This window comes from Protopterus annectens, chromosome 14.part0 (assembly GCF_019279795.1).
Source record: "Protopterus annectens isolate FY-2018-M chromosome 14.part0, PAN1.0, whole genome shotgun sequence".
Classification (NCBI taxonomy): Eukaryota; Metazoa; Chordata; order Ceratodontiformes; family Protopteridae; genus Protopterus; species Protopterus annectens.
The window spans coordinates 496,429,898-496,574,076 of NC_056748.1; positions in this window are offsets into that span (position 1 = coordinate 496,429,898).

A 144,179-nucleotide genomic window follows, 5' to 3' on the forward strand; every position below is an offset into this window, starting at 1 on the left:
GGGGTTACAATGCAATAATTACATTTGTGAAATGCGACAGAACAAGAAAATCTGGAAATATTGGACTTTTTCAAAAAAAAGTATATGGTCTAATTTATGTCATTAATGATTGGAAAATGCTTTGGGGATGGGAAGAGAGGGGAAAAGTTAACTGTAAATAAAAAATTTTTCTTTTCTTAATAGTAATGTATTTGTGGTGTATGGTTTCATTTGCACACTATTTGTAAGTGTAACATGGATTGTAAACAGGTGGTATTGTTTTTCTTTTTTTCCTCATTTTCTCTCTTTCTTTTTGTACAGTTTTGAGAAATATAGGCAATGCAATGTAAAAAAAAGCCTTGTTAAAAAGGCATGACAAAGTTAAACATTAATGTGCTTTTTTTCATTCTTGAACATGGAAATGAATTTATTAAGGACCTTAGGTTGATTAGTTTTAAGAGAGAGCAAGTACATGAAAAAGAATATTGAATATTATGAGGCTTTTTTCTAGCAAATGCATTTATACTTACTATCAATTCTGCAGCTGGTCTTCATGTTTCCATGGAAACAAACTGATAAAGAGAAACCATCTGTCTGGATTTCATGTTTCCATAGAGACAATCTGATAAAGAGAAACTGGAGACAGTCTAGCTGGGGGGGGGGGGATTGGCTAGGACATAATATTCTCTGAAAGCAATCAGGGGTTTCCCCAGCTGGGAGGGCTTTAAAGATAAAATAAAACCAATTAGACTTGAAGTGAAATTTTCTCCATTTTTTTAAAATGCAATGGGGATAGTAATATAAACAGGTGCTTTTGTCTGTTTGTTTTTTTTTTCTTTTTCTCCTTTCTTCTTTCTTTTCTTTTTTTTTTTTTTGTTCATTTTTAAGAACTGTAGGCACTGCAATGTAAAAAAAGGGGGAGAGGGAAAAGGTCTAGTTAAGTAAGTATGACAAAATAAAAATTAGTGTGCTTTTTCCCATGCTTGCATAGGGAAATGATGACTTAAAACCCTAGGCATTATCCAGTAACAAGTTTATTACAAAACATGTAAATGAAAAAGAATATTGAATATTATAAGTTTTTTTTCTGGTAAACAATGTACCCTTAACATGTTTGTGTCTGGTTTGCAAGTCACTAGAAGACAATTTAATAAAGAGAAATTGCTTGGAGAAAGTGTTTACTGAAAATAGCTTCCTCAGCTGGGAGAGCTATAAAGACAGACATAGCACTTAATAGCACATGCTGTGCCATGCAGCTTAAGATGACTAACCTTCCTTTTTGGTTAACTCTAGTCTGTTTGTGTGGCTATCAACTTAGAGCTTTTGTTCTTATTAGGAAGCAAAAACTTCAATATTTGAAGGTGTACATAGTTTTGTGTGTTATTATTAAGTTAATAAGTTTTAGGGGGTTGGGGATTTGTTTGTTCTGTTTGAGGGCTTTCAAAAAAAAAACTAAAAGTTTTGTAAGATGTGGCATAGACCCAAAAGGCTATGACAAGAAACAAATGTATAAAAGAACGACCTGTTGAACAGTATATGCATGTAATATAAAAGTTGGAACTAGACATTTAACAAAAAAAAACAACTATGCATAAAAGGTGGCAATAATAATTATATAAGAAAATGATGCCTTCTGTAATGTCTTTCAGTCTGAATAGTCTTAGAGATAAATATAAAAAAGAAAAAGTAGTGAACAATATTAAAATATAGATTACAAATGGCTATGCTACAGATGACACATATGGAAAGAACTGAACATATGAATTTGATAAAGAAAGCTTTTCAGAATAATTATTCAGCAGAATATCTGGAGCAGAGGAAAAGAGGAGTACTTATATTTGCAAGAGGAGCTCCAATAATGATAGAACATGGAAAAAAAGAGAATGGAAGATATCTAATACTAAGGGGCTACTGGCAAGGGAGGAGGATTACACTGGCATGCATTTATATTCCACCTGAAACTGCTATAATGGAGCTTAAGAAAATTCTGGGAGAAATAATCAGCTTTCAGCAAGGAATATTACTTATAGGTGGAGACTGAAATTTGGTTTGCAACAATGAAGATGTGCCTGGGGGGCCTAGAAGGGAAAATATAACAAAGGAGGGTAGATTTTTGAAGAATGTTATGAAAATGTTTGGCATGCAAGATGTGAATTCAGTAAGGAGTTTGGAGTAAATTTACATATTATTCTCCAAGACACAAAAACTGGGATAGGCTTGACAGAATTTATATGTAACTGGAACATGTGCATTTAATTAAAGGTATTGATATGCACCCAATATCTATTTCATATCATGTGCCAATAATAACTTAAATAAAAATGCAAGGTAATGAAATAAAAATGAAACACTGGCACTTCCTCACCTATTGGCTGAAAAGAGAGGAATTAAGAAATAGGTCTTGGAATTAATTTAGGAGCTATTAGAGAAGATAGAAATTTCTTCTGAAAATATAGCTAGGGAGTGGGATACAGTTTAAATGGAGTTTAAAACTAGGGTGGAAATAAAGGAAAGGGAGATATGGCTAAGAAGTAACAAGAATTATTTAGAGGGACTGACAAATGTTAAAGTATTGCAAAATAGGGGGGAATCTCTCAGAACAAGAAAAGGAGTAACTGCAGAATGCTAAACAGAAAATAAGGGATTACCTTGATGATATGCACAAGTTTAGAAAGATTGCTGTTAAGCAATTGTTTTTTGATAATAATTTTAGATGACAAAAATGCTTAGCACAACTCAGGCAACAGAAAGTGGAAGGGGCTGTCACCAAGCTTAGGGAGCCTATAACAAGAAAGATAACAAGAGATCCTGTGGCTGTATTAGAAATATTTCAAAAATTTTATGAAAGCTTGTATAAAGCAGATAAGTATGGAAATCAAGAAAAGGTACAAATGGAAATTTTTATGGAAGAATTGAATATGCCAAGGTTTGAGGTAGATGAGGCTCAATTACTAACAGGATAGGAAGAGATAAAAATGGCTATGTATAACCAATCTACAGGAAAGTCCCCAGGAGTAGATGGTATTCCTTTGGAAGTTTTGAAGCTAGGAGGGAAAAAACTGACATAGTTCTGGAAGATTTTGTTTAACAGTATTTTAAGAGGAGGAGAAGTTCCAGCATCCTGGAAGAAGGTGGTGGTAACAGTAATACCTAAAGAGGGTAAAGATCCATCAGATCAAGCTTCATACAGGCCCATTTCAATACTAAACCATGTCTATAATGGCTAAAAGAAAGGCAAAAGTGACCAAAATTGATAGATATGGATCAATGTGGTTTTGTGGAGGGGAGGCAAACATTTGATAATATTAACAGAACAATGATGATCCAGAGGGAAGCAGAATGTAAGAAAATACTACTGTTATTGGTGGGTCTTGATGCAGAGAAAGCATTTGATAGAGTAGACTGGGACTTTATGAGGAGGGGCAGTGGAAGCACTTGCTTTCCCTGATACAATTATAAGGTTGATTAGGAGTACATATGAGGGATCACAGGTGAAAGTTAAAGTGGTTGGGGTCCTCTCTGATAACTTCTGCTTGAGTAGAGGAATCACAGATGGTTGTCTACTTTCCCATTTGTAGTTTACATTAAATTTAGAACCATTAGCGAAGAAAATAAGGGACTCAGAAATTCAAGGATATAATTGGTATGGTAATCAGGAAAAGCTGGCGCTATTTGCAGATATTATTTTATACATGACAAAACCAGAAAGGGTCATTACAGTATTGTGGAACATTTTAGGACAGTTGGAAATCTTTTCAGATTACACCATTAATGAAGCTAAAACAAAGACAATAGCAGTAAAGTATGTACCCACACACAAATTGGTACAACAGTATACATATTTATGGGACATGATAAAATGAAGTATTTAGGAGTATGGATTAAAATTATTCTATTGTGGCAGCTAACAATATGTGGGAAGAGACTGAACAGAAGATAATACAAAAATTGAGAAATTGGAAGCTTTGCTATATGGATACTAAGATACAAGCAATTAAAATGTTTTTAGTCCTTTTAGTCTTATACACAGGACAGGCATAGTTTATCAACCAGACAAGAAAAAAAGTTGAAGCATTTTATCTGGGAAGGGAAGACAACAAGGATCAAGTGGGAAAAGATGATTCTTCCAATAGAACAAGGTGGACTAAGATTACCCAATCTGAGGGGGGTATTTTAGAGCAACACAGTTAATGCTCTTATACATAGCACAAACAGAAAAGTATAATTCAAAGTGGAAAAGAATGATGATGATACAGGGGGGGTCAAGAAATAAGGTGATATTGGGATTTTGGGTGCAGACTCTTAAGGAGAACAACAAAAATCATACAGATTGTTATATTCATAAAATAGCAGGGTGTATTCTAAGAACTAAACCAGCACAAGAATAGAGAAAAGAGATTCTGCTGAGAGAGATGACTGTGGTTAGGGATACAGATAATAGGCAAGAGGGGGTTGGAATGTCTTGGAGAAAACTGGCAAAGGAACAAAGGTACTGGGAGCAAATAACTAGAAAGGGAAAGGTAATAGAATGGGAAGAGGCCATGAATTTATTTGGACTGCAGGTTAGAGATTGCCTTCCTTACCAAGGATTGATATCAGAGTATAGGCAAAGAGAAAAAAATAAGGGGGGTCCTAAATGAAAGACCATCACTGGTAGAGTTTTAATAGAATCTAGAACTGAAGCTGCCATTAAAAAAGGAATAACTAGTACAGCATATAAATATTACATGATAATTATAAGAATCAATCAGAGGAGCTTAGAAAGGATTGGGAAGCGAGATTGAATAAGCAATTCACAAAGAGACAATGGGGCTATATGTATATCTCCCAGATATGCAACAAAGTCCAGGAGATTTAGGATCTTTGCCTGGAAGTGTTTAGATAGGTATTTTTATACCCCAAGTATACTCCAAAAAAATTTTCTTCAGGTGGATAGCAAATGTTGGAAATGTGACAGGCAAGAAAGAGGTGGCTGGGAACATATTTTTTTGGGAATGTGGTGAGCTGGCAGACTTTAGAGATTGCCTGCGAACTACTCTGTCAAAGATGTTGGGTGAGAAGATTGGATTGACTGTGGAGATGATTTTTTTGAGCTTTGATACAGAATTGTAATTGCCTAGACATAGTAAAACCTTGCTGAGTCTAATTATGGCGGCTGCCAAAAAAGCAATTACTAGGAAATGGAAATCAAAGTCTAGACCAACTTTACTAGAAGTAGTGAATATAGTAACAGAGATAAAACAACTGGACTTGGGATGGAGCAAACTACATAGACAAAAATGAGAATTGTGGGAACAATATATACAGAGAAGGAGCAAGGTTTAAGAGGCAGGATTTGAATGAGCCATATAATGCTTAACTGACAATGACTGGATAGATTATAAGTGATGCATAATGTTTGCAACTACAGTTGTTTCAATGGTGTCTGTGATGTATAATGTTTGCAACTAAAGTGGTGTCAGTGGTGTTTGTTTTTCATTTATATAACAGTAAGATTGCCTATGTCATACATGATTTAATAAAGATGTTTATTGACAAAACAAACGAAAGCTACAGTGACTTACAAATAATTAATATAGTATTATATAGGTTAAAAATAAGAGACTATTAATTTAGTTATGCATTTTGCCATTAAAAACTATCCCCATTAGTACTTAAAAATGTAATAATCCTCTTCTATTAATCACAAATATTAAATAATCCAACAAATAGTATACTATATACATATTTATGAAATAGTAAATTATGTATTAAATATTCCTAATTTATTCCTGCATTCAACATAATTATAACTAAATCTCTAAATAAATAAGTATAACAAAGTGGGACCTGAAAAGATAAAGATATCTGTAAACTTTACAGGTGATAGGTAATCTTATCATTCTAAACTGTTATACAAAAGGACATATATATTCATCATACTAAAAGATATACACATATTTATAGATCTAGCAAAAGCTCTGAATTAATTTTAAAAGTACAAGTGTCTGTATCGCAAAATTGTGTAACACTCTTTGTTTGTTTGTTTGTTTGTGTCTTTTCGGCTTTTCCCGGTTAGGGGTTGCCACAGCAGAACTCCGATCCGCTAATGATTGGCAGTAGAGTTTTACATGCTGGCTTGCCAGGCCTAACGCACAACCTTCAATGAAGGAACGCCCGTTCACACATGTCGCCACACAGAAGACGCTCTGAGAATCGAACAGCAAACGTCTAACTGTGAGGCGACAAACATTCTTAATATGATAAATATCAAAATATTTAAAAATTATTTTGCTTATTAAACAAATTCATAAAAATATCTACAAAGAGAATGTCTTGATATTTCTATGCAGTCAAAAAAATTGCAGTCTGTATTGTATTCAAAAGTTACAATGTGTTTAATTTAAATCCTATTCTCTCTTCCCAAGTTCCAATATATTGAAAAATCTACTTTGCTTTTCATCAAAATGGATGTACCGATTCATGAATATAACAATCAATTTTCAGCTCTGACTTATGAAATGGGTTATATAACATGCAAAAAGATTCACAGTTCACGTGACCAAGCTTCAAATCTCAGCTTTCAGGATACTTTCAAATATTTTATATGATTTTCCATGTAAATTATATGAAATCTTGTACATTCACATTTCTGTCACGTGCAGGTATATATAATACATATCTTTCTTATAAGCAGTTTGTTATTTAAATGTATTTTCTCTTATTTGCCCACTAATATTTGACATTTTTTAAATATCTTGTATTTCTAAAATCTCCCATCAAAGAACTATTTAATCATCAGCTCTCTGCTACTAGAGATTACACTATGTGTGTATATTTCTTAGCTTACTAATATTGCTCCTTTATTAATCTTGCATAGTTTATATTTCAATCTTTGTGCATATGCATGTTATTCATAAGATGTTTACTCTTCTTATTAGCTCTAGTATTACAAGCAGTCTCTGTTATATATATAAAATAATTCCTGCTTATTTAATATGAAAGTTTGTTTTAGCCTTTGTGAACTACAGTTCTGATCTAAGCTTCACAACTTGACATTAGAATTTGATTACTGCATTTGAAAATGACAACTCACAGCACACAGCAGCTAATTTCCTATGTAAGTTTCTCATTCTTCTTAATTCATTTAAACTGTTCTAATCATTAACACACATCTAACTTTACTTCTTTCTATTGATATTAATTTATTTATATTTATTTGTCTTTGTTTACTGGGAAAGTCCAACTGTTTAATATCCATTTTCAGTGGAGGCCTGGGAAGGAGATTTGCTTACAGTGCATTATACTAAGTTCCACTACAGTATAAGCTTTTAACATTCAACAAAATATAAGCAAATTATATGTCAGCAACAGTTCAATATAAAACATTACTGTAGCCTCTGTTTTACCATTTCTTCACTTCTAAGAAAAAATAAAAAAATGTTATTTTGAGCTGATTTCTCACATATATATTTGGAAAAAAGAAAGAAAAAGAAAGATCATTTCTGTTTTCACAGACATCAGTCATTAACTTTTACCTAGAATTTCTTCCAAACAGCGGAAGGCGAGAAGCAAGAATCCAGTATTCTCACACAACTGGAACATTCTATTGTTCTCAAGCTTTTTTAAGTATTACTTGCTTCATAAATGACATGTGAAAGGAATGTATTACACAAGAACAAACAAAAGAAAATTACCAGCACTTTAACATGTCTAATTAGCATATTACTTAAATATGACATTCATTAGCCCAACAATGCACATACTAAGCAAAGTTAAACAAATAAAATACATTTCTTAACTTATATAGTCTTAAATTTGCCCATTCTATTGCTTATAATTTAATGACAGTTTCTTACAGGAAGTATTTAACATTTTTAAATACATTTATAACTTTAATTAAGTGAAATATATTAAATCTTTCACTGTAAATATAGTAAATCAGTAAAACTAACCATTTATATTCCTTATCATGAAAAATGTTTAGCTTAAAATATAAATACATTACATATCTTTTGAAGTTTAATGTCCAATATAAACCTTTCCTTAAAGGGTAAAACTATTGTTTCAGAAAATAAAACCCCTGCAATCAGAGAATAAAAGTTGCTTGTTTTTAAGCTTTTTAATTTTAGAAGCAACTTTCCAGGATTTCTGTCTTTAGACGGCTATGCTGTTACAATCCATTTCTTTAGTATTATTAAGGATTTTACTTTTGTTGACAAAACTGGGTGCCTCCATCAGTGTGTCAAATATTTTAGTTCCTTAAGAAAGAAATAATTTCATCTTTGCAGGAAACACCAAAGTGGCTTGAATATTTTTCTCCCTTCTTCTCTCTTTCTCCTTGTTCAGTTTTAAGAAATGTAGGCATTGTAATGTAAAAATGAAAAACAGTGTGGTCAAAAGAGCATGACAAAATAAAATTGATGTACTTTTTCTCATTCTTGCATAGGGGAATGACAGGATTAAGGCCCTTAAGCTTGATCTAGTAACAAGTTTTAAGAGAAAGCAAGCAAATGAAAAAGAACATTGAATATTATAAAGTTTTTTTTCTAGAAAATAGATGTATGCTTTTGGTAGCAACTTTGTATCTTGTCCTCGTGTCTCCATTGAGATAATCTGATAAAGAGAAATGGCTAGGAGATAATGTTTTCTGAAAGCATTCAAGTGTTTTTCCAGCTGTGAGAGCTAAAAAGATAAGACAAAAACTGACAGCAATTAGTAGAAGCACAGCCTGTATCATATGTCTTAGAATGGATAACCTTTATTTCAGGTTAACTCAAGTGTGTAACTGTGGCTGTCAGTTTGGGACATTTGTTCATATCAGGAGGGTAAAACTTCAGTATTTGAAGATGTACATAGTCTTGAGTTTTAGTATTAATATATTTTAGGGGTATAGGGGTGTGCTTTTTGTTTGTTTCTTTGAGGGCTTTCACTAAAACAAAATGTTTTGTATGGTGTGACATAGGTTCAAATGGATATGACAAGAAACAAATATGCAAAACATCAACCTGCCAAACAATGTATGCATGTAACACAAATGCCAGACTTAGATACTTAACAAAAAAGCTGTTACACATAAAAGGTGGGAATATTAACTTTTTAGCACAATTATTCTGTAATGTCTTTAAATGCCAATGGTCTCACAGATAAACACAAAAAATGACTGAGTGGTGAACTATATTAAAAATGTAGAATGCAAATAACTGTGCTACAGGAGACATACTTGGAAAGAATTGAACATGTGAATTTGATAAAGAAGGGTTTTCAGGATGGTTATTCAGTGGAATACCTGGGACAAAGGAAAATAAGAGTGCTTATATTAATCACAAGAGGAGCTCCAACAGTGATAGAAGAGAATAAAAAAGATAATGGTAGATTTGTAGTACTAAGGGGCTATGGCAAGGGAGTGGATTACACTGGCATGTATTTATATTCAACTTAAAATGGTTATAATGGAGCTGAAGAAAAGGGAAAATATAACACAGGAAGATAGATTCTTTGAAGAAATTTATGAAAATATTTGACAAGGAAGATGTGAATTCAGTACTAGGAGTTCAGAGTGAATTCATATATTATTCCCCAAGACACAAAAACTGGGCTAGGTAGACAGAATTTGCATTTCACAGGAACATGTGCATTTAATTGAAAGTCTTGATACACACTCAATAATCATTTCAGATAATGTGTCAATAATAACTAAAATAAAAAACACAGGGTAATGAAATAAAAATGAGACATTGGCACTTTCCAACCTCTCTGTTAAAAAGAGATTAATTTAATGAATGGGTAGTGGAAATTAGAGAAGACAGAAATTTCTTCTGAAAATATAGCTAGGGAGTGAAATAAAATTAAAATGGAGTTTAAAAATAGGGTGGAAATAAAAGAGAGATATGGTTAAGAAGTAACAAGAATTATTTAGAGAGACTGACACATGCTAAAGTATTGCAGAATAGGGGAAATCTCACAGAACAAGAAGTGGAGCAACTATAGAATGCTAAACAGAAAATAAAGGATTACCTCAATAATATGCATGAGTTTAGAAAGACTACTGTTAAGCAACTGTTTGATAATAACTCTACAGCACAAAAACTTTTAGCACAATGTCTCAGACAACAGAAAGTAGAAAGGATATGTTGGATGAAGTGATGAAAGGTTGTGTCACATGTTGGATGAAGTGGAAAAAATTAATACATTGATAGCAAATGATTTACTGTTTCCACAGTGGGAAAAGTTATATACTAAACAGATTGATATTGCTGAAGGGAAATGTGAGAAGATATACAAAAAGAAATGTAAAAAGCTTGAGAGAGACTTGGAACAGTATAGCAAATGTGAAATATACCCTTAGAAGAAAAAGGAAGGCGTGAGGTCAGTTAATTATGACAGACCCATTGAAGTAAATTTTAATAGTACCCCCACCAGATACCAACAAGTTAATATGTCATCACAGGAAAAGCAGAATTTTCAGTGGGAAGGGAAACAAAAACAGTACAGGATGTGGAGAGATGGTTGGGATGGCAAACAAATGAATTGGAACAGGGTGAACCGAAACAGGAAAAAATAAAAAGGGACAATGGAAACAATACAGGTAGAAGTGGATGATTCATCCATCATTAAAATAATGAATTATGTAATATACAGTTTGGGTAATTTTAATATACATAACTATAAAAAATTGATTTAGGGGAAGAACATTTCAGTGTGTTATCTAAAGGAATGAAGTTCGTACCTAAAAGGAACTTCGATGTTGTGGACAACTTGATAGAATTCAAATTATATTTAAGAAAGCTAAATCTAGCAATACATTTTTATGATAACCTATCTGATGGCCAGTCAGGTGCCCTTAAAAAGAAAAGTGCATTCATTCCATCCACGCACCCCACTATAGCTTCATATGAAAAAGTGGTAACCAGAGAATTGTACAAGTTACAACAAATTACAAAATATACTAAGGTTAGAAATAATTTGTCATTTAAGGAGAATGAAATATTGAGGAAACTTAGGTTTTATCATAACATCCATGTCATGAAACCTGACAAAGGCGGAGGGGTTGTATTGTATTACACATTAGAATATATTAACAAAATGTATAACATATTACAAGAGACTGGGAGTTATGAGACAGTTTCCTTAAAAGAAATTCGCATTGCGTGTAGACATATTAATTTATATTTGGAAGAATTTCATTTTGATAACAGAATTACAATAGACACATAAATTTTCTAAAGGTAGAGTTCCCTTGACTAGCTAATATAGTGGGCATTCCTAAAGTGCACAAGAATTTGACTGATCCCCCGTTTCAACCAATTGTATCAGGTAGTACATCTAAAACCTTCCCTATAGAAGTGGTCATAGATAGATGGCTTAAACATGTATATGAAAAAGTACCACATATTATTAAGGATTCCTGGGATTTCCTTAGCAGGTTAAAACCTGATATTTGGAAAGAAGGACTAGTATTCCTTACTATTGGTGTAGTGGATCTTTTTTCATGGATTCCCAAAGAGGAAAGGCTTGATAGTTTTTGTATTAGCATAAGAAAATATGCAGGGTATGATTGGGATAGAGTCAGCCTTATAGAGGAAGGCATGTCATTAGTCCTGGAACATAATTATATTTATTTTGAGGGCGAACAGTACAGGCAGACTAGAGGAGTGGCGAGGAGTGGTGATGGGCGCTGCATCTCACAGAACTAGAAGTGGAGCAACTACAGAATGCTGAACAGAAAATAAAGGATTACCTCAATAATATGCATGAGTTTAGAAAGACTACTGTTAAGCAACTGTTTGATAATAACTCTACAGCACAAAAATCTTTAGCACAATGACTCAGACAAAAGAAAGTAGAAAGGACTGCTACTAAATTTAGGAAGCCTATAACAAGAGATCTTGTAGAAGTACTAGAAATATTTCTGAAATTCTATGAAAGTCTGTATAAAGCAGCAAAATATGAAAATCATGAAAAGGTAAAAATGGAAATGTTTATGGAAAAATTAAATGTGCCAAGATTAGAGGTACATGAGGCTCATTTACTAATAGGATAGGAGGAGATGAAATAAAATGGTGACATATAACCAATCCACTGGAAAGTCTCTAAGAATAGATGGTATTCCTGGGGAAGTTTGGAAGTTAGAAGGGAAAAAACTGATAAAGATCTGTAAGGTTTTGTTAAACAGTATTTTAAAAGAAGTACCACCAATAGCCTGGAAGAAAGTGATGGTGGCTGTAATACCTAAAGAGGGTAAAGACCCATCAGATCCAGCTTCATACAGGCTCATTTCAGTACTAAACCATGATTATAAAGTGTTTATGTCTATAATGGCTAGAAGAATGGCAAAAGTGATGCCAAAATTGATATGGATCAATGTGGCTTTGTGGCAGGGAGGTAAACATTTGACAATATTAACAGAATGTTGATGATCCAGAAAGAAGCAGAATTTAAGAGAATACCACTGTTGTTGGTGGGTCTTGATGTAGCAAAAGCATTTGACAGAGTAATCTGGGATTTTATGAGCAGGGCAATGGAAGAGTTTGTATTCCCTGATACATTTATAAGGTTGATTAGGAGGCTATATGAGGGACCGGAGTTGAAAATTAAAGTGGGTGTGTTCCTATCTAATAATTTCTGCTTGAGCAGTGGAACCAGGCAGTGGTGTCTTCTTTCCCTTGTGTTCTTTGCACTATACTTAGAACCACTGGCAAAGAAAATAAAGGACTCAGAAATTCAAGGATATAATTGGTATGGTAGTCAAGAAATGCTGGCTGTATATGCAGATGATATTATTTTATACCTGACAAAACCAGAAAAGGTCTTTTTATTGTTGTGGAACATTTGGAGACAGTTTCAAATCTTTTCAAGATACAAAATTAATAAAGCTAAACAAAGGCAGTAGCTGTAAATTATGTACCCACCCACAAAATTGGTTCAGCAATATCCATATTTATGGGAACATGATAAAATGAAGTACTTAGGAGTATGGATTAAAAATCATTCTTATGTGGCAGATAAGGATATGTGAGTGTATTTACCAGTCTGTGGAATGGTGATTCATCACTGGAACAAAGCAGAAATTCCTTAAGATTCCAAGAGCAGAATAAGTTATTTCTTACATTTATTTAATTGCATTACACTTCCTTAACACTTATAATGGTACTGTACAGCTAATCTACTACATGTTGCACTGTTATAAAGCTTTTGTTACTGTTTTACTGCATTTCTGTACTGTTTTATACTGTTTAAATGCCACACCCCCCATTAAATATATATATTCCAACTCCAAGATCGCACTAAAGTGAGGAAAGGGCAAATATTCTTCACTGTACCACAATCTCAGAAAAAGCACTTCAAGGTCCGGTACGTTCAATATTATGAGTGTTCGCAATTTGTGCATTTCGCTCATATGATATAGACCCATTTTATACTGTTATAACTGTATTTTTCATTGCTCTAATTGCATTTTTACTGAATTGCTTAACTGTAAACTGCTTTTTCATACTGAGAGTTGTATTTTTGTTTGTAAATGCTCTATCTGTGCTTTTCTCTAAGGTTTCTGAGTTCTAGTCAGATATCATATAACTGATTTATTTGCAGTTAAAAGCATTCTCTAGAGTCTCCTTGCTCCTTTATCTGTTTAAAACTTTCATTTGGTGGCTAGAGCTAGTAGCTGTAATAGTTTCTCACCCACCCTCCCTATTAGTGTCTTGTTCTTATACTTGGTGGCTTTGCAGTTGCCCACCCATATTGTAAATTTGATCTAGGGCACTCCTCTCAGTCTAGTGTCATTAGCTCATTCTACTTAATACAGATAGAATATTTGAGAAGGCCAACCCACTTAGGTTCTTAACCTTGAATTATCTTCTGTTCCTGCTTTCTCTCTTTCCACTTTACTAACAAACAAAAATTTTCTAGAATCTCCTTGTGTTAAGAGTGTGCTTCTCAGCTGATAAATATATTTTTGGCACTTTTTAACTGTTCAGAGTTGAATAAAGCAATAATTGAATTCAGTTCAGAATGCAGTTTGAATAAACTGCATTTATTTAAACTGTATTTGCTCTAATATTGCTACACACTCAAGTGTGCTAGCTTGCACTGCACTTGAATTTTTTTAGTGCTGTTTTAGCTGCTTTTCTATAAAAAAAAAGTTAAGCTTGTTTCCTACCTTTCCTGTAACTAGTCTAGTCCAGATACAGATTTGCTGTATCCAAGACTGTATGTAAGCTTCTGAGTCCCCCAAGCTTTTCTGTGTTGGAGGGAAGCCTTCTAGCTTGTCAATGGAAGTGGTAAGCACTAGGAAGCCTATCTACCACAAGAGGAGTGGTTTCTGGCCCAGAATTTGTAGATTATTGGTCATCTGGGCCATTTTTCCATCTCTTTTAACTTTCTGGTTTAAAAGCCTGCATATGCGCTTGTTTCCTGCCTTTCCTGTAACTAGTCTAGTCCAGATACAGACTTGCTGTATACAAGACTATTTGTAAGCTTCTGAGCGATGCTCTTCAATTTTTCCCTTAGATCTTCTAGTTCTCTCCTCTCCTGCACTTTTACTAGCGTATTATTCTAGCACTTTACCAGAATTTTTGTAGCAATTATTGTAGCATACAAAAGTGCTACCAGCACTAAGTGTTCTACAAGGAAACAGCTCCAGTACTTATTTTTAATGCCCACCCCTCCAGGCATGTCTAAAGTTCAGTTCCCTGTGCTTTCTCCTATTAACCCAGTGAACTTGGGAATCCTGAGGCAATGTAGCCACTGCATCATGTACACTGACAACCCCCTCCTCTTACCTCCCAACACTCAGACTTGTGAGAGATGCACTTATATATACAAATTGGAAGCCACACACTCTCCAGCCAAGACCAGACTAGCTGATCAAGATGAGAAGGTCAACACTTGCACCACACCACATGGAACACATAACCCTCCAGAACAATCACCAGCACTGCCTTCACATAAAAACTCAAACCACACACCCACCTTAGCAGAGGCTCTCAATGAAAATCTACACAAATGAGGCCTCCAAGGCAGAAACGCACTCAACCAACACAACACAACACTAATCATTAGACATAAAAACTCTCCTAAACAGTGTGCCACTCAACCAAAGCCCCTAAGGCAAAACAGCATGTCCAACACACTAGTCATAGGTGACTCAATAGTGAGGCACACTGATGTCCCACTCACTAGGTTGAATAAGGAGAAAGTAAGAGTCAGCTGCCTGTCAGGTACCAGGATCCACCACAAAATGCACGCACTCAGGTCCCTCAACAACAGGTACAAATATGAATCTGTCATTGTACATGTGGGTGTGAATAACCTGAGATGTACCTCCCTGGACTACATGAAAAGAAACATGGAGGAACTCTCAGATTATGTAGCCCAGGCAGGTATGATCTTAGCCCTGAGCAGCATCCTACCATCACCCAGAATGATACCACAGTACAAGCAGAAAATGATTGATTTCAACAATTGGCTATGTTTCTGGTGTCATTCTAAGGGGATCCAGTATCTGTCTGCCTGGGATGACATGATTGACAGACCTTGATGCTTTGCCAGAGATGGCCTGCATCTGTCACCCCAGGGCTTCTGGATACTGGCCAAGGCTCTTTCCACCCCTATAGTGCCTTTTTAGGCAGTGTTCCAAAGACCAAATTGCTACAGTAACAGCTACAAACAAATGCATTCTGAGGGTCATGCTACTCAATGCTAGAAGTCTAATCTCAAAATGCACTCACTTGAAGCACTCCTTAAAATGGAGAACATCGACATTTGTGCTGTAACAGAGACCTGGTCCAAGGCAGCAGAAAGCACCCCTGCACTACCAGACTATAACTCATTCCACACCTTTCAGCCCCAGAACTTGGACTGAAGTTCCAAAGGCGGTGATGTTTCCATATTCATAAAGGATGCACACACCTCCAGACTGGTAGCCCAACATATTGCATCAGAGATACTTCAGGTGCAGCAAACATTGGGTAAGACAGTGATTCAGGTCATAGTCTGCTATAGGTTCCCAACCATGTCCCAAGGCTCACACTTCATGTTCCTAAGCACCCTGGAGAATATTAGGGTCCAATCTAACACTCTCATACTGGGCGATTTCAACTACCCCTCCATTAACTGGGAAAACTACTCATGTACCAATACACTTGCTCAATGTTTCCTGGAATTCATTAATTCCAATACCATGGACCAGCTTGTTCTTACCCCCACTAGAGGTAGCAACATCCTTGACCTGGTCATTACTAACATGGGCGACTGTTGCTCTACACCAATAGTCAACTCCTCCCTGGTTAGATCCAACCAGAAACTAACCACCTTGAAAATCCACATCCCTCCCACCCCCCGCAAAGGTAACCACCATGAAAAACTTCTTCAAAGCTAACTTTGGGCTCCTAAAAACAGAGGTGGCTAACTTCATGGCACCCATGTAAATGGAGAATAGTTGGATGACTGCCGAATCATACACCAATGCATTGTACAAATACATACATAAATGCATGGATCTTGCCATACCCAATAGAACCAAGACACTCTCCTCCAAAAAAAGGAAGCCAATCTGGTGGTCCCCTGCTATAAACAAACTCTACAACAGAAGGAGGAAACTGATGCACAATAAGGTGAAGTCCCAAGACTGGAAAATCTCCCTTATCAGCCTCAACAAAAAGATGTGATCCTGCATCAAATCCTCTAAAGCTAGCTATGAAAATGGAATTGCAGCAGATAGTAAAGACAACCACAAGGCCTTCTATAGTTATGTAAAGAATCTCCACGGCAATACCCAGATTTGCTCTGAGCTACTGCACAATTGTATCTCCTATACCGAGCCAACAGATATTGCCAATATACTGGCAGACAGATTCAGTGCCAACTTCAACCCGATCTGCCCTTAAAGGACCAATCACAATACCAGTAGATTGCCAGGCACGCAGTATTACTGCTGCACAGGTTAAAACAACACTGTCCAAGGCCAAGAATATAGCTTCTATGGGACCTAACAATATCACTGGCTGAGTTCTACATGAACTACAGAATGAACTGGCATCTTACTTGTGTTCCCTGTTCAATCACAGCCTCACCTCAGGCTTTGTCCCTACCAAAGGCGCACTGTTACAGGCATCCCTCTCCACAAAGGAGGAGTGACTACAGACCCTGGTTGCTATCACCCCATTAGCCTGATGAGAATCTCAAGACTCTGGATCCCACACAGTTTGATTTTGTGAAGGGTAGATCATGCCTGCTCAACTTGGTTGACTTCTTTGAGTCAGTCACCAGAGCTGTGGATGAAGGCAGGGTGGTTCATACAGCCTACCTTGATTTGGCCAAGGCTTTTGATACCATTCCCCAGTCAGGAATCATAGAAAACTCACTAAGCTAGGCAACAACCCCTATATCACTAGGTGGGTTACAAACTGTCTCACAGATAGAACCCACAGTGTAAAAGTAGCTGACTCCAAGTCAGACTGCCAACCAGTCATGAGTGGAGTTCCACAGGGTTTGGTCATGGGTCCTCTCCTGTTTGGTATCTACTTCTCTGAAGTCCAGGCCAACACGAAGGGAGTTTGGCTGACAAAGTATGCAGACGATTGCAAGCTGGGAGCCATTATTAACTCCCCAAGTGATGTTGACATCTTACAGAATGGCATCACTGAGACCAATGACTGGTGTCAGAACCATGACCTTAAGCTCAATGCCAAAAATTGTGTAGTCATCCCCTTTGGAAAAACCCCAGTTCCCATGAATTACCACATTGATGGTAGTCCACTGAACACAGAAGGTGTTATAAGAGATCTGGGAAAACAGGTTGACAGCAACCTCTCTTTTGATCACCACATTGCCACTGTGGTCAGAAAGTTCTTCTATGTGGCACATCTCATTACTAAGGGTCTTGCATCCAGGAAGAAAGAGGTCATTGTCTCCCTCTACTCTTCTCTCATTAGGCCAATCACTGAGTATAATACCCCATTTGGCATGTACCTCACTAGACACCTGCAACAACCGGAGATGCCACAAAAGCACCTCACAAAGAGGATCCTCAGCCTTAAACACGTGTCCTCTATGGACAGACTCAAAAAACTACAACTATTCTCTGTCTTTTATCTCCTACTTAGAGGCAATCTCTGCTTGACTTACAAAGCCATGTCTGACCCAGCTCTGTTAGAAATGTACATCTAAAAAAATCCCAATCCCTCTGCACCAAATGCACCAGAGACCTCAACCTGATTACCACAATCAACAGAACGTACTGGAGGGACAGGTTCATAACCCATTAACTTCCCATGCTATGGAATAGACTTCCCAAACATGTCAAGCAGAGCACCTTGCTGACCCTCTTCAAGAGAAATCTCGATGAGTGGATGGGAAATAGAAAATTCATCCCAGGAATAAGTCCAGTGGCTCTACTCAACACAGGCACTGGGAACTAAGGTCGGGTAGCACAATGTCAGAGTTATCCTATGGCTAGGCTTGTAAGGGCCTCAAGGCCATTAGCCTAGTACACACCTATGAACCTATAAGAGACTAAACAAAAGATAATACATACACTGAGAAATTGGAAGCTTTTATATGGATATGGATAGTAAGATACAAGCAGTTAAAATGTTTTTAGTCCTTTTAGTCTTACACACTGGTCAGGCATATTTTTTATCAACCAGAGGAGAAGTTGTGGGTAGCAATTAATAAAGAGCTGAAGGATTTCATCTGGGAGGAGAAGAAGGCAAGAGTCAAGTGGGATATACCAATTCTTCCAATACAACAGGATGGATTGGGATTATCTGATTTGAAGGGGTATTTTAGAGCTAGTCAGTTAAGGCTCCTATGCATAGCACAAGCAGAAACCTATAATTCAAAGTGGAAAGGAATAATGAAATGGTGGATGCTGAAGAAACAAGGAGAAACTGGGATTTTGGATTCAGATCTTTAAGGAGGATAACAATAATCATATACTGAAAAGCATAATGTGGCAAGACTGTTACACTGGGGATTGCACAAATATTATAATGTTGAAGTAGCTGAAAAACAATGCAAACATGAGCCACAAAGCATCACAGAAAATTATGAAGTTTATATCACATTGGATCACCCACTACCAACAGTTTGAAAAATAGATGCAAAAAAACTCCAGATATAGTAGTCCATGAAAAGAAGACAAAAATGGCATTAATCATTGAAATTGCTACACCCTGTGACTACAGTGTATTATGTACAGAGAGACAAAGTCATAAAATACCAGGATTTGCAAGCAGAAAAAAATGGAAATGTGGTAGAAAGATACCCAGACAGTTCCAGTGGTAGTACGAGTGATGGATCTTATAAAAAAGAATTTGCACTCATACTTAGATATGTTACTAATACATGTATCTCAGTACAAATTGCAGAAGGAATCATTACTGGGTACATTGCAGGTGCTTCGAAGAGCACTTCTGGCTAACATAAAAGATTGAAACAATACTAATTTCATGCACTTTAATCAACTGTGAAACCATACTATCACACTGTTGTGAGAATTTGAACTTTAATCAACTGTGAAACCATACTGTCACACTGCTATGAAAAGTTAGAGTTCTTGTCCATTAAATGTAGACCGTTTTACTTGCCCAGGGAGCTGAATGGGATCAGTGTAACAGTGGTGTATATCCCACTTAGTGCTAAGACCACTGAGGCTCTAAATAAACTATGTAATCACATGGGTGAGCTGCAGAGCAAATATCCTGACTTTGTAAATGTGGTAGCAGGTGACTTTAATAAAGCAGATCTAAAAGAAGTACTCTCACACTACCATCAGTAAGTGGACATTCCTACAAGGGGTGATAATATCTTGTACAAGGTGAACATAAACTTAAAGAAAGCTTACAAGGCAGTGCAACTTCCACAAATGGGAAACTCTAACTACTATACCATCTCAATGTTACCAGCCTACAAATCTACACTGGTTAGAGAGAAACCCATGAAGAAACAAATCAGGGTATGGCCTGAGGGAGCTATGGAGGCCCTCCAAGACTGCTTTGAAAGAACCAACTGGGATATGTTCAATGAGGCAGCTACACTGAATCAGAATCTGAGCACAGATAAATACACTGAGGTAGTGATGGCATACTTTTCAAACTGTGTGGATGGTATAACAAATACCAATAATATCACTATCAGAGCTAACCAGAAGCCACAGCTCACCCCTAAGGTATATGAGCTTCTGAAGGAGAGAAATTTAGATTATAGGGCTAAGGACAAAGCAGCCTTAAGTGTAGCAAGAGGTAATCTGAGGAGGGGGATAAGGGAGACAAAGAAGGAGTATGGCAGAAAGGTGCTGAGCCAATTTGATGACATGAAGGATGCAAGAAGATTATGGCAAGGCATACAGGAGAGCACTGACTACAAAATCAGGTCAGCACAGTGTGAGGACAGCACTGAATTCCTGGACAGTTTGAACATCTTCTTTGGTAGATTTGAGGAAAGAAACAACAGGTTGGCACTAAAGCTACCCACTGATAAGGATGTTGTACTCTACCTCAGCACAAAGGATGTAAGAAGAGAGCTAAGGAAGGTGAATCCCAGGAAGGCTGCTGGCCCAGACAACATAATGGGCAAGGTATTAAAAGGCTGTGCTGATCAACTGTGCATAGTGCTCATGGAAATATTTAACATCTCTCTTGCCATGGCAAACATAGCCTCATGCTACAGGGAAACTAACATCATCCCACAACCTAAGAAAACCACTCCCTCCAGCCCTAATGACTACAAACCAGTCACTCTGACATCCACTGTTATGAAATGTTTTGAATGGCTGATCAAAAAGCATCTATCACCATGCCTACCTCCTGACTTTGACCCTCTGCAGTTTGCTTACAGAGCCAACCAATCCACGGCTGATGCCATATCAGTAGCACTACACATCTCTCTTTTGCATTTAGAAGGTAAAGACAACTACATGATGATACTGTTCATAGACTTCAGCTCTGCATTTAATATGGTGTACCAATGCAGATGATATAAAAACTGGAATATTTAGGAATCAGTAAACATCTCTGTAACTGGATCATGGACTTCCTGACTGAGAGACCACAAAAGGTATGTTCGAGTAAGAACATGTCAAAGTGCACCACGATTTATACCGGGGTTCCGCATGGATGTGTTCTCAGCCCACTTTTATTCACCATCCTGACCCATGACTGCTATGCTAAGCACAAGTCCAACCATATCATCAAGTTTGCTGATGACACCACAGTCATGGGGCTCATTACAAAGGAGGATGAAAGGGAGTACAGACAGGAGGTGGCATCTCAAATTAGTTGGTGCAAGGGGAACAACCTTGACCTGAACGTAAGAAAGACCAAAGACATTATCATTGACTTCAGGAAAAGGAGAACAAACCATCCAGCACTCATGATCAATGGTGAGAGTGTGGACAGGGTTAAGAGTATGAAATTCCTGGGTGTACACATATCAGAGGATCTCTTGTGGTTGGGAAACACCAGCCAGTTAGTCAAGAAAGTGCACCGTCTTCACTTTTTAGAAGGCTGAAGAAAGCTAAGCTTCCTCCTCATATCCTCTCCACCTTCTGTAGAGGTACAATAGAGAGTATCCTTACCTCCAACTTTACAGTGTGGTTTGGAAGCTGCACAGTTACAGAAAGGAAGGTGCTACAGAGAGTGGTGAGGGTTGCAGAGAAGGTAAGTTCCAATCTTCCATCAATATAACAACTCTATTCTGCAAAAAGCATCTGAAAATCCACCAAAATGATACAGTACACCACGCCTCCTGCGCATGGTCAGTTTAAGCATCTGGCATCAGGCAGAAGATATCCCAGCATCCACTGCAGGTCTACAAGACTCAATAACAGTTTCTACCCCATATTTATTAGACTTCAAAATTCAGGAACTAGTCCCAGGGGTCTGGACACAAAATAAGTCATTTTTTATTTGTATAGTATATGTTTATATATATTCCAAGTAAGTGCAATATTTATTTATTATATCCATAGTCAGTATTACTTAACCCACTCAAGTGCAATATAGGACAGATAACATAGGCATTGTTCAGGCTGTAGTGTGTTTTGTATTACTTTAAATGGGATACTTTATTTAACTTAGGGGAGGGTACTCTTTTCGTATTTGAGTGTTTGGTAAATGTCTCTTCTCTTTCTTACATGTATTGGGAGTAGTATTGTATTTGTTAGTTATGTTTATTCCTCTACTTTTATGTGCTGTTTTACTTTCCTTTGTAATCTCAAGAATTGAGCTGATACACAAAATTTTGTTTGGGCTACATGTGTGTAGTTTTATATGACAATAAAGTTTACTTTGACTTTGACTTAGGAATGGGGTCCATTCCCTGTCATGGTATTAGAAACCCAAAAGACTTGGAGAAATTAAAAAGGAATATTATAGTCATAATGTAGCAGAAACTATTCTAAGAAGTAAGCCAATATGGGAATGCAAAAAGGAGATTCTGCTGATAGGGATGATTCCAATTACGGATACAGACAATAGGCAAGAGGGAACTAGAATTTATTGGAGAAAACTGACAAAGGAACTAAGGTATTGGGAGCAAATAGCTAGAGAAGGAAAGGTAATAGAATGGGAAGACACCAAAAATTTATTTGGACTACAGGTTAGCGATTGCCTTCCCTATCAAAGATCGATATCAGAATATAGGAAAAAGGAAAGAAATAGGGGGTCCTAAATGAAAGACCAGCACTGGTAGTTTTTAGGAGAATCTGGAACAGAAACTGCTGTTAAAAAAGGAATAACTAGTAGAGCGTATAAAATATTGCATGACAATTATAAGAATCAAAAATGAAACACTGACAACTGGTTCAGGCAAATAAAATAGTAGAAAAAAATAGAAATATGAACTGCACATAGACTTACAAAGCAGAAACTTTAATAAAACAGCAAAAAAACAGAGGTAAGCGCTTTCACGACTCACAGGTCGCTTCTTCAGACAATCGTACTTACTAAAAACATTCATTTAAATAGTAGCTTACCATCACAGCTTAGTATAATTAACAAATCAACTGAGCTAATAAGTTAATAGAATAATAAAAAAGGGGGGGGAAATTTCAGAAACACGTATTAACTTTATAAAAAAAAATCTTAAAAACATATGTTATGTTTAAAATAAAAGTAAAAACTAATTATAAGGTAGTATGTAACTACTTATGTTTAAGAGGGCGTGCTTTCAAAAAGGGTTTTAAAGAAAACATATTATTCAACCCAGGATATTTGTCTGCATTTAATAGAAGGATCCACTTTGGCTCAGCAGCCTCTGTTTGGTTCTCTATATCACCCCCTCTATTGGAACAAATAAGAACTTGTAGAATTAAAAACTTAAAACTTTGTGTCGAATCTGTATTCATAACATGTACTGCCAATGCATTTGTTTCCTTTTTGTTTCTAATGTCTCTGTTATGTTCTAAAACTCTGTCTTTGAAGGTTCTATTTGTTTTTCCCACATAATAAGCATGACATTTTTGGCAGAAGGCAAAATAAACATTCTCAGTTCTGCAATCTGCATAGTGATGTAAAGATATTCTAAAATGACATGAAGGATGTATATACAGTGATTGACTATAAATGAACTTACAAGCAGAACAATTTCTACATGGAAAAGTACCTATCATCGTGGACTTAGGTGCATGTGAATGCGCTGATTTGTAGCACAGATTTTGTTTTAATTATTTGTTGTTTTTAAAAGAGAATAAAGGTGTCTCACCAAGCTTTTCCATAAAACCTGGGATGTCACGTAAAATATTCCAATTTTTCTTGACAATATTGCAATAATTATCAATGTCATTAGAATATTGCAATACAACTCTAAAATTTTTTTAATTGTTATCAGATGATGTAAATGGAAGCAGTTCATCACTAGAAAAATTACAAAATGGTTTGAACCTAGTGGATCTATGTGTCCATGCTTCCTTGATAAACAGGTCCACTTCTGATTCAGAATAGCCTCTTTCTAAGAATTCTGATTTAAATTCTGTAACAGCATTACTAGCATCCATATCATTATTATGCAACCTTAAAGTTCTATAAATTTGACCTTTGACCAATAGCTACTCCAATCTTGTTTTAGCACATTGGGAGCATACAGCCATTCTCAAACCTGCTAATGAGTGTTTTGACAACATCCTCTGGTACGTACCCTTTGTTGATGATGTTTTTATGTTGTGGAAAGGTAGCACTATTGAATTAAATTGTTTTGTTGCTTTTTTACATGATACTACCAGTTTCCTTAAGTTTACTTTTCAACATTCATATAATCATATAGAATTTTTAGATGTCTCTCTTGATAAATCTGACTTAAAGAAAGTTAATAGTAGTATTTATAAGAAGCCAACTAGAAAAAATACTTTTCTACACAAAAGGAACATGCATCCCAAACATGTTACTAAAAATTTGGTCAAAGGTCAAATTTATAGAACTTTAAGGTCAAGAATCTCTTTACATCACTATGCAGATTGCAGAACTGAGAATGTTGTTTATTTTGCCTTCTGCCAAAAATATCATGCTTATTATGTGGGAAAAACAAATAGAACCTTCAAAGACAGAGTTTTAGAACATAACAGAGACGTTAGAAACAAAAAGGAAACAAATGCATTGGCAGTACATGTTATGAATACAGATTCGACACATAGTTTTAAGTTTTTAATTCTACAAGTTCTTATTTGTTCCAATAGAGGGGGTGATATAGAGAACCAAACAGAGGCTGCTGAGCAAAAGTGGATCCTTTTATTAAATGCAAACAAATATCCTGGGTTGAATAATATGTTTTCTTTAAAACCCTTTTTGAAAGCACTCCCTCTTAAACATAAGTAGTTGGAAGAAAGGGAGACCCATTGGCAGATCTTACTGGAATCAAATAAAAAACCAGGATTAAATGACTACATTTCTATTAAACCTATATTAAAACTTAAGGCCAGTAGAATGTAGTCATTTTCAATATTACATTATATTAAGTTTTTTAATTTCAATTTCAGTCTTATGGGTCACCTAAAAATACTATGTCCTAATTAATATCAATATTTTTAATATGTACATATTTTAAAGTGTCATGTTTTTATTATAATAACTTGTTCAGTAACATTTTGATAGTTTATTAACACTGTTTTATATAAAAAAAGTACACCTACAAATGAGTGGGGTAATAAAAGATGTGTACCTTTAAAATGTTAATTGACATCACATGTTACTTTAAATTTGTGTATTTAAATGAAGTTTTTAAAAGAGTTCATGGTCTGAGGAAGTTGCATTACAGCGACGAAAACGTGTTTTTGGAGACGTTTACCTTGGTTTTTGTGAACAATAAAAGAAGCTTTTTTACTGAGTATTTTTCCAGTTTTGGAACTTGGATATTTATTGGCGTTATCCCTGGAGCTGCTATCTCTTTTTGGTTTGTTTTATACAGCTTCCCTCAGTGTTTGGTAGTTACATACTACCTTACAATTAGTTTTTCTTTTATTTTTAACATAGCATATGTTTTTAAGATTTTTTTTTATAAAGTTAATACGTGTTTCTGAAATTTTCCCCCTCTTTTTTATTATTCTATTAAATTATTAGCTCAGTTGATTGGTTAATTATACTAAGCTGTGATGGTAAGCTACTATTTAAATGAATGTTTTTAGTAAGTACAATTGTCTGAAGAAGCGACCTGTGAGTCATGAAAGCACTTACATCTGTTTTTTTGTTGTTTTATTAATGTTTCTGCTTTGTAAGTCTATGTGCAGTTCATATTTCTATTTTTTTGCACGTTCTTACTGCACTTGACTGTACTCTGGACTCGTTTTTTGATTCTTGTTCTCTTTAAATAAAATAGTAGACTCCAGATGAAATAAGTGTATTTAATGGATAAAATAAAGTGCTTTTCGTCCAGTATATTAACTTGAACTTCTTCAGATAAAAAACAAGTACAAATTAGAGTTTTAAATAACCCTCCCAGTTCTCCCATGTGATTGTTTAGTAACAAGCTCTTAAAGGAACATTACTACAATACCATCCAAGGTCATTCTTCACTGTTACATAGGTATAAAAAATTTGTAAAAAGTCTCAGTTATTTAACCAATGTAAAATATTATTTAGAAAAATATTTTATAAAACACATATATTAAAACATATTTTAGTGCATATTTTAGAACATTTATATTCTCAAGTTTTTCAGTTTTAGCATGCAGTGAATTGAGCACATGTCATTCAATTCTGGGGTAATATATGCATTCAAACGGATTTGTCACAGTAATTCTAACTGTTAGGGGTCCACCCCTTGGATCAGTATAAACTTGTTCTATTACCCGGAATTTGAAAGTGCGGTTAGGATTTGCGCTTACATGTCTAGCTAGTGCAGTCTCTGTTTTGTTTTTTGAAATGTACGTATGTTCATAAATCTTATCTTTTAGTTTACTTTCTGGCTGTCCTACATAGAAGGCAGGACAGAGTTGGCATGTAGCTAGATAAACTACCATTTTGGATTGGCAATTATATCTATTACTGCTTTTCAAAACTTTGCCATTAATTTCTACACTTCGTTCTTCCTGTATGTATTTGCAGTATGGGCAGCTAAGACATTTAAACATTCCAGGATTTTTAATTATGGTGGATCTCCTAACCTCCAATAAGTTTTTCAAGTTCTTCCCTTTCCTGAATATAATTTTGGGACTTGTTCTTAGTTTGCCCGTTATTTCCCTGTTGTCCAATAATAAATTCCAGCTTTTATTTAGCATGTTTCTGACACTGTTGGCTTCAGGGCTAAACGTTATGACAAGTCTAGTTTTGAAATTAATGCTAGCCGTGTTTTCTGCATCAATATTTTGGGTTGCTTCTCTGGTTTCTAGATTATCTTGTGTTTGTTCGCCTCCAAGTCTAGGTTTATAAACCTGGCTCCTTTGACACCAGTCATCTTCGGAGTACCGAAGGTCCATAAAGATTTACAAAATCCCTAAAGTAACCCAAAATATTGATGCAGAAAACACGGCTAGCATTAATTTCAAAACTGGACTTGTCATAATGTTTAGCCCTGAAGCCAATAGTGTCAGAAACATGCTAAATAAAAATTGAAATTTATTATTGGACAACAGGGAAATAATGGGAAAACTAAGCACAAGCCCCAAAATTATATTCAGGAAAGGGAGGAACTTGAAAAACTTATTGGAGGTTAGGAGATCCACCATAGTTAAAAATCCCGGAATTTTTAAATGTCTTAGCTGCCCATACTACAAATACATACAGGAAGGGCGAAGTGTAGAAATTAATGGCAAAGTTTTGAAAAGCAGTAATATATATAATTGCCAATCCAAAATGGTAGTTTATCTAGCTATATGCCAACTGTGTCCTTCCTTCTATGTAGGAAAGACAGAACATAAACTAAAAGATAGGAATTACAAACATACGTACAACATTCCAAAAGCCAAAACAGAGAATGCACTAGCTAGACATGTAAGTGCAAACCCTAACCACACTTTCAAATTCCGGGTAATAGGATAAGTTTACACTGACCCAAGGGGTGGACCCATAACAGTAATTCTTGAACAGTTAGAATTACTGTGGCAAATCCGCTTGAACGCATATATTATCCTGGGATTGAATAATGTGCTCAATTCATTGCATGCTAAAATTGAAAAACTTGAGATAAACATTCTAAAATATGCTCTAAAACATAAAAATAGAAAAAATCTTAAGAGGTTATTATGTTATAAACAATTTAATAGCACATCACTTGATCTGGTAGGCCAAATGCGATCGTGTGCCAAATGTAATTTTTGTTCTTATATTGATACTTCGCACACTTTCTATCATCCTGATTTAGGGAGGAATTTTGTTTTTAATATTGAAGCAACATGTAAAAGTTCTAATCTTGTATATTTGGCAGTGTGTCAAACATGCCAATCCTTTTATGTTGGAAAAACGAATAGGGTCTTTAGAGACAGAATTCGTGAGCGTATTTATCACATCAGAAAAAAGTCCCTTCATAATGCCCTAGCCAAACATGTTTCTAGTTTTGGCCTAGAACATTGTTTTTTGTTCAGGGTCATAGAATTAATTCATCCTAATATAAGAGAAGGGGACATTTGGAATGAGACAGAATACAAAGAGAATAATTGGATTATCATACTTAGGGCAGACAGGGGACATGGATTGAATGAAAGGGCTAGTATTAAGCCCTCACTTAAGAAAAGGAGAATAATGAAATAACTATTGTTGTAAAAATGTATTATTACTTTGCATATATTATTATTACATTCTATGCATTACACTGGTTGCATAAAGTTCTAAATAGTTTTTACTTATGTTTTACTGCTTCATATACTGAAATTTTGAGCTGTACCTTTAAGTAATGTTTTTTATATATATTGCATTGTCATTGGCTCTGAAGTTTTTGAATTTATGTATAAGACGTTTCTGAATATTTTATTTTAACAGTCTGATGAAGCTTTTAAGCGAAAGCGCTTACTGGATATATCAATAAATTATTTGGTGTTTTTAAGAACCTTGGACTGGCTTGTTTGCTCCGTTACCTTTATTAGAACTCTGGATGCTCTAAAATATGTTTTAATATATGTGTTTTATAAAATGTTTTTCTAAATAATATTTTACATAGATTAAATAATTGAGACTTTTTACAATGTTTTTATACCTATGTAACAGTGAAGAATGACCTTGGATGGTATTGTAGTAATGTTCCTTTAAGAGCTAGTTACTGAACAATCACATGGGAGAACTGGGAAGGTTATTTAAAACGCTAATTTGTACTTGTTTTTTATCTGAAGAAGTTCAAGTTAATATACTGGACAAAAAGTGCTTTATTTTATCCATTAAATATACTTATTTAATCTGGAGTCTACCGTTTTATTTGCCTGAACTAATTGACAGTGTTTCATTTTTGTTTTTTTTTTTTGTTTTTGAGTTTTATTAGTTTGTTTGAACAAGTTCTTGGCATTTGACGGTTTAGACAGCACTCCATCCCTCTTTACTGAACCTGGAAGTAAGAGAGAAAAGCTAAACAACTTGAGTGTCGTTGTGGCTACTTTGAGCCAACAATTGGAAGCCTTACAAATAAGACTGGATAACGCTACCATGAGAGAGTTGAATCTCACTAAAGGGCACTTCATCAGCTATGAATATTCCACTCCAGTACTTCCTGATATAGCCACAGCATCTGGTTAGCAGCTGCATTTAGCAGCAGGGGCTTCCAGTACAGAAGTGAGCATAGACCCTCCTCAACTGTATTCCACTAGATGGGAATTAAGTTACACCAACAAGAACTGAATCATGATTTGCATGCAGTGAGAAACACTCCTCTGAAGTTTATTGGGGATCCCATGTTGAAAGAATGGCTTGCAGAACCTATCAACTTTAAGCAACCTATTACTTGCTCAACATCAGATCATCCTGTTGGAGGTAACACTGTCCCTATTTCTACTAACTTGGCACTATTTGACAATAAACTACTCAAATACAAAAAATTATCCTTGGAGATAGAATACTTTGAAGAATGTATTCAGTTAAAAATAGTACCAAAAGGACTACAAATGTTGCAGTACCCAACAGGGTTAGTGACAGACTCTAACTTTCACAAGGACTTGATTCAATTATTTAATCAACAGGGTTTGTATCACCTAACCCTCATAATAAAGCAATACCAAATAATGGCCAAGGAAATAGTAGAGGATGTCCAGAGGCTTGATGAAGAGATTTGTGGACATACCGGCATTCCAAGATATAAATATGATTACAACAGAATATTTCATAGTATTGACCAGCACATTGGCAAACTAAAAACAACAAAAATTAAAAAACTTAATCGCAATCTCTTACAATATGAAAAAGGCAATGTTTTTCCACACCCACCTCCTTCACAAATATGGAATCCAGAATTCAACTCCCACCCCATGCATATGCATGAATTGGAGGCAGGAAATTATGTAAATGACCTTCCTACAACTACTGAATGTAATGTAATGGAAGACATAGGTGACGAAACATCAAAAGAAGCATGGGAAAATGGAACCATACGTCGAAGTGAACATATTCGCAACCAAAACCAAGGATATACAATGAATAACAACTATGTACGCCTAAATATGAACTTCCAGCAACAAAACCAACAAATCATTCATCAAGGCAACAATAATCGAGCCTCCAACAACCAGGGTTTTACCACTGCCAAACACCAGACCAAAAACAAGAGAAAAGCACACAACAAGAAGTGGAGGTAACTAAAACACAGGACTGTGATATAGTACAGAACTGTGCATTTGTAAAAAAACAAGGAAGGTGATTTTCTTATTTACAACTATTCACCCTTTGTGATACCTCAAGAATTGGTAGAACTTTTAGCAAAAGGTTTAACATTTATTCTTGCACACAGAATGGACTTAGTTAAAACTATTGTGGACTTGAAAATGTTTGTAAGAAAACTGAATTTAAATGTAATTTTAGGCAATAATAATGCTGAACCTAACCCCTTCTTTGTACACAGTATGTTTAACCCTCCTCTACATGCAGCATTACATACATTTGAAAATGTGTGCGAGATTGACATTCGTTATATATACAATAGGAAAACAGGACATAAGGGAAACATGAGTAAAAATGAATGGGAGATTATAAACTTATTAAAAACAACTCAGGTAAGGGTAATGAAACCCAATAAAGGTGGGGGGGGTAGTATTTATGGACCTGGATGACTTTGAGAACATAATAGAAAATTTATTAGACACTGAAGCTTATGAGAAAGTGTCTTTGAACCAGTTCAATATTGCTAACCAGCACATGAAAATGTACATTAATGACTTGTTGATAGAAGGGAAAATAGATCTAGAAATGTACAATTATATGAACATCCTGGCTCCTTTGACACCAGTCATCTTCAGAGTACTGAAAGTCCATAAAGATTTACAGAATCACCACTGAGACCAATCATTGATGGAAGAAATTCCATCACGTATGCCAGTGCTAAAGTTATTGACAGCATACTGAAGAAAAATGCAGCAACTGAATATCAAATATGCAGGGACTCATGGTCATTCCTAGAGAAAATCAACTTACTTGAATACAATAACGATTACAACTTTCTAATAGTAGATGTGAAAGACCTCTATACCTCTATCCCCCACACATTGGGTACTGAATGGGTATCTACCATGATGAAAAGGAAAGGGGCCCCCAATAAAGAAATGCATCTAGTGAAGGAATTAATAGACATTATCTCGTGGTAGTGGTGCTGCTGTAGCGTTGTTGCCTCACAGTTAGACGTTGCCCGTTCGATTCTCAGTTAGAGTGTTTTCTGTGTGGCGACATGCGTGAATGGGCGTTCCTTCATTGAAGATTGTGCATTAGGCCCGACAAGCCAGCACGTAAAAATCTACTGCCAATCATTAGCAGACCGGAGTTCCGCTGTGGCGACCCCTAACCGGGAAAAGCCGAAAGACACAACAACATCTTGACCAACAATTTCATTTATTTCAAAAATAAGTATTACTTACAGAAAATTGGAGTGGCCATGGGTTCCCCATGTGGAGCCAGTTTCACTAATTTAGTCATGGCCTACTGGGAGCATGAATATATTTTTGGTAACGTTGAAATGGCTAACCATATCTTTTCTTTACCCGTTACCTGGATGATATATTCATGATAATCAAAGGAGATGTAATGGTAGCTAGTGAATTGGTGAATTACTTTAATACCACTACTAACATTTTACAATTTACATTTACTTATAATAACCAAGAAATCCCTTATTTGGATATACTTCTCAGGAAAGCCAACAAGACAGAATATAGTGCAAAAATATACACAAAAAGCACACATTCAAACACCTTTTTACATTATTCAAGTGCTCACCTCTTTCACCAAAAAAATATCAGTGGTGAAAGGACAACTGGTACGAGCAGCGAGAATGGTAACCACCGATTTAGAATTTGAACATGAGTGTATTAATTTAGAGCACATGTTTCAAAAGAGAGCATATCCTACAACTTTATTGAATACGTTAATAGAGGAAGTTACAAACAAAAGATCCACTTTTTTTATAAACCTATACTGGGAGGCGAGCAAACACTAAATAATCTAGAAACCAGAGAAGCAACCCAAAATATTGATGCAAAAAACATGGCTAGCATTAATTTCAAAACTGGACTTGTCATAACGTTTAGCCCTGCAGCCATAGTGTCAGAAACATGCTAAACAAAAATTGGAATTTATTATTGGACAACATGGAAATAATAGGCAAACTAAGCACAAGCCCCAAAATTATATTCAGGAAAGGGAAGAACTTGAAAAACATATTTGGAGGTTAGGAGATTCACCATAATTAAAAATCCCAGAATGTTTAAATGTCTTAGCTGCCCATACTGCAAATACATATAGGAAGGGAGAAGTGTAGAAATTAATGGCAAAGTTTTAAAAAGCAGTAATAGATATAATTGCCAATCCAAAGTGGTAGTTTATCTAGCTATATCCCAACAGTGTCCTTCCTTCTATGTAGGAAAGAATGAACATAAACTAAAAGATAGGATTTACAAACATACGTACAACATTTCAAAAACATAACAGAGAATGCACTAGCTAGACATGTAAGCGCAAACCCTAACCACACTTTCAAGTTCCGGGTAATAGAGTAAGTTTACAGTGACGCAAGGGGTGGACCCCAACAGTAATTCTTGAACTGTTAGAATTACTGTGGCAAATCCGCTTGAATGCATATATTACCCTGGGATTGAATGACATGTGCTTAATTCATTGCATGATAAAATTGAAAAACTTGAGTAGATAAACGTACTAAAATATGCTGTAAAATATGTTTTAATATATGTTTTATAAAATGTTTTTCTAAATAATATTTTACATAGGTTAAATAATTGAGACTTTTTACAATGTTTTTTTTTTTAGGAGTGAAGAATGACATTGGATGGTATTGTAGTGATGTTCCTTTAAGAGCTTATTACTGAACAATCACATGGGAGAACTGGGAAGGTTATTTAAAACTCTAATTTGTATTTGTTTTTTATCTGAAGAAGTTCAAGTTAATATACTGGACGAAAAGTGCTTTATTTTATCCATTAAATACACATTTCATCTGGAGTCTACCGTTTTATTTGCCTGAACCAGTTGCCAGTATTTCATTTTTGGTTTGTTTTTCATTTTTGAGTTTTATTAATTATAAGAATCGATCAGAGGAGGTTAGAAAGGATTGGGAAGAGAGATTAGATAAGCAATTCACAAAGAAACAATTGTGGGATATATGTATGTCTCCCAAATATGCAACAAATCTAGCAGATTTAGGAGTTTTGCTTGGAAATGTTTACATTGGTATTTGTATACCCTAAGTAGACTCCAGAGAACTTTTCCTCAGGTAGACAGAAAATATTGGAGGTGTGATAGGGAAGAAGGGGTAATTGGGAACATATTTTCTGGGAGTGTATTGAAATGGCAGACTTTCGAGATTATCTGCAGACTACTCTATCAGAGATATTGGCAGTGGCGGCTGGTGACTTCAAATCAAAGGGGGGCTGCAGGAGACAGATGAATGGGTGGGGTCAATGGGAATGGGTGTGACCAACTAGAAAGGGGAGGAGCTATGCTCAAAACCACAAAAACTTTAATTAAATACGCTGCCCTGGGTGCCAAACCATCATTATGGGAGTCCAATCAAGACAAAATGAAGTGTAGAAGAAAAAAATATATTTCAATCCATTGGCTGCATGACAGCTTACTTAATATCTAGATGGAAACAAAAAGGATGTGAGGCATGAAAAAATAAATTACTTTTTAAATACATTACTGGAATGCCATTCAAAATCAAGTATAAGAAAAACAAGCAGCACTTAACTCAAATAATTTCTCCTTGCACTCCAGTTCTAATTATAATTTATATTCAGCTTTATTAAAGTACCAAGTAACATGCTGAAAGTAGCAATCTCTGTGATACCCCCACTTGTAAAAATGTTTCTTATCCAAAAAAGACCTGCTGCCTGACAACTATCTACTTGTTTCATGGGGTAAACATGATCAAAGTAAAAAATGAAAAGCAAACAAGAAACAAGCTCAACATATATTCCTTAAAGGATTACTGCACAGGATATGGACCACACATGATAGATTGGCATTCTGTTTAGTTTGCAGGTAAAGCCTGTAATGAGCTTAACATAATCTAATCCTGGCCTTTATTACAAATACTGTCATATGCATTTCAATACCCAAGGCTTATACATTATCTAGTTATGTAAGTATTCTCTGCATGGCAGCAACAGAAAGGCTTTCAGTGTTGGCAATACTGCTTATTAAAACTTACTTGCATCTTACAATATCAGACAAGCTTACCTGATGGTCATTAAAGCACTGCTACTTAAACACAGAGCAAAAGGCACTTTCTGAATAATAATAAGCATATATCAACAGTATAAAAATATGACAGAAACCAGAACATTCTGCAAAATCAATGACAGATGAAAAGCCACTGTAGTACTTGTGTTTACCTTGGATGGGAAGGGAATAGTCTGCACATTTACACTGCATAACTGCTCCTTGCCTTGCTTGGACACATCCAGAGTCACTACATGGGGGAGTGGGGTGCAACAAGTTTGTCACAATTTGAAATGTCTCTGGCTGACTGTGATGGCCCTGACACATTTGTCATACCTCTCAACCTCAGAGCAAGAAATCTGGACAAAGCCATACATACAAGTGGGACAAAGGCCCAAAAATAAGGACAATTTTTAAATATTGTTCTTATAAACTTAGAAAGATAATAGAGTAGTAGGTCTTGCATTAGTATGAATTTTCTGAAAAGTACGAAATCTGAAACTCAAATGTCTTTCATTATTTTCTAACTTCAGTCTTTACTGATTTGCCACTAATTTGGCAAAAAAACACAATTTTATGAAAAATGGACCAAAAATGTGATGCAAAAATATAAAATAGCCACACAATACAGTTGGGAACCTGTCAATGAAGGGATACTTTTAATATTAGTACTGCTAACCTGAGCAGCTGACAAAATAAAATAATCTACATGCATTTCTGAAATAAAAGTAATCTATAACTGATTATTACAGTTATTTATTAATTGTAAACCCTCCATGTTTTCTTCCAAAATTGCCATTTTGCAGAGAGATTATTAGGGGAAGAGCAACATTTTGAGCCAAAATCGGGGACAGCTGAAAGGTTTGGATATGCCTAATTCTATAAAGCAATTTTATTTGCACGTACCTCTCAACCTGTTAATACAGGAAATCTGGACAAGGCCAAATATATTGGGGGAACATACAAACACTACTAAAATTGCTCTTGTATAAACTTAAGACAGTTGTTAGAATAACAGGCCTTGCTTTAGCAGGCATTTTTCTGAAGGTTATGACGTAAAACTCAATGTCTGTCATTTAGTGACTTCATTCCTAAATGATTTGCCAGAAAACCACACATTTTATGAGGTCCAAACCAAAAATAAGAAGCAAATATCTATTCATTCTGCAAAAATATGGACAGCTGAGAGGCATAGTTCAACAAGGGCTGTCTGAGTTTGCTTCCCTTCCCCTCTCAAAATCTTGGTCGATTGGAGCCTCCCCCTGCAACCATTCCAGTGTCCCATTTCTTGGTTATTTTGCCCCATTTACCATAAACACTGTAATGTGCATACTGCTTTACTTCTGTGATGATTTGGATTTAATTTGAAAGTTTTATTTTGCATTTTTACAGCACAAACCCCAATAGATATATGCTAAACAAAGCAATGCAGTCTCACAATGAAAACAGACTTAGCATTAAAATGTCTCTGCCCTTGAAACTCACATGCATTGAAACCCACATTCAAAGAAAATACATTTTGCCAGTGGCAGATAAAGATTAACTTTCGGCTATTTTCAAATCATAGGCCCCTTTTGGGCTGTTTTCAAATCATAGGCCCCTTGAACATGAAACATACACATGCTCTTTGATACACCTTCCCAATTGTATTAAATTGTATTCCTTGTACAATACATTACAGTTGTTAGAGGGCATTTTAAATTTATTGTTTTGAACATTAGTAAACAATGAAACAAAATGCATGCACCAATGACAAAACTACCCAATTCAGAACATTTCCATCATAAAGGTCTACTCAACCTTCTACAGTCCACCAGTATCAATAAATATGCACAATCTCTGAAATATAAAAGTCATCTAAATAATTCCACATTAAAGAAATCTGTAACAATGAAGAGGTTGCTGCTAGCAAACAACTTTATATGTCATTGTTTATTCATCTACAAATAAAGTGCCTGTTGCCCTTGAGGAATAAATTGCCTATGTTGCATGCATTAAAAAAAATGATAAGCTAGTAATATCGCAATAGGGACTGTATGGCAAACTGATAATAGGTTCATAGTTACTACTCTAAGTATCTTTGCCAAAAAAGACTGCAGCATCCACCCACTTTACAACACAGTACAGTATCAGCAATGCATCTATCTACTGTGGGAGTAGAACCCACAACCTTCTGCATCAAAAGCAAGTACACTACTTGTTGTGCTATTAACAATGCAAGCAGACTCAGAATAAGCAGTACTAAAGTTTTGTTCCCCTGCAGCTCTCAGCTCCTTGTAAAATTTACTCAACACACAGTTGTATATCTGAACTTTGCAGCACAAGAAATCTGGAAAAAGCCGAAATTTATTGTGGGGGGGGGGGCAAAAGCCCAAAAAACAGGGACACATTTTAAACATTGCTTGTACAATCTTGGAAAGTTGCTAGAATAAAATGCTGCGTTACCACCATATATTTCACTGCCACGTCTTTAACCCAGGGGACCCTGTGCAATACAGTCAGAGAAACATACCACTATGCCAAATCAGCTGTTTTGTGAAAGAGAGGAAGACAAAGTTAAATGGCTACCATTTAGTGAATTCAGTTCTCACCATAGCTGTCAACCTCTTGGCACAAAACACCCGAACAAAGCCAATAATGGGGGAATACAGCCCCCAAACATATTCAATGAATTCAGTTCTCACCATAGCTCTCAACCTCTTAGCAAAAAACATGTGGACAAAGCCAGTAGTGGGGGGGGGATACAGCCCCCAGACATTCAATGAATTCAGTTCTCACCATAGATAGCTCTCAACCTTAGCACAAAATACCTGGACAAAGCCAATAATGGGGGAATACAGTCCCAAAAATAGGGACAAATTTCAAATATCCATGTTATAAACTTAGACATCTGCTAGAACAAACAGTTTTGTGTTACCATGTACTTTCTGAAGAATATAAAGTCTGAAATTCAAATGCCTGCTATTTTTAAACATTTAACCAGGAAACTAGTCTGACTTGGAACAAAAGACAATTTTCAGCAGAGCAGGGAGAAACTCCAGACACATCTTTGTAAGATGGGAGGACATGCAGACTCCACACAGAAGGCACCCCAGCCAAGAATCAAACCAGAGAACCTGTAGCTGTCAGGCAGCAACGCTACCAGTGCACCACTGTACTACAGACTTTACAAGGAAAAATGTAGATACAGAAACCACAGATTTTATGAGGAACAGAACAAATATGAGGCAAAAATCTGCAATTTTTTTTTTTTAGAAATGGTGGTGGATACAGAATTCAGGTCCTTGCCACCTGCATCCAAGGTACAGGGTTCAAGCCTGAGTATCTCTACCCACCACCATTTGTTCTCTCTAGCCACCAGTATATAGCAACTGGGGCATTACACACACACCCTTCGCATACTCGTTTCACGAACATACTCCATGTGTACGACCAGTGACCATTTGTTCGGCAGTATAATCCACTCACGAAGCCCGCACAGCAAAATCCCCGCGATGGCCCTGCCTGCAGGGGAAGCAGTCTGGAGCTCCTCTGTTCTGTGCGGTTGTCACCGCACAGATTCCTGGGTTTCTCACAGCACAGATTGCTGGGTACCTCTTCCTCTGCATTTGACTGCTGATAAAGGCAGTCTGAGTTCCCCAATGTGTCTGCGCAGAGGAGTCGGGACTCGATTTTTTGTTTCACAGATTTTTTTTTTTCTTTTGTTTTTTCTAGGTGGAAGGGCTGCAGTCCAATAGCAAGAGCCGCCCCTGGATATTGGGTGAGCAAATTGGAGTATCTAGGGAAATTATTTTTTTGAGCTATGATAAAAAAATGGAACTGCCTAGACATAGTAAGGCTTTGCTGAGTTTAATTATGGTGGCTGCCAAAAAAGCAATTACTAGAAAATGAAAATCAAAGTCTAAACTTACTGTACTTGAAGTAGTGAATATAGTCATAGTGATAAAACAACTGGAATTGGGATTTTTAGAAAAGGGTAGGAGCAAATTACATAGAAAAATGTGAATTGTGGAAACAATACATAGAGAGGAGGAACGAGATTTAAAAGAAGGCAGGATTTGAAAGAGCTATGTAATGTTTGACTGACAATGATTGGATGGATGGATAAGTAATGTTTGCAACTAAAATTATGTCAATGTAGTTCATAATGTATATAATGCTTGCAACTAAGATTATGGCATTATGGTTTCTTTTCATTTGTATAAATGTATGATTGCCTATGTCATTAGTGATAATTTAATAAATATGTTTCTTATTTAAAAAAAGTGGCTTGAATATTGTTCAAGTTCCTTGATCAGTGGTAAGCAGGATTTTCTTTTACTCATTACTTTACTGGAATAATCATTGCCAAGTCTGACTACATGTTCAGCAATTTTAATAGGTGGACTGGACCATGCTGCTTTTAATATGTAATATTTTTCTAAGCTAGACATTAACTTAACAGTAATTGAACATGGTGATGAGTTTTCCTTCTTCTAGTGTGCTCTCATGGATCTATGTGCCCTTTCAGTTCCAGAAGATAAAGTTTCTAGTACATTTAATGTTTTAAGTAGCCAGGTTGTTAAGAAGTTTATTATATTGTCTCCCTCATACTTTTCAGGTATACCATAAATTCTATTGTTATTTCATATCAGTCTATTTTCTAAATTATCAACTTTATCTGTGAGCTAGTTATTTTGATTTTTAAGAAATTCAGTCTGAGTCCCACCTTCAGTTATTCTCCCTTCGTGATTATTTAAAACGTCTTCCATACTGCTGATTTGTGCACTTTGTTGTTTCATAAAAATTTCTAAATGTTCCATCATTTTCTAGTCTCTTCTTTGAAACCTTCTTTTTTGGTATCCAGTTTGTCCACTTTAAATAATGCATCCTCCATACTGGATGTCTTTTTTAACAAAAAAATCCTGAGTACCATTTCTTGAGTGGCTCATGTTGAAGTTTCTTCTTTGTTAATCAAGCAGTTGAAATTCTCACAGGAGAATGACAAATTTTGAAGAACTTGAAGCTATAAATCTTTTCTTGGACCATTGGTGAATGAAATTAGCTAACAATTATTTCCAAATATTAAGAGAAAGACAAAAACATAGGTACCAGATGAACAGCTCAGTCTTCACCTCAGCAAGAGGCTGAGCAAGAATGGATTCTGCAACTAAATGCAGACAAATCCCCAGGCATTAATGAAACTGTTTCTTTGAAACCATATTTAAAGGCAAGAGCCTTAAAGCACTAATTCCCTTCTACATGGTTCTATAGGCATTCACATTTGAACTTGCATACTGTTTTTAACAGTTTTATGTCTGTATTTTTTCTACTATTTTTAAATTAATTGAATCTGATATAAATATTTAATTGTTTGTCTTAACTGATTGGTCACTTTGAAAGTATATATATCAAGGAAGGCATGGGATGTTTTATCAAGTCTGATTAAGCAACCTGGAAGGTCGTAAAAGCGCTCACTTTGTCCTTGAAATAAAGAATTTTCCTTCTACTGTGGCAGTTCAACTTTTTATACATACTATTTCAAAATATTATTTTTTTTTAATATCTTCTGTCACTGAAATTTTTTCAGTTAGCCATCTTGGCCATGCCTCAATGAGCACTTTTCTGTCTTCTCTTTCATTTTTTTTTTTATTTCATGAACCTAAATCAGTATTATAGCTGTTTGAAGTAGGAGAACCCTACATCTACAACCAAAGTCCTGCATACTTCTTAATTTTCTGACTTTCTGCCTAGTGCTATCCATCACACTTTCCTCTGTGGTTCACTATCTAGACTATGGTACATGGAAGCAAGGAGAAAACATGGAAACCTTTAAAAATGTAGGATAATTTCTGCAACAGTATTAGGAGCTTACAGTTGGTAGTGCTATGATAGTCTTCAGTGGGTTTCAATGTGTAGTTGGTATGCATATTGCATGTACCCAGAATGGTGTGGTTTCTAGAAGGTGTTTATTTTAACCCCTGAGAGGCAACCAGATATTAATTTCTGTCAACTGTTCCTGATTTGCAGAACTTACCTGATTTTGCTTCATATTTTGGTCAGTTCCTAGTAAAACTTGTGGGTATCTTTTAAATTGATGACTGACATCAAAGACATTTGAGTTTCAAATTTTGTATGCTTCAGGAAATGCATAATAATTGCAAAACCTGTTACTTTAGCAACTCTCCAAATATAAATGAGTAATATATTTAAAATCTGCCCCTGATTTTGGACATTTGACTATGATTATTGCAGTAAAAGTTTGGTAGTTAGTTAACTACATTACTGATAGCCCTATATTTTGAATAAAAGTCAGACATCTAATATTTTCTTGGTGGTCTGTGAAGGAAATGACTAGTTGCTATTGTTTGCTTATTATTATGGATTTGCAGGACTAAAGTGATTTCTGTGAAGCAACATGCAATAATTTAATGTGTGGCTACTGTTTGTGCGGAACTTTGTTGAAATGCATTACACAGTCATCAGTTTTATCACAATTAGACATCTGAAGCATATACAGAAGTGGCTATAACTACTGGGAAGGAATGGGGGAGCTGTCCTTATTGTCATTTGCTCAGCTTAACTCATTACATCCAAGTTATGCCTCCAGGTGCATCTGCAGTAAACTCCTACTGACACTTCTAGATGTCAAATATTGCTTGTTTATATTTGCATCAATAATTCCAAAACCATACTATGTACAAGGTTTTAAAAGATTTCATTTTAAAGCTTACACATTAGCAAACTTAACTGCATTAATATTTGACCTCTGTCTAGTGCAGGTAAATTGATATTAATTTACAGAGGTATAATGTTCACTTTTTTTCTAAATATTTTAACAACCAAGTAATGCAAAGAGAACTCCTTAGTCTCATATGAAAGCTCTCAGCTTGGTGAATAAAATGCTGCTGACAGTATGTGTGTAACTTGAGTGGTTGCTGGGATGTCATAAGTTGTTTACAAAATATTACAAATATAATAGTTACTGTGTTTACTATGACTTAGAAAATCCAGTTTAAGACTCAGAACCTAAAGAATACTACCACTATAAAAATAGTTTTTGCTGAAGTTTGCCATATATACTTCTTTCATAACCCCTATGGTTTCAGAGATATGAACATTTGTTTGAAATGTGAGGACATAATTTGATTCTGTTAAAATGCCTAGGCTCCACCCATTGGAAGTTACAGTGCAAACTTCCTGAGTTCCATCAGAGTGAATGAGTTAAACAACTACTAAACTGTTTTTGTAGGACAAGTGTAAATTTTGTGATGTAAGACAGCATACTTTATACTGTAATTACTGGGTATTTGAAACAAACTAGAATTTGTGATTGTTAGTAGTAGTACTCTTTTTACCAAAACCACACATCTGAGGTGTACACATTCTGTAACATGGTTGCAGTTGATAAGTATAGAGATCAATGTGACTACAAGTGACTTACCAGTTGTTCAACAGCTGTAACTGGTCTGGTGTGGCAGTGGTAGTGTCACAAAATGTACTTGCAGAAAGTAGTATAAAACTAGTATTGCTGTAGCTTATGCTTGTTTGTGTGTGTTTGTGCTGTGAGGGGTTGCACCGTATTTAAGATTAACAAGTTGGCCAGTTTTTTTTCACCTTCCATCACAAGCATCAACATGGCATTATGCTTATGAATATGTGTGTGGGAGGGAGGGGTGGAAGTATGAGTTGCAATGTATTTAAGAGTTTCAAGTTGACCATAATTTATTTCACTTAACATCACAAACATCAGCGTCCCTGAATTTGCTTCATATTTTAGTTGCTTCCTAGTAAAACTTGTGGGTTTCTGGTAGATTGAGAAATTAAGTCACAGACATTTGAGTTTCAAACTCTGTATTCTTGGTGGTTTGGTAGGAGAAGGATGCGTATGAAAACAACTGCTCACTGGTGCAGTAGAGCAGTGAGGAGTACTACCATTTCTCATTGCTTGGATATGGTTTATTTCTTGGCTGTGGCTTTTTCTATGTGGGGTCTGTATACCTTCTCTGTCTCTGTGTGAGTTTATTCACATGCTCTGGTTTCTTCCAGCATGCCAAAGACATGCTGTAGGTAAATTGACATTTGTCCAATTTGCCTGATGGTGAACATGCATTGTGTGTATGCATACTTGCTCATCTTATCATAGACCAAACTTGTCAGGGTGTCAATATGTATATGTGTGTGTGTGTGTCTAGGATATAACTAACTTTTATCTGCTGACATGCAGTATTTGCAGAGAAATACATAGCTCTTTTCAGAGGCAATATAAATATGCAGTTAACAGGAAATAGTATAGCTAGGGTAGGGCAGCTGCCCTGGGTTTAAAGTGTTGGGGGTGCCATCAGTTGATCCCAATCTCTATTTAATGCAATGTTGACTTTTAAAAGCAGATATTGCATTTGTGGTCAAATCTGAGAACAGCAGTGCTCTGTGTGTGGAGTAAACTGCAAGCAAGCAGTTTGCTACAATTTGAAAGTAAAAAAAAAAAACTTTTTTAAAACTAAAACGTGTGCCATAATACTCCATGCAGGCAGGGTATAAACTGTAACAACTGTTTGCTACATTTGTAGGAAGCAGTTTTTTGCTACAGTTTAAAATAAATAATTATGTTTTTTTTTTTAAATAAAATATGTTGAAGGAGGGTCAGGGCACAGGAATGGGTCCTGAATGGCTACAGCAGGAGGGAGGATGCATGTCATGCATCAGGTCACCTGGTTGGTGTGCCAGTATTAGTACTGGATGTTTATTTTTTATCGTCAGTGGAAGAACTGGAAGGGGTGTGGATTTTACTGTAATAAGCTGATTGCTACATACAGTAAAGTGCTTCTTTTTTTGCTCTTCAGTGGAAGAGCTGGGGGTGTGTGTGGCTCTAACTGTAATAAGACAATCACAATGATGTAGTGATCAATGTAATACAGTTAAATGCTTTTTTTGTTCTTCGTTTCAAGAGCTGAGGTAGTGGGGTGCTGGTTCATGGTACAATCAGTGGGCAATGGTTGAGGCAGTGATGCTTTTAACAGGTCATTTTCAAAAATAAGACAGAATGCATGACAAAGCTTCTGGACCCCTTAGATCTTCTAGGAGGCATGTAGTCCCCACACCATAGACTGTGTAAATGGACTATGATATGGCTGTAGTGGTGGCCTCTGACCTCCACCCTTCCTATACTAAAACTGGGTCTTCTCAGATGTTTGCATAGAAGGTTGCTGTAGCTTGTGCAGAGGTTATTTCTTTAACTTTGCTTACAAACCTCAAAAGTGTGCACAAAAGGTCAATTCAACTTGTGTTAGTGCTCGGAACTGTGTAGTCAGTATTTCCTTAACTTTTCTCACAAACTTCAGATGTATACACCTCAGAGGCTTGTAATGTTTTGCAGAATGATTACCTAGTCATTACTTATGAACTATAGATGGGAAACAGAAAATTTACCCCAGGACTGCCTCGTGTGCTACTAATGGACACAGACATCTCCTAAATGCTTTATCCCATATGCATGAGTCTCCTTAAATTATCTATGTTTATTACTGCTGTGGTGGTGCTGTGGTAGCATTGTCGCCTCACAGTTAGATGTTGCCCGTTCAATTCTCAGTTAGAGCGTCTTCAGTGTGGCAACATGCGTGAATGGGCATTCCTTCGTTGAAGGTTGTGCATTAGGCCCGGCAAGCCAGCACATAAAACTCTACTGCCAATCATTAGTGGACCGGAGTTCCGCTGTGGCGACCCCCAACTGGGAAAAGCTGAAAGACACAAACACAATGATCCCAGTTATTCTCACTAGAGGTACTATATAATTATCAACCATGGGATGGATAAGGCCAATCTAACACCAAATAAGCTAGGTTATTTCAAGCACGAAAAAGGAAGCTGGCTAGCCTTAAAATGATCCACAAGGGCTGCTAGTTTACTACTTACCTATGAACCTATTGGCAGTGTACTGTTTAGAAGCAGCAAGTTGGAATGCATTACTGTGTTCAGTATATATATTTTTTTACTTTCCTCACAATCACACACATATACAGGTAGCTTATCTTTTTGGAAGTAGGGGTAAGAAGGCTTGCTATTTATATTCATTTGACAGAAACATATTAAAATATGTTACTGTGTTTTATTTGTTCTTTCATCATCATCCCAACCTGACATCAAATGGATATACAGAAGGTGGCTGCCTTTTGTGGCTAAAGGTGAAGATGCGTGCTGGCTTTGACAGTGGCCACTTAAAATATAGGACTGTGGTCATTCTTGTCTTTGCTTTCATCCCAATCTAACATCAGATGGATACACAAAAGTGGACTGTTGTTTTTGGAGCATGAGGTCGGGAGGCTGGCACTATTCCCAGATAGGATTTGTGTGTCTTCAGAAACATTTGCTTTCTTGGTTTATTATGAACTACCGTTTTTTCAGCTTTGACTATCTAGCCTTGGACATCACTCATTTCTTCCTTAAAAGAAAAGATAAAACTGAATTTCTTTTTTTATGATTTTTGTTTAGGCTATTACTGGATCAAAAGATTGGAAAAATGCTTTAAGACGCACTTCACAGCATTTATAACCTCATGGTTTCTGGGAGACTAGCAGCCCCCAGGCCTAATTTAGTTATTTCATAAATAGTTATCACTGACTACAGTCTTGGCCAGTTAGGGTGCATTGAAAGGATGCAAGTAAAATTGAACAGTTACACTGAATTTCCTCCCTTAGTCATGATTTATATTCAGGCCACCACTGGATGAAAATGTTGCTAAAAAACTCTAAAATGTACATCAGAACAACTAGAAAACCATGGCTTCTGGGCACCTTGTAGCTTCCAGATCCCTTTCTTGGTCACTTATTTCCTCCACAGTTATTACAGTGCAGTCTTGGACAGTTAGGGTATGTTGAACAGAAGCATGAAAAGTTGAGGAGTAAGACAAAATATCAGACCAGGAAAAAGAAGTAATAAGGACTGTGTAGGGAGGCCAGGATGAAAGGGAAACTGGGGGAACATTGAGGGATATGTGCAAGTGGAGCAGTGGGAGGTTAGAGACAACATGGAGCCCTTTACCTAAGGCCAGCCCTGTATATTCAGTTGTTGTAATGCCATTTCCTGTGAATGCCCCTCAGCAGGATGAGACAACTTGATGTGGTATTCAGGGCTGTCATAATGAAAGAGTTTTGTAATTGAACATCAGTCTATGCATACTACTCCTAAAGCCTTCTAGCATGACCTAAAAGGTAGCTTAGGAGTGTCAATGACAAGGTGATAATTTAGACTGGAAGCATAGTGCCCAGGGGCCCTGCAAATTGACACTTACTGGGGGCCCTAAAATTCTAACACCAGCCCCACTGAGCTGCATGCTAAAATACCATAAAGAGTAATTGGTATAACTGTACATCTAAATATATATATATATATATATATATATATATATATATATATATATATATATATATATTGGGCGCATACATACAGTCCATTTACTGAGCGAATTCACTTTTTCTAGCAGATGGATGGTTTTAACATTCTTTCTTTTGCTCAGATGTTTTCCAGATATTTTTCTTACAGGCTCTTTCTTTGTTGTTCACTACAAATTTCATCATATTGATTTTGCAATGAGTCCCTGACTGATTCTGTAGTTTCCCAAGAAAACTGTCAGTTCCCCTTTTCCGCTGTGGACTCTTCAAGGTCTCTTAATTCTCCTCTTAACCTTTCTGAATGGTTCTCCAAACTGTTTCTAGTAGAGCTGCTGTATATAGGATAAGAGCCTCCTACTGGTACAATTACTACACAACATGTGTAAAAATAAGAACCCAGATTTAGCAAACATTATACGCAGATAGTCAGCACTGTTAGATACTATGCTCTGCACAGTAGTGGAGTACAGGGTCATGTCTTGTTAAACAATTCTCTTAAATGTTTAGGAATGCTATTCTTTGGCAGTTGCCTGCTACCTTCATACATTCCCCCAGCATTTTCCCAGAAATATCTCACTTTAGACTCTCAGCTGCCATTGATTGCTAACAAATCGCAGTCTGTTGTTTTAACATATATTTGACAAGTAATAAGGCTATGTGTTGTTTTTAAGCAGCATCTCACACATCTCAGAATTGTGTGCCATCCCTCCATTAGAATAGAACATCAAAGTTTCACATCCTGTGTTTGCATTATTAATAGCTGCTTTGCACAGACAGCAGAAACAAGCAAAACAGCACAGTGACATGTCCTGTGCTGACATTTGTTACACAAGATACACATGCTTACTGTTAGAAGCACTTACAATATATAGCATGACATAACAATTTCCATGAAAATGAAACTTTCTGTAAAACTTAATGACAGTCAGCCTGCAACATTGTGTGTGACTATTTCTTTCAGTTACCATTTTGGAATTTGATTAATTTTCCTGCATTCAAAAGAGCAAGTCAGCAAGTATACTGTGTAAACTACTGTTTTTTTTTTCTTTTCTTTTTAAATTCAGGCCACCATTAGGTCTTAACTGCAAGGAGGTCCAGTAACAGTTACCTTCCAGGCTTTAGCTTACTGCATAAGTGCTGTTTTAACACTAGAGATGAACTAGGGCAGTTTTTGCCTCTGTCTTTTTTTAACAGGTAATTATTTTTTTTATAAATGTCTTTATTAAATCACAACTATGACAAAGACACAGGTACATATATAAATATAAAATAAAAAACACAGTAACATTTTCAACAGTGTACACGTTTCCTGTTTAACAATTATAATTCACTCCAACATTACATATTTTTAAACAAGAAACATCTTTATTGAATTATTACTTATGACATAGGCAATCATACATTTATATAAATGTAAACAAATCATATTGTCATATTTTCATTTGCAAACAATATACATCTCATATAATCTTCCATACAGTCTTTGTAGGTTGAACATTACATAGCTCATTCAATTCCTGACTTCCTTTAAACCTCATTCCTCCTCCAAAACATTATTCTGCATGTATTGTTCCCACAATTCCCATTTTTTCTGTGTAATTTGCTACTACCATTTTCTAAAGACTCCACTTTCAGTTCTTTTACCTCTTTTACTGTATTCACTAATTCAAGTACAGTTGGTTTAGACTTTGATTTCCATTTCCTAGTAATTGTTTTTTTTTGGCAGCCACCAGAATTAAGCTCAGCAAGGTCTTACTATGTATAGGCAATTCAGATTTTACACCAATTTGCTCATCCAGTATTTCTGACAGAGTAGTCTGCAGGGCATTTTTAAAGTCTGCCAACTCATTGCATTCTCCAAAAATATGTTCCCAATTATCTGTTTCTTCCCCATCACACTTCCAACATTTGCAGTCTACTGAGGAAAATTTCTTTGGAGTCTGCTTGGGGTATAAAATACCTATGCAAACAGTTACAAGCAAAAATCTTAAATCTTCCAGACTTTGTTGAATATTTGTGAGGCATCCATATGTCCTTCCATTGTTTAATTGTGAATTTCTTATCGAGTATTTCTTCCCAATCCTTTTTAACCTCCTCTGATTGATTCCTGTAGTTATTATGCAATATTTTATGTGCCCTACTTATTTCAGCTTTTCCCGGTTAGGGGTCACCACAGTGAATCACCTGTCCGCTCATGATTGGCAGTGGATTTTTACGGTGTCGAGTTGTCCCTTTTTCAACAGCATCTTCTATTCTAAATTCTACTAAAAACTCTACTGGTGCTGGTCTTTCACTTAGGAACTGCATATTCCTTTCTTTTTGCCTGTACTCTGATATCAGTCCTTGACAGGGAAGGCAATCTTTATCCTACAATCCAAATGTCTTCTTGGTCTATTCCCATTCTATTACCTTTCCCTGCCTTATTATTTGTTCCCAGTACATTGGTTCATTTGCCAGATTCCTCCAGTAAATTCCAGCCCCCTCTTGCCTATTTTTTGTCCACCTGATTGCAGTCATCCCTATCGATAGAACCTCCTTTGCTCATCCATGTGTTGGCTTAGATCTTAGAATATTTTCTGCTACTTTATAAATATAATATTTTGTATGGTTACTATTATTCTTCTTAAGGACGTGTATCCAAAATCCCAGTCTCTCATTATTTCTTGAGCTTCCCCCCATTTCATCATCATCCCTTTCTACTTTGAATCATAGCTTTCTGCTTGTAATATGTATAAGAGTCTTAACTGTGCTGCTCTGAAATATCCCTTCTGATCAGGTAATCCCAAACCACCTTGTTCTATTGGAAGGATAAACTTATCCCACTTGACTCTTGCCCTCTTCTCCTCCCAGATAAAATCCTTCAACTCTTTATTAATTGCTATGTACAACTTTTCTGGTTGATAAATATATGCCTGACCTATGTATAAAACTAAAGGGACTAAAACATTTCCACTGCGTGTATCTTGCTGTCTATATCCATAAAATAGATCTTCCAGTTTCCCAGTTTTTGTATTATCTTCTGTTTAGTCTCTTCCCACATATCCTTAGCTACCAGAACAGAATCCTTTTTAACCGGTACTCCTAAGTACTTCATTTTATCATGTTCCCATAAATATGGGTATTGCAGAACTAATTTGTGTGTGGGTACACATATTACAGTTATTGTCTTTGTTTTATCTTTATTAATTTAAATCCTGAAAACAGGTGAAACTGTCTCAGGATGTTCCACAACACTGAAATAGTCTTTTCTGCTTTTATCAGGTACAAAATATCATCTGTAAATAAAGCCAATGTTTCTTTATTACCATACCAATTATATCCTTGAATGTCTGAGTCTTTTTGCCAATGATTTTAAATACAATGCATATAACAGAAGGGAAAGAAGACACCCCTGTCTGATTCCTCTGTTGAAACATAACTTCTCAGAAAGGATCCCCCACTTTAATTTTTACCTCTGATCCCTCATATAGCCTCCTAATTAACCTTATAACTATGTCAGGGAATGCAAATGCTTCCATTGCCCTACTCATAAAATCACAGCTAACTCTGTTGAATGCTTCCTCTGCATCAAGACCCCCTAACAACAGTGGTAGTTTCTTACTGTCTGCTTCACTCTGGATCATCATTGTTATTTTAATGCTGTCAAATGTTTGCTCCCCCTCCACAAAACCACATTGATCCATATTTATCAATTATGGCACCAGCTTTACCCTTCTTTTAGTAATTATAGACACTTTATAATCATGGTTTACAGTCAAAATGGGCATATATGAAGCTGAATCTGATGGGTCTTTACCATCATATTACAGTTGCCACAGCTTTCTTCCTGGATATTGGTGCTTTTTCTCCTTTAAACTACTGTTAAACAAAAACCTTCTAGATCTTTATCACTTTCTTCCCTCCTAGCTTTAAGATTTCCACATGAATACCATCTATGCCTGGAGACTTTCCTGTAGATTGGTTATATATCATCATTTTTATCTTGTCTCCTATACCAACTGTTAAATTTGAGCCTTATCTACCTCTAACCTTGGCATATTTAATTATTCTATAAACATTTGCATTTGTACATCTTGATCTCTACATTTCTCTGCTTTTTACAGATTTTCATAACATTTCTAAAATACTTCTAATAACTCTACAGGATCGCTTGTAATTTTCCTTTTATAGGCTCCCTACTCATATCTCTCAACCATACCAAAGTCCTTGGTAATTACCAGTTTTGAGGACAAAATAATGGGGTGCCATGATTTCTCGATTCTCCCCTTCAATTCCCAATTTTTTTATTTTTATTTAAAAGTTAAAGTTGTGGCTGAAGTCAACACTGACATACAAAGAATTACACGCTTATCTAGTGCAAGAATACTCGAAATAAATGGCACAGACAGACCAGTTATCCATTCCCATTAGGTTAGCCTGCTATCATTCATGCTTTCTATTTTTTCACAGAGTGAATGAACGGATAGATGCACAAGCCACCAATACTTGCAAGCAAATATAGTTCCAACTTTACATTCCACTACTACCATTTGAAATATCCTGATATTTTGGCTCGGGATTGTTAAAGTACATAGTTAATTCAAGAAGAATGCTGACTCTGGTTAACCTTGATCATGCCATCTGTCAATCCCTTAGTATAAAACAATGCTGTATAACAACCCTTTGCAATAATAAGCTGGCAGACATGTCTTAATTAAATAACCCAAGTACAATAAAGTGATTTTATGTAGTACATACTGCTGGGGTAATTCTTTTTCCCTAGCACCTTGTAGCTTGCAGAACCAAGGTAGTTAAACACCAACAGTATCACTACTACCTCCAGCCAGGCTGCTTGTCTTCAAAGACAAACACACTGTCTCTGTGTTCATTTTTACCAGAACTACCTTTAGTTTTCATGAGTATGCACTTTCCGAACTAGGTTTCAAAAGAGTAAAGACTCTGAAATGTTTTTTGGTATGCAAGTATTTCAAATGATATGCATGCATTTGAGCTAGAAACTGTGTACAACTCTTATAAATCAACTTGCCTACCTATTGGACACATTTTTAATAGCTGCCTTATGCGAGTCAGACATGTCTAACAGCACCACCCTCAAAACAAACCCAAACATTACACTTAGCCCTATGACTTTAGGTGGTATGAGTTATATGTTACATCTGCAATAGAAAAGTCTCTTTCCCTCTCCTACTATTCCATCCTCTGGCTTTGTCCAGATTTCTTATCCAAGACATTGAGAGGTATGATCACCAAGCAAACCCTCTAATTTTTTATGCAAATTGCCTTGCCTGCCAGCCATGTTTGATTATTTAGCTGTTAATTTGCTCAATAAAACAGCACCCACTCCTCTTACAGCTTTTGCATGTTAGGAAATACAGCATTTTGTGGATAAAGTGTACGATACTACATCTTTTTGTGAAAGAAGTGAATGCTGTAAACAAAGCAACATCCCCAAACTAACCCAGCACTATGTATGCGTACACTTTTGTAAGCAGACTACATATGGTGTGTGCATAAACTTGCTGGACTCCTTTGAGAGAGTAAGTGAAGACACAAATGTAACAAAGTATGTAAAGATGTAAAGTGTTAAGCTTTATTGCTGGAAAGTAATGTAACCATAAATTAAAATTAAAGGAGTAGCATGCTGTGGCTATTGTGAGGGAGGGGATTGTCATGCTTCATGCTATATTTCAGAATACCAGACACTTGGTAATCAAAAACTAGTATGTTTAAATTTGTTGCATTTATTTTCTATGCCACTTTTATACATTCATAGTACAGCAATATGCATATCTTTTCAGGTTTACAGCAACTCACAATGGCTATTAATGTCAAATTGTGCCTGTCCAATACCTGAAGGTCTTTACTCATAACAGGTCTGTCACTGATAACAGTGATCTGATATCACCACATTCCTCCCCCTCCTCCGAGAAGAGAGAGAAATTATCTTATTGCACACATATTCATGGTAAACAATTTGCTTGCACATTTTATATTATTTTAATACTTGTCCATTTTAAAAGTAATACAGAGATGTTTAAGTTTTACAATCTCTGCATATTTTCTTAACAGTCAAGTCATTTTATTTATCTTTTCTGGAACCATCACAAGTCTCAGTATCTCAATGGAAGCCTGAATCGCACATTCATGAAATAACTAACAGACTGTGAATGTGAAGGACTAGTCATTTTTGACAAGCCACTGGGTTAAAGTATCTTTCTCAGGTAACATATTTCTCATGAGCAAATATGTCACTCCTTGGCAATGTGTTTCTTTTAGGTGGAATATGACTAGATCAGTCATTAGATTCTCAAGACACCAACATGGGATCTATCATTTCTTCATATTCTCTGGATTCTCCAAGTTGTGGTATTTGCTTACCCATTTTTGATTGTCTACTTTGGACATCTCAGGAGTGGTCTGCATGGACCATTAATTTCTCCATACTCTACTTCTATCATTGGTTTGGATTACATATGACCTTGGTTTTGCAGATTTTAGCAAAAGACACACCTATTTTCTCACATAGCTTTTCCCAATGTAGATTGATACATAGAATTTGACCTTGATTCAAGTCAGGCAAGAGGTAAACTGAATACCATACTGGTTATATTTTGTGTTTAATATTTTGTCCATTATTCAATTTACATTTGAATGCTGGTATCCTGCAGTTCCATCGGAGTGGGTGGGGTTACATAATTACACATGCATTTTATGTTAATCAGCATACAGATTTTTGGCCAGTTTTTCTTTCTTTTCATGGGCCTTTGTCCAGATTTTTTTATGTTTCGCAGTTGAGAGGTATGTTGTCCCTAAGCTAGGCAGCAACCCTTTCTGCTTTTTGTTGCCTGAGCCATTATGCTAAAAGATTTTGTGCTCTAAAATTATTATAAAAAAAAAACAGTTGCTTAACAACAATCTTTCTACACTCATGCATATAGTCCAGATAGTCCCTTATTTTCTCATTAGCATTATGCAGTTGCGTCTCTTCATGTTCTGTGAGATTTCTCTTATTCTGCAATATTTAACCTTTGTCAGGCCCTCTAAATAATTGTTACTTCTTAACCATATATATTTTTCTTTAATTTCTACCCCATTTTTAAATTTCACTTTCATTTTATACCACTACCTAGCTATAATTTCTGAAGACATTTCTATCTTCCCTAGTAACTCCTGAATAATTTTGACTACCCATTCCTTAAATTATTCTCTAACAGATAATTAGATAAGTGCCAGTGTCTCATTTTTATTTCATTAGCCTGCATTTTTATTTTAGTTATTATTGATTCACGATCTCAAATACTTGTTGGATGCATTATCAAAATTTTCAATTAAATGCACATGTTCCTGTGAAATATAATTTCTGTCTAACCTAGCTTAGTTTTCGTATCTTGGGGAATAATATGTAAATTTTGCCTGAGTTCCTACTACTGAATTCACATCTTCCATACAAAATATTTTCATAAATTTCTTCAGAAATCTAACCTTTTCTGTTATATTTTCCCTTCTAGGTCCCCCAGATATATCCTCACTGTTGTAAATCAAATTCCAGGCCTCACATATAAGTAATATTCTCTGATAAAAAGCTGCTTATTTCTCCCATAATTTTCTTAACCTCCACTGTAGCAGTTTTAGGTGGTCTATAAATATATGACAGCAGAATCCTCCTCCCTTGCCAGTAGTCCCTTACTACTACAAATCTACCGTTATTATATTTTTTCCAGCTATTACTATTGGAGCTCCTCTAGCAATTAATATAAGTAGCCCCCCTTTCGTTTGTCTCAGGTATTCCACTTAATAGCCATCCTGAAATCCTTTCTTTATGAAATGTATGTGCTCAGTTCTTTTCAAATGTGGTTCCTGTGGCATAGCAACTGGCACTCTGCTACTCTTTCTAAACTGTAAATAAAACTGTGAGACCATTCATGTTTAAAGATAATATGAAAAGTGGTGCCATTATGAGAAGTTATTCCCATCTGTTATGAGTAACATTTTTTAATGTCTAGTTTCAGTTTTATGTTACATGCATACACTAAAGTGTGGTAGGTTGATATTTCATACAGTTGTTTCTTGGCATGTCCATTTGAACCTTTGTCATATCTTACAAGAATTTTTGATTAGTAAAAACAAACACCTCCCCATAACCTATTAACTTAATACACACACACACACACAAAACTATGTGCATCTTCAAATAATGAAATTTAACCCTAATTGAAACAATTGTTCCAGAGTGACAGCTACACTCACAGGCATCGACCGACCTATAATGAAGGTTATTAATGCCAAGATCCATGATACAATCTGTGCTTCTGCTTAAACTCAGTGCTGTTTTTGTCTTGCCTTTATTCCTCCTCCAGATGTAGAAAACAATTTGAATGCTTCCAGAAAACATTACTTTTTAGCCAATGAAAGAAAAAAGTATTCTGTTTTTATTGCCCTATTATTATATTGTCTCCACAGAAACATGAGAACCAGACTTCAACTACAAGCTTCTCATGTCGCACTGTGAACATTTATTTGCTAAAGGAAAAGTTTTCATTACATTTAAGGTTATTTTATTTACTTGCTTCCACGTAAAACTTGTTAGATCAAGCCAAGGGCCTTAAACCAGTAATCCCTTTATGCCAAATTAAGAAAAAACATATCAGTTTTACTTGTATCATGCTCTGTATAGTTTTACAACCTGTCTCTCACCTCAACAAACTAAGGTTACTGCCTATCATCTTAAACATGTTTTTGTCTAGGCTTTCTTCTCTTTTTAACACAAACAATAAAGACCAGGTCACCAAATTTATTTAAGCCAATAAAACACTAGTGCCTCGGCTCTAAGAAAGCCTTCATGGAGTAAAAGAAAACATAAAATAATTGTCTGACAATTATTCTACATATTGTTTAGACATATACTTTTCTATTTTTTATGTTTTCTTTGATTGTTGATGGATCTGGCTAGCAGTGACATTCTGCATGAGGGGATAAGAGTATTTTAAATGTAGATTTCAATGAGTTCATTCTGTTACTGGTTTTAGTGTGAGCTTTGAAGAAGTGTGATATATTTCTTCAGTTTTCTCTTCTCCTTTTTTCAGCTTCTCTACAGTTGTTTGAGGTGAGTTTCCTTGAAAATGTCAGTAACCCTGACAAATAAAATTTTATAGCAGTACGAGTGGCATGTATAGCATTCTTTCTTTGTGATTTACTACTTGAAGTCAAACAGCTCTGGTAAAAAGTTGCATAAGTAAATCTCATTCCAGGTACCATGCATATTTATTTGGACAAACACTGATAGAAGAGATAAAAACCATAAACCAACTCAAGCCCTTTCTTCCCTAGTACTTGGGACTTCTTCTCTTTTTATATTGCAGTGCCTACATTTCTTAAAACTAAACAAGAAGGAAAAAAATGGCACCCATTTATTTTACTATTCTTAGAACACAAAAATAACTAAAAATGCTTTACTATAAAATGTGCGATGTCATGTTTTACTAAACTACTAGAAACAAAAATTGTTATACTTACAGTTACCTCTTTCTTTCCTCTTCCTGTCTACGTAATGTTCTTCCAAACATGAAGGACACAACAGTTTATGATTTGGAGTCCCTATAAGTTTAGCAAAGTCAAAAAAAGTCCTATATTTCTAGGTTTTTTTTGTTTAGCTATATTTGACAAATGTGACTGACACATTTTAATCCCACATTTATTCTTTAATTACCAAGTTACTGGTTTTCTTTCTGTTGATCACCATCTCTCAACTCCAGTCTCTCATTCATTTCTAACATTATCCTGGCTATTCTCTCTCTCTCTCAAGCATTTTCATTTGGAACACTGGGAAAGGTTTCACTGGTATAGTCTCACTATGGACTTTACTATCATAAGAATAAGCAGCAGAGTCCCCTTCTGTTTGATATCTCTCTTTTTGTTGGACAAACTTTTGTCTTTACTCCTTAGCATATTCTACTTCAAAAATGACTTTGGTCCTCCAAGAAAAATGCTCTGAAGGTAGCTGGATACAGCAGCTTGAATATCACACCTACCTCTCAACATTCCTCGATTGCTGTAATAAATTTAATTGTCTGCCTGGTGTACAGTGAGTAATCATTTTCCACAAACCCACTACTGTTTCCAACTTTTAGTGCTTTGTCCTTCTGCCACAGTTTTGTCAGAATCCTCTCTTTCTGCATGTAGGATTGTATCTTTACTATTAGAGGTCATGGCTACATTCTCATGACTAGGTTTGGAGCATACACATGATGTACCCTTTCAATTAACAACAACTGCTGTGCCTTCATAAAATGAATACACTCTATTCATTCCAGTTATTCCTGGCATAGCAGAAACTCTTGGGTTTCCCTACATGCTCGGTCCTCTAATTCTACCATTTTTTGAAACCTCTCTTCTTGAGGAGTCTCATACTCAGCCAGCTTATATCATTTCGACCTCTGACTTTTGCATGTTTATCATCTCATCTTAATATCCATTTTAAATCTTCTTCCATTTTTCTAGACTATTATTTGAGTTGAAATACTCTTTCAGTGTTTCGTTTATTTTAACATATTTGACTTATTTTTTTCTCTAGATTACTGGAAGTCATGTTTTGCATCAAAGTTGGAACTTGGACTGCTTTTGCTGAACAGCTGCAAGATTCTTCCCAGCCAGCATCTTCATCTTTAGTGGTTGATTTGTTTCAGGTTATGTAAATTTATTCTTTGTTGGCACCCAGACAGTGAACTTACTAGCCAATAACTGAAATTTACCCAAAAAGACAATTCACTGGCTCTCTTTTCTGAGTTTCTGTTTTTGCATTATGAGAGCTGAAATTAAGCTGTTAATCTATGTGTAGCCATGTTGGACTTCCTGACATGAAAAACTGTTCAATTCCTTCCTTCCCTTAAACCTCACTCATTCTTCTAAACATTATTCTGCATGGACTGCTTACATAGATTTCATTTAACTTTTATACAATGTACTCTTTCCTTTTTCTAAGGATCCCACTTTCAGATCCTTTATCTCCTTTACAGTACTCAGTACTTCAATTACAGTTGGTTTAAATTCTGATTTCCATTTTCTAGTAATTGCTCTTTGGCAGCCAGCAGCATTAAACTTGTGATATCTTATAATGTGCATACAATTTAGAGCCTATATCCCAGCTCAAAGCACCCTGTAAGAGAATTCTTAACATTTGCCAACTAGTTCATTCCCAGAACACATGTTCCCAATTAACTCTCTCATTCCATCACACTTCTAGCATGCGTTATCTACTTTAGGAAAATTTCTTTGAAGCCCACCTGTAGAGTAAAATATATATGCAAACACTTTCAAGTAAAAATCCTAAACCATCTGTATTTTTTTGCAAGCTTGGGAGCCATACAAGTCTTTCCATTATTACTTGGTAAATTGCCTTTCCAATCAGTCTTCCTAATCTTTTCTAACCTCCCCTGATCGAGTCTTATAACTCTAATGCAGTATTTTATATGTCCTACTAATCATCTCTTTTGTAACAGCTGCTTCTGTTCTATACACAGCTAAAAACTCTACCATAGCTGATCTTGCTCTTAGAATATAGGTAAAAAGTAAGAGATTTTGGAGTACTATCAGTTCCAGGTATGGAAGGTAGGCTGTCACCTGCAGTCCAAACTTTTGCTTGTTTTCACCCCATTCTGTTACTCTCTCTAATTATTCACCCCAATACACAGATTCCTTTGCTAATTTTGTTTAGTAAATTACAGCTCACTCTTGTATATTTTTTGTACCCTTACTTAGAATCACCCCTATTGGTTTCCATTCTCATGTTGGCTTAATTCTTAGAATCCTTTGCTACCTTTTAAATACACTGTTCTGTATGGCTACTTTAAGGACCGACATCCAAAATCCTGCTTTCTTATATCACAAACTCTCCAGTTTCATCATCATCACCTCCTTCCACTTTGATTTATAGCATTTTGCTTGTGTTACGTTTATGAGCCCAAACTGTGCTGCAGCTCTAAAGTATCTCTTCAAATCAGGAAATCCTAATCCTTCTTTGTTCTATGTGGAGAATCACTTTAGCCCACTTAACTCTTGCAATCTTCCCAACCCAAATAAATTAATTCAATTGTTTATTAAACTCCACAACTTCATCTCTAGTAGACAAAAATATGGCTAGTCTGTATATAAAATTAAAGAAACTAAAAACATTTCACTGTTTGTATCTTACTATCCATAATCAGACCCTTCCAGTTTCTCTGTTTTTCTATTATCTTAGTCTCTTCCGACACATCCTTTGCTACCACAACATAATCATGCTTAAACATCTTTGTTAAATTACCACTTAAGACATAGACAAACCTAGTGTAACAGAAAAGAAACCAACATTAACATTTTCCATTTATATACATTATACATCACATATTGTTTCTTTACCTGTAAATATCATTCAGTCCAACATTATATAAATTGACAAATTTCTGCCTTCCATTAAACTTCACTCCTCCTCCTGAACATTATTATGCATGTATTGTTTCAGCAATTTCCATTTATTTACGTGTAATTTGCTCTTTCCCTTTTCTAAAGATCCCCTTCCATTTTTTTTTAATCTTTTTTATAATGTTTAATACTTTAAATACAGTTGGTTTAGACCATTATTTCCATTTTGTAGTAATTATTTTTTGGCAGCCAACAGAATTAAACTTGACAAGCCTTACTATGTTTAGGCAATATAGATCCTGTGTCCCAACTCAAAAGAATCATGTCTTTAGTTAACATGATTTGCTCAGCCAATATTAGTGACAGAGTACTCTGTAGGGATTTTTTTTTTAATCTGCCAACTTATTACATTCCTGGTTACCAGTCACCTCTTTCTTTCCCATCACACCTACAGCATTTGCTATCTACCACAACATCATTTTTTTTAATTCACTCACCTACACATGTTGTGTTATCATGCCCCCCCCCATAAACATTGCTTATTGTTGAACCAATTCATGTGTAAGTATGTGGTTTACTGCTACAGTCTTTATCTTCATTAATTTTATATCTGTTAAAGATTTGAAACTGTCTTAAAATGTTCCTTAACACCATAATGTCATTTAGTGCATTTATCAGATACAAAATAATATCTGTGAACAAGACTAATTTTTCTTGAATACCATACTAGTTATATCCTTGAATTTGTGAATTCCTTATTTTCTTCGCCAGTGGTTCTAAATATAAAGCAAATACCAAAGGGAAAGAAGACTCCACTGCCTAGTTCCTCTGCTCAAATACAGCTTATTGGAGATGAACTCTCACACCTTAATTCTTGCTTCTTACTTGGAAATTCTGGATTACAGATATGTATGGTAAGATAAAAGCAGTGAAAATGGTTTAGTACCTTTAATTTTATATATAGGTCAGGCATATGTTTACCCTCCTAATTAACCCTATTATTATATCAAGGAATGAACATGTTTCCATTGCCCTACAATAAAATCTCAGCTGTCTGTTTTGAATGACTTCTTTGTACCAAGACCCACCAATAATAGTAATGTCTTCTTACATTTTGCTTCCCTCGGGATCATTATTGCAAATGTCAAATCTTTGCCTCCCTACTAAAAAGACACAGTGAGCCATATCTATCAATTTTGGCAACACCATTGCCAGTCCTTGAGCTAATGTAGACATAAATGCTTTATAACCATGGTTTAAAATTGAAATTGGTGTATATAAAGTTGGATCTGAAGCTTCTTTGTCCTTTATGGGTAATACAGCCACTATAGCTTTCTTCCAAGATGCTGATACTTCACCATTTAAAATTATTTTAAAACAAACCTTCCAAATGTTTATCATTTATTCTTTCCTCCCAACTTTCAAGCATCCATAGGAATACCATATGTTTCTGGAGATTTCTCTGTTGATTGAGTATATATAGATCTCATTTATTTTTTCACCATTTCCTATCTTAGCTGTTTTTCTAACACCGTTATTAAAACATTACTTAAGACAAAGGCAAACATACATTAATAGCGAAAACAAACCATCTTAATATTTTTTCATTTACATACATTACAATTTCATTATTTATAACAACTTGCTTTCAATCCAACATTACACAAATCACTCAGTACCTGCCTTACCTTAAACTTCACTCCTCATCCTCCTCCTGAACATTATTCTGCATATCTTGTTCCCACAAATTACATTAATTTCTATGTAATATGCTCCTTCCTTTTTTCTAAAGATCCACCTTCCACTTCTTTCATCTCTTTTGCAAAATTCAATACTTCAAATAGAGTTGATTTAGATTTGGATTTCCATTATATTTTTGGCAACCAACAGAATTAAGCTTAGTAAGGCCTTACTAAGTATACAGATTTCAGATCCTGTATCCCAGCTCAAAAGAATAATTCCTTAGTTGCAGACATCTGCTGCCCCAATATTTCTGACAAAGTATGCTACAAGGATTTTTTAAATCTGCCAATTCATGACACTTCCCAAAATATTTCTCTGTTACCTCTTTCTTTCCCATCATACCTCCCACATTTGCTATCTACCTGATGAAAAAATTCTTTGAATTCTGCTTGGGGTATAAAAATATCTATACAAATACTTCCAAGCAAACATCCTAAACCTTCAGGACTTTGTCGCATTCTTAGGAGCCATACATATATTATCTGACTGATCCCTTGCAAACTGCATTTCCAGTCTCTCTTCCCAATTTTTTCGATCCTTCTCTGATTGATTCTTATAGTTATTATGCAGTATTTTATATGCCTTACTAATGACCCCCTTTTTAATCGCAGTTTATGTTCCAGATTCTACTAAAAACTCTACCAAACCAGGTCTTTCACTTAGGACTCCCCTGACCCTTTCTCTATACTTTGATATTAATCCCTTATAGAGAAGGCAGTCACTAACATGCATTCCACACTTCTTGACCTCATCCCACTGTATTACCATTCCCTTTCTAGTTATTTGCTCACATTACCTTGACTTCTTTGTCAGTTTTCTCCAATTCCAGTCCCATCTTGCCTATTTTCTGCATCCCTGTTTGCAGTCATCCATATTGCTTTATATCATGGTTTAAAATTAAAATGAGCTTACATATGGATCTAACAGGTGTTAACCCTATTTGAGTAATACAGCCAAAATCTCACTCTCTCCTTATTTCTTGAACTGCCCCTCATCACTTTCCATTTTGAATTATTACCTTCTACTTAAGTGATATAAAGGAGCTCTAACTGTGTAGCTCCCTTCTAGATCAATTCCTTCAACTCTCTCTTATTGTCCTCTGTTTGATAAACATATGCCTGATAAGGGGACTAAACATTTTCACTGCTTGTATCTTATTGTCCTGTGTCCATAAACAAGATCTTCTAGTTTCTCAGTTTATGTAGTATTATCTTTTCCTTAATCTCTTCCCACATATCCTTATCTGACATAATAGCCTTTTTTAATCCATACTGCTAAATACTTCATGTTATTATGACCCCATAAATATGGGTATTGCTGAACCAAGTCATACGTGGATACGTACTTTACAGCTATAACCTTTATTTTATCTTCATTCATTTTATATCCAGAAATTACTCAAAACTGTCTCAAAATGTTCCACAACACTGATATGCCCCTTTATAGATTTACAACTTGACAAAAGTTGAAAATAAACATTAAAATAGTCATGTATAATAGGTAGGAATAGCAGCTTTTTATCATAATGGCTACTTTAACCATAGTATCTTGGAATACAAATGACCTTTACAGGTACAGACAAAAAGGAAAGAGTAAAAGAGTATGGAATTAGATCAAGGAATACATAATGCAAACAGCAATGCTGCAGGAGACAGTTGGAAAGAAATGAGTATGTGAATTTGACAAAGGAAGAATTTCAGGATGGATATTTAGCAGAATATCTGGGGAAAGGGGAATAATAATAATACTGATTGCCAGAAGGTCTCCAACAGTGATAGAAGATTTGTGGCAGTACAGGGCTAGTGGCAAGGGAGGAATACTTCACTGGTGTATATATATATATATATATATATATATATATATATATATATATATATATAAATAAATATAAATATAATGTGTGTGTGTTTATTCCACCAAAAACTGGAATTGCGTAGCCTAAGAAACTTTTGAGAGAAATAATCAGCTTTCAGTAAGAATATTACTTAGATTAGGACTGGAACTTGATTTGTAATAGTAATGATACATCTGGGGAACCTAGAAGTATAAAAATAATAAGAGAGAGTAGATTTATGAAGAATTGTATGAAAATATTTGGTATAGAAAACATGAATTCAGCAGTAAGAACCTGGACAGTATTTACACATTCCTGGGCTGGACTGTATAGACATATATCACAGTAATATATTCATTTAATTGAACCCTTTGATGCACATCCAATATCTATTTCAGATCATAAACCAATAAAAACTAAGATGAAAATGCAGAGTAACAAAGTAAAAATGAGACACTGGTACTTTCCACCTACCTGTTAAAAAGGGAAGAATTTAGGAATGGGTAGTGAAAATTATTCAACAATTATTAGGGATAACAAAATGTATTTAGAAGGGATAGTTAGTGAGTGGGACAAAATGAAAGGGGAGTTTAAAAAATGATATAAATAAAAGAAAAAGATCTGGTTAAGTAGTAATATGCATTATTTAGAGGGGCTGACAAAGGTATTGCAGAATAAGGGGAATCTCCTGTAACAAGAAGAGGGGGAACAAATTCAGAGTGCTAAAGAAAAAATAAGGGAGTAGTTTGATAAAATGCATAAGTTTAGAAAGGCTGCTATTAAACAACTATTTTGATAACTCCAGAACACAAAAACGTTTAGCACAATGAGTTAGGTGACAGAAAGGAAAAAGAGTTATTGCCAAACAGACTACAGCAAGAAAAATAACCAGAGATATAGAGGTATTAGAGACATTTCAGAAATTTTGATAAATGTGTATAAAGCAGAGTAATGTGGAATCCAAGAAAGAGAACAAATGGAAATATCAATTGAAAACATAATTATGCCAAGATAAGGCTTAGAAACTAATAGTAAACATAAGATGAGAGGAGATAAAAAATGGCCATGTATAATCAATCTCCACGGAAGTCTCCTGGAATAGAAAGTATTCCTGCAGCAGTTTGGAAGTTAATATGGTAGCATGTGATAAAGCTCTGGAAGATAAGATTTTGTTTAATAGTTTTTTAAAAGGATGGGAAGTACCAGCATCTTGGAAGAAAGTTGTATATTACTCAAAGAGGACAGACACATTAGACATAGCCCCATATAGATCCATTTCAACTTTTAACCATGATTATAAAGTATTTATGTCTACTAGCTAAAAGAATGGCAACTGTGCTGTCAGAATTGATAGTCGTGGATCAATATTGTTTTGTGGAGGTCAGGCAAACACTGGCAAAATGAATACAATGATGATGCTCCAGAGGGAAGCAGAAAGTAAAAAATACCACTGTTTTTGGTGGATCTTGATGTAGACAAAAAAAGTTCAACCCAGTAAGCTGGTATTTTACAAGTAGGGTAATGGAAGTATTTGTATTACCTGATACAGTAAGATTAATTAGAAGGATATGAAGGCTTGGAGGTAAGAATTAAAGTGGGAGGGTTCCTTTCCGGTAAGTTGTTTTTGAACAGAAGAACTGAGCAGATATGTCCTATTTCCCCTTTTTCCCGTTTTATATTTAGAACCATTTTTAAATAAAATAAGGTAGTCAGTAATCAAGAAAAGTTGGCTTTATTAGCAGATATTATTTTGTACTTGATAAATTCAGAAAAGGACATCTCAGTGCTATGGGACATTTTGAGAGAGTCTGAAGTCTTATGTGATATAAAATTAATGAAGATAAAACAAAGAGTAGATTATGTACCCAGCCATGACTTGGGTCATAAGTATCCATATTTATGGGGACATGATAAGATGAAGTATCTAGGATTAGGGTTTATATTATCTAATTGACTGCTTAGCTTGTCAAACTCATAAATGTCAACAGCTAAGGGTCAAAAACTTACAATCTCGAATGGCCAAGTAAGTGAATTCTTTCATCGGAAAAGAATTTGTTTGGTCATGCCACACTAACAAACTTCCAAGCCATAAAAAACTGGGGGGGGGGCTTTGCCCCCACACCCCCCTAACTAAATATACCAAGTCCAAGATTGCTCTACATTGGGGAAAGGGCAAATTCCCAATAGTGGCCAAGCAAATTATTTCCTGATGAAAGAATTTGTTTACCTGGCCATTCAAGATTGTAAGTTTTCAACCCGTAGCTGTCATTAGGTGTTCGACAAGCTAAGCGGTCAATTAGATAATATAGACCCTAGGAGTATGGATTAAAAAGGTTTATGTTATGGCTATGGATAAAGGATATGTGAGAAGAAACGAAACAAAAGATAATACAAATACTGAGAAACTGGAAGCTCTTCTTTTGTGGCTCTGGATAGCAAGATTCAAGTTGTGATTTTTTTAAACATCTTTATTGAATTATCACTTGTGACATAGGCAAACATACATTTATATAAAAGTAATCAAACAATATTAGCAAGTTCATATTTACAAACATTATACATCACATATTGTTATATATATCACATAATCAAAGCAACATTATATATTTTTCAATTCTTGCCTTCTCTTAAACTTCATTCCTCATCCAAAACATTTTGCATGTATTGTTTCCACAATGTCCATGTTTATATGTGTAATTTACTCCTACCTTTTCTGAAGATCTTACTTCCTGTTCTTTTATCTCTGTTACAATATTCACTGCTTCAAGTGTAGTTGGTTTAGATTTTTATTTCCATTTTCTAGCAACTGCTGTTTTGACAGCCACCAGATTTAAACCTAAGAAGACCTCACTATGTCTAGGTAATTCAGATCATGTATCCCAGCTTAGAAAAATAAGTTTCTTAGTTATACTCATTTGCTCACCAAGTATTCCTGACAGAGTACTTTGCAAGGGATATTTGAAGTCTGCTAACTCATTATAGTGTAGTGAACATATGCTCCCAGGTACCTCTTTTTTCCCCATTACACTTCCAACATTTGCCATCTATATGAGGAAAATTTTTTGGAGTCTGCTTGGGGTATACAAGTATCAATGCAAACACACCAAGGAAAAAATCCTAAATCTTCTAGATTTTGTTGCATATTTGGAGATCATACATATTTCCTGCCATTGTTTCTTTGTGCTTTACAGATGTAATCCATCTTCCCAATATTTTCTAAACTCTTCTGATCAATCCCTATAGTTATTTTATATGCCCTTCCAATTATCCCTTTTTAACAGCAGCTTCTGTTCTAGATTCAATTAAAAACTCGAGCATTGCAGGTCTTTCAATTAGGATCCCCCCTTCCCTTTGACTATACTATATCAATCCCTGATACAGAAGGTAATCACTAGCCTGCAATCCAAATATCATCTTGGCCTCTTCCCATTCTATTACCTCCTCCCCTCTAAGTATTGGTTCCTTTTCCAGTTTCCTACAGTAAATTCCAGCCCTTCTTTCCTATTCTCTGTACCGCTAATTGCAGTCATCCTATCAGCATAATCTCCCGTGTCCATTCCAATATTGGCTTAATTCTTAGCATATGTTCTGTTACTTTATGAATATAATATTATGTGTGACTGTTATTATTCTCCTTAAGGTTCTGTGTCCAAAATCCCATTCTTTCCTTATTTCTTGAGTTAACCGCCTGCTTCATCATCATCCCCTTCGACTCTGAATTGTACCTTTCTGCTTGTGTTATGTATAAGAGCCTTAAGTGTGTAGCTCTAAAACATCCCTTCAAATCACATAATCCTAACCCTCCTTGTTCTACTGGATTCTTGTCCTCTTCCCCTCCCAAATAAAACCCTTCAAATCTATGAATTACTATCCACAACATCTTCTCTGGTTGATAAAAACATGCTTGACTTGTGTATAAAACTAACGGGACTAAAAACATTTTTACTGCTTAAATTTTAATTTCCATATCCACAGGCAAGAACTTCAAGTTTCACACTTGTTGTATTATCATTTAGTCTCCTCACATATCCTTAGCTGCCATAACAGAACATTTTTTTTATTCCAGAGTCTTAAATATTTAATTGTATCATGTCCCCATGAATATGGGTATTGCTGAACCAATTGTGTTGCACATAGTTTATAGCTATAGCTTTTCTTTTATCTTCATTAATTTTATACCCCCCCCCAAAAAAAATTTAGAACTGTCTCAGAATATTTCACAAGACTGAGATGTCCTTTTCTGGTTTCATCAGATACCAAATAATGTCATCTGCAAATAACGCCAATTTTTCATGAACACTGTGCAAATTATGTCTGTATTTCGGAGTCCCTTATTTTCTTTGACAGTGATTCTAAATATAATGCAAATACCCAAGGGAAGAGAGAGAGAGGACACTCTTACTTGGTTCCTCTGTTCAGACACAGCTAATCAGAGAGGAACCCTCCTACTTTGATCTTTGTGTCCAATCCCTAATATATCCTGCTAATTAACTATATTATTGTATAAGGAAATGCAAATGCTTTCATTCCTCTACTCACAAAATCCCAACTTACTCTGTTGAATGCTTTCTTTGCATCAAGACAAACCAATAACAGTTGTATTTTCTTACATTCTACATCCCTCTAGCTAATCAGTGTTCTATTAATGTTGTCAAATGTTTGCCTTCCCTCCAGAAAACACACTGGTCCATATCTATCTGTTTTGGCATCACCTTTATCATTCTTGTAGCCATTATTGACAAAAACACTTTATAATCATGCCCTGGGGGTTCATTAATGCCTACATTAAATGTGCACTGCTCTGAGTGAACAGACAGCACAACCATAACTCACACCTTCTTCCTCCTAATTTTAGGTTTCCTACTGATTTTCTTGTAGCTTTAAATATCAAGGGGGATTCATAAAGCTTACCACAAAGTGTAGTCTACATGTACACAGTGTAATCTTTCTGGGTAACTTAAAATCACAAAAAAATGTGGTAGGGATGTTCTTGAATACAGATCATGTACACTTAATGTAGGTGTTAATGAAGCTGACCCATGGTTTAAAATTGAAATGGACCTATATGAAGCTGGTTCAGATGGGTCTTTGTTGTCTTTAGTTATTACACCATACTCCAAGATGTTAGTGCCTCCCCTTCTTAAAATATTGTTAAAACCTTCCAGACCTTTGTCACTTTCTTCCCTCCTAGCTTCCAAGCCTCCACCTGATTACCATCTATTCCCAGAGACCTTTCTGCAGATTGTATATATATATATATCAGCATTTTTATCTCATCTCCTCCTATCTTAACAGTTATTTGTTATGCCTCATCTACCTCTAACCTTAGCATATTTAAGTATTCCATAAATATTTCCATTTGTGCTTTTTCTTTATTTCCCTATTTCTCAGCTGTTTGCAAATGTTCATAACATTTCTGAAATCTCTCTAATATCTCTTTAGAATCTCTGGTTATTTATTGTTATAGGCTCCCTCAGTTTGGCAACAACCATGTGTATTTTCAGTTGCCCAAGTCCTTCTGCCAAGAGATTTTGTGCAACAGTTGCTTAGCAGTCTTTCTAAACTCATACAGATTATCCAGGCACTCCCTTAGCTTTTTTAGCAGTCTTTAATCATGCCTCTTCTTGTTCTGTGAGCTTCCCTTATTTTGTAATACTTTTGCAAGCCCCTCTAAATAATTCTGTTTCTTAACCACATTTCTTTTATTTCTACCATATTTTTAAATTCCACTTTCATTTTTATCTCACTCACTAGCTATAACTTCTGGAATATGTTCTATCTTCCCTAATAACTGATGGGCAATTTCCACTATCCATTCCTTAAATTCCTCTTTTTAACTAATAGGTGGGGAAGTGCAAGTGCGTCATCTTTACTTCCTTGCCCTGAATTTCTGTCTTAATAAATTACTGGCACATGATCTGAAATAGTTATTGATTGTGCATCAAAGTTCTTAATTAAATGCACATGATCATGTGAAATATAATTACTGTCACATCTAGCCCAGCTATTGTACCTTGGGGAATAATATGCAAATCCTTCCAGTTTCTACTACTGAATTCATATCTTTCACACCAAATATCTTCATAAATGTCTTAAGAAATCTACCCTCATTTGATATATTTTCCCTTCTAGCCCCCCCCCCCCCCCCCCGGGACATCCTCATTTTTGCAAATCACGTTACAGTTCCACCTGCAAGTAACATTTCCTGCAGAAAGCTGATTATATCTCCATAAAAAGCAATTTTAGGCAGAGTATAGATTCATGCCAGCATAATCCTTATCACTTGCCAGTAGCCCCTTACTACCATAAACCTGCCATTATCTTCTTTTCTCTTCTATCACTAATGGAGGTCCTCTAGCAATCAATACAAGTACTCCTCTTTTCCCTTGTCTATGATATTCTGTAAAATATACATCTTGAAATCCTTTATCAAATTTACATGCTTACTTCTTTCCAAATGCATCTCCTGTAGCATTACAATTTGTAATCTGTATTTCTTAATATGATTATTCTTTTTCCTTTTGTCTACATTTATGAGACCATTCACATTACACGATAATGTGAAAAGAGTTGCCATTATGGTAAGAAGTCATTATTCTCATCTATTATATATGGAAGCCTTTAAAATGTCTATTTTCAGCTTTTGTGATACATGCACCCATTAATGTTTGTTAGGTTACTCCTTTATACAGTTTTTTGCTTATCAGCATTGGACCCTATGTCAGATTTTACAAGATTTTTGTTTTAATAAAAACCATCAAACAAAATGCCGTAGGCTGTTAACCTAATACAAACACACATAGCTATGTACATTTTGAAATAATGAAGTTTGATATCCCTAATAAGAACATGTGCCAAACACACAGTCCCTCTAATTAACTTGAGATTGATGTTATCCATGCTAAGACTCATGTTATTGCCTGTGCTTTTACTTACACTGCTGTCTGTTTCTTATCTTTATTACCCTGATTTGAAAACAACTTGCATGCTTTCAGAAAATCATTGACTTTTAGCCTTGAATAAACCAGTATTCTGTCTTTTATTACCCTATTCTCAGCTTGTTTCCATGGAAGTGTAAGAAAAAAAAAAGAAAACTGTAGTCATCTGCTCTAGTCTGGAAGACTAGCTGAAATATTTATTGCTATAGGAAAACTAAATTATATTTGGTGTTCTCATATTTACTTATTTCAACTTAAATCTTTTATTAGATTGAACCAAGGATCTTAATCCAGGCATTCACTTATGCAAAAGTAAGACAAACCATATCATCTCTACATAAATTATGAGCTGTGTACTTTTACACCCTATCCCCCACCTCAACAACCGAAGATTACAGCCTATTCTCCCCAAACTCCCTTCTAGGTAAGATCAGACATAAAAACTTCTCCAAAGCTGATTACAGCCTTCTGAGGGATGGTACAGACAGCTTCACAGGCCCCTCCCCACTGTAGGAACTGGCACCGATATCCAAAACTACACCACAGCACTATACAAGCATTTATATAGACACATGGAATCAGGAATACCCAACAGGACTAAATCATCTTCCGCAAGGAAGAGTAAACCTGTCTGGTGGACATCTGCAATAAATAAACTCTATAACAAAAGGAAAAAATTGCTGTCCAAGACCAAGAAGGTCCAGGTGCCCAATTGGAAGCAATGTCTTCTTCTTAGCCTGAACAAGCAAATAAGAGCAGTAGTGAAATCCTCCAAAGCAAACTTCGAGTCCAAATTGGCCACATCTAGTAGAGACAATCATAAGGCCTTCTTCACATATGTCCGCAACCTCAAAGGAAGCATGCAGATCTGTTCATAACTGGTGGTCAAGGACACCACATATACAAATGCCGTATATATAGCAAACTTGCTGGCTGACAGATTCAGTGAAAACTTTACCCCCATTAGTAAATCATACGTCCCCAGTATCTACTACCTTCCCCTTATATTTAGGGAACAGGTCATCTCTGCTCTCTCAAAGGCAAAAAATACAGCTTCATGGGACCCAATAACATCCCAGTTTGCATCTTACATGAACTCAGGCAGGAATTTGCAGCACCTTTAGGCACCCTATTCAACCACAGCCTGAGTACTGGCTTCATCCCAGCTAAGTGGAGGACAGCCACTGTCATTCCTTTACACAAAGGTGGAGCATCCACCGATCTGGGACATTATAGACCCATCAGCCTAACTAGCCTGATCTGCATGGCCATGGAACAGATTATCATGGACTTCATTAACAAGGACATTGGCAAGCTCCAAACACTTGATCTCACACAATTTGGCTTCAAGGGGAGGTCATGTCTGCTAAATTTGGTCGACTTGAGATAGTCACCAAAGCCATGGTTGAGGGGAAGACTGTGCACACCGTCTACCTTGACCTGGCAAAAGTCTTTGACACTATTCCCCACTTGGGTATAATAGATAAACTCTCTCAACTTGGCATCAATCCACATGTTAATAGATGGGTAGCAAACTGGCTCTCTGATAGAACCTATGTAGTCAAAATAGGGGAAGCCACCTCAAGCAGTCGACCTGTAACAAGCAGAGTACCCCAGGGTTCGGTCTTGGGGCCTCCATTATTTTGGATATACTTTTCTGAGGTGCAGGCCAAAACCAGTGGGCTATGGCTGATCAGGTTTGCAGATGACTGCAAGCTGGGTGCTGTCATCAATTTCCCTAGTGATGTAGACATCCTCCAGGAGGGTCTCACTCAAATGACTGGTGCCAGAAACATGGCCTCAAGCTGAATACCAAGAAATGCATCATCATCCCCTTTGGAGAGAGTGACATCCCCACAAATTATTACATTAATAACAATGTCCTAAGCACTCAGTCAGTTGTGAGGGATTTGGGCACCCAGGTTGATAGCAACCTGACTTTTGACCACCATGTTGCTTCCGTGGTATGGAAAGCCTTCTACACGGCCCACCTCATAAATAAGGGTATCTCATCCAGGAACAAGGTGGTAATAACATCCCTGTATTCTTCCCTTATAAGGCCCATTATTGAGTACAATGCACCTTATAACATCCCTGTATTCTTCCCTTATAAGGCCCATTATTGAGTACAATGCACCTTTTGGCATGTACCTTGCAAGGCACATGCAGCAGCTGGAGAGACCACAGAGGTTCCTCACCAGGAGAATCCAGGGCCTCAAACATCTACCATGCACAGGCTAAAAGCCCTATCCCTCTACTCAGTTTCATACAGACTCCTCAGAGGTGACCTCTGTCTGGTATACAAGGCGATCATGGACTCCAACTTGATGGGACTGTTGCATATCCACAAGTCAAGCTCCACTCGAGTAACCTGCACATGTGACATCAACAAGACTTGCAGTGAGACAGATTTGTGTCCCAGAGACTTCCTCATCTATGGAATAGACTCCCTCTCCAGATCAAGCAGAGTACCTCTTTACCCCTTTTTAAGTGCATCCTGGATAACTGGATGGGAAACAGAAAATATACCCCGGGGATTACACCCATGTCCCTGCTGGACAGGGGCATTGGGTGCTGATTTGTCTAAACATGGGCTAAACTCTTGGCTGGTCTTATAAGGGCCTCAGGGCCAGTAGCCTAGTAACCTCCTATGATTCTATTAATTTAAACATGCTTTTCTCATGCATTTTTTTCTCTTTGTGCATTGTAATGCCTATAATTCTTAATACCAAAAGAGAAGAGGAAGAAGAGAAAAAAGGCATCTGTTTACATTAGTAACCTTATCCCATACTAGAACAAAAAGTACTTTACTATAAAATATGCAATTTATATTATAAAAAGTTTCACAGAAGTACTGTTAAGAACAGAATTTTTTAACAGTCAGCAAAATTCCAGTCTTTTTACTTTTTCTTATGTATTTCACAAATGCAACTGATGCTTTGCAGTCTCACATTTATTCACCAATTAATGTGTTGCTGATCTTCCCCTTGTTTACCTCCATCTTCGAATTCCAGATTCTGATTCCATTCCAAGGTTATTCCCGATTCTTCTGGTCAACTCCTGTGGTTTTTTTTTTTGTTTGTTTTGTTTTGTTTCACAAGTATTTTCCTTTGGAAAAGCAGAAAATGTTTCAATGGCAAACTCTCTGTGTGCTTTATTATCAGAAGAATGAGGAGGAGGCTAATTTTTTGTTGGACAAACTTTTGCATTTGCTTCTTAGCCGGTTCTGTATCAAAAAATACTTAGATCCTCCAGGAAAAAATATTCTTAAAGACAGATGGATACAGCATCTAGAATCTTAAAGCTGCCTCTTGACATTCCCTGATTACGGGAATAAAACTGTTTTTCTTCTGTCTGGTGTACACTGAATAATCATTTTGCACAAACACTCTACTGTCTCCAACTTTTAATACTTTGCTCTTTTTCCACAGTTTTGTTGGGATTAGCTTTCTGCTAGTAGGTTTGCATCTTTACCAGTACAGGTTTTGGCTGCTTTCTCATGGCCAGATTTGGAGCATACACACTATGCTACCTTCAAATTAATCATTCCTGCTGTGGAATACCAGTCCAGGTGCTTAATTTTATGAAGACACAAATAACAGTCTATTCCTTGCAGGTGCTCTTGTACAGCAGAAAATCTGATCTTTCCTACATGCTCCATCATCTAATTCTACCATTTTGAAGCACCTTTTCTTGAGCAGCTTCATACTCAGCCAGCTTTTTCTTCATTTCAACCTTATGTTTTGCAGTTTTATCACCTTATCTGAATATTTATTTAAAAAAAAAAGCTTATTCCATTTTTTCTAGTCTTTTGTTATTTGAGTTGATATACTCCGATGTTTGTTTATTTTAATCAGCTCTAAGCACATTTGACTTATTCATAGATTCATAGGTTCATAGATTAGTACTAAGCTAACTGCCCTTGCGAGCCATTTTAAGCCTAGCCAGTTATCCCTTGTGAGATTCAAACCCTGCACCTTGTGTTTGTAAGGCAAACACCTTAACCATTAGGCCACCCTCCCAACCCAAAATCCCACTGTGAGTCCCGAACCCAGGACCTTGGAAACACTAGTCTGTATGACCTACCACTAAGCCATGACTCTGTATGACCTACCACTAAGCCATGACTCTTATTGTTTCCTTTAAATTACTAGAAGCCATATCTTGCACCAGAGCTGGAGCTTGAACTGCTTTTTGCTGAACAGCTGCAAGAGTCTTTCCAGTCAGTGTTTCTCTTCATCTTTTCTAGTTGATTTTCTTTTGGGCTCTTAGTCTCTTCTTTGCTGGCATCCAAGCAGTGTACTTACTAGCAGATGAATTTTAATTAAGTTGACAATATCTCTGGTTGTTGTTTCTGTTTTCATACTAGAAAAGCTGAAGTTAAGCTGTTGATCAGTATGCAACAATCTTGGAAATCACCACTGTGAAAATGTATTAAGCTCCTTTAGTTTTATTTATAGGACAGGCATATTTTTTACCAACCAGAGGAGATGTTGTGGACAATTATTAATAAAAAGCTGAAGGAGTGTATCTGGTCGGGAAAGAGAGTATGAGTTAAGTGGGATAAAGTGATCCTCCCAAAAGAACAAGGTTGTTCAGGATTACCGGAGTTGAAGGGATATTTTAGAGCTATATAGTTAAGGCTCATATACATACAACAAGCATATGCTTATAATTCAAAGTGGAAAGGCATGATGATGAAGCACAACTTTACATAAATTGCTCAAATCTTGCCTTCCCTTAAACCTCACTCCTCTTCCTGAACATTATTCTGCATGTATAGTTCCCACAAGTTCCGTTTGGTTCTATAAAATTTGTTTTTCCCTTTTCTAAAGATCTCACTTTCAGTTCTTTTCTCTCTTTTACAATATTTAATACTTCAAATTCAGCTGGTTTAGATTTTGGTTTTCATTTTTATTTATTTATTTATTTTTTACAACAAATACAATTAAGCCGAATAAGGGCTTATTATGTCTTTGGAATTCAGATCCTGTGTTCAAGCCCAAAAGAATAATTTCCTTTAACAGCTATTTGCTGACACATTATACTCCAAAAAAAATGTTCCCACTTATCTCTTTTTTACCAATCACACGTCCAACATTTGTAACCAGTGTCCATAGCTTTTAGTCCATCACCTGTGTGGTGATTCATTTTTTGTACTTCTCTGCTTTTTCCATGGTTTGACCAAAAATGTTGACTGTCTGCATTTTTTAGTCTGTTTTGGAACATATGATGTTCGTAGTTTGGGAGTTGATAAACTGGTTAAGATATTTACCATATACAGCCAAAGGACAGAGTTTGCTTCTCACCTTCAGGAAGCACTGCTAGGCCTAGAAAGATCCTTTTTGGTCATTAGCCATCTATCACTTATGAACCTACAAAACTTAAGGAGGGAGGCTGGTATAATTGTTAAAATGTTTACCTTATAGACCCAAAGCAGAAAAAGTTTGATTCTTGCCTTTGGAAGGGAAATTGGCTAGGCTTAAATGGTCCTTAAAGGCTGCCTAGTAATTACCTATGAGTAAAAATTGTGTTATTTGATAAAATGGTTCCATGGTGAAATGGAAAACAGTTTCATAATGTAATGGTTATCATTCTGGGCTCTGAATCCAGTGATCTGAAATCAAATCTCAGTGGAACCTTTGTTCTTGGGTTGGTATAATGGTTAATGTGTTTATTTCACAAACACAAGGTTTGATTCTCAACATTGAAAGGGAAACTAACAAAGCTTAAAAATGACCCACAAGGGCAGCTAGCCTAGCACTTACCTATAAACCCAAGTCCACAGACTCTTGAAAGATGTGTGATGCAATCTTTTCATCAAAAGGGAAGAAAAAAAAGCTTTTTATTTAAATTCTGATTAAATATTTTAAGTTGCATGTATAGTGACATCTGTGGTGATACTTTTTTGTACTTCTCTGTTTTGTCCGTGCTTTAGCTAAAAAAAAAATCTGTGCATTTCTTTTTTTAGTTTGTTCTGGGACCTTAATCTTGTAGCTTCTTTTGTAGTTTTGGGAAGTTTGCGCATTACTGCAAAATTTTAGCATTGTTTATACATTATACTACACCTTTTATCTGCAGAAATAGAATAACATGTGAAGGTACCTTTTTTTTTGCATTTTGAAACCAGCCTGGGACCTCGCTGTTGTAGCTTCTTTCACAGTTGTGGCAAGATTGTAATCTACTGCCAGATTTGACCCTCATTCAGTCATCTATTACAGTGTTACTGGTAAATCTCTACATAGTCAGGTGCCTTAGTCTGTGGTAGGTGTAGATCAATATCAATCAAGTAGATCAGTTTTTTGGACAGCGCAGTGGTGCAGTGGTAGTGTTGTCACCTCACAGCAAGAGGTTCTCTGGTTTGATTCTTGGCTGGGGTGCCTTCTGTGTGGAGTCTGTATGTCCTCCCTGCATTTGTGTGGGTTTCCTCCGGGTGCTCTGGTTTCCTCCCACATTACAAAGACATGCATCTGGAGCATTTCTCCCCAGGCCTCCTCTGAAAATTGGCTTTGTTCCAAGTCGAACTTTCCCGGTTAACAAATGATAGATAAATAAATAATGTGTGTATATACCTTTAGGAAGCCATCCAAGGGCTTGCACAAGTGTATAAATACTGAACACATGCAAGCCAGCCTGCCATTTTGTAGTTAGCTGTTGAGATGTAAGCATGTATGCATCTAAGGTCTGTCTGTTAAATAGTTTGTTCATATTTAATGATGCTGCTATTCATCCTGATGTATGTCTATGTATTAAAGCATCTAAAAGAAAACCCTAGCCCTCTTGTTATATGTATTACAGACAAACAAGTGACATGGTGTCAAAAGTGGCATGTCTAACAGGACATGGTGTCAGAAATGGCTTGGCTAAAGAGCACGAAGTTAGAGCCAGCATGGCTAAAATGACCAAAGGCACTTGCTTAGGGCTGGTGGAATATAGATGAGCAGATCATGCCTAAAATGTACAAACTTCGCAAAACAGATCAGAAATGAATTTCAAATATTAAAACTTGCTCAGCACTATTTATTTTCACATAATATGAAATGGGGCATACAGAAAGTTCTAAATGATATTCGCATAAACAGATATGTACGATATTTATAAAAAAATCAAATTACTATGGAAATTGTTTGAAATAAAGTCTGAATTGTATAAAACAAATAAAATAAAGGGAAACGACCGCATTTTCACAAAGCACGTATTTTCGTATTACGCAAAGATATCCGAGTTATCAGAAGTGTATAAAGTGTTTGCATGTTTGTGCGGTGTTACAGCAAAGCTATTTTGCAAAAGTGCAGCCACAAGGCATATTTCACAGAATACAGCCATTACAGGGCATATTTTGTAAAGTACAGTATTTCTAAGAGTTTATTGTGCATTGAATGTTATTACAAACTCAGAGAACTGTTTGTTCATACATAATTATAATGGCCACATTTTCACTGTGTTTGTGCATACTTTGTGGGCATGGCAGATGAATTTTGAAAACCCAGTCCACTTGTATTTGACACTAATATTGCTGAGAACTGGAGAGTGTTTGAGCAAGAGTATGACATTTTCATACAGGCTGCATTTTCTGATAACGATGACCCTACAAAGGCATTTATTCTGCTCAATTTAGCTGGGTCAGAAGCCATAGAAAGGGAACGTTCATTTGTATATGCACCTGCTATCTATACTGGAGAAAGGGAAACCATCATATTGTTGTACAGGCTGAGTAAAGGGAGGACCCAGAATGCTTAAAACGTAAAATTAGAGAAATGTGTAACCCCCAGACAAATGTTACAATGGAAAGGCACTTATTTTACACAAGGGATCAAAAGCCTGGTGAAACTTTTGCAGCATATATAACTGACCAGAGAAATGAAGCTAAAACATGCAGATTTGGTGATTTAATGGATGAGCTGATAAAGGACAGACCTGTGTGTGGTATAAAAGATGATGGTATGAGAAAGATTTTGCTTTGTAACAGAAATTTAATTTTGAATAAGGTCAGTGAGATTTGTCATACGAGCTCAGAGAAAAGCACACAAATATGCTTACAAATGAGAACAGCTCTAGAAGACACCATGATAAAGCTCATGTTGACAGTATGCAGCACGTGGTTAAAAAAAAAAAAAAAACAGGCCCAAACATATGGCAGCAACTGTAACCTCTGCAGCATTCACTGGTAAACCCCAGAACTTTCCAGCAAATTCCAGAGTTTGCACAGTCTCAGTGAAGAATAAGAGATAGTCAGCAAACTCAAGGCATGGGTGCCAATCTAGTTTCATTGCCAACTGTTGTAATTGTGGTGAAAGTTATGAATTTAAAAGGGAGTAATTTTTAGCTTTTGGCCAGCAATGCCACAAATGTAATAAATGGAATCACTTCAAAAGAAACCCCCAGCCATCTTGTTATATGTACCGGAGATGAACGAGAAACAGTAGGAATGCAGCAGTGCCAGTACTGTGAATTTTGGTACAAAATATGTGCTTCAGTACTTCTTAAAGCAGTATATACCTGCTTAAAGTTGCATTTTGGTGCTTTTCTGTGTACCTTGCTTGTTTTTCCATGTTCTTTGAGTCTGCCCCACTGTCCACTGAGACATTAAGCTAAATGTTTCTGAAATTCTAACCAAAGGACTAGAACTCCAAGTTTGAATATCTTCCCGACCCACTCACCCTTATCTTGATGTGGCTTTAAAAGGCTGTGTCTCTGGCTTCCACCCCTCACATACAAATAAGTTTGTCAAACACACATAGACCAACCAATGCTGAGACACTAAAATGTAATCTTTCCAAACCTCAGAGACCCAAAAAGCCTATAAAATGCAACAATTATCCTCATCAATCTCTAAAGCACTCACCAAAAGTAACACCAAACACCACATGTACACCCAATGGTGCCATATGAGCAAAGCCCACAAGGCAAGCCAACACATTACTCAAGACTCTTGTTACAGGGGACTCCATTATACAACACACAGATGCCCTACTCACCAGAATGGGCAAGGAGAAGATAATGGTTAGTTGCTTAACTGGAGCCAGGATTTGACAACTTACACATGCACTCGTGTGTCTGCACCACAGGTACCAGTATGATTCTTAGTCCATGTGGGTGTTAATGACCATTGACATACTTCCCTGGACTACATGAAGAGAAACATTGTTGATCTCGCTAAATACATGTCTCAGGCAGGTATGTGCCATACATTAAGCAGTATCCTACCTTCACATAGGATGATGCCACAGTACAAACAAAAGATGATGGACTTCAATAATTGGCTTAGTTTCTGGTGTCTTTCCATGGGGATTCAATATGTGTCTGATTGGCAGGGCATGGTTAACAGACCATAATGCTGTGCAAGGATTATCTACATGTCTTCCCTAGGCTTCTGAATATTGGTTAAAACTTTATCCACCCCCTTAGAACCTTTTTTTAGACAATGCCAAATTGGCAAGCCTGCTGACATAGCAAATAAAACCCAGAGGGGTTACTGCTCAATACTAGGAGGCTAAATAAGAAACTCCGCACCCTGCAAGGTTTCCTCACTCTGGAGAATACAGACATCTGTGCCGTTACCAAGACAGGGTTTAAATCTGCAATAAGTACTCTGGCAGTCCAAGGTTTTAGTGCCTTCCACACATTTAGACCGTCAGCTGCACAGACAGGGACAAAAGGTGGAGAAGTCTCAAATTATATTAGTAACATGAATAACTTCTATGTTGGTTAAACAGGACAGTGCCCTGGAATTTATCAACATGTAAATCACCATAGACAAAGTCTATACTATATCCTAGCAAGCTATAGGTCACACTCTACGTCCCAAGAATCCCCAAACTAGTACCTAGATCTAATGGAGGTACTCACCATCTTGGGGCAATGCAGCAATTGCCTCATGTACACAGACAACCCTCTCCTCCTACCGTCCAACACTACAACCAGTGAGAGATGCACTTATATAGCCAAACTAGAAGTGAAGCTCTCTTCACCAAAGACTGGACTAGACAGTCAAAAGGAGAAGTTAAATACTTGCACCACACCACACTCATTACATAGTCTCTCAAAACCTACACCACCAAAACACATACATAGAAACACAAAACACACACCTCCATTCACGGAGGATCTAAAAAAAAATCTACCCAAGCAACACGGACATCCAAAGCAGAAACGCAAGCAACCTCCACCCCCAACACAACCCAAATGACACATAGCCCACAAACTCAGTGCGCCACTCAACCACAGCCCATAAGGCATAACAACGTACCCAACACTCTAGTCATAGGTGACTCTATAGTCAGGCACACTGATGTTCCAGTCACCAGGCTAAATAAGGAGAAAGTTACTGTCGGCTGCCTGTCAGGTGCCAGGATCCGCCACATAAAGCATGCACTCAGGTCACTCCACAACAGGTACAAATATGACTCTGTCATTGTCCATGTTGGTGTGAATGACCTGAGACGTACCTCCCTGGACTACATGAAAAGAGACATGGAGGAGCTGTCCGATATTGTAGCCCAGGCAGGTATGACCCTAGACCTGAGTAGCATCCTGCCATCACCCAGAATGATACCACAGTACAAGGACAAAATGATTGACTTCAACAACTGGCCAAGCTTCTGGTGTCATTCTAAGGGGATCCAGTATTTGTCTGCCTGGGATGACATGATCGACACGCCACGATGCTTTGCCAGAGATGGCCTGCACCTGTTGCCCTTGGGATTCCGGTCACTGGCTAAGGGTCTTGCCACCCCTCTAATGCCTTTTCTTAGTGAAGATTCAAATGACAAATTTACCACCATAACAGGTACAAGCAAGCAAAATTGGAGGGTAATGCTATGTAATGCTAGAAGTCTAAACCTCAAAATGCACTCACTCGAGGCACTCCTTAAAATGGAGAACATTGACATCTGTGCAGTGACAGAGACCTGGTCCAAGGCTCCAGAGAGCACCTCTGCATTACCAGGCTATAATAAATACCACACCTTTCAGCCACCTAACCTGGACCGAAGCACTAAAGGCGGAGGCGTGTCCATATTCATTAAGGATATCCACACCTCCAGGCTAGTTGCTCAGCATAATGCATCCGAGATTATCCAAGTGCAACTAACTCTGGGCAAGACCACAGTCCAAATTGTAGCTTGCTACAGATCCCCCACTATGCCCCAGGATTCCCACTCCTCATTTCTTGATACACTGCAAAATATTAGGGTACAACCTAACACCCTAATAATGGGCGATTTCAACTACCCCACCATTAACTGGGAAAACTACTCATGTACCAACTGTTGTGCTCAACATTTTCTGGAATTCATAAATTCGAATGCCTTGGATCAACTTATCCACACCCCCACTAGGGGCAGCAATATCCTAGACCTGGTCATTACCAACATGGGCAACCGGTGTTCCACACCAGAGATCAGTTCCTCGTTGGTCAGATCCGACCACAAGCAAATCACCCTAGACATCCACATCCCCCCCCCCCCATTAGGGAAACCACCGTAATAAATTTCTCCAAAGCCAACTTCACGTTTCTTAAGAGAGAAGTGGCAAACTTCACGACACCCATGCTGACGGACAATAGAGGTACGACTGCTGAATCCTATACAATTGCACTTTATAAGCACTTACATGAGTACATGGATCGTGCAATCCCTAACAGAACCAAGATGCTATACTCCAAAAAAAGAAAGCCAATTTGGTGGTCCCCTGCCATAAACAAACTCTACAACAGAAGAAAGAAACTGTTGCAAAAAAGAGTAAAATCCCATGATTGGAAGAATTCCGTGGTCAGCCTCAGTAAGAAGCTGAGATCCCTCATAAAATCCTCCAAAGCTAGTTATGAAAACAAAATCGCCACTGATTCTAAACACAACCACAAAGCATTCTATAGCTATGTCAAGAATCTCAATGGCAACACTCAGATCTGCTCTGAGTTACAGCACAATGACACTAAATATACAGAACTAACTGATATTGCCAACATCCTGGCAGATAGGTTTAATGCTAACTTTACCCCTCTCTCATCCCCTAAAGGGCCCATCTCTATACCGGAAGAATACAAAGTTCATGTAATCATGCCTGCACAGGTAAAAAAACAAAAAAATCTCCAAAGCCAAGAGCACAGCATCCATGGGACCTGACAACATCCCATTCTGCGTTCTACATGAACTACAGAATGAACTGGCACCTCACTTAAGTACCATGTTCAGTCATAGCCTCACCTCTGGCTTTGTGCCCACTGAATGGCACACAGCAATGGTTATCCCACTCCACAAAGGGGGAGTCACCATGGACCCCGGGAACTACCGCCTCATTAGCCTGGTCTGCAAGGCTATGGAATGTATCATCATGGAACTTATAAACAATGACATTGGTAATCTCCAAACTCTGGACCCTACCCAGTTCGGGTTTGTAAAAGGCAAATCATGTCTTCTAAACCTGATAGACTTCTTTGAAGCAGTCACCAAAACCGTAGATGAGGGTAAGGTGGCTCACACAGCCTATCTAGATCTCACCAAGGTTTTCAACACCATCCCCCACTCTGGAATTATAGATAAACTCACTAAACTAGGTATAAATCCCTATGACACAAGATGGGTTGCCAACTGGCTCACTGACAAAACCCACACTGTGAAAGTAGCAGACTCTAAATCCAACTTCAGACCAGTGACAAGTGGAGTACCACAGGGTTCAGCCCTAGGTCCTCTCCTGTTTGGTATGTACTTCTCTGAAGTACAGGCTAACACAGAAGGTCTTTGGCTAACAAAGTTCACAGATGACTGCAAACTAGGAGCCATAATCAAAACTCCTAGTGATGTGGACATCATACAAAAGGGACTCACTGAGACAGATGCGTGGTGTCACAGCCATGGCCTCAAGCCCAATGCCAAAAAGTGCATTGTCATCCCTTTTGGTAAAAACTCTGTACCCATGAACTATCACATATGCGGCAGTCTACTTAACACCAAAAGTGTGATAAGAGACCTTGGGAAACAGGTGGACAGTAGTCTCTCCTTTGATAATCACATCACCACAGTAGTCAGGAAATCCTTCTATGTGGCACACCTCATCATAAAAGTTTCTCATCCAGGAAAAAAAGAGGTCATTGTTCCTCTCTACTCATCACTCATTAGACCCATTATAGAGTACAACGCCCCTTTTGGTATGTACTTCACAAGACATCTACAACAACTGGAAAGGCCACATAAATACCTCACAAAGAGAATTACTGGCCTCAAACAGATGCCCTACGCAGACTGTCTCAAAAATCTCCAGCTTTACTCTGTTGCATATCGCCTACTCAGAGGCAATCTCTGCCTAACATACAAAGCTATGTCAAACCCAGAGCTGTTGGACATGCTCCACTTAAAGAAATCCCAATCCCTCTGAGCTACATGCTCTAGGGACCTATACCTTGTCACCACAATAAACAGAACATGCTGGAGGGATAGATTCTTGTCCTAGAAACTTCACATACTCTGGAACAAACTACCTATCTATATCAAACAAGGCTCCTCAGCACTCTTCAAGAAAAATCTTGATGATTAGATGGGAGATAGGAAATTCACCCCGGGGATCACTTCTGTGAGTCTGTTTGACAGGGGCACAAGAAAATAATTTTCTTGGGTGGCAAAAGCCAGGGTACCATTTGGCTAGGCTTATATAGGCCCTATGGTTAATAGCCTAGTATCTACCTATGAACCACTAAGCCAAATACCACATTGATGAGAGCCTAACTTCCGCCTACAGATTGGGAGACGCACTGCCTCACACTTGCAGGCACAATTATTCCTGGACTTTATTAACACAAATACCCTTGACCAGATAGGGTGCACATCCACCAGAGGTTCAAATATACTGGACCTGGTTATCACCAATGTGGGACAGCACTGCACCCTCCCCCCATCACGTCCTTACTGGTGATGTCAGACCACAAAGCTGTCTCATTCAAAATAAAAATCAACTCAGTAACCCCAGCAAACCCTATTACAGTTAGGAACTACTCCAAAGCAAACTACATCCTATTAAGCGATAGTGTGTCAAAATTCAATGCCTCTCTCAACCCAGAGTTCACAGCAATATATGCAGAATTATTCACAGAGCCCCTATACAGCCATGTAAATGGCTGTATAGAGGCTGCTGTACCTTCTGGCATTAAGCCCAAAACAAACCATACTGGTGGAATCCTAACCTTAATAGAGTATATAAAAAAAGGAAAAAAGTCATGACTAAAACCAGAAAAAGCAACTCCCACAATGACAGCAGCTCTCCAATTAAACTAAACAGGAAAGTAACAGGACTAAATAAGTCCAACAATGTCAAGATAGCCTCACAGGTTAAAGACAACCACAAGGCCTTCTACAGCTATATCCAAAGATCCAGCTCTAATAAATCTTTTACACATCCAGAAAATGAAAAGCATTAGAACCACTAGATCTAAGGATCTAAATTTTGCTTGTAGCACAAATAAGACATGTTGGCAAGACAGATATATATCTCAGAGGATTCCCCATGCTCTGAAACAGGCTCCCTATCCATGTGAAGCAGAGTCCATCCTTAACCCAATTTAAGCATGATCTTGAGCAGTGGAGGGTAAATTGGAAATTCACCCTGGGTCTGGGCACCATGTCTCTACTGGCTTAGGTATTACTGTCTGGCTCTGTCTTACACCCCCATAACCTCTAGAAACTTTCTAACATATCCCTTCCTAATAAATGCCCATGATACACATGAACACAACTGGGTTGGATTGGATGGCTAGGTTTATAAAGGTCCTGGTGGTCATTAGCCTAGTATATACCCATGAACCTTCAGTGACCTTCTCGAAGAAGTCCACCATGTTAAATAGGCATAAAGGCAGAAGTTGTCATTCTAACACAGTAATCTGTTATGTTAACATAAACAATAAAAAAAAAGAAAATAATAAAGGCAAAGGCTCTGAGGAACACCTGAGGCTACATAAAAAAACACCATTTTCTCTTATGAATTACAGACTTGTACAGTAGCTGGAATGCTACTTGACAACATAAGCTGACACATGGCAGTTCTGCAGCCTATTCAAGAGGTGGTGATGGTTAGTGTCAAAAGCCTTCAACTGCTTCACTGGAATTCAGTTTAGTACGAAGCTGTTCAATATTAAACAGAACTAATTGTTCCTCGAAAAGCCAAACTACTGGAGATAAGACAATCACAAGGTTGCTACCATGTTAGGGAATTAATGCTTTCTGCGTAAATGCTAGTAGCTTTTCATTCAAAACTCTTATGGAGCTAGACTTCACCTATGAACTTTTCAGCTAACAAATACAAACAAATATTATTAAAACAGCTTGGCATAATCAACCACATACAAAAATATATTCTTTCTGGACAATTCTTACTATTCAGAGAAAATGTATGATATAATTAATTTCAAATATTTTCCATGGACGTTTCCATATTTTAAGTGCAATAAAATCAGACAAAAGAAGGGTGAGGTAATAGAACTGCAGATCTTCAAACGGCCTTACTCCTACAGTGTAATGGCCTCAGCACACCATGGATGCATTTGTATTTCTCAATACTGCCCACGTTGTGAGCTACTATCAGTTACTTAGAGAGATGGATACTACACCTTCCTACTCTCTAAATGGGAAAAGTACATCTAGCCATTTTTTTTTAATACGTATAGACTGCAACCACTGCTTCAATGGTTGATTTTACCATCTCTCATTTTTAAGACATTAGAAATAACTTCATGTGAAATAAAACTGGCAGGACAATATGACTGTCTAACAATCTACGGTCTACCTATAATGCTTTTGAACCCTCATCGCTTGCAGTAGAATGCTTAGTCACATCATAATTGCTACAAATAAATACTTGTATTTTTACAGTTAAGAGTAACTTGACTGTATACTTCCTTTCGTGAATGTCCCTCATATTTCCCAATGAGTCTTAAGTTTGCCTGGAAGTTGTGGGTGATAAACCCCACCCTGTAAGATAAGCATCTTCAGAAGTTGAAGAATTTGTGGAAGAGGAGAGCAGCTAGGACTGTCCCAATAATGATGCTTGAAGTAGCTTAACTACTAACTAAACTGCTTGTACTATGTGTCCCTTTGATTGATACAAATAACCATTCCCAAAAGTGTAAAGAAACAAGTCTGTTTTTCTATCTCACATTGACTGCATACAATTATTTAATATTTATAACTACATTTACCTGAGCAGTTTACCATAATGTTTGTACCTAAATTATTTATACAATACCCCACAAATCTAATTTAAAATGTGTTCTGTTTACACTTGAGGAATGGTCCATCCACCCAGTTTGCAAACATACATACACAGATAAACCTACAAATACAAATGTTATTTTAAAAGTATGAGCAAAGCTTATACCCAGACAATTCTCCCTTAGCTGAGGTTGGTGCTCAGACAGAGGTTTCTTGTGGTTGTGTTTCACTGTCAGGTGTACTCTCAGCTGAGCCTCTATGGTATCACATCTAGCCCTACTCACTATCTCTCACAGAGTTCTTATTTACAACACCCCCAACTGGTCATTTCAGTCCTTCTCTACTACTGACCACACCATTACACCTAGCACTATGGATGGATGATTTCCCAGCATTTCCTCAGCCAACCTGGTCGAACCAGGCATCCTGAGACAATACAGCAATTGCCTCATGTACAGTGACAACCCACTTCTCCTAATGCACACAAGTTCCACATGCGAGAGGTACGTCCATATTAAAAGCTTAGAATCCAGGCTCTCTCACTCACCAGTCAATATGTCTGCCACAAAGCAGGTTATCAGCCCACACACCTCATCACCTCCAGTGCCAATCACGCAAACAACACATAAACCTACATATGCAACGGTCCTCTCAAAAAGCCTTCCTAAAGATCAGACACCTCCCAAACACAAGTGCTCTTCAGATGGCATACTCTCAGTTGACCAAAGTACACATAAATGTACACACACCAGTGTCTCACCAGTTAAGCCCCTACGACAAAACAGAAAATCCAATATCTCAGTCATAGGGGATTCCATTGTGAGACACAAAAATGCCCCCCCACTCACCAGATTGGATAAGGAAAGGGTCACGGTTTGCTGTCTGTCAGGTGCCAAGATCCGCAACATCACACACGCAATCAAGCCTCTCAACAAGTTCCGCTATGACTGTCATATTTCATGGTGATGTGAACAATTTGAGACATACCTCAATGGACTATATGAAGAGAGACATGACTGAGCTCTCTGATTATGCATCTCAGACAGGTATGTCCCTAGCCAAAAGCAGAATATTATCCTTGCCTAGGATGATGCCACACTACAAACAAAAAATGATTGACTTCAACAACTAGCTTAGCTTCTGGTGTCTTTCTAAGGGGATCCAGTACCTGTCAGCCTAGGATGATATAATCAATAGACCTCAATGCTTTGGCATAAATGGTCTTCACCTGTCACCCCTGGGTTTTCGGTTATTGGCTAAGGCTCTTGCTTCTACCATAGTGCCTGATTTAGGCAATGTCAAAAGAACAAAATTCCCAGCATAAAAATATCCTCCAAAAACAACCTCAAGGTTATGCTGCTAAACACTGGGAGTCTAAATGTGAAACTGCACTCTCTGGAAGCAGTCCTCACTTTAGAAGATGCTGACGTGTGCAGTCACGGATATTTGGTTTAAGGCCACAGAAAGTACCCCAGCCATACCAGGTTATAATGCCTTCCATATGTTTAGACCACTAAATGAGAGTGAGAGACCTAAAGGAGGCGGAGTATCAGTATTCATCAAAGATAAATACACCTTCAGATTGGTTAAACAGAGTGATTCCCTTGAACTTTTCCAGGTACAACTGACCATAGGCAAGACCTCCACTCCAAGTTATTGCTAGCTACAGGACCCATCCATGAATCAGGATACCCATACTGCCTACCTGGACTTACTTGAGTCACCCAATTTACAACAAAACACCCTAGTCATGGGAGACTTTGATTACTAGTCCATAGATTGGGCAAACTACCCCTGTACTAATGCACTTGTCCAAAGGTTCTTGACCTTCATTACTTCCATTGCCCTGGACCTATAAGTTGACACCCCACAAGGGGCTCAAACATCTGGACCTGGTGCTTGCAAACATGGGAGACCGTTGCACCATCCCAAGTGTACAGCCCTCCCTGGTAAGGTCTGATCATAAGTCTGTCTCATTAGAAGTAACAATAGCATCTGACCCACCCTCAGCAAAAGCTAGACTAAAAAACTTCTCCAAAGCCAAGTACAACTTACTAAGAGATGGCATTAATAGTTTCATAGCTCCTGCCCCCTTTGATGGCAAGGACACCTATACTGGGATATACACCAATGCTTTGTACAAACATCTATACAATTGCATTGACTCAGCCATACTAGACAGGGTCAAAGCAAAATCTTCAAAAAGGAACAAACCTGCCTGATGGGCATCAGCCATTAACAGGCTATACAATAGGAGAAAGAAATTGCTGTCTAAGAGCAGGAAAGAATGGTCCCATAATTGGAAGCACTCCCTACTCTGCTTAAATAAGCAAATAAGACACCTTGTAAAGCAATCTAAAGCTAACTACGAATCATAGTTAGTCTTCCTTGCAAAGGGTAACCATAAGGCATTCTTTAGCTACATCAGTAACCTTAAAGGAAAAACCCAGATTTGTGCAGAACTTGTTAATGGCACCACATATACTGAACCTGTGGAAATTGCCAACCTGCTGGCAGATAAGTTTAATGAAAACTTCTCTTCCCCCCCTGTCCCCAACATATATACCCCAAACCATCTTCCCCACCTATAATCTCTAAGCAGCAGGTCTTAATTGCCCTTTCCAAAGCCAAAAACACCCTCTGTGGGACCTGACAACATCCCTGGCTGTGTTCTTAATGGATTAAAACAGGAATTAGCTGCACTGTTGGGCACTCTTTTCAATCACAGCCTAAACACTGGTTATGTCCCTGCAGAATGGAAAACGGCTACCATTATCCCTTTACATAAAGGGGGGTACATACAACAACCCTGGAAACTATAGGTCCATAAGCCTGACTAGCCTTATCTGCAAGGCTATGGAGAGAACCATCATGGACCTTAACAACAATATAGGAGACCTCCAAACACTTGACCCTACCCAGTTTGGTTTCATTAAAGGGAGATCGTACCTACTGAACTTAGCGGACTTCAAGACAGTCACCAAAGCCCTGGATGAAGGCAAATCTGTGTACACAGTCTACTTGGACTTAGCTAAAGCCTTTGACACTATTCCCCACTCTGGCATCATTGATAAACTAACCCAGCTGGGGGTTAACCTGTATATTATCAGGTAGATTGCAAACTGGCTCACAGACAGAATCCCCTATTTTAACTGTGTGTGTACTATCTCCGTAAACCACCAACGACCAGCAAAAAAACGATAGTGAACAGGCAGTAATGAAGAAATAATGATTATTTATTTATAATTCCTTCAAATCCAGACCGGTTTCGGCTATTCAGCCTTTGTCAATGAATACAATAAAGTTTATTGTATTCATTGACAAAGGCTGAATAGCCGAAACCGGTCTGGATTTGAAGGAATTATAAATAAATAATCATTATTTCTTCATTACTGCCTGTTCACTATCGTTTTTTTGCTGGTCGTTGGTGGTTTACATTGTTGGCTTGACCCTGCATGCCATCCTTGCGGAGCGTATGGTTGTTTGTTGTGTACTATCTCCACCAGCAGACCCGTAACCAGTGGTGTTCCACAAGGTTCAGTGCTGGGGCCCCTATTATTTGGAATTTACTTCTTGGATGTACAGCACATGCAAAAGGTTTATGGCTGATAAAGTTTGCAGATGACTTCAAGCTAGCAGTCAGAGTCCCTTTGCGATGTTGACATCCTACAGGAGGGTCTTACACAGACCAATGATTGGTGCCAAAGTCATGTTGTCAAACTAAATGCAGAAAAATGCATTATCATTCCCTTCGGCAAGGGAGACATCCCTGCAGATTACCAGATTAATAACATCTTAAACACTCAATATGTGGTGAGAGATTTGGGCATACAGGTTGACAGCAACCTCTCCTTTGACCACCATGTCTCCACAATGGCAGGAAGGGCTTTCTACATTGTCAGCCTCATAAGTAATGGCATCTCCTCCAGAAATAAAGAGGCCATAACCCCCCTGTACTCTTCCCGCATCAGGCCAGTAATAGAGTACAATGCTCCCTTTGCTATGTAACTTACCAGGCACCTGCAGCAATTGGAGAGACCCCAAAGGTTTCTGACAAAGAAAATTCAAAGCCTTCAACATGTCATATGTTGACAGACTGAAATCTTTGTCTGTGTCATACAGATTATTCAGAGAAGATCTGTGCCTTGCTTTTAAGGCAATCTCAGATTCTGCTTTAATGGAAATGCTGCACATTCACAAGTCAAATGGTACTCGCTGCACTTGCTCTAGGGATCTTAATCCTAGTATGAGGCATCAGCAGGACTTGCTGGAGAGACAGACTCATTTCTCAAAGGTTACCTCTCCTCTGGAACAAACTTCCTATTCAGGTGAAGCAGAGCCCTGCATTGACTCTATTTAAATATAATTTGGATGATTGGATGGGAAACCATAAATTCACCCCAGGTGTCTCACCTGTGTCCTTCCTGGACAGGGTAGTAGGTGTTGATTTAGCTCTGATTGAACCATTGGCACTTTAGGGAGATGGGGTTTAACTTGGTTAGGGTTGTAAGGGCCCCAAGACCATTAGCCCAATAACCTCATGTGATTAGTTACTTAGGTTTAACACATTTTTTGTATAGCTATATACTGTTTGTACTATATTCCACAACATACCTCTCAACCTCTTGGTACAAGAAATCTGGACAAGGGCCCAAAAACAGGGACAGATTTTAAATATTGCTCTTATAAATTTATTAATTTGCTAAAGTAACAGGGTTTGTATTAACATACATTTTCTGAGGTATTTAAAGTCTTAAACTCAAATGTATGCCATTATTAGGAGACTTCAAGCCTCAGATCATACTGGCGATTTGCCAGAAAACCACAAATGTTATGAGGTACAGACCAAAAATATGAGACAAAAATTTGGACAGTTGAGAGGTATGTTCTATAATAATATCTCTTGACTAGCCATATTTTCTGTGTGTTACTTATAGAATTTATGGTTTTCCAGCAAATCATTAAGGACAGACATTTAAGTTTATAACTCCATATTTTTCAGAAAATACATGTTAATGAAAAACCTATTATTCTAGCAACTCTAAGTTTATAAGCGCAATATTTAAAATATGTTCCTATTTTTGGACCCTTGTCAGCTCTGTTATTTTGGCTTTTTCCATATTACTTGCTGTAAGAGGTTGAAAGATGTCTACAACGTATTTCAAAACTGTGTTTCTGTGCTTACACCCAGACCATGGCTAAAAGGCTCAGGGAAAAGTCCACCCAATTAACATCAATAAATACACCCACAAATATAAAAATCGTTCAGCAGGCACATATTCAGAAGAGGGATACATCTACATTTAGTACTGAGCAAAACATTATTTTCCAACTTAATAGAAAAAGCAATCGTGAAGTTTTGTTAAAGACACACAAGGTCATGTAATGGATAGAGAACGCAAAGAGAGCTGTTTTAACACAAAACACCTTCAATTAAATAACACATGTTTTCCTGGGTTTTTTTGAGGATTGGTAACCCACCGGATGTGCATTAGCAAGCCCCGCCCCAACCCCCTGGGTTAATGATCCTCAACAAAGCAAGAGGGATATCACCCTGCAGATGAAGAGTTCCCTCCTAAGCCTAAATAGGAAAATCAGAAATCTTGTAAGGTCTTCTAAGGCAAATTATGAAACTAAAATCACATCCCTAGCCAAGGATAATCATAAGGCATTATTTAATTACATCCCAAGTCTAAAAGGGAATGCCCAGCTATGTACCAAACTGGTTGTAGATGGGATCACTCATACTAAACTAGAAGATATCACCAACCTGCTAGCTGACAGATTCAGCGCAACCTTCATCACCCTATCCCCACCCACCATATCCCAAAGCATAACTGACACCAGCCCTCTGCCTAGTATCTCTAGAGAACAAGTCATCTCTGCACAAGCCAAGGCCAAAAGCACAGCCTCAATGGGACCATATACTATACTAGGTTGCTTATTAAACTATCTAAAATAAGACCTAGTGGACCCACTTAGCATCCTCTTTAATCATAGCTTGAGAACTGGCAATGTTCCTGCAAAATGGAGAACAGCAACAGTAATCCCCTTGAACAAAGGGGGGCCATCAACTAACCCTGGGAACTACAGACCCACAAGTCTAACCAGCCTCATCTGCAAGGCCATGGAAAGAATTATCATGGACCTTAGTAATAAGGACATAGGCAACCTCCAAATGCTGGACCCAACTGAGTTTGGCTTTGTTAAGGATAGATCATGCTTACTAAACCTGGTAGACTTCTTTGAGAATGTCACCAAAGCCATGGATGAAGGTAATACAGTGCACACAATCTACTTTGACCTTGCCAAGGCTTTTGACACAATTCCATACTCTGGCATCATTAAGAAATTCTCCCAGGTAGGGATTAATCCTTTTGTTACTAGATGGGTAACCAATTGGTTCACGAACCAAACATACTCCATCAAAATTGGTGACACCACCTCCACCAGTAGACCCGTCACCAGTGGAGTACCACAGGGGTCTGTGCTGGGCCTCTTACTGTTTGGTATTTATTTCTCAGAAGTCCAGGCCAAAGTACACAGCCTTTGGCTCACCAAGTTCGTTGATGATTGCAAAACTGGCAGCAATCATCGAGTCCCCAGTGATGTCAATGTATTACAGGAAGGGCTAACACAAACAAATGACTAGTGCCAAAGACATGGTCTAAAACTAAATGCCAAAAAAAAAATATATATATATATATATATATATATATATATATATATATATATATATATATATATATATATTTATAATTATTCCCTTTGGCAAAACGTAATTCCCTACAAATTACATTACTGATAGCACCCCCCCTGAGTTGCAACACAGTGGTGCAAAACTTGGGCATACAGGTTGATAGCAATCTGAACTTTGCCCAGCAAGTTTCCACAGTGGTAAGGAAAGCCTTCTATGTAGTGTACCTCATAAGCAACAGCATAGCATCCAGGTCAAGGGATGTTTTAACTCCACTGTACTCAACCCTCATCAGACCACTAACAAAGTATAATGTACCCTTTTGCATGTACCTCACCAGACACTTGCAGTAGCTGGACAGACCTGAGGTTTCCCACTAAGAAACTACAGGCACTTAAAACTATAACCTATGTGGACAGGCTGAAAGCCCTGTCACTTTATTCTGTATCTTATAGGCTGCTGAGAAGTGACTTGTGCCTGGCCTGCAGGACAATCACCAACCCTGCCCTAATGGAAATTCTGCACATCTGCAAGTCAAATGGATCAAAAGTCACTTGCCCTAAGGATATCAACCTAGCTTTTGACATTATCAGATCATTCTGGAGAGACAGACATGTCTCCCAGGGTGGAATAGACTCCCCATTCACATAAAACAGAGCTTGTCACTGACCCTATTCAAACGCACCCTAGATAATTGGACAGGAGACTACAAATTCACCCCTGGGGTGGCATCCATATCCCTCCTGGACAGGGGTAGTCGGTGTTGATCACAGACCCACTCTGTTCATCAATTCATTCTGCGGACTACCCAAAACAGAACAAATGGGGATACTTGGGATTAACATGGCTAGGATTATAAAGGTCCTAGGGCCGCTAGCTTAGTAACCTCCTATGGACTGTTGAGACTTTCACAATGGTGTGTGTGTGTGTGTGTGTGTGTGTGTGTGTGTGTGTGTGTGTGTGTGTGCGTGTGTTCACTTCTAACTCCTGAAAGACCAAAATCTTGAAAGTTCAAAATACTGAAAACTCAAAATTCTGAATCTCATAATACTGAAAACACAGGGTCTATATTATAACAACGAATGATCAAATGATCGAACGTTGTTACACTGAACTCTTAAAGTTCGAATTTACAAGACATCGAACAACCAGAACAGCGATTTTTTTCCCAGGAAAACAAATTGCTGCACCCCCCCAAAAAAAAGACATTAAAACACTGCATAAAGTGGGGGGCTGTGCCCCCCACTTAAATATACCAACTCAGAGATCGCACCACAGTGTCAAAAATGGCAACGTGACGGAAGTGGCCATATGCCGCTTCGTCATTTTGCCTTTTCAACATTTCAAGTTCGACCAAGACACATTCGACAAAATGCGTCTTCAGTCATCTGATAGGAACCCAAAACACACAGGCTAACAACACTTACCATATTCCAGCACACGTACATACAGAAACAAATAAAACACAAACCATATTACTCTTCTCCAAGTATAAGCAGGGGGATGTGCCCCCCACACCCCCTGCTACTTAAATATATCAACTCCGAGATTGCACTTAGTGTAACAAACTGCATTCTCAGAGTTGATATATTTAAGTAGCGGGGGGTGTGGGGGGAGCAGTGGTGCTTGCCCCACTGCTTATAGTTGAAAGGTAATATGTTTATGTGGTGGTGCTGCGGTAGCATTGTCGCCTCACAGTAAGACGTTGTCCTGTTCGATTCTCAGTTAGAGCGTCTTCTGTGTGGAGACATGCGTGAATAGGTGTACTTCAAAGGTTGTGCGTCAGGGCCGGCAACTCAGCACGTAAAAATCTACTGCCAATCATTAGCGGACCGGAGTTCCACTGTGGCGACCCCTAACCGGGAAAAGCCGAAAGACACAAACAATGTACTTGTGCTAGAATATAGTAAGTGTTGGTATCCTGTGTGTTTTCAGTATTATGAGATTCACTATATATATATATATATATATATATATATATATATATATATATATATATATATATATATATATATATATATACACATACACACACATACACACACTTTTTTGTTTTCCTGGAGGGATGGCAAATCATTGCAACAAGGATTGAAATCTCTAAACAGACATTTCAGTTTCAGATTACATAGCATTCAGAAAATGCATGGTAAAAAAGCCTGCTATTTTAGCAACTTTCTATACAAGAATTTAAAATCCATCCATATTTTTGGGCCTCTGTCCCCCCCACATTATTTCTGGCTTTTAAGAGGTTAGGCGGTCACGGTGGTGCAGCGGTTAGCATTGCTGCCTCACAGCAAGAGGTTCTCTGGTTCGATCCTCAGCTGGGGTGCCTTCTGTGTGGAGTCTGCATGTCCTCCCTGTGGTTGTGTGGGTTTCCTCCCACATCCCAAAGACATGCTATAGGTGGATTGGACACACTAAATTGGCCCTGTGCATGTGTGTGCCTTCTATGGAAGGTTGGGCGCTGTGCTGGCAACTCAACACCGTAAAACTCCACTGCCAATCATGAGCGGACAGGTGATCCGCTGTGGCGACCCCTAACCGGGAAAAGCCAAAAGAAGAAGAAAAAAGATTTCTGCTAAGAGGTTGATATATGGGTTTTGTATTAGAACATTACCCCACCAGATGCACAGTAGCAAGGACACCCAAACCTCACCCAGCACTTTGCTCATGATGTTTATTTTGAAAAGTGTTTTGAATAAACATGGAAAAACCATCCTCAGAAAGTGGAGTATGCTAAATATTGTAATTATTTCAATAAAAAAGCCTTTTCTCCCTTATTTGCCAGTACTAGGATTTCCAATTTGTAGTGATCAAAAGCTTTAATAAATTACATCTTAGTCTAAATAATTTGGCAGAACGTGTACTTACAAATGCTGTACCGATCCAAACAGATTTCCCTATTCAAAGGAAGATAGAATATGCTGCCATTTATACAAAACTATTACGCTGAGACTTACAATTCTTTACAGGGGAGGTGTGCGAACACATAATATGCTGCACATATAAAAACTATTACACAGACTTAAAATTCATATTTTGTAAAGGTGCGGGTAGCGACCTTTCTGGGAGGTCTTTTTTTATTGCATTTATTGTATGTTTTTATTGTCCCACTTCCTCAGAATATTGCTTGTTGTTTTATCTCCAGAAAAAATGTTTAAAGAAAGGTGGGCTTGCCCTCCTGCAAAAGCAATTACTGCACAACATTAAAAGAAAGAAAGGTGGGGGAAGGTGCACGGGTTATGGGCATGGACTGCAAAATGGGAACTTGTGGATACTGTGTCCATACTGTCCTTCTAACCCGCTTCTTACCCTACAACACAGCATGTGGTTAAGTACAAAGTGACAAAGCAAGTCAGACACCCAGGACATGTGGTGCTTTCGACGGTACACTTATAAATATAGAAAATGAGGATAACTATTTAATCTCTGTTACATATTGTGTACTAAAAGCTGTAGTAACTCTAATTAAAGATAACATAAAAAGCATGAAGCCTGTGTTAAAAACGGCCACAGAATGAATATTCACCATCTCACTGTATAATCTGCATGGCTTGTCACTCAGCCCCGTCAAGTCGTGTCGGACACGCCCATTCCCATGCGAAAATCACAGTGGGGTAATGTTCTAATACATAGTCGATATGTACTATGCTGTATAAAAACATTTTGGTCAAAAAAGAATAAGAAAAAAGAAAGTGCTCCTCTCTCCAACTGTCTGCTGTGACTTTCCTAAGGGCCAGTAACATACTTACTTTTCGAGTGCTGAAAAGTATGCGCACACCTCTGGAAGGAAACCTCGCAGTCGGATAAAATCCATATTTTAAACAGTCAACTTGACACAAATCAAAGAAATGTTAAAGTTTCGCTTGCTACTTACTTGGGCGAAATTGAAGTGTATTAACCCACCAGATGCGCAGTAGCAAGCCCCTCCCAAACTCCGCCTGCGAGCATGTTGATTACTACGCCCACCGCTACAAGCATGTGGACTGCTGCGCCTACCATGTTTTAAAACACAAGCAAAACATACGCAAAAAGAAAGAATATTGATATTGTACCTCATAACATAAAAAATGCAGATACGATTGCTGTCAAATCAAACTTATATCTTTGACTACCGCGCCCACCACATTTTAAAACACAAGCAAAACATAAGCAAAAAAGAAAGAATATTCATGGGTTGATACTAGGCTATCCGCCCTAGGGCATTTATAAGCCTAGCCAGAGTGTGTTTGGCTTTTGCCACCCTTTTAGATTAGTTGACTGTGCCTCTGTATAGTAGGTCACAGAAGGTAGCCCTTTTAAGGTTAGTTTACTGTACCTCTGTCAAGCAGGGGCACAGAAGAGATCCCAGGGGTAAACTTACGATCTCCCATCCATTCGTCAAGATTTCTCTTGAAGAGGGTCATTGAGGGGCTCTGCCTAACATGGATTGGGATTTTGTTCCAGAGTGAGGGGAGCATCTGGGATATGAATCTGTCCCTCCAGCATGTCCTATTTATTTCTGTGCTGAGGTTTAAGCCCCTGGAGCATGTAGCTCTGAGGGATTTGGATTTCCTGAGGTGGAGCATGTCCATTAATTCTGGTTTGGACATGGCTTTATACATCAGGCACAGATCGCCTCTGAGTAGGCGGTAAGCAGCTGAGTAGAGCTGGAGTTTCTTAAGCCTAACTGCATAGGGCATCTGTTTGAGTCCCTTGATCCTCTTGGTGAGGTACTTTTGGGGTCTTTGCAGTTGCTGCAGGTGTCAGGTAAGGTACATCCCAAATGGGGCATTGTATTCAATTATGGACCTGATGAGTGATGAGTAAAGGGGCACAATGACCTTGCTTGATCTAGATGTGAACCCTTTCATGATAAGGTGGGCTATATAGAAGGTCTTTCTAACCACTTTGGCAACGTGATTGTCAAAGGAGAGATTGCTATCTACTTGGGTTCCCAAATCCCCAATTACTTCTTCCATACTTAATGGATTACCACCTATGTGGTAATTTGTGGGCACTTTGTTTTTCTCAAAGGGGATGACTATGCACTTTTTGGCATTTAGCTTTAGGCCATGGCTCTGGCACCAGTTATCCATCTTTGTGAGACCCTTTTGGAGGATGCTTGTGTCAGTTGGCGAGTCGATTATGGCACCCAGTTTGCAGTCATCTGCGAACATGGTCAGCCATAGTCCTCCCGTGTTAGCCTGTACCTCAGAGAAATATATACCGAACAAGAGAGGTCCCAGGACTGAGCCTTGTGGGATGCCACTTGTAACTGGTTTAGAGTCTGACATGGCACCTGCAATTCTGACCATGGGGGTTCTATCCCTGAGCCAGTTTGCAACCCATCTTGTGACATAGGGGTTGATATTTAAGCTGGTGAGCTTATTTATGATGCCCGAGTGTGGTATTGTGTCGAAGGCTTTTGCGAGGTCCAGGTAGGCTGTGTGGACTACCTTCCCTTCATCTATGGCCTTGGTGACTGTTTCAAAGAAGTCGACCAGGTTCAAGAGGCAAGATCTGCCCTTAACAAAGCCGAATTGGGTAGGATCCAGTGTTTGGAGGTTCCCAATGTCTTTGTTTATGAGTTCTGTAATGATATGCTCCATAGCTTTGCAGACCAGGCTAGTCAGGCTTATAGGGCGATAGTTTCCGGGGTTCGTTGTGGCACCACCTTTGTGGAGTGGGACCACTGTTGCTGTACGCCATTCCTTGGGTACATATCCTGTAGTAAGGCTATGTTGAACAGTGACTTTATGTTAAGAGTTCAGTTCTTCTTGGAGCTCGTGTAAGACGCAGCCCGGGACACCGTCTGGTCCCATTGATGCTGTGTTTTTTGCTTTGGAGAGGGCAGCTCTCACCTGTGCATCTGTGATGTCAGGGAGGCTACACTCTGTTGGCATAAACGTTTGCTCTTTTGAGGGGGAGAAGTTTGCACTGAACCTGTCTGCCAGGATGTTGGCAGTGTCTGTGGGTTCAGTGTATTTTTTGTCATTTTGCACTATCTCAGAGGATATCTGGGAGTTGCCACCCAGGTTCCTGACATAACTAAAGAAGGCCTTGTGGTTATCTTTAGCATCTTGTGCAATTTTTCTTTTGAAGCTGGCCTTAGATGATTTTTTGAGGGATCATAGTTTCTTGCTAGTACTGATCAGAGATGCCTTCCCTTTTTGGGATTTTGCTCTATCATGTAGTAGCTTCCTCCTTCTGTTGTATAGCTTATTTATGGCTGGGGTCCACCAGACAGGTCTTCTGCCTTTGGAGGAGTGAGTCTTGGTTTTATTTGGGATAGCACGATCCATGCATTCCTGTAGGTGTCCATAGAATGAGTTTGTAAAGGATTCTGTGGTTTGGGCCGTATTTTCCACTGGCCCGGGGGCTTTGAAGGATTCCACCTCGGTTTTGAGAAGTGTGAAGTTTGCTTTTGAGAAGTTCTTCACCATGGTTTCCTTGGCTGGGGGTGGGGATGGGATATGGATGTCCAGTGAGATTAATTTACAGTCAGATCTTACCAATGAGGGGTATACCTCTGGTATGGAACATAGAATCCCCATGTTGGTGATGATCAGGTCCAATATGTTTTCCCCTCTTGTGGGAGTGGTGACCAGTTGTTCCATAGCATTTGAGTTTATAAATTCTAGGAACCATTGGGCGAAGGTGTTGGGGCTTGAGTAGTGCTCCCAGTCTATGTTTGGGTAGTTGAAGTCACCCAATATGATGGTGTTTGGAGAGACCTTCATATTCTCCAGTGTTCTCAGGAAAGCCGAGTGGGGTCCCTGAGTTTGGGAGGATGGTCTGTAGCAGGCTACAAACTGAAAGGCAGTTTTGCCCACTGTTAGCTGCACATGGATAGTCTCCGATGCTTCGTGCAGTGCCACTAACCTGGAGGTGTGGGTATCTTTGATGAATATGGATACTCCCCTTCCTTTTGTGGTTTGGTCCGAGTTTTGGGGCCGAAAAGCATGGTATGAGGTATAACCTGGTAGTGCTGGGGTGCTCTCAGGAGCCTTGAACCAGGTTTATGTTACTGCATAGATATCGATATTCTCCATACTGAGGAGAGCCTCGAATGCGTGCATCTTGAGGTTTAGACTTCTGGCATTGAGCAGCATTACCCTTAGTTTCTTTTTCCTTGTGTTGTCTATGGAGGTGGGTTTGTCTTTTGAGCCTTGCCTAAAAAAGGCACTATGGGAGTGGCAAGAGCATTAGCCAGTATTCGAAAGCCCAGGGGTGACAGGTACAAGCCGTCCCTAGCGAAGCAACGTGGCTTGTCGAGCATGTCATCCCAGGCTGACAGACACTGGATCCCCTTTGAATGACACCAGTACTTTAGCCAATTGTTAAAATTGATCATTTTGTCTTTATACTGTGGCATCATTCCTGGTGAGGGTAAGATGCTACTCAAGGTCAGGGTCATACCGGCCTGGGTACATGATCAGAGCGCTCCTCTATGTCTCTTTTCATTTAGTCCAGGGAGGTACATCTCAGGTCATTCACACCAGCATGGACAATGACGGAGTCATATTTGTACTTGCTTTGGTGTGATCTGGGTGCTTGTGTTATGTGGCGGATCCTGGCACCCGACAGGCAGCTTACAGTGACCTTCTCCTTGTTCAGCCTGGTGAGTGGGACGTCAGTGTGTCTGACAATAGAGTCACCTATTACAAGTGTATTAGGTGTGTTGTTTAGCCTTAAGGGCTGTGACTGTGTGGCACACTGACTTTGTGAACTATGTGATACGTGGGTATTGTTCTGGGGTAGTGGTTGCTTGGATGTCTGCTTTGGAGGTCTCTGCTGCTTGGGGAGATTATTATTTAGAGCCTCCGAGTATGTTTTTGTGTGTTTATGTTTGGTTTGCTGTTGCGATAGGTCTCTGTGAGACTGGATTTGTGGTGTGTGTGGTTACCTTCTCCTCCTGACTGACTGCACCAGTACTGGGTTGAGAGAGCTCAGCTTCCAGTTTGGCTATATAGTTGCATCTCTCACATATATTTGAGCTTGTTGGGAGGAGGAGAGGGTGGTCTGTGTACATAAGGCAGTTGTAACACTGCCTCAAGATTCCCAGATTCACCAGCTGGACTGCAGTGTAAACCCGAAACTGACTTTTGGACATGCCAGAATAGTATAAGGAACTACTATTTGACTGATCAAAAAGGACCAATAGGGAGCCAAGTACTTAAAGGGAGTATAAGAGGGTGTAGTGCTTTAGTTTATTAGTGCTTACTTATAAGATCACTTATACGAGCAACTGCAGGGCTTTAGAATGAAAATAGAGTGATTACTTTGAGATTTAGAGCAGTTTTAAGGGAAAAAGTGAAGAGCAGACTTTGTGGAGCCAGGAATAGTTTAAATCCGTTTAAGCGGCGCTGCCCGATGCTGTGCTATGCGCAAAATCGTGCAAAACCACGCAAATGCAGGTTATGAGGTACAATTGACATTGTACCTCATAACATAAAAAAGCAGATGCAATTGCTGTCAAATCAAACTTATATCTTTGACTACCGTGTTTTAAAACATAAGCAAAAAAAAAAAAAAAAAAAAAAAAAAGAATATTGACATTGTACCTCATAACATAAAAACGCAGATGTGATTTCTGTAAAATCAAACTTATATCTTTATTTCGCAAATCGGTGCAAAGTACAAAGACAATTACTATCTGTACAATAACTCAAAAACACGCATTATTAAGTATACAGTCAAGGCAGTTTGTTTTTCTTGTCAGAGGCTTCATCCAGATCATTGTAGAGGCAGTCTACTTTTGCAAAAATAGGTACCAGTCAGCAGCCTTCTGCATGCCTTTGCAATTTCTACAGGTAGGTGGACTTGTGAGGTGCAAGTGAAGCCCTGCTGCCACATTTCAAGCATTTCTTCTCCTCGGGCATTATCCCAACCGATTGCAGGAAGGCTATGACTGCCATTAGAGATGAAGTAATTTCACTGATGCTCTTCTCGTTGAATGTAGACATTGCAAAATCATATAACAGCAGAAAGTAAGAGAACTACAGGGACAGTATGACCGCTTTATATAGAAAAATGAAGATCATAGAACATTTTGCTGCCATTGTTTGAAAATTTATGAGAAACTTAGATGTTAAATATGTTAACTGCACTGTTCATGGCATAAAGAATAACATTATATAATTTGAATGGAAGGGGATAATTACTCGATGCAACACCTTCATCTAGTGCCTGTAAAACATTGTAAATCATTATAACACTCACTTAATCATGATATTATTTGAATGCAACACCTTTATGTATTGCGTGGTCAACGTGTTAACTGCTTATTTGACCTGTTTACAAGTACAAAAACCATTTACTATTTACGTATTAGCACTGTGTGTCAATCACGGCACATTACCATTGTTAATCCACGCCCTCCGGCATGTCAGTCACAGCAGGCACGCCCATTCCTGCGCGAACTCGAAGGTGGGTTAATACACTTCAATTTTGCCCTTACTTGAATACGTAAGATGTAATGGGATCCTATCTCGCCTACCTTCATAACAGATGGGTTCGGAGCCGATCCATCGGCTCCGACTCTGCCACTTTTTTATACTCTAGAACGAAGACTCTAATTGGCTGGGCTCCCCCTTATCCCAGAATGTACCACGCCTGCTTCCCCAGATCTCGTTTGCCGCTTTTCAAGCAGGACGTGGTCTCTACTTGGCTGGAGCTAAGTGCTTTTATTAACCTTTTTTATTGGTGTTTTGACACTGGGTTTCTGTCATAAAATTGACAAACAGCTGTTTTAACAGCTATATCAGCGTGTGTGAGTTTGTTTGAGTGAATTTGATTTTCGCGCTTTTTCTGCTGTTTACTGGGCAAGGCCTGTTTAAGTTAGAGGGCCTTTGCCCTTGGTTGTGTGTGCTTGTGTTTTTTGTATAAGAGAATTTAAATTTTCTATATCTTCTGTTGTATTGAGCTAAGCCCTTTTAAGTCAGAGGGCTTTGGCCCATATTTGTTCCACTTCTGTTTGTGTACTGTACTCTGTGGTCCTTTTGAGTTAAGGGTTGTTGCTCTACTTTTAAATTTGTGTCTTACTTTCATTATTTAACTAGTGTGATTATCTAGATGTCTAAGGAACAGAAGTCAGGTTTTAAAAAATGTACTAGGTGCAGTTATAAAATGTCTATCACAGACAGCCATGCTGTCTGTGTTTACTGTTTAGGGCCTAAGCACTTACAAGAAACATGCAGTGTTTGTCACGCTTTTTCTTCCAGGGTCCTTCAGGAAAGGAAAAATAAGTTAATCCTAAAAGGACTTATCAAGCCTTCATTTGAGGAAGTGTTGACTCCTTTTCCAGCTTCTAAAAAGAAAAGGTCGTCAGCTCCGACCAGTCCGTCGGACCCGACGCTCAAGAAGCACAGGTCGTCGGCTCCGACCAGTCCATCGGAGCTGACAACCAAGAAGCATAGGCCGACTTCTTCTTCCTCGGCTCCATTGGCCTCGGAGCCGAGGGTTGAAGGGTATGCCTTGGTGCCTCTTCCCTTGGCTCCATTGGTGTCGGAGCCACAGCTTATGGCACCGAGAGGTGAATCACCTACTTCGGCTCCATTGGTCTCGGAGCCATTGGAGGTGTGCAGCTCAGGCTCTTCCCCCTTGGCTCCGAAGGCTCCGTCGGCACCGACATCTTTGCATATGGTGCCTGTCTCGGCACGGATAGCTTTGGACCCCTTTCGGAGCCGGTCCCCTAGTTTATCAGAGCCAAGAGAGAAGTCGTCTCGGCCCCCGTCTGTTTCCTCTAAATCCTCCAGGTTGTCAGATTTGGATTTGGACAGGGTTATCCAGAGGCTTTTCCAGTCCCCGTTTTTTACTAGAATGATTTCAGCTCCAGCCCATTCCACTCCGGAGCCGATCCCCTCTTCCGCTCATTTGGTTCCTCCTCCAACCTCTTCAGAGCCGTTGGAGTCGGTGATGGTGGAGCGCAGCGGAGCCCTTCAGTCGGAGCCGAGACCCCTTCGGAGCTGTTCGACACCGACTACCATTCCTACCCTGTCAGCGGTGTCAGGGTTTGGTACCGGTTCTTCCTCGGTGGAGGCCGAGGGGAACACTATGGGACTGGTCACCTCTATGCCTAGTCTTCCCCTTGGAGCATCGACCGCAGGTATTCCCGCTACTGTTGTGGCCTCTCAGCAAGTGCCCCCCGTAGAGTCTGGAGGTCCGGCTTTTGAGGCCATGAGGAATGCGCTGCCCATGACCTTGCTGGCTCAGCAGGTCTCTACCTCACCGTCCCTAGACCTCGGTACTGGTGCCTCTGGTGACATTCTTTCCCATGACAGTGGGGCCCCAGGGCTTGAGGATATCCCCTTGGGGGGGTTCCCTTCTTCCGGGAGATCCTTCCGAATCTGCTTCGGATGAACCTCCAAGGAAGAAATTGTGCAAGAGAAAACACGTTGACTCCCAGGATGAGTCCATCACATCGGACACTGACCTTGATGATGCGGAGGGGTCCCCCAAATTGTCCTCGGATGATGTCTCCTTCTCAGACATCCTCGAGATCTTGAAACAGAGAGGCGATTGGCAGTCCAAAACCCCTTCCACGGAGGAGTCAGTCTTCCTCAAGGCCTTTGGGGCCCAGCCCTCCGCCTCCTGGGTGTCTCCACCCTTCAATGAATTACTGGACCTAATTTCTCGAAGGGTGTGGGAACACCCTGATACTGTGGAACCAGTGCCCGCCAGGCCTAACAAATTTCTTTCAGCCCCTCCCCAGAAGGAATTTCTCACTAAGGGAGTTGCAGTAGATGCGCTGGTGGTGGCATCTGCCACTCAGCAGGACGTGGCAGAGGCTTTGACATCTATTCGTCCTCCTAATAAGGATTCTAGGAGCATGGATAGGTACGGAAAGCATACCCTTTCTTCAGCGGCCTTTACCCTGCGGTCATTGAATTATCTCTGTCATTTTACCAGGCTCCAAAGGGACCTCCTCAAGGAGTTAGGAGAGTCCCTTGTGGGTAATCTCCCTGAGGCGCTAGCCCAGACTGTAGGTGCCCAGATGACTACCCTATTGTCTATAGTCAACTCGTCCATGAGGCTCATATCTTATGCGGCCGAAGGGGCGAGTAGAGCAGCGGGAACAGGAGTGGCTCTTAGGAGACAGGCCTGGTTACGCTTGTGCCCACTTGCGGAGGCCTTTAAGTCTTCCTTCGCCAATGCCCCCTTTGATGGGTCTTCTCTGTTTGGGCCCAAGGTGAAGGACACACTAACCTGGTGCGAGCAGGAGGGCAAGACCTTGACTGCCATTGGGGCCCGTTTTTCCGCTCCCTCTAGACCTTATCCCAAGGCCCAGAGAGGAGGGAAAATGTGGTTCAGAAAATCCCAAAGGTTTTTCCCTACTCCACCGGGTGATCCCCCCTCTAGAGGCAGGGGGGGGGAATTCGGAAAGACGCCACCCCAGAGGTGGCAGAGGCCCCCGCAACTCTGGAGACCGTGATTCTTTTCGAGGTTCCTCCTACCCTCACCATCCCTAGGACGTTGCCCGACTGTGCATCTCCGGAGCCAGTCGGGGGTCATTTTGCAGAACACCCACAGGCTTGGGAATCTATAACCAAGGATCGGTGGGTACTCCGCATTATTACCGGAGGCTATCTCATCCCCTTCTTCAAACCCCCTCTTCCTGTCAGGAAAATCCCGGACGTGCCACCCAGTCAACGGGATCAAGCAGCCATAGAGGTTTCAAAGCTGCTAACCAAAGGAGTCATCCAGCCTGTCCCCGCCGACCAGATCGGATTAGGAACTTACTCAAGATTATTTTTGGTGCCAAAAAAGACAGGGGACTTAAGGCCCATTTTGGACCTAAGCTCGTTGAATCGCTTTGTGAAAAAAATCCAAATTCTGAATGGTCACCCTTCAGTCCATTCTCCCGTTATTGGAGAAAGACATCTGGATGTACTCCATAGACCTCAAGGATGCTTACTATCACATTCTGATACGTCAAGAGTCCAGGAGGCATTTACGCTTCCGCCTGGGAGACAGTCATTTCCAGTTCCGAGCACTGCCCTTTGGTCTCACCACAGCCCCCAGGGTGTTCACCAAGTGTCTGGCAGTGGTGACAGCTCACCTGAGAAGTCTAGGATTCCAAGTGTTTCCCTATCTAGACAACTGGCTCCTCACTGCCACCTCCAAGCATCTACTGGTTCGTGCAGTTATGTCCACAGTCAGTTTGGGTCATTCTCTAGGAATCACATTCAATTGGAAAAAAATCTGTGCTGCAGCCATCTCAGCGTATCACCTTTATAGGCGCAGAGTTAGACACAAGAAGTATGCGGGCATTTTTGCCGGCAGAAAGGATTCAAGTCTTACTATCTCAGGTTCTAGCCTTGTTACCCAGATCACGAGTTCCGGCCAGACAGATTCTACAGTTATTGGGCACGATGGCCGCAACTATTCTTCTAGTCTCCTTGGCCAGGCTGCACATGCAGGTGCTGCAATGGCTACTATCGGTCCAATGGTCCTTTCAGGAACTTCCCCTGAATCATTTGATTCTGATTACGGACTGTTGCCGTTGGGACCTCCGTTGGTGGCTGCTTCGGTCCAACCTGGACCAGGGGCGTCCCTTTGCCCTTCAGCCCCCTGTTGCCACGGTGACCACAAATGCCTCCCAGATAGGGTGGGGGGTCATTATCTGGACAGGTCGGTCCAAGGCACATGGCAGGTTTGCGAAGCGCACTTACACATCAATATCCTGGAAATGAGGGCTGTGCTTCTTACGCTGCAAGCACTTCATCATGTTCTCCCCCAGGGTACCATTGCGATTCTATCTGACAACATGTCGGTAGTCTGGCGCATAAACAAGCAGGGCAGGACCAGGTCCTATCCCCTCTGCAGAGAGGCCTTGAGAGTGTGGCATTAGGCAATTGCTACCCACCGTTTCCTAGTAGCAATGCATATTCCAGGGAAATCCAATGTGATTGCAGACAGGCTCAGCAGGACCCTCCTGTTGCCCCACGAGTGGTCCCTCAACGACAGAGTGGCTGTGAAGATATTTGCCAAATGGGGCCTCCCTTGTTGCGACTTGTTTGCCAGCCCCCTCAATGCGAAATGCAAAGAGTTCTTCACTCTGACTCCCTCTTAGGGGCAGATTCCCAGGGACGCTCTAGCCCACACTTGCCCCCCCCGGTCTACTTTATGCCTTCCCGCCAGTTCCCCTTCTTCCGAGGGTGATACAGAAGGCTATTCACGTAGGGAGCGACATGATCTTGATCGCCCCACACTGGCCTCGTCAAGTTTGCTTTCCTTTCCTTCAGAGACATGCGATACAAGACCCTTGGATTCTGGACCCAGTGCCAGACCTGTTGACTCACCAGTCGGGACACTCTCACCCATCCCTCCAGTCGTTGAAGCTAGCTGCTTGGTTACTCCACTTCCAACCCTAGTCCGAGATAACTCTCTTTCCCCAGAAGTGATGCACATTTTGTCCTCTTCTCACAAGTCATCCATGGTTAAACTGTATTCCAGCAAATGGAAAAGGTTTGCCTGCTGGGCCCAGCAACGAGGTATTGATCCACTTACTGCCCCAGTGCCACAGGTCCTAGAATTCCTAGCCTCTTTGTTTCATTTGGGCTCCTCAGTATCCACAATTAAATCTTTCCTCAAGGGAGTGTGGCTCCTCAGGCCCCCAATAGCCCATCCCCTCCCCCCTTGGGATCTAAATATTGTTCTGACCTCTTTAACTGCTCTCCCCTTTGAACCTGCAGCTACGTCTGATATAAAGTTTCTATCTTGGAAGACCGCCTTTTTAGTGGCCATAACCTCTGCCAAGCGGGTTTCGGAGCTTCAGGCTCTCTGTTCTAACCCTCCTTATTTGATATTTCATGAAGACAGGGTATCCCTCAAATTGAATCCCTCTTTGTTGCCCAAAGTAGCATCCCCTTTATGCATTCAACAGTCCTTGGAGCTTCCTGTGTTTTTTCCCAAATTCTCCAACAGTGCAGAGTATACTTTCCATCAGTTGGATGTTCACAGGCAACTGCGTTTTTACTTGGACAGAACCAGTCAGACACAAAAGTCTAATCAGCTGTTTGTGTCCTTTGCAGAGAATAAGTTGGGTCAGCCGGTGGCTAAAACCACCATAGCCAAATGGATTAAAGATTGCATCTCCTTCATTTATTCTCAATCAGGCAGAGAGCTGCCTTTCCCAGTCAGGGCTCATTCTACCAGGGCTATGGCCACTTCTGTAGCATTCCACTCCAAACTTTCGATAGATGATATCTGTGCGGCTGCTACCTGGTCATCTCCGCACACTTTCATTTCTCATTACAAAATTGATGTGGCTTCTAGAGACAGAGCTTCCTTTGGTTCCACGGTTCTCAGGAGTGTTTTCCAATGAGCCACCCAGGATTTAGGTGCTAGGGACGCTGTCCCATCTGTTATGAAGGTAGGCGAGATAGGATCCCATTACATCTTTTAGTTATGTACTTACCATAACTTCGGATGTATGGGATCCATCTCGCCTACATTCATACGTACCCGCCCTCCTTCCCCCTTCCTTTTGGAGTTAGAGGAAATCTTGGTCCTTACTGAGATCTTCCTTTGAAGGACTCTAGTTGGTTAGAGTGCCTGGTGGAGTTTTCTGTGTCTGTATGACTGTATGAAAGCGAACAAACAAGATCTGGGGAAGCAGGCGTGGTGCATTCTGGGATAAGGGGGAGCCCAGCCAATTAGAGTCTTCGTTCTAGAGTATAAAAAAGTGGCTGAGTCGGAGCCGATGGATCGGCTCCGAACCCATCTGTTATGAATGTAGGCGAGATGGATCCCATACATCCGAAGTTATGGTAAGTACATAACTAAAAGCTCATCAATGTACGCTGCACAGACACTATCAAACTGTATCATCCCTCTCCAGTGTACCTGATTACGAGGAACGTACCTCATTTGGGGTCTTAAAAATTTCATGTTCCTCGAAGTTCCACGTTGAAAGGATCTATAACATATTCAGTGTTAGGAATTTTTTAATGTGAAATCTATGGTAAATAGGAAGAAATTATATTATTAATTTACTAAAAGATCTTCTTATAAGTAAAACCAGCCAAGTCCGAAGCCCAACTCACAGTTAGCAACTCTTTCCTTACAAGTTAAAAAGTACAGTTAATTGGATGCGGTAATATGATTCAGTACTACATTACATGATTAAGGAGTAAAAAGAATTCACGAATCCGTGACGCAGTATTTCAAAGTAAAACTGATCTTTGTATGACTGCAAATCCGGAACATGCAGTTAAGAGGTAAAAGCACCTTTTTAACAATGGCATTTTCTTGACATTCCCAAACAATAATAAGCAAAGCTACAAACTGGCATTTTCTTGACATTCTCAAACAATAGATGGTTAAAAAGTGCTTGCATGCCTCTTGTTATGAAACGTCGAACTGCAAAACCCCAAGGCACGTGAAAAGATGAGAAATACTGCGTGGAACACAGAAGGGCAAAAATGTTAACTTCCTACAGGTTATATAGTGGTCATGCGAACTGTCCGATAACGGAAAAGTACAAACTTCTATTAATAACAGACATAAAAATCCCCCCTCTTAGGGTGTCCCTTACGAAAATAGCAACACAACTCACTACCAGTCGTTACCGGTCCGAGTCTGACATTCCTACGCAATGATACTCACTATGCAAGTACTATTGAGTGCCGGCGCGAGAACTGCAGTAGTAGACACTAGCAACATACAGATTTTATTTTGACTGGCTGCTAACCCCGCCTCAGAGGCGTGGTGGGGTGTAGAGAGAGAGAACCCTTTATCCGTTTTGTTTGCCAGCGGCAGCATGGTTTGGGTAAGCTGTTTTGTCAACACTAATTGTCTGTCAAGTGATGACATTTCTTAGTTGTTGGCTGTCAGCTTGGTGGTTATAAGGTCATTAGTTTGAAGTGCCGGTGACACTTGGATACAGAAAACGCGGTGGCCGCCGGCCAGGGAACCGGTGCTGAATAAAAAAAATGTTTCCTCGATTTGTGGTTATGGGGAAATCTATGGGATTTCCTTTCTTTGTGCCGGGATAATAAGAATCTGAACAGAAATGCTTATGTGGGATCTGCGTGTAGCAACTGTTGTCACACGTGGGTTTACGTAGCTGGACTCGCCGGTTTCTCTATCGACTTGCGCAGCCTGGTCGATTCTGTTTGGGGGGAAAGAGTTACTGATTGAGCTATTTTATTGTACACGATTGCTGTTATCGGAACTTTTATATGGTGATGCTTTTAAGATTTATGTTTAGACATATGCCAGGGCCTTGTGGTGTGACACGTCCGCAACTTTGGAATGTTGATGATCGGTAACCCACTAGATGCGCAGTAACAAGCCCCGCCTTAACCTCGGTTGACCCCCTGATCAATTCACAGCCGAGTTGCTAAGCACTCCCAAACAGTTAATCATTCTGCCTGCTTGGCTGCATGAATATTCATAGCGTACAGAAGCTGGCAATTTAGCCAAATCCATATTTTGAATTCAGGAAATTGTGTAAGAATGCAAAACTTCTAAATCATGATATCTAACAAGAATCCAAGTTGTAGTTAAGATGATTGAGTTCTGTCTGAAACCGAGGGATTGGATTTATGTAACGTAGTTTGCCAAGGATTTTTAAGAAGGGTGACGTGCAGAGCTGTAGTAACTACAGAGGGATTAAACTGATCAGTCACAGCATGACGTTATGGGAAAGAGTTGTGGAAGCTAGGTTAAGAAGGGACGTGATGATTAGTGATCAGCAGTATGGTTTCATGCCAGGAAATAGCACTACAGATGCTATGTTTGCTCTGAGAGTGTTGATGGAGAAGTACAGAGAAGGTCAGAAGGAGTTGCATTGTGTCTGTGGATTTAGAGAAAGCATATGACAGGGTGCCTAGAGAGAGAGTTGCATTGTGTCTGTGGATTTAGAGAAAGCATATGACAGGGTGCCTAGAGAGGAGTTGTGGTATTGTATGAGGAAGTCGGGAGTGTCTGAGAAGTATGTAAGAGTGGTACAGGATATGTACAAGGGTAGTGTAACAGCGGAGAGGTCTGCGGTGGGAGTGACGGATGCGTTTAAGGTGGAGGTGGGATTACATCAAGGATCAGCACTGAGTCCTTTCTTATTTGCAATGGTGATGGACAGGTTGACAGACGAGATCAGACAGGAGTCCCTGTGGACTATGATGTTTGCAGATGATATTGTGATCTGTAGTGAGAGTATGGAACAGGTGGAGGAGACCCTGGAGATATGCTCTAGAGAGAAGAGGAATGAAGGTCAGCAGGGCTACGACAGAATATATGTCTATGAATGAGAGGGAGGATAGTGGAATGGTGAGGATGCAGGGAGTAGAGGTGGGGAAGGTGGATGAGTTTAAGTACTTGGGATCAACAGTTCAGAGTAATGGTGAGTGTGGAAGAGAGGTGAAGAAGAGAGTACAGGCAGGATGGAGTGGGTGGAGAAGAGTGTCTGGAGTGATTTGTGACAGACGAGTACCAGTAAGAGTGAAAGGGAAGGTCTACAAGAGGGTAGTGAGACCAGCTATGTTATATGAGTTGGAGATAGTGGCATTGACAAAAAGGCAGGAGTCAGAGCTTGACGTGGCAGAGTTGAAGATGTTAAGATTTGCACTGGGTGTGACGAGGCTGGACAGGATTAGGAATAAGTATATTAGAAGGTCAGCCCAGGTTGGAAGGTTTGGAGACAAAGCCAGAGAGGCAAGATTATGTTGGTTTGGACATGTGCTGAGGAGGGATGCAGAGTACATTGGGAAAAAGATGCTAAGGATGAAGCTTCCAGGTAACAGGAAAAGAGGGATGCCTAAAATAATGTTTATGGATGTGTTGAGAGAGGACATGCAGGTAGTTGGTGTGACAGAGCAAGATGCAGAGGACAGGAAGAAATAGAAACAGGTGATCTGCTGTGGCAACCCCTAATGGGAGCAGCCGAAAGAAGAAGAGTTTGCCAAGGCGTACATGCTGTATATGTCCTCACTCTAATGTGGTGAGTGTTAGAAGGAGGTACTGGACTGAAAAAAAGATATTTCTTTCACACGTGCTGACAATGTATGATAAATATGTAAATTGCAGAGTATTGTAACAGGCGGTATTGTAGTTGTACTTTAAAAAATGCTGGACCTGCCACTGTCCACAACCACCTTGACCACGACCAACTCTCTGAAATGTGTAACAATTACTCACCACCTAACATAATAACTTATTCCCTTTACTTCCTAAGAAATTCTCCTAAAGTATTGTCTATACTCTGTTTATTTGCAATGGTGATGGACAGCTTAACAGACGAGATCAGACAGGAGTCCCCGTGGACTATGGTGTTTGCAGATGACATTGTGATCTGTAGTGAGAGTAGGAGACCCTGGAGAGATGGAGATATGCTCTAGAGAGAAGAGGAATGAAGGCCAGCAGGACTATGGTGAGGATGCAAGGAGTAGAGGTGGCGAAGGTGGATGAGTTTAAATACTTGGGGTCAATAGTTCAGAGTAATGGTGAGTATGGAACAGAGGTGAAGAAGAGAGTACAGGCAGGATGGAGTGGGTGGAGAAGAGTGTCAGGAGTGATTTGTGACAGAGGAGTACCTGTAAGAGTGAAAGGGAAGGTCTACAAGAGGGCAGTGAGACCAGCTATGTTATATGGGTTGGAGACAGTGGCATTGACAAAAAGGCAGGAGTTTCAGCTGGATGTGGCAGAGTTAAAGATGATCAGATTTGCACTGGGTGTAACGAGGTTGGACAGGATTAGGAATAAGTATATTAGAGGGTCAGCCCAGGTTGGAAGGTTTGGAGACAAAGTCAGAGAGGCAAGATTATGTTGGTTTTGAGATGTGCTGAGGAGGGATGCTGAGTATATTGGGAAAAAGATGCTAAGGATGAAGCTACCAGGTAACAGGAAAAGAGGAAGGCCTAAGATAAGGTTTATGGATGTGGTGAGAGAGGACATGCAGGTGGTTGGTGTGACAGAGCAAGATGCAGAGGACAGGAAGAAATGGAAACAGGTGATCACCTGTTTCCATTTCTTCCTGTCCTCTGCATCTTGCTCTGTCACACCAACCACCTGCATGTCCTCTCTCACCACATCCATAAACCTTATCTTAGGCCTTCCTCTTTTCCTGTTACCTGGTAGCTTCATCCTTAGCATCTTTTTCCCAATATACTCAGCATCCCTCCTCAGCACATCTCAAAACCAACATAATCTTGCCTCTCTGACTCAGTTGGGAGGGTGGCCTAATGGTTGAGGTGTTTGCCTTACAAACACAAGGTGCAGGGTTTGAGTCTCACAAGGGATAATTGTCTAGGCTTAAAATGGCTCGCAAGGGCAGTTAGCCTAGTACTAATCTATGAATCTATGATTGCCTATACTCTGTCTTTGTATTGTTAGCCTAACCTACTGAATCTAAAACAATTAACTTCTAATGTGTTACACCTTGTATCTTTTTTGATGTGTATTGTTTAATCTTGTCAACTACTTTACGAGAATGGTAAACTTTTCTATATTGCTATGAGTGTAAAAACTTTTATTACATTGCTTTCTGTATTGGAGCTTTTCTCCCCGGGCCTACGCTGAAAAAGTGCTTTAGCTCAGTCTGACACACCCGGTCAACAAATGTGAAATAAATAAATAAATGACACAAATGTCATACACTTAATGTAGTTTGGAAAGGCTAGACAGTTTTTGTGGTTTTAGGTCCTGAGTGGTAGGGAACATTCTGAAAACACAAGTGAATTAGGTTAGGCAGTTGATATCGTGACGAATGGAAAAACTTAACGAGGACAGTTAGGCATTGCTTTCATAATTTCTGGAAGCATCATTCTGTTTTTGTACAGATATTAAACTGGGTAGTGATTCGTTGGAGTATAATATTAGAGAAGTACATCGCAGGGTGCGCAGTAGCAAATCCCGTCCTAAACATGCCTCCAGGTAGACAATTCCTGGAGGCTTGTGGAATCCGCGGAATATTCATTCCTGTGTCAAAGTGCAGAAATGAATATTGAGAAGTTTTTTTTTTTTACTTTGATACTATACCGACTGTTACCCGGTACTTATGTAGTGTTATGCACCCCCCCCCCCCTTCTTTACAAGTGCTGTGCAACAGTGCTGCTTCCATCTTCTTAAAACATGTCCAGCCGGTGAAAGTGTTAATGGTCGGTATAGTTTATAAAAACTGTTTTGCCTGACTACAATGTGAAATGTGCGTCAAAGTAAAAGAAAAAAACAATCCATTTGTTTTACCGGCTGAAATGTTTTAAAGAAGAGGTAGCAGCTCTGTTGCACAGCACTTTTTCAGTGCTTAACTGGTCACTTGTCTGTAAGGCATCCACCACATCAGTAAAGAAGTGGGGGGGGGGGGGCTTGCCGCACTGTAAAAAAGAGTAAAAGTTGCCCCCCTTGGGCTGTGTTTGTTGAGACAATAGAGTGCTGCCACAGAATGTGTTTTAATTTCATTGTAGGACCACATGTAGGATAACAGGCTGTGAACACTCAACACTCTGGATTCGGTCCAATTCCTATAACCTCCGTTGGAGCACTTTGTGGTTTTAGCCAGCTGTTTAACTTCTGCAAATATTGAGAAAAAAGAAGCGTTTACAGGTGTGATTAAAATAAATTATTGTGCTGGTAGGAGCTGGTTACGGTTAGGTATTAATAATGTTTTAAATGATTATAATTATGCTGGTTAGGCATTAATAATTTATTTAAATGATTACACCAAATGATTATGCTGGTAGGAGCTGGTTAGGGTTACTGTTAGACATTAATAATTTTCTTTAATTATACCAAATTATTGTGCTGTTAGCAGCTGGTTAGGTATTAATAATTTCTTCAAATGATAAATTAAAACCCGCTGACGAATTCCTTTCATTAATGAACATTGTTTAGCGGGTGTGAATACCACTGCTGTATATAAAGTACTCACGAAGCAATGTATGCATGATGTCACAGGCACATCTCTATTCCCTGTCACTCATGCCATATTAGCATATTTCATCACTGGCCTCGGCTTTGTCAATGACGCGTACGCCTATTCCTGCGCTAAGCTGTTGGTGGGTTACTGATCCTCAACCTCGATCCTACATTTATTTTCATCAGAACTTTTCAATAAAGTGGTCCCGCCAATGTTACAAACTTGATATACCTTTCTATCAGTAATTGTTATTAATAAATATTAATTTCCGTAGCTTCTATATATCACAAGCGCGCAATTCCAGAGTGTGGGATTTTCCTTTATACCAGCTGTGGTAGAAGCGCGCCCAGCGTGCGCGAGCTCGTGGGGCCCCAGAAAATGGCGAGTCTGTGTAAAAGCCAGCGGTGTTCTATGCAGAGGCGCGGTGTACGGCAAGAATTAGATTCCTGGCGGCATAAACTAATTCACTGTGTAGGTAGGTAAGCTCCTCTTCACTCTTTACACCTACCTTTTATCAGTTGAGCCCCAGTGTCCCAAAACACACTTTTCCATTTTTTTCCCTGCTGAAATTGGGGGCATCTGTGTTCTGTAGTTCATTTATACAGAACCTCATCATCCAGTGTTTCCGTCCTCGCCACAGCGATTTTTTGTACATTTGCTAATTAAACGAGCTATTAACCACGTTTGTCCGCTATACCCGTGTACGTGTGTGTGTGTATATATACATACATACATATACACACACTCTCACGTAATATTCCTTTTTTATCCTCTACTCTGCGGAACGCTTCCTTGATGTGTAATTTGTTTTCCACTTTGAAACATTCTTGGAAGTTGAGCGTGTTTAAAATAGGTGAATGTTTACATTATACCTAAGGCTTTTTTAATTTGTTTTTCTTTATTTTAGGTACGTCACTTGCAACCTTTTAAAGGTGCTTAAATAAAAAAAATCCCCGAAAGACACTTTATCCAATCGAATTCCTCCGGTTTGGTGCGCGCGGCTTTGCGATCGCTCTTTCTTTTTTTTTGGTTCCCCTCCCCCTTGTCCTCCTTATTTGTCTTTTGGTTGGGGAGGTTTTGCTCACACCTCCTTGCTTCTCTTCTCCTGGTTTCATGGAAAACCTCCACGCTTGGATGTGTGTGCACGCACGCGCATAGTGCTGCGGCAGCGGCCTTGAACGGGTACTGTTAGACTTTGAGGAAATTCCTTGCTCCCAATTTGTATTGATTGAGATTTTTGTTTCGGTTTCGGGTGGAGGGGGCCGTTGAACTCGCTGGGTCAGTAATGTTTCATGATGATCTGAAATTACGTAAGCATCTTTGTACTTAAATGATCGAAATAAAAGTCAGTATTTGCAGAGTAATTTGGGTTATGCTATTTATGTTTTTTTCCCCCATTTCTCGGCCTGAAGTATCCACGATCACTGACTTCTGTCGGGCTACTGCGATGAGCTTTGATCAAAGATTACTTGATTTTATGCTGACACTGAATTTTCTGGTAATAGAGTGGCAATTTTTGTAGTTTAGTACTTTTTTTTTTGGGGGGGGTAGCCAAACAATTTGGTTACTTGCACAGCAGCCACTCCTTTTAAATCGTTTATGTGTAGAAGTGCCGGTTGATGCAGGTTTTATTTTCTAACGGTTTCTGTGATTGCTTAATTTTAACAATTCCTTTAACAGTCAGACAGAGCGCTACTAGTCGAGGCCTGGATTGAGTTTTGGTTTGAAAGGTTAATATGTTTATTGGAATAAATGTCGTTGAATATATAGTGTAAAGTGTACAGATGTTTCCAAAGAAATGCGGATGTCCTGGACAGCAGCTCCTTTTTTAAACTTCTTCCTCTAACCATCATTATGTAGATTGCAACCTTTGTGTCTTTTTTTTAAGTTAACAAGCTGAACAGGTTGACTGTTCCTTTCCTTAACGGAGAAAGCGAAAATCATTTAAGTTGCATACCTTTACATAGGTAGGTTATTAGGGGTGGCTGAATGTACAGTCGGGTTTGAGTTTTGATCCTTTCTTTAAAATTTGTTGTCTGGAAATTGGTTTTGTGAGAGTGTATCGCAGTGTGTCTCATCCAGTGTATGAAATTACCTATAATTGGAAAACGTTTCCTTTCATCGTGGTTGGGAACCTTGCTGTTGTATTCTGGTCCATCTCATCACTTCAGAGCCCCGTGTTGCTTGTCAAAATGAAAAGTCAGTTTTCAGCATCTTTTTGGAAAAACGTTTCCTTTCATCGTGGTTGGGGACCTTGCTGTTGTATTCTGGTGCATCTCACCACTTCAGAGCCCCGTGTTGCTTGTCAAAATGAAAAGTCAGTTTTCAGCATATTTTTGTAATGCAACTGATTTCATCTATGAGAGGAAGAAATGCATTTACTATTAAAAAAAATTGTCTTTTTAAGGTGGTTGTGGGTGGCACTTAATATAACACATGATTTTGGTGCTTTGAGAAACTGCATTTAGCAGCCCGGTTTGGAGAAATCAGATGTCATGTGAGTTGCCTTTTTTGTGTATGTAAGCATTGTGGGTTTGCTTTTTCTTTGATATATTCCTTATATGAGTAAGGTTTGAAATTCTCAACCCGTTCTTTTTGTAATGTGTTCATTGTTGAAAATTTGAGCAGCGTACAATGATTGAACTCTAGAGGGAGAATGAAGCCTGTAGGTAATGCCGAGTTGCTAGTTTTTTCCCTTTTCTTAGCGTGATGGCATGGTATAGTTTTAGGACTTTTTATTAAAGTTTTCATAGCCTTCATTAAAATAAAAGGTCATCTCGCAAACATACTAAGAATTTGTAATGGAAGTTGGTGACAGAATTTAAGCGAATAAGAGATATAAAAAAAAAAGCAGGAACCAGTTCGGTTTTAACTGTTGTAACCAGTTTCTTAGTACTTGGATTAAGATGATTGGAGTCAACATGCCTTTTATTATTTTTTTTTTCTGGAGAAAATTTTTCTTAACTGTTTTGATGTCATTGATTTAATTCTTAAGCCCCTCAGAATTAAGAGGATCAGAGCAAATATTGAGCAATGTTTGGGTCTGATAACATTGGTCCAGTGTCCAAGTATGACTATTTTTGTGACGCAGGTGTGTGTTTATGACATTAGATATAAACTTGTGTATTTGGCTGAATTAGGGTACGACAAGTTGGTGATGTAGAGACTGGTACGTTAATAGGTAAGCTTAGTCATGCATCTCAAATCTCTGACCGGTTCTGATACCAGTGATAAGTGTAAGAAGGGGCCTGGGAGATGACCCATTTACAGGCTGCCTGTGTCCATTAGAGAGGTAGGTACCAAACCTGGGATGAATTTCTTATTTTCCATCCAGTTGTCCAAGTTGCACTTTAATTGGGTTGGGGGAATTCAGGTGTTACTGTTTGTGTCCCCAAGCCCATGACTACTGGGTCAACTCTTAGGTGTGTGTTGTCCATATGATAGTTACCAGGAGTGGTTGGCTTCCTGAAGGATATAATTTATACATTTCTTGACATTTAGTTTTAGTCCGTGGCTAAAACTTGGTATGGTTATTTCATTAACCATACAAAACTTGCTGGGAGAGGTCTCTGATCCATGATAATTCACATTGGACAACCCCAGTGCATTATTTGAACTATTAAGATCTGCTTATGTTTTTTTTTTTAATGTATTTAACTGGGATGGAGTCTTGAGCCATGTTAAGTGCGAAAGGTAGGTATTCCTTTGTTTCCCCCTACTGGCTGGTGGTATGACAGTGAACTAAATTTTGTTAATGTCAGGTTAGTTTAAACCTGACCTTGTTAGCGGTATGGGGCTGATGCTGTAAACTGTGTTGTAGATTTCGTGATTTTTTTTTTTTTTTAGCTGTTTCTTGTACTGTGGCCTGTTCTCAAGCTTGGTTGCATATTACTTACTTAGTGCAGACGATCAAGGCTATGTGCTGTTAACCTGCTTTTTCATGTGATCCAGAGTTTGAACCCCTCAGCCTCCATTTGCCTGCTGTGTGACAATGAAGATGATGCTTAACCAAGTAGTGCTGTAGGGCAATTGAGAAGTTAGTTTTTTAGTACCTTTTCATTCCTTTCTTCCTTACTCTCCCTTCTTTACTTCTATCAAATTCTTTTCCTTGACTTTGTCTAAATTTACCATAAGCCTGTTTTCCCCTAAATTCGTATTGCAACTTCTGTTTGTATGAGACTAATTTCTCTACAAACTGTCTAAAATGTGTCTAATATTAAATGAGTGTTATTTAACTTGTATTAGTTCGTAACCAATGTTTTTATATTATGTCTAATGTGTTGTAATTTAAACTGCAAATGTTTTATTTTATTGAAGATTTTTAAACTGTTCTTAAACTGTTTTGCGATTTGGAGCTTTTCTCCCCAGGCCTCTGCTGAAAAATGGGCTTCTACCCAGTAGGAGACTCCAGGTAATCAGATGTCAATAGATAAATAATTTAAGCTCTTTGTCTCCAAGGCCACTTGTCTAGTAACTGCATATGAACGTAGAATTTTAGTGATACTGAAATTTACCATTTTATGCACCAAAATTCTCCAGTATGGTATGTTTGGTTTTATTGACTAGCAGTATGCAATATTGCACTTTCCATTGACAGACCAGAGTGGGGAGAAGAACTTAAGAATTGTGGTGTACTACAACATCCTATTAATAGTTTGTAAGTTATAGATTGATGCATGTTCTGCAAGATCTCGAGAAACAAAATATAGGAAAGTGTCCCAATTACATAGTAGGTGTGGAAAAATGTGATCAGAGACGACACATCACTAAGAAGAGTACCGTTAAGATGAGTATATTCTGTACAAGTGTTAGTAGCTCAGCAGGTAGCACACTTGCCTGAGGTGTTGAAGGCTGTTGGCTGTATTCCCGCATCGGGTAGTTGGATTAATCTTCCAGTACTGTCACTGCAGTGCGACATAAGAGGGATGCTGCACTCCTGTGTGCTGTCTTTCAGATGAGAAGCTAAACTGAGGACCCATCTGTCCCAATTATTGGTAGCTCAGGTGGTTGTAAAATATCCCACGACACTTGTCGAAAAGTATTAGTGGTGGTTAAATTTCCCCTCTCCAGTACAAATACTACCTATGGTTTCCCTTGAAAAGAATTTGTTGGCCTAGCTGGACTAACTTGTTAAAGTGTAAGTAAATAAATGATTGTGAAAGCCAAGTATAATATGAGTTAACCTGTTTACAGCATGCATATATGGTGACAACAGTTTACATTTTTGTTAGCTGTGGATTAGTGGGACTTTATCTGAGATGGTCTGAAGACTGGAGTTTATTGGAAATGTTTGGAAGTTGAGGGTGATTGGAAATAGAGTATTGTTTCCTCCTATATTTGTCGAGAGAATTTGCTAAATGTTCAACATGAAGTAAACAATCAAAGCTTCAGATAAGTGTTTTTTGTACAGTGTCACCCCTGCCTCTAGGAGTTTTGCCCCCTCAGTCTCCGTAGTTCATAACCAGGGGTTGGCGGGGGTGAAAATCCCCAAAACTGAATCCCTGCTGGTGCATAAGTAGTAACAGTGATAAGAGTGTTGGCGTTTTTGGGACTAAAGTTGAATTCCTTCACTTTTATACACGTCCACATTTAGAAGTGTGAGGAAGGAGGATTTTAAACGAAGTTGTGGTGTGCTATGAAAGACAATTCAGGTTGGCTTGTTTAGTGATAAGGTAAATAACTGGAGATTAATGAATCCTGCTTAACTTTTCATTTTAATTAGTATAAAAGAGCTAATAACTGAGTCCATTTGTAAGGAAACTGGAATGGTAAGATGTTAAGTGGCAGGTGGTGACAGGAATATAGCAAGTATCTGTTGAATACCGAACCTCCTGAATGTTGCACCAGGGTTTATAAAAACAGTTGCATCAGCTATGTTGTATTTATTTTTAGTTGCAGAGCGGGGAAGTGAAGCAGTGGTCTGATCTTTTCAGCCACGACCTGGGTACAGAAGCACAATACCTATTTTTAATTATTCAGTTTACCATTGTATGATGTGACAAGGTACAGAGGCACAAAGCAAGATATAGTATTGATAGAAGTATAATTTTTACAAATGGGAGAGTATTTACAAAAGGTGTGTTTTTGCATTGGATTTTATATAGTATGAATACAGTAAACTCTTAACTGGAACTCAAGCAGCCGACAAAAATCGAAGAAATACAGTACAATTTTGATGTGTTGCGCTTTGCCCCCCACATACCTTGTTTTTAGAATTTTAAAAATGAAGATAGGAGTAAATTCCTTCTCTCCCCAACCTGAGAACAAGTCAAACCAAGTAAATAGTACAGTATTATTACTGTTTTTAATAGTAACTCTCAAGCAACCAGAAACCACAGTTATCTGGCATCAACCGATCCCCATGGGTGCTGGTTAAGAGTTTACTGTACTTCTTGACAGAAATACATTAAAGAAAAACTGCTGTGGTGCTGCTTGAGGTGTGAGTATTATCACTTAAGTGCATTTAGTCTTATTCTGTAGGACCTCTTTCAGAGGTTCTTTGGAAGCTGCATAAGGATTGTTTTGATTTTTTACCTCATTAGGCAAGTTCTAAAGAATGGGTGCTGGTAGGGCTTTTTTTTTGTCATAAGGTAGGTACTAGGCTATCGGCCCAAGGGCCTACGTAAGCCTAGGCAGCAAGGTTCCATAGCTAGGTTCCATAGCTTATGCCACCCACGAAAGTTATTTTCCTGTGCCACTGTCAAGCAGAGACACAGAAGTGATCCCCAGGCTGTATTTCCTATTTCCCATCCACTCAAGATTTTTCGAGTGCTAATGAAGAACTTTGCTTGACATAGATGGGTAGCTTGTTTTACAGTATATGAAGTCTCTGGGACAGGAATCTGTCCCTGCAGCGTGTCCGGTTTATTGTGGTGACAAGGTTTAGGTCCCTAGAGCGTGCATCTCTGAGGGATTGGGATTTCTTTAGGTGTAGCATGTCCAACAGCTCTGGGTTTGACATAGCTTTATATGTTAGGCAGAGATCACCTCGGAGTAGGTGATAAGCTACGGAGTAAAGCTGGAATTTTTTGAGGCGGTCAGTGTAGGGCATTTGTTTGAGGCCAATAATCCTCTTTGTGAGGTATTTCTGTGGCTTTTGTAGCTGCTGCAGAGGTACATTCCAAAAGGGGCATTGTACTCTATAATGGCTCTGAGTGACTAGTAGAGGGGAACAATGACCTCTTTTTTTTTTTTTTTTTTTTCCTGGATGAGAACCCTTTTTATGATGTGGTGTGCCATGTAGGACTTCATGACTGCAGTGGCAATGTGACTATCCAAGGAGAGACTACTGCCCACCTTGGTCCCAAGGTCTCTTATCACGCATTTGGTGTTAAGTAGATTGCTGCCTATGTGGTAGTTCATGGGTACAGAGGTTTTACCAAAGGGGATGACGCTGCACTTTTTGGCATTTAGCTTGAGGCCATGGCTCTGACACCTGGCATCTCTGTGCGGCCCTTCTGTAGGATGTCCACATCATTTGGGGACTTGACTATGGCTCCTAGTTTGCAGTCATCTGCGAACTTAGTTGGCCAGAGGCCTTCTGTGTTGGCCTGTACTTCAGAGAAGTAGATACCAAACAGGAGAGGTTCCAGGACGGAACCCTGTGGTACTCCACATGTCACTGCTTTGAGGTCAGATTTGGAGTTACAACTTTTACAGTGTGGGTTCTGTCAGTGGGTCAGTTGGCAACCCATCTTGTGACGTAGGTATTTGTACCTAGTTCAGTGAGTTTATCTATAATTCCAGAATGGGGGTTAGTGTCGAAAGCCTTGGCGAGGTCAAGATAGGCTGTGTGAACCACCTTACCCTCATCCACTGCTTTGGTGACTGCCTCAAAGAAGTCGGTCTGGAGGCATGATATGCCTTTCACAAACCCGAACTGGGTGGGATGTTTGAGTTCCATTGCCTTGCAGACCAGGCTCTTCATGCTAATAAGTCGATAGTTCCTGGGATCACTGGTGGCTCCCCTTTTTGTGGAGTGGGATAACTATTGCTATGCGCCATTCAGTGGGCACGAAGCCTGATGCAAGGCTATTATTGAACATGGTGCTTAAGTGGGGAGCCAGTTCACTCTGAAGTTCGTGTAAAACACAGCCTTGGATGTTGTCCGGTCTCATGGATGCTGTGTTTTTGGCTTTAGAGAGTGCAGCTTTCACCTGCGTAGTTGTGATTGCCAGGACTCTGCATTCTTCCTGTATAGATATGGGCCTTTTAGGGGGTGAGAGGGGGGGTAAAGTTAGCACTGAACCTGTCTGCCAGGATGTTGGCAATATCAGTTGGTTCTGTAATTTTCGTGCCTTTGTGCTGTAATTCGGAGCAGATCTGTGTGTTGCCATCTAGATTCTTGACATAGCTATAGAATGCTTTGTAGTTGTCCTTGGATTTAGTGGCAATTTTGTTTTCATAGCTAGCTTTGGGGGATCTTATAAGGGATCTCAGCTTCTTACTGAGGCTGACCAGGGGGCTCCTCCACTTATGGGATTTTACTCTCTTGCAACAAGTTTCTTCCTTCTGTTGTAGAGTTTATGGCAGGGGACCACCAGATTGGCTTCCTTTTTTTTGGAGGCTAGCATCTTGGTTCTGTTTGGGATAGCACGATCCATGCACTCGTGTAAGTGCTTATAGAGTGCATTTGTGTAGGATTCAGCAGTTGTAACTGTATTGTCCATCTGCATGGGTGTCATGAAGTTCACCCATCTGTCTTAAGAAGCATGAATTTGGCTTTGGAGAATTTTTTTACTGTGGTTTCCTTATTTCTTATTTTTTTTACTGTGGTTTCCTTAATGGGGGTGGGGGTCGGATGTTGATATCAAGGGTGATAAGCTTATGGTTGGATCGGACCAACGAGGAGTTGACTTCAGGTGTGTAACACCGGTCACTCATGGTGGTAATGACTAGGTCTAGGGTATTGTTGCCCCTGGTGGGGGTGTGGATAAGTTGATCTAGGGCATTGGAGTTTATGAATTCCAGAAAGCGTTGAGCTAAGGAGTTGGTACACGAGTAGTTTTCCCAGTTATTGGTGGGGTAGTTGAAGCCGCCCATTATTAGGGTGTTTGGTTGAACCCTAATATTTTCCAGTACATCAAGAAAAGAGGAGTGGGAATCCTAGGGCATGGTGGGGGATCTGTAGCAAGCTACAATTTGGATTGCAGTTTTGCCCAGCGTTAGTTGCACTTGGATAACCTCGGATGCATTATGCTGAGCAACTAGCCTGGAGGTGTGGATATCCTTAATGAATGTGGACACACCTTCGCCTTTGGTGTTTCGGTCCAGGTTACGTGGCCGAAGTGTGGTATGAGTTATAGCCTGGTAGTGCAGGGGTGCTCTTTGGAGCCTTGAACCAGGTCTCGGTCACTGCACAGATATCTATGTTCTCCATTTTAAGGAGTGCCTCGAGTGAGTGCATTTTGAGATTTAGACTCCTAGCATTGAGCAGCATTAAACTCAGTTTTTGCTTGCCTGTTCCTGTTATGGTGGTGAATTTGTTATTTGAATCCTGCAAGTTTTGAGTTTTGTCTGGCAAATAATAAAAATGCCTTGACTGCTTCTTGGGGAGTAGTTTTCTCATGGAAAGTGTGTGTTTTCAGGGGTGGGTGGTAACTTTATAAGTGCACTTTGAAGGTTAGGGTACCTAGAAGTAGAGTAGCCTTGTTAGTGATATAGGAAGCCAGTGAAACTTCTCAAGTCATTACGATAGCAAATCTGCATGTATTTTCAGATGTTTTAGTTTTTGATGAGTGTTGTGGGCTGAGTGGAAGCTAGTAAGTGGTGTCTCTTTTTTAATTTTAAGAATTTAATTATTGTTACACAAGCAATTTTGTGGAGATGCAAGTTCTCTTTCCCAGATTTACATGTTCATACAAATTCCAAGGTTGCACAGCCTTCTACCCACCCAACCATGCAAAAATCACATTAGCACCAAATGCACTTAGGGTGGAGTTAAAATCTGCTTCTCTTCTGTATGTTACAGTATTTTCTGTGTATCCCATATCGAAGGTAGTTGAATGGGCTCTGTTATTTGTAAGTTGAAACAGCTGGGATTGAGACTTGAGAGGGTTGTAACAAGGATGGCTAAGTTGGTGTGTGTAGAAGTGGGATTAAAATGGAGTCATGTATTGCCTTTGGTTTGTGGTAGTGACAAAAGTGGGTAGGTTCTGTGCAATCTTCTAAAAATCCTTGGGGGAATTCAGGGTTTAACATGAAGAGCATATGCATCTGGGCTCTGTTTGATTTTCACTTTGAGAATAATGTACGGTGTAGGAATAGACTGTTCTGCAAATGTCATTAAACCATATTTGTTTAATTTTGTATCAGTTTTTAGTATAGGGAAGTATTTCTTTTCAGTTTGAGTAGTAATGGTAGCATGGACTAGGCTGATTGCATTATGGCTTTGTGAAGGGGTTTTAGAATTGAATGTTTCTTTTAGAAAAGGTAATGGCAGTCAACATGAAGAGCTATACTGGTAAGGTGGAAAGTTAAAAGTCTGTGGAGAAGTCATTAAATTGGTTTTACCTTGGATGCATGGCAGTGAGGTTGTAGTGATGACCATAAAAAGGAACTTGACTGAAAAAGTAATTGCAGTTTTTAAATTGGTAGGATAAGAGAGAGTATGTGCTGGTTAAGAGAATGTAATTTTCATGGACTCGTGGGCTGAGTGCCATTGAAACGTAATCAGTTTTCCAGATGTAAGCTTCGGTATTGATTTAAATACTAAGAGAGAGCTGCTAGGCAGGATAAAGAAGATATTTGAATTAATGAATTGCCAACATTCTATGCACTTGAGTACCAAGCAAGGTTACTGTAGTTTATTTACTGGGGTAGTACACTGGTCAGTTGTGATTTTATTTTTTACTAAATTGCTTTAGTAAATCACAGAGCAGAACTGATTGTCTAATTGCTCAGTGTTTGTTAAATTTTGAGTTTGAATACCCAGTATTTAAAGTATTCAAAATTGTTGGTGAAAAGAGGAGTGAGCGGTGTCATCGGAAAGGATGGGGGTTAGCATTTTTGAAATTGTGATGTCCCCATATCGCTTTTGAATGGCGCTTGGTGTTACTTTGGTTAGTATTTATATATATATATATATATATATATATATATATATATATATATATATATATATATATATATAATTTAAATTGCTACAGAGTAGTGGGCTGGTTGTACTGATGGGGACTTTTTAACCAGGTTTTCTGATCGTGTAGAGCACAAACCATGCTATGTATAGATTTTCATTTGGCCATCACATCTTTCAGCGTCCCCTCTCCATTGATTTGAAATGACACTCGTGATCCTTGGAGTTTCTGGGTGTTTCTTGTGACCTTTTTATTGGATATTTTTTCATTGTACTTTGTTTACCTTATACAGATTGTGAATTATTTGTTGTACTTGCTTTATAACTGTACTCCTTTTCTGTTCCCAGTCTGAGACTGAATTTAGACACTTAGTATCAATGCTCCATGTTGGTTAAAAAAAAAAAAAAGTAAAAAAAAAATTAAAAATTAGGTGCAAACTCATGAAGCGATAGCTGTTTTGTTGCACCCTGGACGCATTGGCCATATAGTTATGTTTCCTTTTTAAGTGTTTTGGTTGATGGCACTTTCTGACTTCGGAGTCTCATTTATAGGTGAAAAGTTTTCTGACAAGCATGCTTGTGTTGCTTTTTTCATCTTTGAATAACAGCTTACAATAACAGACTGTGGTGCCGTGTACGTGATGCTATGACTGAAGGGATGTAACACTGGATTTCAGGGAAAGGCCATCATTTTTGAATACAGATGGCTCTCAGTCTGCATTAAGTAACTTGAGGGAGAACTGCTGCAGTCGTACTTTATGCGAGGTCAGATCAAAGGGGAGAAGGCGTTTGATTAGAACTGGCATTTGCATTAACTTTTGTTTTACTTTTCTATTTTTACACTAATCTTAAAGTGGGGAAAAAAGGGCATTTGTAAAAGTAATTTCATACAAATTTCACAGCTCTGTATACTTGTACGCACTTGCTCCATAGGAATTCTTCTGTAAAAAAGAACTGTGCCCTAAATAAACTTTCTCAGAGTATTTTCTGCCTATAAAATTCTCTGTATGCTTCCACTTAAACTGTTTTAGCTTTGACTCCCTCTGTGTAGAGCACATTGGTTTTAAATTAAGTTTTACGACTGTGTATCAACATGTATACCAGTTTTAAGCCTGTATAGCAATGTACTGGTCTCTGAGGATTTTCATTTGTTATAACATACTAGTGATGGAGAAGAAATTAAGAGCTACCTGATTCTTGTATAGTAAATGTATGTATTTTTTAAAGTAATAAGCACTAATTTTGCAGATCAAGTGGCTTATCTCATTGTTTCTAAAACCTGACCTCACAAACAAAAAGTGGTAACCCGAAAAATGTTACAGGTATTCTGCCTAGAGAGAAGTTAGACAAAGTAGAAATAATTCTGACTTGTCATTCTAAATAAATGAAAAAAAATACTGTATGTGTAAGTTATATGGGAGGGTGGCCTAATGGTTAAGGTGTTTGCCTTCCAAATACAAGCTGCAGGGTTTGAGTCTCACAAGGAATAATTGGCTAGGCTTAAAAAAATGGCTCGTAAGGGCAGTTAGCTTAGTACTAACCTATAATGATGCTGTCATCCTTTGAGGGGAGACTTGATTCCCCATAATGCACTTTCTCACACTTTTTGTTGTGTCTTTCGGCTTATCCCAGTTAGGGGTCACCACAGCAGAACTCCGGTCCGCTAATGTTTGGTAGTGGATTTTTACGTGCAGAGTTACCAGCCCTGACGCACACCCTTCAGCGAAGGCACGCTCATTCACGCATGCCTCCACACAGAAGATGCTCTAGCTGAGAATCGAACGGGACGTCTTGCTGTGAGGCGACACCACTACCGCGGGATTAATGCACTTTCACACACTAGTTTAGTTTAATTTTGCTCCATTAGGTCATTTTGGGAAACAAGAGTAGTAACTACAGAACATGTTCTGTGCTACTTTAATGTTCCTACATTTAATATTTGTGTGTGTATATGTGTATTTATGTGCAGTGTGGTGATAGTTTTGTTTTGAAATTTGAGTAATTTGCTTTGAAATGGGGAGAATTTTCTATTTCAGGAATTGCAGATGAAATTCAGAACTTTTTCCCCCTTGTGTAAAATAAGTGTTTGCCTCTTCCTCGAGCACTGATCTTGGGAGTGATTAAACTGCTCGGGATGTTAGGGGTTTGTCCTTCGGTAAAGTACTAACTTGGTGGTGTAATCTCTATTTTACATTTGATGACCGGGTAGTGTCCGACTGGGCCAATGGAGCCCGTTTTCAGTGGAGACCCTGGGAGAAAAGCTCCACACTTTTTAAAAAAAAAAAAAAAAAAAAAACCTAGAATAGTAACATAAAATTACATACAGTTAATAGACTTAATACACATACATTTTAGCTGTCCAGAGATGAAAAAAAAATATGATGTGGCTAGCATTGTAGATACTGAAATATCAATGAGTAATATTGATTGCGAGAAGCATCTGTGATCAGTTGTAGCACACTGGCAGGTGAAAAAAAACATCTAAAATGGGGTAAAGCAAGATCATCAGGTTCCTTTCAGAGGGGATGGAGAAAAGGTAGATTGGAGGGGATTGATTACCCAGGAGAACAGGTGGAGTGGAGCCACCTGGATATGAGATGTTCTCTGGTTTTAGTTTAAGGAAGAGTAGTTGGGAGTGTTTTGAATCTGTTTGGGCAGAGAATTCCAGGCCTTAGCTATTTTATTATAGTAGAAGCAGTCGCCATGGTAGTTGTGCAACTGGTTTATTGTTGGCATCAGTCTGTCAGAAGATCTAAGGGGCCTTGTATTGACTTGCTTTTGGACTAGGGAGGACATTGAGGGGCATAGGTAGGGTTTGTTAATTTTGTATGTAAAGGTGAGATGGTTTTGTGTTAACAGGTTGGGAAGCTGAAGCCAATTCAGTTAGGTGAGCAGAGCAGTGATGAGATTTTATGGGGATGATTGCTGGCAAATTCTGCAATTTTATTATAGCAGGATAAGAGGGTGTTTAGGTCTGTTTTGTGGAGGTTTGTAAATGTGTGAGCATTAGAGTAAGGTAGATAGAAGCTGGGGTCTATTAGTGGCTAGCCTGGCTTGTTTTGTCGGGTAAGGTTTAGCACAGTAGAGATCCAAGTTTGGCATGGACTTTTTTAATCGACAGGGAAATGTGAATATCAAATTTCAGCCTTTTATCTATAGTAACACTTAAGAGTTTGGTATGGTTTGTGGGTTCAGTTGTGGTTCCATTGGTGGAATGAAATGTGAAGGATGGAGAATGTTATTGGATGGTTTGTTGTTGAAAAATGTTAGTTTGGCCTTATTTGGGTTTAGAATGAGCTTTTGAGGTTGGATAGGTAGGTTTCAATTTCCTGAAATGCTTTGTGTCTTATTTGGGTTTAGAATGAGCTTTTGAGGTTGGATAGGTAGGTTTCAATTTCCTGAAATGCTTTGTGTCTTATCTTGACATTCTTGGAGGGTAGGGGCAGAGCAGATAAGGGATGTATCATCTGTGTGTTGTACGATTGTTGCGAGTTGTGTTGCTGAGTTTATACTATTGGTAAATAGGAGGGGTTCAATTATTGATCCTTGGGGGTACACCTGTGGACACTGGTAGCAGAGGAGAGAGAATTTTCTCCCATTTGATGGCCTGTTTACGGTCAGGTAGCTTTTAAACTATGAGTGTAGATGTATTGAGATGATATGTGGCAGGTATGTTTAGGAGAAGCTGGTGGGAGACCGTATCAAATACATTTGACTTGTCAAGGAATATAGCTGAGGCTAGGAGGCTATTGTTCAGGAGGTGGTGATTGGTGTCAGTAAATGATATTAAGGCTGTGTTAGTGCTATGCTTAGGCCTGAAACCATGCTGGGAGTGGGATAGTAGGTTGCTATTGGTGAGGTGATTTTGGAGTTGGTGGTGAATAAGATCCTAGATGTGTTTTATTCACTGCAGAATTCTTTCATTTCTTACAATTTCTTTCTAATGTGAAATTTTACCTCACAAATTTAAGCTATTGTTAACCGTATATTTTTTATTGTGCTGTTTAGTATATTACTGTAGTAGTGAAGAATGTTGAATGTCTTTTTGAAACTTTTTTGGAGGTAAGCAACTTCATTTCTGAATTGGGCAGTCTTTTTTTTTTCTTGGCTAGTTTACTTCACTTCATGATAAGGGCATTCAAAATTTAGACAGCTTTTGATGGGCATTGTGTTGGTGAAGCTTTTCTGTGATGTGGATCAATGGTTTTCAGAATCCAAGTGGATGTGGTGTATTAAGTGGGCATGAGCAGGTCTCTCTGTTAGACAGTCTGTAGGTAATCTAAATAAAAGGTGTGGTGGTTATTGTGGTGAGATGGAATTCTGTGACGTAAACTGGTGAAATGGCTAGGAAACTGGTCACTGATAATGTAAGTAGTCAGGTGGTGTGATGAGCATCTGTTTTTGAAAGTGCCAAGGCTTGCAGTATCTGATCTTGCACAAGTAGAAAGATTCCCACTGAGACAGTATGAAATAGCTTCCACATATTTAAGCAGCAGGTTTGTGGCTATGTGGTTGTTAATTTATACTTGCAAACTGTTTACTTGCTTTATTTTTAAAGTTGTAGGATGGTATGATATGATTTGATGTAGCTATACAAAACCCAGTAATACATGATCTGAAGTAGTTAACTTCATTTGATTAGCAACCTGTTGGTATCGGATCCGACCTGGATCTGAGCCAGTAGCTTTCCAAGCTCCTCCCCTTACCCATAATACCCTGCTACTTCCTTCCAGCCCCCATATCTCGTTTGCCGCGGCTTTAACAAGCACGAGTTACGAGCTTCTGGTGGTTAGGTAGTGAATATTGTATAAAATTGTAGATTTTTGCAAAAGTTTGAGAGGTGTGTGTTTGTGATAAACACATTAGCCTAGCTTAGTTTTAGTATATTCCCTTATTCGTGTGTGTGTTTGTAGTAGGTATGGCCGAAGGCCCTAAGGCCATTTTCTGTAAGTGGTCTTGAGTGTGGCCATAAGCTGTCCCCAGTCGATGGCCACACTCAGTGCGTTCTTTGCCTGGGGGTACCCCATTTATCATCGGGCTGCCATATTTGCACAGCCTTTAACCCCCGGGCTCTGAGGGATAGGAGGAACAAGCTGATCCTGGCGGGTCTTATACCTGCCGATTCTGCTTCTTCCTCCTCTCCCTCAATGGCTCTAGCTGTGGCTGTTCAGCCAGCTGTGCTATCTCCTCTGGCTGGGACTCAACCTCCCACCATTTCCCAGGGAGAGAAGGACTGCAAGAGGAAAGAGAGAGAGGGGGGAAGAGGGATAGAATCTTAGGAGCCACAAGCAGCGGGCCGACTCAGCCCAGTCGGCTAAACAGCTCTCTTCTCCCCTGAAGATTCCTGGGTCCTCCCCCTCTCGGCTCAGTTCTCCACGTTTTTTGCCGGAGGAGCCCTGGCCATCTTAGAGGTCATCGCAGTGGCCTTCCTGGCCGGCTTCTAGGTCAAGAAGAAGCCTTTCAGGCGCTGACATGGACCGGATGATGCGTCGCTTTTTCCAAGCCCAGATGTAGATGGGAGTGCTCCTGCCCCCCCCCAAAGGTCAGCCCCTTTTTTGTCCCCATAACTCCTTCTCTGATCCATTTTTTGGCTTCGGAGCAGTCTGATCTGAGCAGTCTCTGAGTTAGGAAGCCGGCACTGATAGTAGTTGCAACTTCACCGGCCATGCCCTCGAGTTTGTCGGATCCCTTTTCAGATCCGAGCTCTCTGGGCCGAGAGCCTTGCGTCAGATCTGAGGGGGGGTAAGTGCGTCTTCGGCTCTGCGGTCGGAGCACACTTCCCTTTCGGGTCCAGTCGCTTCGGCTCCGCCGATCCCCACATTTGATCCAGTGGTGTTTTTCATGGAACCAAGAGAGAGTGGCTCACCTTCGGCGTTCGACGTGATGGAGAGGGTCCTCTCGAGAGGTTCAAGACCCCCTGCTCGTGCTACGGATCCAGCCAACACTCCCTCGCAGACGGGCTTGCCTTCCATCATCCGGCCCCAGGGACAGCCTGCGTTGATGCCCCACCCAGTTCCACTGGAGGAACATGACCCTGTTGGTGAGTTCTCCTCAGACAGTCCCGCCGAGGAGGTCCCTCACAAACGCAAGTGTTAAGAGGAGGCACTTGGTCTCCCCTGAGCCCCTCACGGATGACACCGATTTAGAGGAAGGGGAAGGTTCCCCCAGGTCACCCCCCCAAGGCTGTCTCCTTTGGAGACATTGTGGAAATACTACGTCTAAAAGAGGGGTGGTCAGCCCAAAACACGTTCTCGGATGAGTCTGTTTCTGGAGGTGTTTGGCTCAGGCCCGTCTACCTCTTGGGTGTCCCCTCCGGCTCTACCCCTGGTAGACCTCATTACTACCAGGGTGTGGAAAGAGCCGGACACTGTAGAGCCAATCCCCAGGAGACCAGATAAGATTTTGGAGTAAAGGTTCCCCGGTAGATGTCATGGTGGTGGCGGCTGCCAACAAGAAGCAACTGGCACAGGATAGTTCCTCGGTCAATCCTCCCAATAAGGAGTCTCTGACGATGGATCGTATCGGAAAGCGGATGTTTGCTTCGACTACCTTTTCCATGAGGGTGCTGAATTACTTGGCCCATGCAATTAGGCTTCAGCAGGATCTTGTGAGGGAATACGCCAAGTCTCCCCCTGAGTCCATGTCAGCCGAGGACAAACGGACCTTCTTGACTTGCATGGCCACTCAAAAATCTGTATCGAGCACGTCTATGCAGCTACTCTCCCATGCCACGGAGGGGGCCGCTAGAGCCAGCAGATCAGGCATCGCCTTACGACGTCATGCCTGGCTCAGATTGCGATTTTGCAGAACCCTTCAAGGCGTCCTTTGCGAACGCTCCCTTCGATTCTACCCTGTTTGGCAAGACCATCTGCAATATATTGGTCCAGAGCGAGAAAGACAGACTGCCATCGGAATCCACTTTTCGACTCCTCAAAGGTCCTTTTCCAGGAACCAGTGAGGACAAAAGATGTGGTTCCGGAAGTCTCAGCAGTCCTGTTATGGCTCCGGACCCTTCGTCCTTCAGAGGCAGAGGAAAACAAGGTGGACGCCGGACCAGAGGCAGAGGGGGGCCTAAGAATTTTGGGTTGGGGGAACCCTTTTCCAATCGACCCACGAAGCAGCCTTGAGGGGTTGCCCGACTGCTCCTCTCTGGAGACAGTGGGGGGGGGGTTTCGAAGCACCTGGCGCAATGGGAGTCCATCACGACAGATCGCTGGGTGCTTCGAATAATATCCAGAGGCTACTCTTATTCCCTTCATAAATTTTTCTCCTCAATCTCGATGTTCCACCCAGTCAGAGGGAGGCTGCAGCTTTAGAAATAAAGAAGCTGCTAGAAAGAGAGCCATCCAGCATGTCCCCCCAGACCAGTCCGGGTTAGGCAACTACTCCAGGTTCTTTTTGGTGCCAAAAAATACTGGGGACTTGAGACCAATTCTCGACCTTTCTACGATTAACCTCTTCGTTGCCAAGGAGAAATTCCGATGGTCACTCTTCAATCCATTCTCCCCCTGTTGCAGGAGAATGACTGGATGTGCTCCATAGACCTCAAGGATGCATACTACCACATTCTCATGGACAGGCGATCCAGGCGGTTTCTCTGCTTTCGGTTGGGCGCCAGTCATTACCAGTTCAGGGTCCTACCATTCGGCCTCACCACAGCCCCCAGGGTGTTCACAAAGGTCATGGCAGTTGTAGTGGCCCCCCTGAGACTTCAGGGAATACAGGTTTTTCCTTACCTGGACGACTGGCTCCTTGCCGCCTCCACCAGGCATCTACTCTGCTCAGCCAGGGATTGCTTCCTGTTCTTAGCCTCCAAGTTTGGGATCACTATAAATCACAAGAAATCATCCCTTCAGCCAGTCCAAGCCTTGGACTTCATAGGGGCCAGAATAGCCACGCTTCAGACCAAGGCCTTCTTGACGGACAGACTTCGCAGCTTAACCCTTCACATTCTAGTACTCCTTCAATCTCCAGCCCCATCAGCGGAGTTGGTCCTGAGAGCCTTAGGGTCCATGGCAGCAGCAATCAACCTTTCACCCTTAGCTCGCTTGCACATGAGGGTTCTCCGGTGGACCTTGCAGGTCCAGTGGTCCATCCTTCAACACCTGTTGGACTCTCCAGTCCCCCTCAGCAGAGTTTGCAGAAATTCCCTCATGGGTGGCTCCAATCTCGAGAGCTTCGGGAAGGACGACCATTCATAATGCCACAACCCCAAGCCACGGTAACCATGGACGCTTCTCACCTTGGGTGAGGGGGGGATTGCATGGGCAGAACTGTCCAAGGTACGTGGACTCGGAGACCATTCTGCATATCAGTGTTTTGGAGATGGGAGCGGTGCTTCTAGCGTTGCAAGCTCTTCATACCTTTCTCCCTCCAGGGACTATTGCAGTTCAGACAGACCACAGTCAGTGGTCTGGTACATCAACAAACAGGGGGGGAACCAGGTCTTACCCTCTTTGCCGAGAGGCCATGAGAGTTTGGGATTGGGCGATATCCACCAACCGTTTTCTGTTAGCAATGCACATTCCAGGTCTGTCCAACATCCTAGTGGACAAACTGAGTCGGACTATCCTCTCTCCTTACAAGTGGTCTCTGAACCCCTTAGTAGCGAAACAGATCTTCCGCAAGTGGGGTTAGCCTTGCTGCGATCTCTTCGCATCACCTTCAAATGCGAAGTGCAGCAAGTTTTTTGCTCTAATCCCCCCTCCCCCCTGGGGGGAAAGCCCTAGAGACACTCTAGTCCATGCTTGGCCATCCGGTCTTCTTTATGCTTATCCTCCTCTTCCGTTAATGACAAAATTTTTACAGAAAGCTCGTCTGTTGGGGAACAAGATTATCCTCATAGCCCCATTCTGGCCTCGTCAAATATGGTTCCTGTACCTACGGTCTCATCTTGTAGTTCCTCTTTGGATCTTGGATCCCATCCCGGATCTGATTTCTCATCCTTCGGGATTAGAAACTCCGAATCTGGATGACCACAAGCTCTCAGCTTGGTTGATCCAGTTCCATTAGTTGCCAGGACTCCCAGTATCTTGTCTGCAGTTAGATCCATCCTGGTAGTGGCGCATAAGCCTTCTACCAGGAAGGTTTACAACAGCAAATGAAAACTGTTTCCATTTGGGCCCCGCATAAGAATTTGGATCCTTTCACTGCTCCCATTCCAGCAGTGCTTGATTTCCTATCTCATATATTTTTCAGCAAGGAGCCACTTCTTCTACTGTAAAGGTTCAAATGGCTGCCATTTCCCATTTTCACATTGGAGACCATTATAGTCCTTTAGTTTCCACTAAGATTTTAAGACCCCCCCTTGAAAGGCACCTTCCTTTTGAGACCACCTACTAGGAATGCTGTTCCCCCATGGGACCCAACGTTGGTCCTTCAGGCTCTAACTGGACCACCCTTTGAGCCCGCAGCTTCTATTGATTTTAAAATTCTTGTGTTGGAAAACTGCTTTCCTAATAGCCATTACCTCTGCTAGAAGGGTGTCGGAGCTCCAGGCCCTTTGTACTAAACCCCCATATCTTGTTTTCCATAAGGACAGAGTCTCTCTCAGGACTAATCCTATCTTCTTACCTAAAGTGGCTTCCGAGGCAAACATCAATCAGTCCATTTAATCTGTTTTCTTCCATAACTATCAGAATAAAGGGGAATACAAACTTCATTTGTTAGATGTTCATAGACTATTGCGTTTTTACCTGCACAGAACAGCTGCCTTTCGCAAGTCACAGCAGCTCTTCGTTTCCTTTGTGAAGCCCTTCTTGGGTAAGCCAGTGTTGAAGGTGACTTTAGCTAGATGGGTTTCTCAATGCATTTTGCTCACATACAAGATACCTGGTCGGCCAGAGCCCTTAGGGGTTCATGCTCATTCCCGTTCTATGGCTACTTCTGCTGCGTTCTGGTCAAGAGTGCCCTTGGATGACATTTGTTCTGCGGCTACTTGGGCTTCCTCAAACCTTTCTGTCATTATAAATTGGATTTAATATCAAGAGGAAGTGCAGCTTTTGGCTCTGCAGTGCTCCGGAATATCCTTCCTTAAGGACCTCCCAAGTGTTTGCTAGCTGGGGACTCTGTCCCACAGGTTGCTGATCAAATGAAGTTAACTACTTCAGATAAAGAAGTTATGTACTCACCGTAGCATTCCATCTGAGTAGGTAACTTTATTTGTCAGCATTCAACCCCCCCTTCTTTCCCCCTAACCTGGTTCTTTGGTTATCTGAATCCCACAATGATTCAGCCTTTTGGTATTCGCTAGGTTAGGATGTTTTTTAGGGTGTTTTGTCTTGGTGAAATTGTATAATGGGCAAACACGATCTGAGGGCTGGAAGGAGATAGGGTATTGTGGGGTAAGGGGGAGGAGCTTGGAGCTCAGATCTTTATTTTACATTTGTTGACCGGGCTAGTCCAGCTGGATATATGTCCATTTTCAGTGGAGGCACTGGGAGAAAAGCTCCAACGGTATTACAAGTAATTCGCAGAAACGGGCAATAAAAGGTAAAAATTATAAACACATTGAGTCAGAACATGAGATACACATGCAGACAGGCATAGTCATAGCAGGAAATTACATAAAGTTTAGTAGATATTTGCTATACAAATTCTAAAAATATAAGTATATAATATGGAAAAAGGTGAAAGAAAATAATAAAAATATTAAAAAAAATTTTTTAACACATGTCTATAGGATGTTGTGTGAGGATGAATTAAGGAGGAAAGGAAAAAGGAAGGTTAATCTGGGTTGTTACAGGAACAAAACCAGTGTTTATTGAGATGGATGTTTTCAGCTGTCTTTTAAAGAGTGGAAGACTAGACAAAGATGAGATATCAGATGGCAGTTTGTTCCACATTTTTCCAACAGTTAGAAAAAAGGCTGTCACTTGCAGAGTTATTGGGTTTGGTAATATTAACCAGTAGTTTGTTTGAAGAGCGTAGGTGTTTCAAGTTATAAGGCATAATGAGGTTAGAGAGAATTGGTGTTTTAGAAGGCTGATATAGAATTTTATGAGCAGTTAAGAGCTGTTGATAAATGAGCCTGTTAGGAAGTTCAAGCCAGCCTAGTTGTTTTAGGTTAAGACAGTGATGAGTTCTGAAGAGGGATCCTGTGGCAAATCGAACAATATTATGGTAAGATGTAGCAAGTTTCTTGAGGTTATTTTTAGAGAGATTGGTATAAATAGGGGAAGCATATAGAAGGGTAGAGATGAGGTGAGAACTAGCTAAGGTGATCCGAGCTTCAGGTTTAAGGAATGGTTTGATTCTATAAAGGGAACCAATCTTTTTGTTTATTACTTTTATTGTGTTTATATGAGAAAATTGAGATTAATGGTTATTCCTAGTAGTTTTGTAGTAGAATCAGGAGAAATCAGAGTGTTATTAGAGGAAGTAATAGAGAAGTTAAGAAAGGTTAATTTGTGGGTAGGTGAGAACAATAACAACTTTGTTTTCTCGGGGTTGAGGAGTAGGCAACGGTCAGAGAACCAGTGTTCAACAGTGGAAAAAGCTTCTTGGGTAAGTGACAGGAGTTCAGTCTGAGAGGAAGTAGTGCAGATTATAGTGGAATTGTCTGCATATTGTATGCAAGTAGTGTTTGGAATAGCTGACTGGAGGTAGTTAAAGATAGAAAATAGGAGTGGGCCAAGGATGTACCCTTGAGGTACACCTAAAGAGATAGGAAGGAGATTAGATAATGAGTTTTTCCAAAGTACTGCCTGCTGACTGTTTTCTAGGTAAGATGTAAACCAGGATAAGGAAGAAGGATGAATTGAAAGAGATTTTAGTATGTGCAGAAGAAGTTTATGCTTAACCATGTCAAAAGCTTTTGAAAGATCTATGAATATAGAAGATGATAGATTAGTGTTACGGTTGATAGCGTTAGTAAAGGAGAGTAATGTAGTAGTGGTACTGTGAGAAGGTCTAAATCCATGTTGACTGTTAGCAAGTAGGTTGTTATGGAGAAGATGGTTAAGGAGGAGTTTATGGATACATTTTTCTATGATTTTGGCTATAGGTGATAGCAATGCTATGGGACGAAAATTAGAGAAGTCATTAGAATTGCTCCCTTTGTGTAGTGGGATGATGTGAGATATCTTCCAAATGGAAGGGAACATTCCGTCCTTTATAGATCTATTTATCAGGATTGAGATGGGATAGGCAATGGCTTCAGTTACTATCTGCAGAAATTCTGCAGGAAGTTTGTCTGCAGAGGGGGGTGGTGGGTTTAAGTTTATGGAGTAGGGATGAGATAAATGAGGTAGATACAGGTTGAAGGTAAAGGGGAAGAGAAGTATGTAAAGTAGGTGTGGGTAATTTAGAGGTGTCAGGAGGTAGGTGATTTGCTAGAGTTTGGATAGTATTGGTGAAGAAAGAGTTAAGTCATTAGCTATTTGTGTAGGATTGTTCGGATTGGAGTCCTGGGGGTTTGGTGTGAATGACTGGCCTGGGGATAGAAGATTATTACTAGCCCAAATTTTTTGTGTTCTTTTTTGGTGGTTTGTTGTAGTTGAAAGTAATAGTTCTTTTTTATCTGCCAGGATGGCTTTTTTGTACTATTTCTAAGCTCTCTGAAGTTATGGTGGTCAGGTTCTTAGTGGAACGCCATTTATCCCAAGATTTATTTCTGAGAATGATTTTTTGCTTAGTATTGTTGGTTAGCCAGGGTGCTGTTTTAGCTTTGGTTCTAATTTAAAGTATTCAACAGCATCATTAAGTGGAAGGTATTTTAGTTGGGACCAATTACATTGTCTTAGTTCAGCAAGAAACTGATCAGAGTTGAATTGTTTTTTTGATTGTAGTGTTTTGTAGGTGGTAGGTAAGGCTAGGTTTGATTTGTGTCTAATGATATAAGTTAGTGAGTGGTCACTTAGATCATCTGGAAGGGTGTCTAATTGATAGGTTTGTTGGGGAGTATTAGTAAGAATCCAGTCTAAGATGGTTTCCTTATTGTTGGTTTTATTAGTTCTTGTGGGACTACTAATGAGTTGTTTAAAGCCATATAGGTTTATATGGGAGGTGGGGTTAGTACTGTTAAAGGAGTACCAATTGATGTTAAAATCGCCTAAGACTAGTGTTTCTTGAGGGAGGTTGGTAGAGAGAAAATTGAGGATATGTTCGAGAGTGTTGATATTGTTTCCAGGAGGGAGATGTGCACGTATGATATTTATGGCTTTAGTAGTATTGACTTGGAGTTTGGAGCTAGTTATTTCAGCATTATTGTCAAGGTTAAAAGTCAGATTTAAAGTACTAATTTGGAGTTGTGTTTTGTAGAGAATTGTTACTCCTCCCCTTTTTTGGTAGCGCGATCATGTCTAATGATAACCAGGTGGGGTGATTTCATTTTCTTTGATGGCTTTAGCCATGTTTATGTTGAGCATAACATATCAAATTGATGGGTTTCAAGGAGGGCATGGATTTGACCAATTTTGTTACAAATACTTTGTATATTGAGATGGGCAATAGAGAGAGAATTGTTAGGTATGGAAAGTGAGAGCGATGTAGTTTTATCTAGTACTTTGTGTGTTTTTGTTTTATTATGTTGTGGGCCTGGATGAGGATGAATGTCTCCATCTAACAAAAGGTGGAGGAGTTTAAGGTATTTTGATTGATGGAGTAAGTAAAAGATGTCAGATATTTTCCTGGGTTTAGGTTTACTTAACTTGAAGTGAGCTAGTCTATGGTATTTGGCATGTAGATAGTTGGGTTGTGTGGTAAGGTTGGAGCGGGAAGGGGAGAGAGGTGATGTATATGTACTGGTGTACTTAGAGGGGAATGAATAAGAAGAGTTCAATGGGTATTCATAAGAGGTTAGGATGTAAGTAATTATAAGAGAAGATATAAGTGATGAGCAGAAGAGCTGTTTAAGCTGTGGAGGGGTGATTGATATACCCATTTTGTGTGAATAGAGGTAGGAAAGAGTTAAGATGTAGTTTGAGGTATGTTGAGAGGTAGTTGTAAAAGAGAGTAGATAGGGGGAGGAGGTTTAGATAATTAGTGGGTGTGGTGTTCAAGGAGAGATTTGGGTTGGTTTGTGATATTAGGTGTCTGATTGGTATGGAAAGGATAGGGTGTGTCTAGTGGTATAAAGGTAGGACCACTGGGGGGCGGGTGGAAATTGGGGGCAGGGTAGGGGAGTGGAGTGAGCCCGCAGGGCGAACGGAGCGGCTAGAGACGAAGACAATGTGTAGAGCAGGAAATGTAAGCAAGTATGTCAGAGGGTAAGTATGTTGAAGTGTGTAATGAAGCTAGAGAGAGAAAAGTAGGGAAGTAAAGAGTTAGTGTGGTAAAGGTACCCTGGGAATTGGGTGGGAGAGGTGATAGAATAAGTCAGTGAAAGTAAAAACTTAGAAGCAGGGTTGGGGCAGTAAGGTAATGAAGTTGGTGTACGGATAGAAATGCAGAAAGCTGAAGATAGAGCGCCACCTAAGAGGATGGTCGCTTAGCTACAGCTAAGTGTTCTCATACAGGGTAACAGGCTGAGGAGATGGTGAGTAAGGAAGTATCACAGAGAGAGAGAATAGGCTGGATAAAGGGTTAGCTAAAGAGAACCAGAGGGGAAAAATAGGGGCAAGTTGGCTGCTGGCTATTCTGGGTGGGAAGCTGGCCTAGCGAGAGAGAACCATTAAATCTTAAATAGTGGTATAAAGTGCAGGTAGCTTGATATACACGTACTTTATCAGTCTTAAAAGGGTTGTTTTCACTGAGACTGGTAGGTGGAATCCAAGTTCAGTCAAGTTTCCAATGCTTCCAGGAGGGATTATGCAGGTTATTCACTACAGGGATGTGTACTAGTTCACTAGACTAAAAGTAGGAAGAGAGAGGAGGTAGTGAGCCAAACATTAAAACAGGGATAAGAAAGCAGAGAAGGTTTTTCAGGCACAAATTTGTTAAATATGCAACAATACATCAGTAAAAATCAACACTGTTCAAATCACTTCAGCTGCTGGCTCGGATCCGATACCCACAGGTTGCTGACAAATTAAGTTACCTACTCAGATGGAACGTTGTGGTGAGTACATAACTTCTTTTTTTTATAGTATTTGATTCTTTCCTATTTCTGTGCAGACTTTTCTGGGTTGATGGTGGCTGTTTAAAGTGAGTAGTGTTTAATGCTCTTGCCTCATTATTGAGACTTAAGGATTCTGTCCATATTTCTCATCGCTGTCTTGATTCCAGCCCCTCCTCCCTAAAAAAAAAAAAAAAAAAAAAAAAAAGTACTTAAAATTCCTTCAAAATGTGCTGGTTGATTTGGCCGACAGTTTTGTCACATTTACAATTTTGAAGGACCACTATGGGCAAATGATGAAAACGTATTTTTTTTATTGTGCCATAAATTTACTGCACTTCGCCTGGCTTCTTGCAGCAAAATGAAGTGCTCATTCTAATTTTATTTTTTAATCCTTTTCTGCCCTCGTAGGTTGATATCCTGAATCAGTTAGCCAAATCTGTCCCATAATGCATTATGAGAGTAGTTTGTGAGAATGAGCCCTACCATTTGTTCCATTCACTTAGAAACACCTGAAAAAAAACCTGCCAAGCGTGTCATTCTGGAGATGGTGTGCCTCTGGTCAGTAGGAATATTTCAAAAATTCAGAACAGATGTACTACACAGTATAGTAGAGAAAAGTACTTTTTTCTGTTGAGCAGTTTTGCAAGTTTCAGTTCCTGGCCAGGTAACTCCTTCCATCTCTCCTCCTCCTCCAATGAGCTAGTGTGCCTTGCATTTCCAGCTTGGCTAGATTCAACTAATCAACTTTGCATGACAGTAGACATGAAACATATCGCAGCATGGTGTGCCACTAAAACAGTTTGTTCATTTGTCTCCCAACTTCAGAATTGCTGCTTAAACAAAAAAAAAAGCCTATCTAGCCATTTTCTTAATGTGCAAATTAAAATGTTTGATTTGGATTACATTCTAGCTGTTGACGTGATTCTCTGCATAGTTATTGTGTTATAGTATAACCTAAACTGTGTGGCATTTAATGCCAAGCTTCTTGGGTGACGAAAGCCAGGGTACATTTTTGGCTAGGCTTGTGTAGGCCCTAGGGCCAATAGCCTAGTACCTACCTATGAACCTATTTACGTAAAAGTTCACTGTTGAGAAGAAACCAAGATCTCCCAAGCACAAAAAAAAAATCTCTCAATTCTCTGACCAAGTACTTTCTGTTACTATTGCTTTATGTAGTTTCTTAGTTGTGTACTTGTAACCTATCTCTCATCCTCTCAGCAACAGACTGAGATCCTAGAACATACTCTCAAGCTCCTCCCTTTACCCATAACGCTCTAGTCACTTTACATAACTCTGATCTTGTTTGCGGCTGTAGCATTTGAATGTAGGGTACGAAACTCGAGTGAGATTTTGCAATTTTGTGAGTTAGACTTTTTTTGTATAATCTTTTTAGTACTTCATAACTTGTTTCTTTTCTTAATATAACTTTGTGGTGTCTTTTGGCTTTTCCCGGTTAGGGGTCGCCACAGCGGAACTCCAGTCCGCTAATGATTGGTAGTTTGATTTTTACGTGCCGAGTTACCAGCCCTGACGCACAACCTTCAACGAAGGTACGCCCATTTACGCATGTCTCCACGCAGAAGACGCTCTAGCTGAGAATCGAACCGAACAGCATCTTACTGGGAGGCGACAACGCTACCGCAGCACCACCACCGCGGATTTTTATGTAATAGGTTGAATAGCCTACTGTTAGAGTAGCCTTGATTTACCATTGGTGGTATCCTGTCTCCTTTTCATTACTTTTTTTTTTCTAAAACTTTTTTTCCTTTTCCCTTTAACTTTTGTCATTAAATATTTTTTTTGCTTCCATAGTATTTTGGAATTTCTGTTTTTTTATTTAAAATGTCTGAAACCTTCAGGGTTTAAATAATGTGTGGCCTGCTGCCACATAATTCTTAATTCTGACACGCATTTAAAGTACATGTAATGTTTAGGACCTTCCTATCTTGAGTCTGTCATTTTTAAGGGATTTAACTCCCATGACTTAATTGACTGTAAACATAAGTCCATTCTTAGGGGCGTGTTGCCTTCAAAACCTCCATATATGGCCTCTGGGGCTCAAACCTCTAAAAAGTTGGACAAAAAGGCGAGACTCATTAAAAAGCCTTGTAAGAGATGTCCTGATCTGACTACGCCTTCTACTTCGTCTCATCCCGTCATGGGAACCCGTTCTCAAACCAAGTAAAGAAAGTCTAGTCTGACTGCTTTGGATCAAAGACCTAAATTTGATAAATCACCTTGGATCCATTCTCCTCAGTTATTGTCAGAGTCCATCACCTCTCGCCTCCCATCACCACTCAAGACCCTTATCAACAGCATCTGTTCGATCTTCCAGGAGTCTATCTGAAGCTGATGTGGGCAGGATGATGTTCCTAAGGAAGCTGATACAAATGGGAGTTCTACCAACTCCCTAACCACATTGGGTCTAGAAACCCTTGTTGGTACCCCAAGTGTGATTATTACCTCCTCCTCTGATCCGACATTTGGTTTCACAGCTGTCAGATCTGAAAACCCTGCAGTCTGCCTCCTGATTCAGAGATGTTGGCATCTTTTGACTCTGGTGTCTGAGCTGTCAGGAGCAAAGTACTTTGGAACCTGATGACTCTGAGCCATAAGAGTCCACGCTGGCTCTGGAGTGTTGGATTTGACTCCAAAGCTGTCAGAGCTATCTCTACCCGTTAGGCAGCTCTGCTTGGACTCGCTCCTTGTAGTTTGCCTGTGGGGTGAAGGTAGCTGACTGTCCATAAGCCTGCCTTGTCGGATTGTCAGTTTTTCTCCCAGGTGTCCTTTTGAGGTAGTGAAGAGACTCTCTTCTCTATTTTAAGAGTTCAGACTCCTCTACCTTTTTTGGATCAGACTCCCAGTCCCATTCTGTTTGTGTCCAGAGCCTCAAGTCATCTGTTCCACAGGGACAGCCAGCTTGAAGTAACCTCCAGAGAGCTGAGCATTCCACCGAGGAGGTAATTGGACTCTCCACAAGAGTTTGTCACAGAGGACACTGACTTTGAAGGGGAAGAGTCTCCCAGATCACCCCTCCCCTATGATGTCTCATTTGGGGTCATCTTAGAGCCACCTAACAAAAAGGGGTGGTTGGTCCCATAGTAACCCTTCCCAAGAGGAGTCTGTGTTCTGGTGGCCTTTGGAGCTGGGCCGTCTGCCACCTGGGTGACTACCCACCAATAAGTTTATTGATTTTAGTCACTCGGGCGTGGAAGGATCCTGACATGATGACCACACAGGATCCTGGCACCACCTAAGGATAGACCACACAGGAGAAAAGGAGTAGCTGTTGATGCCATGGTCTTGGGGGGCACTAAAAGAAACTTTGCTCTGTCCGTTCATCTATCCACCCCCCTAATGGAGTCTAGGGTGCTGGACAGGCTTGGTAAGGATGTGTCTGCTTCAGTGACCTTTAACCTTGGGTTGAATTATTTGTGAAATTTTGCAAGACTGCAGGGGGATTTGATCAAGGAACTTCCCGTATCCCTCTCTGGGACCATATTCTCTGAGGTAGAGTACTATTTCCTCTCAGTTGGCTACCCTTCAATCTTTCACATTCGTCAATTAAGCTTTACTCCCATGGGGCTGAAGCTACCTCCTGGTCAGTGGGTTCAGACATTTCCATCAGGAGACATGCCTGGATGCACTTATGTGATTTTATGGAAACCTTCAAATCTTATTTCTTAAGTGGTCCCGTTGGTGGAACCTCCTTATTTGGCTCCAAAGTAAGAGGCTCGTTCTAGGTGTGAAAAGGAAGGGAAAACCCTGTCTGCTGTGGGCGTAGGCTTTTCAACTCTTCAGAGGGCCTTTTCTAAGCCTCAACGAGGCAGATGGAAAATGTGGTTCAAAAAATCCCAGGATTCCTTCCAAGACTGACATGGAGACAGGCCCCCCCCCCCCAAGCAGAGGGGGAACTCAAATGGAGGATGCTGTCTTGGGGATCAAGGAGTACTTTCTTTGATGGATCATGTCAGTGTTCCTGAAAGGTCTGACTTTCCATGTCTGGAGGCAGTCTGGGGTTGTTTGTGTGCCCCAGAGAACCTGGCTAGAAATTACAAAAGATAACATGGGTATGAAGGATAATATACAGACGTAAAATTTCTAAATCCCCCCCCTGTATCAAACAAAATCCCGAATATTCCACCCAGTCAGAGGGAAGCAGCAGCACTAGAACTAAACATGCTTCTAGAAAGAGTCATCCAAGAGGTCCCGCCAGGCGAGGAGTTCGGAACTGTAAGATTCATTTTATTGCCAAAAAGGCAGGGGCTGGAGGCCAATCTTGGATCTCGGCAAACAAAATCACTGTTCAGTATACAAAGTTCCAGGTGGTCAAAGTTAAGTAGATTCTGCCCTTTCTGCACTAAGGCGACTGGATTTGCTTGATGCATCTCTGGATGCATACTATCATACAAAAATGAACAGATGGTCCAGGAGATATCCATGCTTCTGGTTGGTAGCCAGTTCTTACCAATTCGGAGCACTGTGTTCTTTGGTCTCACCACAGCCCTTAGACTGTTTACCAAGTGTGTGGCAGTAGTTGTAGCTCACTTGAGATTGCGGGGATTGTGAGCATTTCCATATCTAGACAACTGGCTCCTAACTGCTCAGACCAGGGTGGGTGGGTAATTCTTGGAAAGCACGTTCCAAGGCACATGGTCCCCCTGAAAAGGCCAGCACACACATCAGTGTCCCAGAGATGAGAGCTGTCCTCTTAGCATTGCAGGCCTTCCAAGGCACTGTTCCAGCTGGGACTATTACGATTCAAATTGGGAGTATGTTAGTGTGGTATATCAGCAAACTAGGGAGAACACGATCTTACCCTCCGTCAAGAAGTTGTGTATGGCAATTGGCG